The sequence below is a fragment of the Sinohyriopsis cumingii genome, chromosome 1, assembly GCF_028554795.1.
Source record: "Sinohyriopsis cumingii isolate HCF-2022 chromosome 1, ASM2855479v2, whole genome shotgun sequence".
NCBI classification, from domain to species: domain Eukaryota; kingdom Metazoa; phylum Mollusca; class Bivalvia; order Unionida; family Unionidae; genus Sinohyriopsis; species Sinohyriopsis cumingii.
Window position 1 is genome coordinate 2,932,588 of NC_142961.1, and position 144,179 is coordinate 3,076,766.

At 36.3% G+C, this 144,179-nt stretch overlaps 1 protein-coding gene across 1 annotated transcript; it reads right to left on the reverse strand.

Moving 5' to 3' along the window:
- Positions 1 to 5,746: 5,746 nt before the first annotated feature.
- Positions 5,747 to 114,387, reverse strand: LOC149806325 (DNA ligase 4-like). The gene is made up of 18 exons (XM_089951622.1): positions 114,072 to 114,387; positions 98,478 to 98,555; positions 91,631 to 91,732; positions 81,726 to 82,034; positions 74,404 to 74,508; positions 71,888 to 71,994; positions 65,899 to 66,044; positions 64,095 to 64,296; positions 57,181 to 57,463; positions 52,362 to 52,529; positions 45,374 to 45,511; positions 37,470 to 37,619; positions 34,925 to 35,042; positions 29,641 to 29,773; positions 24,278 to 24,413; positions 22,126 to 22,220; positions 13,680 to 13,832; positions 5,747 to 7,687 (listed from the first exon to the last, which is right to left on the reverse strand). Exons 1-18 carry the CDS (start codon positions 114,267 to 114,269, stop codon positions 7,531 to 7,533), a joined length of 2,778 nt encoding a protein of 925 aa, XP_089807748.1. The 5' UTR covers positions 114,270 to 114,387; the 3' UTR covers positions 5,747 to 7,530.
- Between the last annotated feature and the right edge of the window lie 29,792 nt (positions 114,388 to 144,179).

The window sequence follows — 144,179 nt, forward strand, 5'->3', positions numbered from 1 at the left end:
ATAATTACAGTATCTGCCCACCCAGTGTTTAATAGTCTTCTATCTGTGTTGGTAATAGTTGGAATTAGTCTACCCTGACAATGACAGTAACTGCCCACCCAGTGATTAATAGTATTCTTTCTGTGTTGGTAATAGTTGGGAGTAGTTTACCCGGACAATTACAGTATCTGCCCACCCAGTGTTTAATAGTCTTCTGTCTGTGTTGGTAATAGTCTACCCTGACAATGACAGTATCTGTCCACCCAGTGTTTAAAAGTCTTCTGTCTGTGTTGGTAATAGTTGGGAATAGTCTACCCTGACAACGACAGTATCTGCCCACCCAGTGTTTAATAGTATTCTGTCTGTATTGGGAATAGTCTACCCTGACAATGACAGTATCTACCCACCTAGTCTTTAATATTATTCTGTCTGTGTTGGTAATAGTTGGGAATAGTCTACCCTGACAATGACAGTATCTGCCCACCCAGTGCTTAATAGTCTTCTGGCTGTGTTGGCAATAGTTGGGAATAGGCTACCGTGACAATGACAGTATCTGCCCACCCAGTGTTTAATAGTCTTCTGTGTTGGTATTAGTCTACCCTGACAATGACAGTATCTGCCCACCCAGTTTTTAATAGTCTTCTGTCTGTATTGGTAATAGTTGGGAATAGCCTACCTTGACAATGACAGTATCTGCCCACCCAGTGTTTAATAGTCTTCTGTGTTGGTATTAGTCTACCCTGACAATTACATTATCTGCCCACCCAGTATTTAATAGTCTTCTGTCTGTATTGGTAATAGTTGGGAATAGCCTACCTTGACAATGACAGTGTCTGTCCACCCAGTGTATAATAGTCTTCTGTCTGTGTTGGTAATAGCTGGGAATAGTCTACCCTGACAATGACAGTATCTGCCCACCCAGTGTTTAATATTATTCTTTTTTGGTAATAGTTGGGAATAGTCTACCCTGACAATGACAGTATCTGCCCACCCAGTGTTTAACAATCTTCTGTCTGTGTTGCTAATAGTCTACCCTGACAATGGCAGTATCTGCCCACCCAGTGTTTAATAGTCTTCTGTCTGTGTTGGTAATAGCTGGGAATAGTCTACCCTGACAATGACAGTATCTGCCCACCCAGTGTTTAATAGTATTCTGTGTTGGTAATAGTTGGGAATAGTCTACCCTGACAATGACAGTATCTGCCCACCCAGTATTTAATAGTCTTCTGTCTGTGTTGGTAATAGATGGGGATAATCTACCCTGACAATGACAGTATCTACCCACCCAGTTTTTAATAGTCTTCTGTCTGTATTGGTAATAGTTGGGAATAGCCTACCCTGACAATGACAGTATCTGCCCACCCAGTATTTAATAGTACTCTGTCTGTGTTGGTAATAGTTGACTCCTGGGACCAATGAGTCTCAATTATCTAAATATTTGGCAAGGTGTGCAGTCACAAATTAAAGTTACTGTGCAGAAGCCAATATGTTCTTGCTTCATGACTGGAACCTATCACCCTTCAATCCCAAAATCATCAAGTTATACACAAAGACTGGTAAAGGAACTTGCTAATGAACAGAAGTTATTCTGCAAAACCCATCTACACGTTTGCCACCTTGACCTCTGACTTTTTGACTTCATAATCTATAGGCATATTTCTCATCTCAAGTGCAAAACTTATACAAAGCTTTGCCTTGGTTTGTAATGTTATTATGTGGAAACCATCCTCTTTGACATTGGACATCCAAAACCATACCCCAAAAGCATTCCACAAAGTTTGGTAAGTGTACATGGCAGAGAACATGAGTTATTTTGCAGAAAATCTCTTTTGTTTAGTCACAGGGACCTCATTCTTTTATCGTGAAATCAATCTTCTTTACCCTAAGTGCAAGTCTTTTACAAAATTTTGTGACTGTAGATGTGAGATAACTTGCACAGAAACCATTTTTCTTCTTACAGACCTAGTGACCTTTACCTTTTAATCCTTAGGTCAATAGTATTCTTCCTTAATGTTGATCATGGACAACTTGAGTTAATGTGAAGAAAGAAAATTTGTAAAAGACAGTGGGACATGCAGACAAGGTCATAACATACTGTAATTGCATCCATAGTTTACCGACAGACCTAAACAAGGTTTTTATTGGCCCAAGTATAATCATTTTCATTTCCCGCTAAACATGTCATGGATGTGGGAAGTGTGTCATGGATGTAGGAAGTGTGTCATGGATGTGGGAAGTATGTCATGGATTGGATGTGGGAAGTGTGTCATGGATGTGGGAAATGTGCCATGGATGTGGGAAGTGTGTCATGGATGTGTCATGGATGTGGGAAGTGTGTCATGGATGTGGGAAGTGTGTCATGGATGTGTCATGGATGTGGGAAGTGTGTCATGGATTGGATGTGGGAAGTGTGTCATGGATGTGGGAAGTGTGTCATGGATGTGGGAAGTGGTGCATAATGGTGATACATATGGTCATATTTCAAAGGTTCTAGCACATGCCATTGTTGGGTTGAATTCTTGGATTTAAAAATAACATTTTCTGAAATCATGATCAGGTCATTTCTGCTTAAATTAATTTGTTGAATCTGTTTCTGACTCTCTCTTCCCAAAATGAATTTGCTGAATATGTTTCTGACTCTCTCTTCTCAAAATGAATTTGTTGAATATGTTTCTGACTCTCTCTTCTCAAAATGATTTTGTTGAATATGTGTCTGACTCTCTCTCCTCAAAATTAATTTGTTGAATATGTTTCTGACTCTCTCTTCTCAAAATGAATTTGCTGAATATGTGTCTGACTCTCTCTCCTCAAAATTAATTTGTTGAATATGTTTCTGACTCTCTCTTCTCAAAATGATTTTGTTGAATATGTGTCTGACTCTCTCTTCTCAAAATGAATTTGTTGAATATGTGTCTGACTCTCTCTCTTCTCAAAATGAATTTGTTGAATATGTGTCTGACTCTCTCTCCTCAAAATGAATTTGTTGAATATGTGTCTGACTCTCTCTCCTCAAAATGAATTTGTTGAATATGTGTCTGGCTCTCTCTCCTCAAAATGAATTTCTTGAATATGTTTCTGACTCTCTCTTCTCAAAATAAATTTGTTGAATATTTTTCTCACTCTCTCTTCTCATAATTTATGAAAATTTATTGATAATACTGAAAATTATGACAGGAATCCTGAACATTTACGTGATTGGCATGATATTTGGGTATTATTTTTTTCTGAGTAAAATGATCCAACAAGGAATGAGATAGCCAACAGGTAGATGTAAGCGTAGAGTACATGGAGAATTAATTTTTCTCTTTAGCTATAAACTATAAATTGAAGAACAACAAATGTTTCCTACCAAAACATTTTGCTTCATCTAAGCAAAATTTCAACAAAACACTATATCTGCCCATGTACTGGCTAAATATTTTTGGACACAATGGTTTTTCTGTGGCTACATTAAATGTAAAATACAGTGCATTGATGCTCTAACAATAACATAAAAGTCATTGCATTGTGACCTATTTCTCTAATGAATGAAGCATTTACAATTATCAAACTTGACAGGTGCATTCGTTTTGAGTACTTGCATGCAAAATCTTTAAAAATGGTCATAGGAACCTGCTTTTCTCTCCTGTAATAACTATTACAAGTTTCTGGATGCAGTGGTGGAGTAGACAAAAATACAATATTCAAAGAATTCTTGTGGCAACTTTTGACAGTTTGTAAATTTTTCACAATGGAGTTAATTGTTGATGTCTCTTCCATTTGTGAACTGGAAGGTTGGTGTTTTTCATCCTAGTTATCTAAAAGAAGTTTTGTTAATTAATCGTATTCATTTAAATTCATTGTACTCAATTAAATTAATTCACTGTACTCATTTGAATAATTCATTGTACTCAATTAAATTAATTCACTGTACTCATTTGAATTCATTCACTGTACTAATTTGAATTAATTCATTGTACTTAATTATATTAATTCACTGTACTCATTTGAATTAATTCATTGTACTCAATTAAATTAATTCACTGTACTCATTTGAATTAATTCATTGTACTCATTTGAATTAATTCATTGTACTCATTTAAATTCATTCACTGTACTCATTTAAATTCATTCACTGTACTCAGTTAAATTAATTCACTGTATTCAAGTAAATTCATTGTACTCATTTAAATCAATTTACTGTACTCAATTAAATTATGACCATTGTAAAAATATTTTGCTATTAATTACGGTCCTACTATTCAGATCCTGACATTATATTTATCTTAGAAGTGTGAATCATGATAATACTATTGCATATCTGTTGATGATCATGTATTATTATTACTACAACAAATTAACAATCAATTAATCAGAGAGAACAAAAGGAAAGGATGGAATCTTTTTGATTAAGATCATGATGCATTCTACGTGCTTTTGAAACAAATGAACAAAGGGGATTAGCCGTTGCAAAGGCACCAAAAAGTAGACATACCCAAACTTTTCCCCAATGGTATTGAAAAGTGAATTTGATTTTTGAGCTCCAAACGTTCTTCAGACAGAAATCTAAAATACGCTTGTGACTTTATTTCTATGGTTTATATCAGTCGACACTTCTAGTCTGAGGAAAAAATGAACTTCCCAAGATGTCTTTATGTCATATGATGATGTGTGGCAATTACATAATAAGTTTCCAGATGACGACGTATGGCAACCACATAAGTTTCCATATGATGATGTGTGGCAACTCTACATAATAAGTTTCCAGATGATGACGTGTGGTAACTACATAAGTTTCCATATGATGATGTGTGGCAACTACATAATAAGTTTCCAGATGATGATGTGTGGCAACCACATAAGTTTCCATATGATGATGTGTGGCAACTACATAATAAGTTTCCATATGATGATGTGTGGCAACTACATAATAAGTTTCCAGATGATGACATGTGGCAACTACATAAGTTTCCATATGATGATGTGTGGCAACTACATAATAAGTTTCCAGATGATGACACGTGGCAACTGCATAATAAGTTTCCAGATGTTCATGATGAGCTCATGAAAGAAAATCATGCAGATCTTCATGAGTGAGAACAGATAGTTTCTTGCACCACATAGGGTCTGATCACCATTGGAATTGTTTGAATGGTCCAGTGATGCAAATCTTCATGAGAACCAATGGTTTCTTGCATCACATAAGGTCTGATCACCATTGGAATTGTTTGAATGTTTTAAAAACAGAGGCATGCAGATAGAGATGTGTCTACTTGTATTGTGTATGGGGGGAGTGGGATAAAAATGTAAATGAGTATATGATTGGAATCACTTTGTAATCATTCAATACAAAGTAACCATTTGCATAAACCAAATTATGAAAGTCACATGAAAGTCAATTCTTAACAAATTTCTCAAGAAAAAGAACCTAGCAATGACCTGCATGACAAGTCCATACATGGAATTTTGGTAAACTGGTATTGTATGTATGAATTTATATCCACAAAGTAATATGAATTTATATCCACATACAAAGTAATATGAATCTGTATCCACATACAAAGTAATATGAATTTATATCCATATACAAAGTAATATGAATCTATATCCATATAAAAAGAAATATGAATTTATATCCATATACAAAGTAATATGAATTTGTATCCATATACAAAGTAATATGAATTTGTATCCACATACAAAGTAATATGAATTTATATCCATATACAGAGTAATATGAATTTATATCCACATACAAAGTAATATGAATTTATATCCATATACAAAGTAATATGACTCAGCTGTAATTGAGAAACTGACAACATAAAACTTTTAATTCTGATGGACATCCACACAGGATATTTATTGTGTCAAGCTTCTAGAAAACAAAATCTCTCCGTAACATTTTTCTACTGATTTGATTAAAGGCAAGTTGATGAATTATCAAGAATTTAACTTTTTTCCTAACTCAAACATTTTTCCTAACTCAAACTTTTTTCCTTACCCAATAAACTTTTGAATAGCCTCAATGGACATAAGGTCTTATCCATGTTCTGTAACCTTCTACACTGCAAGATGTCAGCAAATCATGTTCTGATAATAAAGATTCAGAAACAAGTCAAAGAACATGTCTGCAGTGGATTATGCTATGCCAGCAGGATGTGGAGACCCTGGTTCCTAATCTATTTGCACATAATGGCACCAAGACCTACATTTCATGGCTGTAATGGAAGCCAAAACAACTTTCTGAATAAAATGGCGCTGGAGATAGTATCATGTCTCTACATATTTTCTCTTGACTTTGCAAGATGGAATTGTGAAACTATTGTTAAAAGAAAGCAACCATGATTATCTGATTTTATTAGGGAACATACAAATGATTCATAGAACCTGGCTTTATGAAACACTGGTAACAAACACATGTCAGCAGTACTAACACGTCCAATGACTTTCAAACACTTAGCATATGTTCACATAAAACCCTAACACTTCTGAAACTGTTACAATCAGCACTAGAAAAGTGGTAACTATTTCTTGTTATGTACTAACAGAGAAGAGACAAAAACAATTTGCAATACATCAATCAATGCTTTGAATGTCATAACCAATTTTGCAATACATGAATCAGTACTTTGAATATCATAACCAATTTTGCAATACATGAATCAATACTTTGAATATCATAACCAATTTTTGTTTCATTTTGCGTGCACCACACTACTCTAAAGGTAAGCTTGGAATAAAACACTCTCCTTGGAAATGGATTTTGGATATAATGTATGCTAAAATGGTGCATAACATTTTGGATACTGAATACATGTTTTTTACAGTACCTAGTAAGATCAGTCTATATATTGTTTGAACAATCAACATTTCTCTACAACTAATTCTGATCAAAGAACAAGCTAAAGTTATGCCATCTTTTTTGCCTTAAATAACCTCTCATCTAAACGGAAAGGATTTGTCTATAAAAACTACAGCAGTACAAGTAACATTTCAATGGTTAAATAAACCATTACCTTCATACATCAAATGATTCAGATGGTGCTATAGTCCTTTTCTGACAAAAAATTACCAATCTTAAAATTTGGTAGACTAAAACTTGAGGGAATGAAGACAATCCAGTCTCACTACATTGACACAAACTACTGGCAAGAAATATGCCTGTCAGGTAGACTTTTTGATTGTGACTGATCTCCACTAATACATCTATACATAATGTAATGCCAATAAATGCACCGATACTTTTTTAACGTTAGCTGACTATCTTAACATGAATAGTAACTTGACTTAGTTGAATTGTCAGCAAACATGAAAATATTATTACATACTATGATCTAATATTATTTAATCCCTGAATGTCTTCTGACTGTTGGTATAATAGTCCATGTTTACTCTGATCAAATATTATTTAATCCCTGATGTCTGCTGACTGTTGGTGACTGTTTAATCCCTGCATGTCTGCTGACTGTTGGTGACTGTTTAATCCCTGCATGTCTGCTGACTGTTGGTGACTGTTTAATCCCTGCATGTCTGCTGACTGTTAGTCCATGTTTACTCCTAATTATGTAATCAAGGGTCAACACTAATAGCCACAGGTTCATGCATACGTTCTTGTGTAATAGTACCCTCCTCAATGCATTCACGGACCCAGGCTTCTGTTACAATGTGGAATTTTCTTTGCCTCTTTCGCCTCTCCTCTTTAAACTGATTCAGTCTGCTTAAATCTCTGAAAAATGGAAGGGAAATTTAAGTTATTAAAGGTATGTTCATTCAGATTCATGAAATGGCAATACTACCCTGTATTATGAAATGGCAATAATACCCTGTAGTATGAAATGGTTGTTGTTGTTGTTGTTGTGGGGTTTAACGCCATTTTTCAGCACGATAGGCTATACATGGCGGCCAGTATTAATGGTGGAGGAAGAACCCGGAAAACCCAGGAAAGAACCACCGACCCACGAGAAGCTGTGGTATGAAATGGCAATACTACCCTGTATTATGAAATGGTAATACTAACCTGTATTAAGAAATGGCAATAATACCCTGTACAATGGCAATATTACCCTGTATAAATGGCAATACGACCCTGTATGAAATGGTAATACTACCCTGTATGAAACACTAATACTACCCTGTATTATAAAATGTCAATACTACCCAGTATAAATGGCAATACTACCCTGTATTAAATGGCAATACTACCCTGTATTAAACCCTAATAATGGCAATACTACCCTGTACTATGAAATGGCAATACTACCCTGTATTAAACCCTAATAATGGCAATACTACCCTGTATTAAACCCTAATAATGGCAATACTACCCTGTATTATGAAATGGCAATACTACCCTGTATTAAACCCTAATAATGGCAATACTACCCTGTATTATGAAATGGCAATACTACCCTGTATTAAACCCTAATAATGGCAATACTACCCTGTACTAAACCATCCTAATTTGGGGTAAAATTTGAGTAAATTGAATATAAAGTCTTTAAACTTAAGTCTTGCTAACAATAAATCCTAATTTTTTGCTGCAGTCCACTCCACATGCTTTACTTTAACTTTAAGCCCATTACTCACATAGATACGGTATGCTAATTTTTTTTGTTGTTGAGAAGATATTTGGCTTCTTGCAAATGACATTAATTTACAGTCTCTAAGTAAACTAGTGTAGGGATAGAAAAGTCCATTGCCCAGGAACCCCAAGACAATATAAAATTAATACTGGACAACTATATATCCAATGTAAAAGCCTGGTTAGTGAATCCAGAGTATTCTTAAAAATAAGATCATGTCAAAAATAATAACGCAAATTATATATTTTTGAGTGACAAGCATTTTTGCATCATTTCATTTTCCCATCTGGGTAAATACAGCGTAACTTGTCTCCATATAGTTATACATTTGAGTTCTGGTCAGTTGCTATCAGACAGAGGCCACAATAAATCTCCTGTGTTGGATACTCACTATCTGAATAAGTTATCTATATTTTTTGTAACTCCTGGTACATGATTTTATCTAATTTATGTAATTTTTATTCATGAGTGTAAATTGTACAGATTATCTTTAGTTGGTGGCATATGTGCATAAGATCTGTTCTAAGATATTAAAGAACACAGAATTATAAAGGATCTACAAATAGATGCTTATGTATGTCTTGACAGTTACTAATAATATAATTATTAGTAAATATGTTTGCAAGATTCAGCCATTTTCCCATTGGATGGATTGGATAGGTGGTAACTCAGAAGAATTAAATTAATTCTTACAGGATGAGTTAGATCACATGAGTAGTTATTTTGAAATATTAGAATAAGTAGTATGATCTGTCATGTGGGGGTACATTGTGAAATATAGTCACAATAGAATGTGTACATAAGGAGATAACTAAGCAATCAGAATTAATTTATTTTGGAGTCATGCTTACTTCTCATATTCTGTTTGTAACATGAAATGTTTGATGTTGTATGTAGATATTATTTGAGAATAAACACTTCTACTTGGACTGTTCAATGGAAACAGAATTATTCATTTGTTTGGGCTATAATATGTTTGGGCAATTAATGTGAATTATTCAAAGGAGTTCTAGACAACACCATTTTGAAATCACGATTCTTGGTGAACTAGTATATTTCTGGATCTGAATTTTATATGGAACATTTCATTCTTTTGGACACCAAATATAACTCTTCCAGGATTATTCTGGACTCGCTTCATAATATTTAAGTTCCTCTCACATTTTCATCAATAACTTTAATATTTCAACTATTTGTTAAGTTTTACAAAACTTGTTGGTTTGCTTCTTTAAGCTACTTAGTTTATGACCACAGAGTTGTAACAAAGTAATCACAGACCATATTGCCAGCCTCCCTTAAGGAAACAAGATCTGTAAAAAAAAAATATCTTTTGTCATCACAATGACACATATGGAAGCAGAATCTTTCATTTTTGGCTTGATTTGCTTTACATCTAGGCTCCATGACACATTCCAGCATCATGGTAGACATGATTGTTATGTATATTTAATTTATTTGTTTGTTTGTTAGTTTTCAAATTTTTAATTTCATTACATGCTATTGTAATGTAACATTGTATGCTGAACATGGTCTTGTCCAAAATTGAGTTCATTTCTGCTTGACCTGAATAACTTTTTTATATTTTATTTAATGTAAACAACTAATACATAGCTAAATTATTCTCATTGAGTATGGGCTTAATATCAAGATATTTATTTATAGAATAAGTAAATATATTTAATCACAATGGAGGTTGGCTTTGGATGTATAGTGAGAACATTAACATTATCTTTCCTTTACTTATTCCATTTTTCCTCACATTTTGATGTCTTCTGGACTATTGCACTGAACTTGCATTTCATAAACATTAAGTTGAAATTTCTACTGAAATGACACACAAAGAGAAAACAAGACACACATCAGCAATTCAGCATGTTACTACTACTGTAGTCCAGATTTCCTCTGTCCGCATATTACACACACGATTTACACTTCGTACATACAATACTAGAGTCGTGATTGATTTCATTTGCTTTGAACTTTTGCATTTCAAGCATTTAGTTGACATTCTACTGAAACGACAAAAGAAAAGAAAACAAAGCAAACATTAACAATTCAGCATGTTACTAACTTGCTAATACCATCTCTAGTACAAACAAAGTATGTGAAAATAGTACCACACTAACTAATCAACGACATCATGAGGTCAATGATAGTGTCACATAACATGGTCTTAAATAGACTAAGTCCAAACAGGTGAAAAAGTTACTCAAATTGGCATAAATTGTAAAAAATAATGTATAAAACCTGTACAAGAATGATTGTCCAACACAATAAATCCAAAATGAGTTGGATGGTCCAATTCTGACACTAAGATGGCATGGACTGTCACAGGTAAAAAGTACAATAAGATGGCATGGATTGTCAGAGGTAAAAAGTTCAATAAGATGGCATGGATTGTCACAGGTAAAGAGTACAATAAGATGGCATGGATTGTCAGAGGTAAAGAGTACAATAAGATGGCATGGATTGTCAGAGGTAAAAGGTACAATAAGATGGCATGGATTGTCACAGGTAAAAAGTACAATAAGATGGCATGGATTGTCAGAGGTAAAAAGTACAATAAGATGGCATGGATTGTCAGAGGTAAAGAGTACAATAAGATGGCATGGATTGTCACAGGTAAAAAGTACAATAAGATGGCATGGATTGTCAGAGGTAAAGAGTACAATAAGATGGCATGGATTGTCAGAGGTAAAAAGTACAATAAGATGGCATGGATTGTCACAGGTAAAAGGTACAATAAGATGGCATGGATTGTCACAGGTAAAAAGTACAATAAGATGGCATGGATTGTCAGAGGTAAAAAGTACAATAAGATGGCATGGATTGTCAGAGGTAAAAAGTACAATAAGATGGCAAGGATTGTCAGAGGTAAAAAGTGCAATAAGATGGCAAAGATTGTCAGAGGTAAAAAGTACAATAAGATGGCATGGATTGTCAGAGGTAAAAAGTACAATAAGATGGCAAGGATTGTCAGAGGTAAAAAGTACAATAAGATGGCATGGATTGTCAGAGGTAAAAGGTACAATAAGATGGCAGGGATTGTCAGAGGTAAAAAGTACAATAAGATGGCATGGATTGTCAGAGGTAAAAAGTACAATAAGATGGCAAGGATTGTCAGAGGTAAAAAGTACAATAAGATGCAAGGATTGTCAGAGGTAAAAAGTACAATAAGATGGCATGGATTGTCAGAGGTAAAAAGTACAATAAGATGGCAAGGATTGTCAGAGGCAAAAAGTACAAAAAGATGGCATGGATTGTCAGAGGTAAAAAGTACAATAAGATGGCAAGGATTGTCAGAGGTAAAAAGTACAATAAGACGGCATGGATTGTCAGAGGTAAAAAGTACAATAAGATGGCAAGGATTGTCAGAGGTCAAAAGTACAATAAGATGGCATGGATTGTCAGAGGTAAAAGGTACAATAAGATGGCATGGATTGTCACAGGTAAAAAGTACAATAAGATGGCATGGATTGTCAGAGGTAAAAAGTACAATAAGATGGCATGGATTGTCACAGGTAAAAAGTACAATAAGATGGCAAGGATTGTCAGAGGTAAAAAGTGCAATAAGATGGCAAAGATTGTCAGAGGTAAAAAGTACAATAAGATGGCATGGATTGTCAGAGGTAAAAAGTACAATAAGATGGCAAGGATTGTCAGAGGTAAAAAGTACAATAAGATGGCATGGATTGTCAGAGGTAAAAGGTACAATAAGATGGCAAGGATTGTCAGAGGTAAAAAGTACAATAAGATGGCATGGATTGTCAGAGGTAAAAAGTACAATAAGATGGCAAGGATTGTCAGAGGTAAAAAGTACAATAAGATGGCAAGGATTGTCAGAGGTAAAAAGTACAATAAGATGGCATGGATTGTCAGAGGTAAAAAGTACAATAAGATGGCAAGGATTGTCAGAGGCAAAAAGTACAATAAGATGGCATGGATTGTCAGAGGTAAAAAGTATAATAAGATGGCAAGGATTGTCAGAGGTAAAAAGTACAATAAGATGGCAAGGATTGTCAGAGGTAAAAAGTACAATAAGACGGCATGGATTGTCAGAGGTAAAAAGTACAATAAGATGGCAAGGATTGTCAGAGGTAAAAAGTACAATAAGATGGCATGGATTGTCAGAGGTAAAAGGTACAATAAGATGGCATGGATTGTCACAGGTAAAAAGTACAATAAGATGGCATGGATTGTCACAGGTAAAAAGTACAATAAGATGGCATGGATTGTCAGAGGTAAAAAGTACAATAAGATGGCAAGGATTGTCAGAGGTAAAAAGTACAATAAGATGGCATGGATTGTCAGAGGTAAAAAGCACAGTGTTATCAGTACAGCAAAGAAGCTGAAACAAACTAGCAACACAATGCAGTGGCAAAGGGAGGTAATGTGTAAAAGTTATTACTCTTTGTCTATATGTCAGAGATAGGAAAAAGAAGATTTTCACCTGTTAGTAGGGCTGGATTTGCAAGGTGTCAGGCTAATATATTCCTAATGATTGGGGAACATATCTGATGGAGAAACATTGATGAGATAAGCTTCTGACCTCGTATGAGATCATGATGAGATAAACCAAGCATGACATAAATTGAATTATTTCAATAATATATATGGATCTCACTCAATAGTGAATTTGTCCAAGATTTTGCTGATACAGGCCCATACTGCAAGTTTGATCAAAGTCAGGTCCAAAATACTGCCTCAAGCCAATTGGACATAAGATCACTTAATTAATATGTATGGATTTTGCTCATTATCAAACTTATCCAAGATCTTAAGAACATAAGCATATACTCTGACTTTGATCAATACTAACTCAGAAATATTGTCCACACAGTGTAAATAGAAATAGTCAATCAGATAAAAAATGAACTCAATAACTGATGTAGCTCACTGTCAAACTCATCCAAGATTTTGAAGATACAGCCAAAAATTCTAAGCTTGATTGAAATTAGATTAAAAATATGGGTTCCAAAGTGATAACATGCAACTGCTGATGGACAGATGCACAAATTACGACAGATGACACATGATGGACATTTGGCCAACCCATAAGCTACCTTGGCCTTATGGGTAAGTGAGCTAAACGTTTATACATTTCATAAAATTAATGCCAGATCTGCATATGCATACTTCTTATCCATGACTATATGGGAGACATCCTGATCTAGATGTGTTGTGATTCTTGCTCCAAAGAATCTTATTTCCAGTGCCAGAAGATCCAGACTGCTGTCTCTCATGTGAGTAGTGGGGTCTCCAATTACCAGATTATTATCCATGTAAATTCTGTGGTATAAGAAAAACAGGACATTAGGTGAATGTAGTTACTGATTATGACACATCTTGCACACAGAATTTTCACCAGCTTTACCAAGAGAAGAGATAAACTCAACAAAAGCAGTAAATTAAAATGATATTATGATTTAAACTAATTTGTTTACACAGCTTCAATGTAAGGCTAGTATGTGTCATTTTTTAGTTTTAAGACTGAGCTCAATCTCTATGCACAGACAGTACTATGATGACAGAACCAGCCCTGCATTTTCTGTACATAGACAGTACACTGATGACACAAACAGCATTGTATTTTCCATACACAGTCAATACTCTGATGATACAGCCAGCCCTGTATTTTTGCACACAGACAGTACACTGATGACACAACCAGCCCTGTATTTTCTGTACACAGACAGTACACTGATGACACAACCAGCCCTGTATTTTCTGTACAGACAGAACACTGATGAAACATACAGCCCTGTATTTTCTGTACAAAGACAATACACTGACACAACCAGCCCAGTATTATATATGTACAGACAGTATAATGACAACAAAACCAGCCATATATTATCTATGTAGAGACAGTATAATCACAACAAAACCAGCCATGTAATATATATGTACAGACCATACAGTGACAACAAAACCAGCCATGTAATATCTATGTACAGACCATACACTGACAACAAAACCATAAATGTATTATATATGTACAGACTGTACACTGACAACAAAACCAGCCATGTAATATTTATGTACAGACCATACACTGACAACAAAACCATAAATGTATTATCTATGTACAGACTGTGCACTGACAACAAAACCAGCCATGTAATGTCTATGTACAGACCATACATTGACAACAAAACCAGCCATGTAATATCTATGTACAGACCATACACTGACAACAAAACCATAAATGTATTATATATGTACAGACTGTGCACTGACAACAAAACCAGCCATGTAATATCTATGTACAGACTGTGCACTGATAATAAAACCACCCATGTAATATCTATGTACAGACCATACATTGACAACAAAACCAGCCATATATTATCTATGTACAGACCATACACTGACAACAAAACCAGCCATGTAATATATATGTACAGACCATAAACTGACAACAAAACCAGCCATATAATATCTATGTACAGACCATAAACTGACAACAAAACCATAAATGTATTATCTATGTACAGACTGTACATTGACAACAAAACCAGCCATATATTATCTATGTATAGACCATACACTGACAACAAAACCAGCCATATATTATCTATGTACAGACCATACACTGACAACAAAACCAGCCATATATTATCTATGTACAGACCGTGCACTGACATCAAAACCAAAAATGTATGTAATATCTACATGTGAGTGTGTGTGTGTGTGTGTGATTTGGATTTTTAACATAGCTTTTAACAATTTTTTAGTCATATCGCTACAATGTCTGCAGTGTGGCAGTTTATAGTGATGTCTAGCACTGGAGCTTCATGCCACAGACATGTAGCATGATGCCATACCCAGTCTAATTATTCTGATACCAGACCAACCAGTCCTATCTCGAACCTCTTAATGCTAAGTGCCAAGCGAGGCAGCTATCAGTACCAATTTTTTAAGTCTTTGGTATGACTTGGCCGTAGATCAAATCCATGACCTACTGCATCCAAGGTGGATGATCTAACCACTAGGTCACCGGAGCGGTCTAATATCTATGTACAGACAGCATAATGACAACAAAACCAGTCATGTAATATCTATGCACAGTCAGTACACTGACCATACAATTAGACATTTTCTGTGCATAAACTATAGGTGGCAGTTACCCCTTGGACAACTATCCCCATGACGTGGTTATTCCACTGTATAATGAAGCAAATACACTGAATAAATAATTGAAACCAGAAGTAAAGATGGTGCATGGGGTGGCCATATGATACTAATAAGATATCTTCATGTGGGAAAGCTGCTTTAATCAAACAAAAAACATGCTCCTATACAATGTATTACCTATATTACCTGTATTATCTATATTACCTGTATCTCCTGTATTACCTGTAAACAACAGATTTTATGACCTTATCATATACACTCTCTTACAGGATGAACTTTTTGTACTAAATAATTTATTAATGCACAATACGATTCGCCTTATCAGAGATATACAAAAAAATATGTTAAATCTGACCTTACCATAACGACTGTATATTTTAGAACACTGTAAGTTTTGGGACACCCTTAATTATTTTCAAAAATAATTTTTTATGACCTATAAATCTATAAAATCAATGTTGTGACATGATATTATAGCAATTATGTCATGTATTATTTGTCTTGGGATACCTTCAACTTTTTTATCTAGTAATACATCAGTGTAATAAAAATACAATAAAGCTGTTTCAGAAATAATGCTTTGAAAATAATTTTAAAATTCTCAAAACTCAGTTTTGGTTTGCTTTGATGTTAGCAAGCCAAACTGTTTATGTGACTCATGCTAAATATTGTGGAGTACAAGGGAATTAAACAAAAAAGCACTTAGCCGCAAGACAAAATTCCCTCTTGCCCAAGCCAGTTTCAGGTTTAAAAGCTTACAGTAACTGGCTTGAATACTTTCAATCGCAAAAATGAGAATTTTACATTGTGTGGCCTAGTGGTTAGAGTGTCTGCCTTGGATGCAGGAGGTCACTGGTTCAAACCCCAGCCGAGTCATACCAAAGACTTATAAAAATGGTACTAACAGCTCCCTTGCTTGGTACTCAGCATTAAGAGGTTAGTGTTAGGACTGGTCGGCCTAGTATCAGGATAATGTGACTGGGTGGGACATCATGCTACATGTCTGTGGCATAATGCCCCAGTGCTAGACATCACTAAAAACTGCCACACTACCATACAATAACAATAACAAATGCTCCTATACAATATATGATGCATGGGGTGGCCATACAATATATGATGCATGGGGTGGCCATACAGTATATGATGCATGGGGTGGCCACACAATACCAATAACAAATGCTCCTATACAATATATGATGCATGGGGTGGCCATACAATATATGATGCATGGGGTGGCCATACAATATCAATAACAAATGCTCCTATACAATATATGATGCATGGGGTGGCTGTACAATATATGATGTATGGGGTGGCCATAGAATATCAATAACAAATTCTCCTATACAATATATGATGCATGGGGTGGCCATACAATATATGATGCATGGGGTGGCTGTACAATATCAATAACAAATGCTCCTATACACTATATGATGCTTGTGGTGGCCATACAATATATGATGCATAGAGTGGCCATAACATATATGATGCATAGAGTGGCCATACAATATCAATAACAAATACTCCTATACAATATATGATGCATGGGATGGCCATACAATATATGATGCATAGAGTGGCCATACCATATATGATGCATAGAGTGGCCATACAATATCAATAACAAATGCTCCTATACAATATATGATGCATGGGGTGGCCATACAAATATATGATGCATGGGGTGGCCATACAGTATATGATGCACAGGGTGGCCATACAATATATGATGCACAGGGTGGCCATACAATAAATGATGTATGGGGTGGCCGTACAATATATGATGCATGGGGTGGCCATACAATATATGATGCATGGAGTGGCCGTACAATATATGATGCATGGGGTGGCCATACAATATATGATGCATGGGGTGGCCGTACAATATATGATGCATGGGGTGGCCGTACAATATATGATGCGTGGGATGGCTGTACAATATCAATAACAAATGCTCCTATACACTGTATGATGCTTGTGGTGGCCATACAATATATGATGCATAGAGTGGCCATACAATATCAATAACAAATGCTCCTATACAATATATGATGCATGGGATGGCCATACAATATATGATGCATGGAGTGGCCGTACAATATATGATGCATGGGGTGGCTGTACAATATATGATGCATAGAGTGGCCATACAATATCAATAACAAATGCTCCTATACAATATATGATGCATGGGATGGCCATACAATATATGATGCATGCAGTGGCCATATAATATATGATGCATGGGGTGGCCATACAATATAAGATGCATTGGGTGGCTGTACAATATCAATAACAAATGCTCCTATACAATATATGTTGCATGGGGTGGCCATACGATATCAATAACAAATGATCCTACACAATATATGACGCATGGGGTAGCCATACAATATCAATAACAAATGTTCCTATACAATATATGATGCATGGGGTGGCCCTAAAATATCAATAACAAAAATGCTCTCATACAATATATGATGCATGGGGTGGCCATACAATATCAATAACAAATGGTCCTACACAATATAAGATGCATGGGTGGCTGTACAATATCAATAACAAATGCTCCTATACACTATATGATGCTTGTGGTGGCCATACAATATATGATGCATAGAGTGGCCATACAATATCAATAACAAATGCTCCTATACAATATATGATGCATGGGATGGCCATACAATATATGATGCATGCAGTGGCCATATAATATATGATGCATGGGGTGGCCATACAATATATGAGGCATGGGGTGGCCATACAATATAAGATGCATTGGGTGGCTGTACAATATCAATAACAAATGCTCCTATACAGTATATGTTGCATGGGGTGGCCATACGATATCAATAACAAATGATCCTACACAATATATGACGCATGGGGTAGCCATACAATATCAATAACAAATGTTCCTATACAATATATGATGCATGGGGTGGCCCTAAAATATCAATAACAAAAATGCTCTCATACAATATATGATGCATGGGGTGGCCATACAATATCAATAACAAATGGTCCTATACAATATAAGATGCATGGGTGGCTGTACAATATCAATAACAAATGGTTCTATACAATATATGATGCATGGGGTGGACCTACAATATCAATAAAAAAATGCTCCTATACAATATATGATGCATGGGGTGGCCAAACAATATCAATAACAAATGGTCCTATACAATATATGATGCATGGGGTGGGCCTACAATATCAATAAAAAATGCTCCAATACAATATATGATGCTTGGGGTGGCCATACAATATCAATAACAAATGCTCCTATACAATATATGATGCATGGGGTGAACCTACAATATCAATAAAAAATGCTCCTATACAATATATGATGCTTGGGGTGGCCATACAATATCAATAACAAATGGTCCTATACAATATATGATGCATGGGTGGCTGTACAATATCAATAGCAAATGCTCCTATACAATATAAGATGCATGGTGTGGCCATACAATTTATGATGCATGGTGTGGCCATACAATTTATGATGCATGGTGTGGCCATACAATTTATGATGCATGGTGTGGCCATACAATTTATGATGCATGGTGTGGCCATACAATATATGATGCATGGGGTGGCCACACATTATATGATCCATGGGGTGGCCATACAATATATGATGTATGGGGTGGCCGTACAATATATGATGCATGGGGTGGCCGTACAATATATGATGCATGGGGTGGCCATACAATATATGATGCATGGAGTGGCCGTACAATATATGATGCATGGGGTGGCCGTACAATATATGATGCATGGGGTGGCCATACAATATATGATGCATGGGATGGCTATACAATATATGATGCATGGGGTGGCCATATAATATATGATGCTTGGGGTGGCCACAGAATATTTAATGCATGGGGTGGCTGTACAATTAATGATGCATGGGGTGGCCCTACAATATCAATAAAAAATGCTCCTATACAATATATGATGCATAGGGTGGCCATACAATATATGATGCATGGGGTGGCCATACAATATCAATAACAAATGCTCCTATACAACATATGATGCATTGGGTGGCCATACAATTTATGATGCATGGTGTGGCCATACAATATGTTATGCACGGGGTGGCCATACAGTATATGATGCATGGGGTGGCCACACAATATATGATGCATGGGGTGGCCATACAATATATGGTGCATGGGGTGGCCATACAATATATGATGCATGGGGTGGCCATACAATATATGATGCATGGGGTGGCCATATAGTATATGATGCATGGGGTGGCCATACAATATATGATGCATGGGGTGGCCATATAGTATATGATGCATGGGGTGGCCATACAATATATGATGCATGGGGTGGCCATATAATATATGATGCATGGGGTGGCCATATAATATCTGATGCATGGGGTGGCCATACAGTATATGATGCATGGGGTGGCCATACAATATATGATGTATGGGGTGACCATACAATATATGATGTATGGGGTGGCCATACAATATGTGATGCATGGGGTGGCCATACAATATATGATGCCTGGGGTGACTGTACAATATATGATGCATGGGGTGGCCATATAATATATGTTGCATGGGGTGGCTGTACAATATATGATGCAAGGGGTGGCCATACAATATCAATAACAAATGCTCCTATACAATATATGATGCATGGGGTGGCTGTACAATATATGATGCATGGGGTGGCTGTACAATATATGATGCATGGGGTGACCATACAATATCAATAACAAATGCTCCTATACAATATATGATGCATGGATGTGGCTGTACAATATATGATGCATGGATGTGGCTGTACAATATCAATAACAAGAAGATGCCTAATAGTTGCCAATTTTTTTATCAATTTTCCATCAGTAGTTGTCAGAAAAAGTTAAGTTGCATTTGAAATTGAATTTGGTACCCATCTTGTGCATATGAAAATGTTTTTAATAACATCGGACATCCACCTCATACACAGTTCTTACTTCTAGTTTTACTGAGAAAGCTTGCCAGTAGCTTCTTGTGGGTCGGTGGTTCTTTCTAGGGTTTTCCCGGGTTCTTCCTCCATCATTTATACTAGCTGCCATGTATAGCCTATCTTGGGCTGAAAATGGCATTAAATCCAACAACAACAGCAACTCAGTGCATGTGCTTCTTTCAAACAGTGGAATAACCATATCATTGGGTTTGTTGTCCAGGAGGTAACTGACACGGCAGGTAATTGACCAGGTAATGAATGACTTGGTGGTAATTGATTTGGGGTAACTGATGGGGCAGAACTGACCTGGAGATAATTGTCCTAGAACCCAGGCTATATACTCATGACACAACTATCCATGTATTATCTATTTAATTGACACAGGGGGTAATTGACCAGGGGATAAGTGTCCAAGAACCCAGACTTATACTCATGGCACAACCAGCCATTTATTATCTATGTAATTGAGACGGGGGTAACTGACCTCTGGATAATTGTCCTTGAACCCAGACTATATACTTGTGACATAACTGGCCATGTACCTAGAACCCGGACTATACATTCATGACACAACCAGCCATGTATTATCTATGTACAGCCAATATACTGACTATACAACCTGATATTTTCTGTGCAATGACTATATGCTCATTACACAACTAGCCCTGTGAATTCTGTGTGCACTATCAGCATGATGACTTCACAACTAGCCCTGTGAATTCTGTGTGCACTATCAGCATCATGACTACACAACTAGCCCTGTGAATTCTGTGTGCACTATCAGCATCATGACTTCACAACCAGCCCTGTGAATTCTGTGTGCACTATCAGCATCATGACTTCACAACCAGCCCTGTGAATTCTGTGTACACTATCAGCATCATGACTTCACAACCAGCCCTGTGAATTCTGTGTGCACTATCAGCATCATGACTACACAACTAGCCCTGTGAATTCTGTGTGCACTATCAGCATGATGACTTCACAACCAGCCCTGTGAATTCTGTGTGCACTATCAGCATCATGACTTCACAACCAGCCCTGTGAATTCTGTGTGCACTATCAGCATCATGACTACACAACCAGCCATGTATTTTTGTTGCAGAGACAATATGTTTTGGTGACTCATGCATTGATTTGTGTACAGTTTCCAGTGAAACAACCAGCCCTGTATTTTCTGTTTACAGGCAACACACTTGTGACACACCCAACCCTGTATTTTCTGCGTACAGACAGCATACTGGTGACACAGCCAACCCTGTATTTTCTGTGTACAGACAGCACACTTGTGACACAATCAGCACTGTATGTAATGTTTTGTGAACAAACAGTTTACTAGAGACACAACCAAACAATATCTTGATTTCCTTTTCCAAGCTATTTTAAGATTACTCCACCTACCTTTGTGCTAATAGGCTAATAATAAATATTTTATTCAACCACTCACTTGCAAGTTCTGAACAAGCCAAATGGGGAATCATCTGGAAAATAATGCTCCTCTATTTCTGCTATTTCCTTTGCATCCAGCTTGTCTATATTTGACTGAAATAAAAGAACAGTATACACCTTTCCTAGCGTTACAAAATAATAGTTTTATTTTCATCAATATTTGCATACTATTGCTTGCATATGTGTGTAGTCATGATGGAAAAATCCAAACCAAGGGATAAAATCATACGCAGAGACAAGGCTTGCCAAGTCAATGGCACAAATCTTAGTTCTAAAGAGTTTCATTCTCCTGTTCACTTTCCACATTCCTGCTGCCACTGGCTTGAAGTCCACTTTCCGCATTCCCACACCACTAATTTGACATTGAAATAATCAGCAATTTTATATCCAGCCATGCTCGATTTCACTCTCTGGAAATGGACCAAAGTTCTGCACATATGAAAGAAAATGGTATAAATTGCAGAACCCCTCTAGGACACATGTGTTTTGGTCATAAGTAGTTACCAGGATTTCCAAGTATCCTTTAGCAGGATTTCCAAGTATCCTTTAGCAAGATTTCCAAGTATCCTTCTGTATTAACATACATCTGCTGACTTTGGAATGGAAGAGAGTATGGTGATAAAAAAAAAAATTACTTTTGAATTAATTTTTTATTCTTATTTGTTTAATTTATTGTCACCGAAATAAAATTTGTATAATAATTGTGACTTTGATTGAATTTTTGAGACTTCTCATGCATCACTTTCTAAATGCATGTATTTGGATAAATTTTGAATAAATCATGTGAAAATCATGTGATCAAATGCCCTGAGAACATCTCTGGAGTTGGATTGTCCTACCCTGCTCACATCCATGTGAAATAATATTTTTCTCATCTACAACACACAATAAGCTTTCTATAGGGGTAAATAAGTTGTGATGTTTCAACTGAGTGTGTAAAAAAGTAACATCTGTGGTACATGTGATGTTTCAACTGAGTGTGTACAAAAAGTAACAACTGTGGTACATGTGATGTTTCAACTGAGTGTTCAAAAAAAGTAACATCTGTGGTACATGTGACGTTTCAACTGAGTGTGCAAAAAAAGTAACATCTGTGGTACATGTGATGTTTCAACTGAGTGTGCAAAAAAAGTAACGTCTCTAAAGACTCTAACTGAAAAAAAATAAGCATTCAACAAATATCACTAATGTAATCTGGATAAACCGGTAATCTACATGAATACAGTTTGGATATATGAAGTTGTAATGTAATCAAGTAATAATCAACATGAATACAGTTTGGATATAAGAAGTTGTAATGTAATCAAGTGATAATCTACATGAATACAGTTTGGATATACGAAGTTGTAATGTAATCAAGTGATAATCTACATGAATACAGTTTGGATATATGAAGATGTAATGTAATCAAGTGATAATCTACATGAATACAGTTTGGATATACAAAGCTGTAATGTAATCAAGTGATAATCTACATGAATACAGTTTGGATATAAAAAGTTGTAATGTAATCAAGTGATAATCTACATGAATACAGTTTGGATATATGAAGTTGTAATGTAATCAAGTGATAATCTACATGAATACAGTTTGGATATACGAAGATGTAATGTAATCAAGTGATAATCTACATGAATACAGTTTGGATATACAAAGCTGTAATGTAATCAAGTGATAATCTACATGAAAACAGTTTAGATATAAGAAGTTGTAATGTAATCAAGTGATAATCTACATGAATACGGTTTAGATATAAGAAGTTGTAATGTAATCAAGTGATAATCTACATGAATACAGTTTGGATATACCAAGTTGTAATGTAATCAAGTGATAATCTACATGAATACAGTTTGGATATACGAAGTTATAATGTAATCAAGTGATAATCTACATGAATACAGTTTAGATATAAGAAGTTGTAATGTAATCAAGTGATAATCTACATGAATACAGTTTGGATATAAGAAGTTGTATAGTAATCAAGTGATAATCTACATGAATACAGTTTGGATATATGAAGTTGTAATGTAATCAAGTGATAATCTACATGAATACAGTTTAGATATAAGAAGTTGTAATGTAATCAAGTGATAATCTACATGAATACAGTTTGGATGTAAGAAGTTGTAATGTAATCAAGTGAGTTATACCGTAGGCATGTTGGTGAATATTTCCTTCAGCTGATCTGGGGAAATGTCCTTGGTGAAGCTGTCTCCATACTGGTCATAATCCTGTTGGAACACCTTAACCGTCTGAGGAGATGTATGCAACATGTCACTTGGGTTCCTGCAATGGACATACACAGCTCTAAGGTTAAAAAAGGCAGAAAGATATTTATTCTTCAATCCATCTTAAAATTAAATACATTCACTTGACAAACAATATGGCGTAAATTATCATAACTGATTCATCATTTTAATCACTTTTACTTACAAATTATTATATTTTCTTTAATTTTTTGTACACTTATATCAATTATTTTTTCAGGTGTACAAATAATTACAGGTAATGAAATTAATTTTTTCTAAGATTCCCAAACTTTTCTTTAAAAAAGTTTCTAAAGTCCTTTATGCCAAGAATCAGAGCAAAAAGAATAATTTTGATTTGTATAGACTGATGTTTTATGAAAAACCAGGATATGGAAAATTAGAGACCATAAAAATTACAGGCAATACAAAGTATCAAAGGTCTACTGTTAATATAAATTTGTAAAAGTTAAACTTTGAGCAGAGATTTAAGTCCTGATATTACATTTGGCTATTTAATTTATTCTCTTGGGTATCAATTTTATTTTTGTTAAAATGGCATCAATGTTGGTCCTTAAATTCACTGACTGGGGAAGAGATCCTATTGTTTCTACTGATTACTGTATAGAGATCCTATTGTTTCTACAGATTACAGTATAAGAGATCCTGTTGTTTCCACTGATTACTGTATAAGAGATCCTGATGTTTCTACTGATTACTGTATAAGAGATTATACTGTTTCTACTGATTATTGTATACAAGATTATATTGTTTCTAGTAATTACTGTATAAGAGATCCTATTGTTTCTACTAATTACTGTATCAGAGACCCTACTGTTTTTACTGATTACCGTATAAGAGATCCTGTTGTTTCTACTGATTACTGTATAGAGATCCTACTTGTTTCTACAGATTACAGTATAAGAGATCCTATTGTTTCCACTGATCACTGTATAAGAGATCCTATTGTTTCCACTGATTACTATATAAGAGATCATATTGTTTCCACTGATTATTGTATACAAGATTATATTGTTTCTAGTAATTACTGTATAAGAGATCCTATTGTTTCTACTAATTACTGTATCAGAGATCCTATTGTTTCTACTGATTACCGTATAAGAGATCCTGTTGTTTCTACTGATTGCTGTATAGAGATCCTATTGTTTCTACAGATTACAGTATAAGAGATCCTATTGTTTCTAATGATTACTGTATATGAGATCCTACTGTTCTACTGATTACCGTATAAGAGATTCTATTGTTTCTACTGATTACTATATAAGAGATCCTATTGTTTCTACTGATTGCTGTATAGAGATCTTGTTTCTACTGATTACCACATAAGTGATCCTATTGTTTCTACTGATTACTGTATAGATATACTATTGTTTCTACTGATTACCATATAAGAGATCCTATTGTTTCTACTGATTACTGTATAGAGATCCTACTGTTTCTACTGATTACTGTATAAAAGATTATATTGTTTCTACTAATTACTGTATAAGAGATCCTATTGTTTATGCTGATTATTGTTTTGTCTTTTTATTCAAGGTTGGTAGCAAGCATGAAATTTGCAAAAATTGGTATCCCATGAAAAGTAGGTAAGCCAAGGTATTATGACAAATACATGTACAGTATAATCAAAGTATTTCTTTTGATCATGTTTTTTATAATGAACTATTCATCTTAAGCTGTAATCAGTGATCAATAATACCCTATGACATTTTCATAGACAAACTTCTCAAACATGCCCAAAATGAGATTACTGAATGGAGAAAGGTACAAAACCCAGAATCTTCCCATGATTTTATTGGTGGTGTGTGTGTATATATATATATATATATATATATATATATATATATATATATATATATATAGAGAGAGAGAGAGAGAGAGAGAGAGAGAGAGAGAGAGAGAGAGAGAGAACACAAATCATATGGCGAATAACAATCCTTTCAAGTGCAAGGGATCACATGTGTCAGGATTGATTAAGATAAATGCAATAAACTGACAATGAACAGTGCAAAACTATTATCTAACTAGCCTGAGCACTTTCAACTCTTTAATGAGTCTTTTTCAAAGACAAATACAAAACATAGACAAGACAAACAAATAAAACAGAAAAGCGGTTGTTTGCAAAAACTTTACATGGGTGTTTCTACAGGAATTCAACCTTTGAACTTTATTATGTTTCAACTAGTTTATTTCAGCTTGTTGCTGATACTGGAAAATATTTGTATTGACCTAGAAATTGATGAGCCATAATGACATCTGTTATTTTATGTAAATTTATATAAGTGCACATTATATCCTGGATATTTCATTGCTATATTAGTCATAGACAATTAAGCAAATTTAGAGAATTATTTTAAAGAAAATGAGTAGGCTGCAAAAGATAATTTTATTTGTGCATGGTTGTCTTTTTCTAGTCTTCTTGGGTTAAATTGCTTGGTTTCAATGTTCTAAGGTAGCATATCCTGTAAGATTCCTTTTCTTTCCTAGTTGGGGTTGTGAGCAATTGCAATAAGTGTTATATCACTGAAAGTGTGGCCACATGAGGAGAAGTGTTCTGCGACCGGGCTTCTGTACAACTTCTTTGTCATCCAATCAGATCTACGAAGGTTGATCCTTTTGTGTAGCTTTTCAGTTTCTCTGACAGACTGAAGGCTACAGATCTTACATGTTATGAGATAAATGACATTCTCTGTTTTGCACATTATGTTTGGACCATGTATGTTTAATTTTTCTCTAGTCGCTGTGCTAGAAAATGTCCTGGTCTCTATCATATGTTGACAGGTTTTGCACCTTTTATCGCCAATGGGGCCAGATTGACTAGGGTGGTCTTGATTAGTGATTGGCGTTAGCTTCACCTGGACTAGGGTGTCCTTGAGGTTTTTTGGTCTCAAGTAAGCGACTACAGGTTTGTTAGGGAGGATTAACTTTAGTGCGTCTGACGATTCCACAATGGGCCAGTGTTTCCCAATGATTTTACCTACTTTGGAGTTGTCTGGATGGTAGGTCAGGATAAATGGTATCCTATCAGCCTTTTCCTCCATTCCATATTTGAGTAGGTCATTGCAGTTTGTTTGTTTAGCTAGGCACTGAGGATACGCAGAATTTGCTCCGATGTTGAAACATTCCTAACAAGGTCTGAAGAGCTATCTAAACATTTAATTTACCAAGGCTATGACAAAGACCTGATTGCAGAGGCAACCCAAAGGGTGAGATGGCAGTGATCTATAACAGAGACCACTCCTTTAACTATCTGTATAAACCATAATGTGAACAACCTTTAGCTGTTAGACTGATAATTGGAAATTACTTAAATTGAATTTGTGTGAGAATCTTTAATCAACGACAGCATTTGTCTGATGCTTGATTGTGTACAAAAGTTGAATGAGCAAACATATGTAAGCTTTTGTTTGAGCAACAATTGTACAGGGAATGTATTGAAGACATACAAAAATGTCTTAATGTCTTTATTGCTCATGTGTCAACAATTGTACAGGGAATGTATTGAAGACATATACAAAAATGTCTTAATGTCTTTATTGAACATGTGTCAATAATAAGATCAACACATACCAGCTTTTTAATCAGCTGTCAACTTTCAAAAATAAACTAAGATCAAAGTACAGTGATTGACTAATGATTGACTAATGATTGACTAATAACTGACTAATGATTGACTAATGATTGACTAATAACTGACTAATGATTGACTAATAACTGACTAATGATTGACTAATGATTGACTAATAACTGACTAATGATTGACTAATGATTGACTAATAACTGACTAATGATTGACTAATAACTGACTAATGATTGACTAATGATTGACTAATAACTGACTAATGATTGACTAATGATTGACACAAATCAGATGGATATTCATAAACAGAAACACATAACATCTTTCTTCATATGTAGAATGATGCAATGATAAGACAATTTTTTTTACAAAGATACAACACATGTTGCCAGATTATTATATCAAATCTTGTTTATTATGCAAAAAATCTTTGCAGTACTTCAAGACCTCAGTGCAATTATTACAAAGTTTTGGGAGCCACACCTAAACCAAGCTCTTTCCAAATTTGTTTTATAACAAAGTGTGCTATAGTGGACAGTTTCACTGTATTCTAAACCCATAATTGGAAATCAAATTACAAATGCTGGCATACATTTTTCAATGGTTATTATTATATTTAAAAACTGAGTGAACTTTGACACTGCTAACTGCCTTCATTTAAATTCCATATGGTTGTATCATCCTTATTGCCACATCACTAAAGTCTCCTCAAGCAAAACAAATTCTACACATCAAAAAAATCTGAGCAAATAAAAATATCTAACTTTCTACTTGCTCCCACAGCACATTGAACATTTAACATGCATGCCAGGTAATGATGGACATATAAGTGAGTACACACTCAACCAGCAAGGAAAATATATATGGATATGTAAGTGAGTATAGACTCAACCAGCACAGGAAAATATATATGGATATGTAAGTGAGTATAGACTCAACCAGCATGGAAAATATATATGGATATGTAAGTGAGTATAGACTCAACCAGCACAGGGAAATACATATGGATATGTGAGTACAGACTCAACCAGCACAGGGAAATATATATGGATATTAAGTGAGTATAGACTCAACCAGCATGGAAAATATATATGGATATGTAAGTGAGTATAGACTCAATCAGCACAGGGAAAATATATATGGATATGTAAGTGAGTATAGACTCAACCAGCATGGAAAATATATATGGATATGTAAGTGAGTATAGACTCAACCAGCACAGCGAAATATATATGGATATGTAAGTGAGTATAGACTCAACCAGCATGGAAAATATATATGGATATGTAAGTGAGTATAGACTCAACCAGCATGGAAAATATATATGGATATGTAAGTGAGTATAGACTCAACCAGCACAGGAAAATATATATGGATATGTAAGTGAGTATAGATTCAACCAGCATGGAAAATATATATGGATATGTAAGTAAGTATAGACTCAACCAGCATGGAAAATATATATGGATATGTAAGTGAGTATAGACTCAACCAGCATGGAAAATATATATGGATATGTAAATGAGTATAGCCTACAATCAGCACAGGGAAATATATATGGATATGTAAGTGAGTATAGACTCAATCAGCATGGAAAATATATATGGATATGTAAGTGAGTATAGACTCAATCAGCACAGGAAAATATATCAAAGATTTTAGTTACCATGATATGAACAGCTTTGCTTCGACACATTTCAGAAGCCAGTCTGCCTTGACAATATCATAGATGTCTCTCTTTATCAGGTTAGTGACCCGTACCGTCACCTTGTCTGCCACTACACAGAATGTTCCATTTCCTGCCAGAAAAATTAAAAATGTAACCCAAGCTATAGTGAAGTAAATCAGCCAATTTGCCATACTTAACTGTTCAATTTTTATTTTTTATTGAACAAAATACCCCACCTTTACCATATTCCAAAATAGTTTTTAAAAAATTTCATTAAGACTTTGTAGCAAGCATTTAAATCACATCATCTGACAGAAAACTAGACGTTACTAGCTCATAAATAACCTATGCACCCCTCTTGCTTGCTTTGACAACATTTGTAAACAATGGCTAAATACACCAGGATCTACCCATCTTTGAAGGAAAAACATCTTTCTGTCAATAAATTATATAGACAAAAGGAAGCCACTCTTATTGGTTGATTTCTCTTTCTACCTGCTGGGAGGTTATCATTATAACTGGTTTAAACCAGCTTTATATCTGAGTGACACCTTAAAGGATGCTTACATTGCAAAGAAGTGTGGGGGGATAATTTCTAATGTGATCAGGTGTCATTGGAGAAAAATAATTTACTAAAAAAAGTTGTTTACTTAATTAAATACATTACCTGATCACATTACATTAGGAGTACAGGTAAGAAGAAATGGTGAGCAACCCAATAGGAGAATGATTGCTATACCAAAAGGATGAAATTCTCCTTATGTTAACTTAGCACAACATGAGAGAATTTGGTTATACAGATGTACAGGTGAACCCTGTGGGATTCCACACTTGATTATTGTCTCACAATGAAAAGTTTCCCAGAAGGATCCAGCGAATGTAGCAAATTCATGTCTTCAGTGGTAGAAACAGCTAATGCAGATATTGTCTGTGTGTTTCACATAACATCTTATGCATCTTTGCTTCTCTTGACAGACTGATCAAGGAGAGAAAATAAATAGTTATTGTGCTTGACAAATGACAACAAGCTGTTCTTAGAAAAAGAACCAGGTTGCTCATTAGAACAACTTAACAATCATAACTGAACTGCATGTAGATCGGATCTACTAATACAGCTTACTCAATCTGCAAGATGAAGCTAAAGTTCTCATAAAGTGCAAATCATGTATGATAGCTGCCTTCAGTGTATGTCTGTGTGTCAGAAGGGGAGACAACGGTGACTTAAACTTTGATGATTTTGGCCATGTCAAGCCTCAGGAGAAATTCCATCGTGAATAATGTTAAATCTGAATTGGACTACAAGTCAGAGATGCCTTGTTGCAGCTCAAATATGTCCTGTCTGAACATGCCTGAGGTCATGGAACAGTATGCCTTGATTGTGATAGGGGATAACTTTGTGTTTTCAAAGAGAAAGAGAAAGAAGTTTGCCAATGGGGAATGGGTGCTGAGAGTGGTGTGACTTCACTGATTGACATCAGTTAGTGACAACACATGATTTCCCCTTGTATGTCCTTAAAGTAAAATCCCAAACAGGAATGAGGAATTAATGAGGACTTTGTTTGGAAATGGCTGGATTGGTGGTGATCTTGAGTGGAGTGAGGGCTGCTATGAATCATCTGGGTCAGTCAGTAAATCACATAGACCATTGATGTCTGTCAGTAAATGAAGTAGACCATTGGTGTCTGTCAGTAAATCAAGTAGACCATTGATGTCTGTCAGTAAATCAAGTAGACCATTGATGTCTGTCAGTAAATCAAGTAGACCATTGATGTCTGTCAGTAAATCAAGTAGACCATTGATGTTTTATCTTAGTGGGCAATCAGAGCTATTGCAGTCTCTGTCCCTCATTTATTAACTCTTTATGCAATCAGAACTGAAGACAGGAATGTGTATGCCCCCATCACCTCCCTGCTGATTAATACATCCCATGCCTCTGGGGGGCAGAGAAAAATGAAAATGAAATGTCGATTATCAGATGGCCACAGATGGCACTGACACAAACCCAATGGAAGGGTCTTAGAGGGACAACTCTGTAAGAAGCACTTGTCCTTCATTATGATTCAGCCAGGTTACTAAGTTGGGCAGGAATGTGTCAGACATGTATCGGATTGTGGCCACAGAGGGCACAGACCTGATGGAAGGTTCCTGGAGAGACAACTTTGTATGAAGCACTTGTCATTGTAATGGGTCAGCCAGATTATCGAGTTTACAGGAATGTGTCAGACTCGAATATTACCTGATACTAGAAGTACCCATGAAGGTATTCCCCTACCATGAGGCAAATTTATACAGAATTGAAAAACTGGGATAATATTTTCTGTGATTCAACAAGAGAATGTTGACACTGCAGCACATTAAAGGTTACAACAAACATCATCGTCTTCCATTTTGGATTTTATCAGGATTCAAACTCAGTTTCATTTAGAACTTTTTAATAATAGGACTTATATTTTTTAATTTTGGATTAATTTTGTATTTGATTTGTAAAACCGCAAGTTCTTTTTCTCAGTTTTACCTTGTTTTTGTAGGGAAAAAAATTGTTAAATTTGATAAAGCTTGTTGTACTCACTTTTTTCTTGTTACTTTTAGGAAGAGCCTAAACATGTAACAACAAAAATTTAAAAATCTAACCTCAGGAAAATTTGATTCAACATGGCTGAGGTACAGATATGCCAAATGCAACACAGATATGCCACATATACACTAAATGCAACACAGATATGCCACAGATACACTAAATGCAATACAGATAAGCCACTGATACACTAAATTCAACACAAGATATGCCAAATGCAACACAGATATGCCACAGCTACACTAAATGCAACACAAAAATGCCAAATGCATAAGAGATACGCCAAATGCATGCAGTTTGGTATGCATAAGTTTCTGGTTCAATATATATTTCTCCATTCATTTCATCATCTGTAGTTTGCTCACAAAATTCCCCTTTGGTAGATAAACTTACTGACCTGTAACAAGTTTACTAGAAAGTTTGAACCAGCCTTCCTGAGCTTTTTGAAATTTTTCTACATGTTGGACTGCCTTTATTATTATTCCAATGCATGCAATATAATCAAATTTGATAATTGTAACCCATTCAGTTTTCTGCAGTTTTAGGGTCACATTCTGATCTGACCTAGTTTTACAGAGCTCTGTCAGAGTGCCCTATTGATGTAGGTGGAATCCCTGCTCTATTATTAGAACTTTGCAAGTACTTTTACATAGACTGAAATGGTTTGTCAGTTAGTATAGTACAAGTCACCTGGGTCATGTATGCACAATTACTCATTTAAAATTAAATATAAATTGGGTTTTTTAAAATTTAACATTAACTTTCTTTAACCAAAGTCTATTCAATCTTGATTTCTGAATGCTCTGCACCTTAACTGTCGCCAAGAAACATCCAGACAAAACTTATCTATCACTATGGACTTTTACAATGGTGGCCATGTACTAAACTTGGGTCAAAAGAAGAGTGTGTCGAGTGGAATTGTCACAATCAAGGGAAGTACAAATTTGTTTATCAATATGCGTAGCTTTCATTGAGACATCCTAGCACACAAAATTCAGTCTGGATTGTATGGATCATACCTTGAAGTTCATTTCGTCCAAAAATGTCTACGTACTTTAACATTGATTTTGGCGTATGCATCTCTCATGGCATCTAAATAATGACCTTCCAAAGGAATATGGATGTATAAGAATCCAAATGAAGTGAACACTTACCACTTAATGGTATGTAGAATCAAATTCTGTAAAATTACACCCATTACTGAAATAGTTAAACTGTGTTAAATGCCTACATGACCCATGTGACTTGTACTATAAATTTGTTCCTTGCTATCTAATCTTTGAAAATCTAGTAAATGTTTCAAATCAAACCAATCTAATGTGAATGAAATACATAGATACATAAGTCATTTAATCTTATTTTACTCTTGCTTTTTATAAGTATCCCTCTGGTCCAATGTTTCGTTAATATTATTGGCTTTTATTTCTTTTGTAGCATCACCTTTTGAAAGCATTCTTGTGCTCTGTGTCTGCTGTTTTCCACAAGAGCATCCTTCAATTTGTGGGTTTTAACTCTTAGTTTGCTACATATATAAGAATACTGACTCTCATCTGCCATCACAAAGTGTGTCGGTAGATTAGGATCTATGTTGTTTGTCCTACACAAATACACTCTATCAGTATCAATGCACATATGCTGATACATCTACACACAAATACACTCTATCAGTATCAATGCATATATGCTGATACATTTACACACAAATACTCTCTATCAGTATCAATGCATGTATGCTGATACATTTATACACAAACACACTCTATCAGTATCAATGCATGTATGCTGATACATTTACACCCAAATATGCTCTATCAGTATCAATGCACGTATGCTGATACATTTACACCCAAATACACTCTATCAGTATCAATGCATGTATGCCGATACATTTACACACAAATACACTCTATCAGTATCAATGCATCAATGCTGATACATTTATACACAAATACACTCTATCAGTATCAATGCATGTATGCTGATACATTTATACACAAATACACTCTATCAGTATCAATGCATGTATGCTGATACATTTACACACAAATACACTCTATCAGTATCAATGCATGTATGCTGATACATTTACACACAAATACACTCTATCAGTATCAATGCATCAATGCTGATACATTTATACACAAATACACTCTATCAGTATCAATGCACGTATGCTGATACATTTATACACAAATACACTCTATCAGTATCAATGCATGTATGCTGATACATTTACACACAAATACACTCTATCAGTATCAATGCATGTATGCTGATACATTTACACACAAATACACTCTATCAGTATCAATGCATGTATGCTGATACATTTATACACAAATACACTCTATCAGTATCAATGCACGCATGCTGATACATTTACACACAAATACACTCTATCAGTATCAATGCACGTATGCTGATAAATTTACACACAAATACACTCTATCAGTATCAATGCATGTATGCTGATACATTTACACACAAATACACTCTATCAGTATCGATGCATGTATGCTGATACATTTACACACAAATACACTCTATCAGTATCAATGCATGTATGCTGATACATTTATACACAAATACACTCTATCAGTATCAATGCATGTATGCTGATACATTTACACACAAATACACTCTATCAGTATCAATGCATATATGCTGATACATTTATACAAGCATCATTTTGTAAACACACTGTACCTGGATTTTGTACAACAGTGCCTCCGAACTCTATCACTTTTTTCTCCAGGTCCTGTTTTGAACAAACTTGAGGTCCATTAATAATACAGAACTCCTTCCCCTCAAAAACTTGGGATACCTAGAAATTATTACAACTATTATTAACAATAATGGAAACCTGGTTATTAATAGATGTTAACATAAGAGTTTGATCTGTGACAGACACTACTACAACTTCTACTGCTACCACTATTATTATTATTATTATTATTATTATTATATTATTTATTATTATTGTTATTATTATTATTATTATTACACTTTACAGTTACCTGTAGCTATATGGTCACAAAGATTATCCTTTATCCTTATTCAAATTGCAAACATACAAAAACAACAGTCTCTCCGAGGGACTTAAACTCTACTGGCTGAAATTAAATACGACAAAATTACTTCCTTTTCAATGTGGAGTGTTGAAACCATCATGGATTTCCTTCAGCAAAAACAAGATTTTCAGGTTAGCTACTGTGGTCAACATACTGTATGTCCAATTTCAATGAGGACCAACATGCATCGTAAGAAGTCTTCTGGTGCTAACCTCACACTGATATGTCTTTCCATTTTCCATTTTGGCTGAGCAATGATAGCAAGGTTTTCAAGATGATTACCATGATAGCTATACTTAGATATCAGACTGTCACAATGTTTTTTTAGTACCAACTAGGAGCCTTTCAGTGAAAACCATGTACTGATACAACCATTCATTCAGAAAATATAGTGATGACAAGATTTTCAAGATGTGGCAGTCATACAGGAATGGCACGATCAGGACCAACTAGACATCATAAGAAGTTGCTTAGTTATAACACAATGTTGATACAACCATCCATTAAAAAGAGAAGTGACAATACTTTCAAGTTAGCCACTGTTTTATCCATATTGGACATGAAATCGGCCAATCAGAAGAAGTTTTCTAGTGAAAACCCTAAGTTTATATAAATGCTGTTTTATCAGAATCTGTAACATTTAGATATGGAGTCCAACAAGGCTCAATTCTAGGTCCATTACTATATATACTATTTATTAATGACCTACCACTTTTACTGGGGGACTCAACTTCATCAAAACAGATCTCTTTGCAGGCGACACAACATTATCAGATATCAAAAACACAAAGCAAAAACTGGAAATTTCTTGCCAGGATGCCCTAACAAACTGGACAACTGGTATACATGCAACAACATGGTAGTAAATACTGGTAGAACTAAAATATTACTTATCTCAACATGAGAGAAAATAACAAATCTTGACAGTTATGAACTATGTCTAACAAGGAAAGATAAATTTTCGAATGGTTTGTCATTATGACTACTTGGTGTTTTTATAGATAATAACCTATCATGGATTGAACATATAAAACATATCACTAAACAAAGTTAATTCAAGTGTATGGCTTCTTAGTAGGATAAGACATTTTCTCCCTGAAAGGCACAGAAAACTATTTTATAACAGTTACATACAACCCTATTTAGACTACTGTAATACAGTATGGGGTAATTCAAATGATAAAAACATAGCAAAGCTAGCACATCTTCAAAAAAGAGCATTTGGGCTAATATGCTAAAAATATCAATCCAAACAGAAAGCAGGGAAAACTTAGCTGGCAAGTTAAACATATTACCTATTAAAGACTGAATCATTAAATATACTACCCATTTATTTGTCACTAATTGCATATTGTGTGTCAATTGACTATGTGAGTTCAATATGTATGGTGAGTATCCATCTGGGGAGAGAAAGGAAAGAATATTCAGGAGAAGTAGCAATAACAATCCCCACCCCAATAATGTTCAATCTTTACAAGAAACATTTTAATGAAGAAAGAAAAAAATCTTTTTAATGGTAATTAATTTGACAAAATACACAATTTAAAGCATTATATGTACAAGCTAAATTTGTTAAAAGCTACTGTCCAAAAATCATTCTGAAATTTTGGAACTTCTTTTCAATGATGTAATAATTTATTGGTAATTACAAGGGCAGAGAATGGAGAAACTGATTGATGCAAGTCAATATATAATTAAAAAAACAACTATTTTTTAGTAAATATAAGGAAATATTTCACTTGTGAAGAGGAACCATCTTGTATTTTATGAGTAAAATGTTTCATTAAATCTACTCAGAAAACATAAATGTCCTCTATTTACTCTAACTGGCTACTAAAGATTTATGTATTTGATAGTATAAGGGGAGTTAAATAAATTGTTACTTAATACAACATCTTGAACAACATCTTTCATAATAATAATAATACTAATAATAATAATAATAATAATAATAATAATAACAGTATGCTATCATTGTTAAGGTGGGCATGTGGTTCAAATTATTAGATCATATAGTCAGACAAGGAACATTACATAACCAAATATCTTCTACACTTCAATATTTACTACACATACTCAAAACTCATGCAAACAATGACTGGATTATGTAAAGTTTACCTTTACTTTTTGTTCCACTGATCAAATAACCATCATCAGTGGATGAATGTTTGTAGGCATACCTGTTGTATAGATGATATATCAGCAGCTCTGAACTGGGCCGCCAGTGTGGGTCTAACTGCCCTGGAAACAACACGTCTCTTCTTCTTAGCTGGGCCCTCATCATCTTCTCCCAACTCCATGTATCCTCCAGCTAACTTTCCACCTGATTTCTGTCCATAAAACAGCATAATGGTGTCAAGGTGTTCAAAGTGAATGTGTAACGAATGCATACATTTATGGTTAATGGAATATTCAAGAGACAATACTCTGTGCCATCATTTCTGAGAAATTTACCATCTTTGGATGACTCTCTTCCATTACAAGTGTATTTCATGGAACAGTTTATCATTTCCATCATCAACAGCATATAGTCAGAAGCTGAACTTTTTGAAAAAAAAGCTCACTACCTTTGTAAGTTCAATTTCAATTGTACTGTACCTTTGCAGTTGTGAATACTTAAAGATCATATCAAGCAAGTATTTATAAATGTCATAACATCAAAAGCATGAAAAAATGGTACTTTATCGTATCTAGTACTTTATCATATTTAAGTACTTTATCATAACAAGCAAGGATCTATAGGTATTATAAAATCATAGCATACACCCACTCTCTGCCACAACACCAAGCATTTTCATCTAACACTTAGAAAAAGACAGCTGGAACTGTTATGTGAAACTCTTTACTGGACAACTGCGCAAACCCAGTAAATTCATCTATGTAGCATCTGCTCTGAATAGATGCTTGCAACAAGGTTTACAGTTATGACATCATAATGTTTACCAATATGCTCAAAACCATCCTATAACTTACGAGTGAACAGCCTAGCAACCATAAACATTTAAAATATACTTTCCAAGCACAGAAGGAACAATTTTGACAGCAATCTTTTTTCAAATACCATATTTACCCACTTATAAGTTGTGATCAACCTGGACCCAATTTTTGGGTGCCTATTGAGTAAGCAGACCAGGGTCTTGTTCTACTGATTGCTCCTAACAAACTACACAGACCCAGATATGCCAACACATTATGCAATGGCAGATCTGGGTCTGAACAATTTGTAGTTAGAGCCAACTTATAAGCATCTAGTTCTGAGAATAGAATAGTTAGATATAAACAATTTTGTTATGTGACAAATCTAAAACTCTTGTGCCGTACAGGTACTATCATGTCACATATTAATAATTGTGTATAAAACCAGCTCATGGCACAAAATTAATGCAGTGTCTTATTTTGTGTTAATACTTGCAAAATTTCCTAAATTCATTTCCCCCAAAAGTCTTCATGAGCCAACCCCAACCCATCAAAAATTTCACTCTACCCAGTTTCCATACAAATAAATGAAGTTACATGACTCTAGGCCCTGAGGATGCATGTATAATACAAACAAAACCAGTCTGTTCTCACTCTAGGTCCCTGAGGATACATGTAGAATACAAAAAAAAAAAAAAACAGTCTATTCTCACTCTAGGTCCCTGACGATACATGTACAATGCAAACAAAACCAGTCTATTCTCACTCTGGGTCCCTAAGGATACATTTACAATACAAAAAAAACCCAGTCTATTCTCACTCTAGGTCCCTGAGGATACATGTACAATACAAACAAAACCAGTCTATTCTCACATTAAACATCAGAAGGAAGAATAAAAGAAACATAAAGGGCATGACTTTTGTGTGATTAACGTTGTTGTTGTTGTTGTTGTTGTGGGGTTTAACGCCATTTTTCAGCACACGATAGGCTATGCATGGCGGCCAGTATTAATGGTGGAGGAAGAACCCGGGAAACCCCCGGGTAGAACCACCGACCCACGAGAAGCTACTGGCATGCTTTCTCACATATCCACATTTGCCGAATCCTGGACTCGAACCCACGCAGGCAGAGGTGAGATGGCAGTGATCCGTAACAGAGAGCGCTTTAGACCACTCGGCCACTCGGGGCCCCTGTGATTAACGAGAAGTTCCCCTCTTTGACCATGAACCAAATAAAGCAGTGGTAACAACATCTTATGACTGATAATCAGAAGGAACTAAAACCTCCTCACCTGAAAGCTGGACTGTACCACCTTCTTTTAATAACATAAATGTTTGTAAAACATATAGCCAAACTTCCATTTTGTCCCACACTACCCCACATCACCCCAACCCCTAAAAGCCTCTGTATCCCTAGGGTCAATTTATATGTGGTTATACAACAGGGATTCTACAGTTTCCAAGTTAAGGCCTAGTGGTCAATTTTCGTTGCTCATATACATTTACATGCTCAGCAAGTGTATATGCAGTCATAGGATGGATATCCAAAACTATTACTCAGGGACAAAGTCTTTTGAGGGTAGGAGCAGATCCTGAGGGCCAATGTCAGCTACATGACAGGCTTTTCATGACCAGATAGTGTTATTATAAAGCTTGGATCTCAAGAACAAAACCAAAGTCAGCTGCATGTCTGAATGTTTCTCTTCATGTCCATTGATATTGATTATATAAGTCCAATCAAAATCAGACCACAATAATGACTTCCATGGGGACTAACAATCTGAAACAGTCAGAAGCAAGTTCACATCAATAATTTGTGTTAATCTAGTTCATTAAAAAACTCAGCCTTAGTCTTAATCCTTTACCTCATGCAAGCACCTTTTGGATGACTCTAACCTATTCTCATGGAAGTGCCTTTGGATGCCTCTACCCCATTCTCATGTTAGTGCCTTTGGACACCTCCACCCCATTCTCATGGAAGTGCCTTTGGACACCTCCACCCCATTCTCATGCAAGCACCTTTTGGATGACTCTAACCTATTCTCATGCAAGCACCTTTTGGATGACTCTAACCTATTCTCATGGAAGTGCCTTTGGACACCTCCACCCCATTCTCATGGAAGTGCCTTTGGATGACTCTAACCTATTCTCATGGAAGTGCCTTTGGACACCTCCACCCCATTCTCATGCAAGCACCTTTTGGATGACTCTAACCTATTCTCATGGAAGTGCCTTTGGACACCTCCACCCCATTCTCATGTTAGTGCCTTTGGACACCTCCACCCTATTCTCATGGAAGTGCCTTTGGATGCCTCTACCCCATTCTCATGGAAGTGCCTTTGGATGCCTCTACCCCCTTCTCATGTTAGTGCCTTTGGACACCTCCACCCCATTCTCATGCAAGCACCTTTTGGATGACTCTAACCTATTCTCATGGAAGTGCCTTTGGACACCTCCACCCCATTCTCATGTTAGTGCCTTTGGACACCTCCACCCCATTCTCATGCAAGCACCTTTTGGATGACTCTAACCTATTCTCATGGAAGTGCCTTTGGACACCTCCACCCCATTCTCATGCAAGCACCTTTTGGATGACTCTAACCTATTCTCATGGAAGTGCCTTTGGACACCTCCACCCCATTCTCATGTTAGTGCCTTTGGACACCTCCACCCCATTCTCATGAAAGTGCCTTTGGATGCCTCTACCCCATTCTCATGGAAGTGCCTTTGGATGCCTCTACCCCATTCTCATGTTAGTGCCTTTGGACACCTCCACCCCATTCTCATGCAAGCACCTTTTGGATGACTCTAACCTATTCTCATGGAAGTGCCTTTGGACACCTCCACCCCATTCTCATGTTAGTGCCTTTGGACACCTCCACCCCATTCTCATGGAAGTGCCTTTGGATGCCTCTATCCCATTCTCATGGAAGTGCCTTTGGACACCTCCACCCCATTCTCATGCAAGCACCTTTTGGATGACTCTAACCTATTCTCATGGAAGTGCCTTTGGACACCTCCACCCCATTCTCATGTTAGTGCCTTTGGACACCTCCACCCCATTCTCATGGAAGTGCCTTTGGATGCCTCTATCCCATTCTCATGTTAGTGCCTTTGGATGCCTCTACCCCATTCTCATGGAAGTGCCTTTGGATGCCTCTACCCCAATCTCATGGAAGTGCCTTGGGACACCTCCACCCCATTCTCATGTTAGTGCCTTTGGACACCTCCACCCCATTCTCATGGAAGTGCCTTTGGATGCCTCTATCCCATTCTCATGGAAGTGCCTTTGGATGCCTCTACCCCATTCTCATGGAAGTGCCTTGGGACACCTCCACCCCATTCTCATGTTAGTGCCTTTGGACACCTCCACCCCATTCTCATGGAAGTGCCTTTGGATGCCTCTACCCCATTCTCATGAAAGTGCCTTTGGATGCCTCTATCCCATTCTCATGGAAGTGCCTTTGGACACCTCCACCCCATTCTCATGTTAGTGCCTTTGGACACCTCCACCCCATTCTCATGGAAGTGCCTTTGGATGCCTCTATCCCATTCTCATGGAAGTGCCTTTGGATGCCTCTACCCCATTCTCATGGAAGTGCCTTTGGATGCCTCTACCCCATTCTCATGGAAGTGCCTTGGGACACCTCCACCCCATTCTCATGTTAGTGCCTTTGGACACATCCACCCCATTCTCATGGAAGTGCCTTTGGATGCCTCTATCCCATTCTCATGGAAGTGCCTTTGGATGCCTCTACCCCATTCTCATGGAAGTGTCTTTGGATGCCTCTACCCCATTCTCATGGAAGTGCCTTGGGACACCTCTATCCCATTCTCATGGAAGTGCCTTTGGATGCCTCTATCCCATTCTCATGGAAGTGCCTTTGGATGCCTCTACCCCATTCTCATGTTAGTGCCTTTGGACACCTCCACCCCATTCTCATGCAAGCACCTTTTGGATGACTCTAACCTATTCTCATGGAAGTGCCTTTGGACACCTCCACCCCATTCTCATGTTAGTGCCTTTGGACACCTCCACCCCATTCTCATGGAAGTGCCTTTGGATGCCTCTATCCCATTCTCATGGAAGTGCCTTTGGATGCCTCTACCCCATTCTCATGGAAGTGCCTTGGGACACCTCCACCCCATTCTCATGGAAATGCCTTTGGACGCCTCTATCCCATTCTCATGGAAGTACCTTTGGACACCTCTACCCCATTCTCATGTAAGCACCTTTGGACGCATCTACCCCATTCTCATGAAAGTGGGTTTTGACATATCTACATCATTCTCATGGAGATATGTTTGGATGCCTGCTGCAAACATCGACCATCCTGAGCTGGTTTTTGCAGCGCCACCTTTGGGGAAAACCCCCTATTAAATACTACATTCATTGATATGAATGACCATTACGACACATCATGTGATCCCTGTTTAAGTTGTAGTTGTAATCTGCTATTTAAAGTAACTGGGTCAGATTTTCCACTCTCCAAAATGGAGGCTGCAGATTTTGTTAAGTACTTTCTGGAGTTTGCAAGATTACAATCATGACTATAAAAACTACAGTAACATAGGTAAAGGCTCTGATGTTGATGTAGGCATTAATGAGCTTTTTTAATTTATCAAATTCAGGTGATTTAGTGATGTAGACAGAGTACTGGTAAATTCTGAGTATGAGAAATGGCAGCTACCGTTGGACACATGGCTTCACTGGCTTCATGGAGAACAAGATCTCTCAAGATTTTAAAGCACACAGAAAAATTCTTCAATGAAAAATAATTATACAACTATAACAATCAGATTTTACTCTTAAATCTTTCTATACATAATAGATGTGTACCAAAAATGTAACATGTTTACAACTGATGCTGAATGTAACATATACTACACTGCTGTAATAGTTAACTGGCAGTCCTATGTGTACTGAGTCAAATAGGAAACAGATGTTCAGTTTATAGTGCACTGCACTGTGTAGCTTTGGTACATGTATATCAGCTGCCTGCAAAGCCATACACTCTATGAGGTAAAGAGTTAATGATATAAACATATATTCCTATTCTGACCACAATTAGATCAGAAATATGGCCTCCATAGTGGTATCAAAAAGATGCAAGATCAGCTCATTAATATGCATGGAACTAACTCATTAATCTTCATGGAACTAACTCATTAATCTTCATGGAACTAACTCATTATTCTTCATGAAACTTAACTCATTAATCTTCATGAAACTTAACTCATTAATATGCATGGAACTAATTCATTAATATGCATGGAACTCATTAATCTTCATGAAACTTAACTCATTAATCTTCATGAAACTTAATTCATTAATATGCATGGAACTAATTCATTAATCTTCATGGAACTAACTCATTAATATGCATGAAACTAATTCATTAATCTTCATGGAACTAACTCATTAATATGCATGGAACTAATTCATTAATCTTCATCGAATTAACTCATCAATATGCATGGAACTAATTCATTAATATGCATGAAACTAACTCATTAATCTTCATGGAACTAACTCATTAATATGCATGGAACTAACTCATTAATCTTCATGGAATTAACTCATTTATATGCATGGAACTCATTAATATGCATGGAACTAATTCATTAATCTTCATGGAACTAACTCAATTATCTGCATGGAACTCATTAATCTTCATGGAATTAACTCATTAATATGCATGGAACTCATTAATATGCATGGACTAACTCATTAATCTTCATGGAATTAACTCATTAATATGCATGGAACTCATTAATATGCATGGAACTAACTCATTATTCTTCATGGAACTAACTCATTAATATGCATGGAACTAACTCATTAATCTTCATGGAACTAACTCATTAATATGCATGGAACTAACTCATTAATCTTCATGGAATTAACTCATTAATATGCATGGAACTAACTCATTATTGAACTTTGCCCAAGACAATGATGATATCAACCCACATTCCAAGTACAATTAAAATTGGGATCCAAAATATGGACTTAGAGCAGTAACAATTGTTGATGGATGCATAATGCATGACAAATGAAACATGAGCTAAATATTGGTACAAAATTTTAAGTTGTTTTAATGCCCTGAAAATCAATCCAGGTCATCTAAATATGATTACAAATACGCCTATGGAGACAACTGTTCATGAGACTCAATGGAGACAATTCTGCATGATACTCCATGGAGACAATTTTGCTTGACAATCCATGGAATTAATTTCTTCAAGATACTCCATGGAGACAATTCTGCATGAGACTCAATGGAGACAACTCTGCATGATACTCCATGGAGACAATTCTGCATCATATTCCATGGAGACATTTTTGCTTCATAATCCATGGAGTTAATTTCTTCAAGATACTCCATGGAGACAATTCTGCATTATACTCCATGGAGACAATTCTGCATAATACTCCATGGAGACAATTCTGCATTATACTCCATGGAGACAATTCTGCATGAGCCTCAATGGAGACAAATCTGCATGATACATCATGGAGATAATTTTGCTTGACAATCCATGGAGTTAATTTCTTCAAGATACTCCATGGAGACAATTCTGCATTATACTCCATGGAGACAATTCTGCATAATACTCCATGGAGACAATTCTGCATTATACTCCATGGAGACAATTCTGCATGAGACTCAATGGAGACAAATCTGCATGATACATCATTGACATAATTTTGCTTGATAATTCATGGAGTTAATTTCTTCAGGATACTCCATGGAGACAATTCTGCATTATACTCAATGGAGACAATTCTGCATGAGACTCCATAAAGACAACTCTACATGAGACTCTATGAATTGAATTCTGCATGATATTCCATGAGACAATTCTGCACAAAACTCCATAGAGACAACTCTGCAGGAGACAACATGCAGTGAACTCTGCATGAGACTACATGGAGACAATTCTGATGTTGCATCACTTCATGTTCATAAGATAGAATCATCTACAACTGGTGCAGTTACTTGGGTGTGAAACCATATATTTATTCCACAATAAATAACCCTAGATTAACTGATCTTTTTGGGTGTTCATGTTCCTGCACACAAAATCTACTCCAGTGTAATTTAAACTGGAGTAATTGAGGAGTTAACTGCAAGTGTGAATGAAGCGTATAATGATGACTTACCTGCCTCAAATCTTCTATGTCTGCTACTGTCATACATTCATGCCATGCCTTATCGTCTCTGAAACTTTCCACACGTGGAAATCGCAGTGTGTACCCTGTTCTAAACTTGTCACTGGTAATGATCTCTGCAGCTTTGATCTAAAATAGAACATATACACAGTAAATATATGTAAACATCTGTCATTCCCTTTGTAAGGCAAGTAAATATATGTAAACATCTGTCATTCCCTTTGTAAGGCAAATAAATATATGTAAACATCTGTCATTCCCTTTGTAAGGCAAATAAATATATGTAAACATCTGTCATTCCCTTTGTAAGGCAAGTAAATATATGTAAACATCTGTCATTCCCTTTGTAAGGCAAATAAATATATGTAAACATCTGTCATTCCCTTTGTAAGGCAAGTAAATATATGTAAACATCTGTCATTCCCTTTGTAAGGCAAGTAAATATATGTAAACATCTGTCATTCCCTTTGTAAGGCAAGTAAATATATGTAAACATCTGTCATTCCCTTTGTAAGGCAAGTAAATATATGTAAACATCTGTCATTCCCTTTGTAAGGCAAATAAATATATGTAAACATCTGTCATTCCCTTTGTAAGGCAAGTAAATATATGTAAACATCTGTCATTCCCTTTGTAAGGCAAGTAAATATATGTAAACATCTGTCATTCCCTTTGTAAGGCAAGTAAATATATGTAAACATCTGTCATTCCCTTTGTAAGGCAAATAAATATATGTAAACATCTGTCATTCCCTCTGTAAGGCAATTAAACATATGTAAACATTTGTCATTCCCTTTGTAAGGCAAGCAAATTCATGGAATTATTATTCACTAAAATAGAACTTACACATAAATTTATGTAAACATTTGACATTCTCTTTGTAAGGCAAGTAAATTCATGAAATTATTATTCACATTAAAAGGCAACTGCTCACATAGCACTGATTTTCAGAAAAAACACTGAATCAACATTGTGTCAATCAAGTCTATTGGTATGCATGAACAGGTCAGGTAAATGATCCTGAAATTAATCAACTAAGTCCAGATTCTCAAAACCTCTGATAATTAGGTCCAATCTTTCAAATTTTGGCACAAGGTACAATTATCAATGCAAGCATGAATTGGCTTGATTGATGAGGCCCTACGATCCACTAATGCATTACCATGATCTTTAAGAGTGACATTTTCCTGACGGTGACCATAACCTATTTAAGATACTAGCTGTAGAAATGTAGCCATGAAACTAAATACCTACAAATATGCAAACTGTGACAGGTAAAGCCATGAAATAAAATACCTACAAATATGCAAACTGTGACAGGTAAAGCCATGAAATAAAATACCTACAAATATGCAAACTGTGACAGGTAAAGCCATGAAACTAAATACCTACAAATATGCAAACTGTGACAGGTAAAGCCATGAAACTAAATACCTACAAATATGCAAACTGTGACAGGTAAAGCCATAAAACTAAATGCCTACAAATATGCAAACTGTGACAGGTAGAGCCATGAAACTAAATACCTACAAATATGCAAACTGTGATTTGTAAAGCCATGAAACTAAATACCTACAAATATGCAAACTGTGACAGGAAAAGCCATGAAACTAAATACCTACAAATATGCAAACTGTGACAGGTAAAGCCAAGAAACTAAATACCTACTAATATGCAAACTGTGACAGGAAAAGCCATGAAACTAAATACCTACAAATATGCAAACTGTGACAGGTAAAGCCATGAAACTAATACCTACAAATATGCAAACTGTGACAGGTAAAGCCATGAAATAAAATACCTACAAATAGGCAAACTGAGACAGGTAAAGCCATGAAATTAAATACCTACAAATATGCAAACTGTGACTGGTAAAGCCATGCAATAAAATACCTACAAATATGCAAACTGTGACTGGTAAAGCCATGCAATAAAATACCTACAAATATGCAAACTGTGACAGGTAAAGCCATGAAACTAAATACCTACAAATATGCAAACTGTGACAGGTAAAGCCATGAAACTAAATACCTACAAATATGCAAACTGTGACAGGTAAAGCCATGAAATCAAATACTATTGAAATTGTCTTGTTTTTGCAAAACACAAAAACTAAGACCCATTAAAATAACTGATACTAGAGAAAATATTTGTAGATGCATCAAAATATTTCCAGTATTTCATGAGTGAACAAAGGTACTACCAATAGCACATGATACCTATCTCCGTAAGGTTAGTCTCCTTTAATGCAAACATGAGTACTACCAACATCACATGATACCTATCTCCATGTTAGTCTACTTTAACAAAAACAAGAGTACTACCAACAGCACATGATACCTATCTCCATTATGTTAGTCTACTTTAACAAAAACAAGAGTACTACCAACAGCACATGATACCTATCTCCATTATGTTAGTCTACTTTAACAAAAAGAAGAGTACTACCAACAGCACATGATACCTATCTCCATTATGTTAGTCTACTTTAACAAAAACAAGAGTACTACCAACAGCACATGATACCTATCTCCATTATGTTAGTCTCCTTTAATGCAAACATGAGTACTACCAACAGCACATGATACCTATCTCCATTATGTTAGTCTCCTTTAATGCAAACATGAGTACTACCAACAGCACATGATACCTATCTCCATTATGTTAGTCTACTTTAACAAAAACAAGAGTACTACCAACAGCACATGATACCTATCTCCATTATGTTAGTCTCCTTTAATGCAAACATGAGTACTACTAACATCACATGATACCTACCACATTAATGTTAGTCTACTTTAACAAAAGCAAGAGTACTACCAACAGCACATGATACCTATCTCCATTATGTTAGTCTACTTTAACAAAAACAAGAGTACTACCAACAGCACATGATACCTATCTCCATTATGTTAGTCTCCTTTAATGCAAACATGAGTACTACCAACAGCACATGATACCTATCTCCATAATGTTAGTCTCCTTTAATACAAACATGAGTACTACCAACATCACATGATACCTATCTCCATTATGTTAGTCTACTTTAACAAAAACAAGAGTACTACCAACAGCACATGATACCTATCTCCATTATGTTAGTCTCCTTTAATGCAAACATGAGTACTACCAACATCACATGATACCTATCTCCATAATGTTAGTCTCCTTTAATACAAACATGAGTACTACCAACATCACATGATACCTATCTCCATTATGTTAGTCTACTTTAACAAAAACAAGAGTACTACCAACAGCACATGATACCTATCTCCATTATGTTAGTCTCCTTTAATGCAAACATGAGTACTACCAACATCACATGATACCTATCTCCATAATGTTAGTCTACTTTAACAAAAACAAGAGTACTACCAACAGCACATGATACCTATCTCCATAATGTTAGCAAGTGAGTGAGTGATTTAGATTTTTAACGCAGCTTTAACAATTTTTCAGTCATATCGCTATAATGTCTGCAGTGTGACAGTTTATAGTGATGTTCAGCACTGGGACAACATGCCGCAGACATGTAGCATGATGTCCCACCCAATCACATTATCCTGACACCAGGCCAACCAGTCCTAACACTAACCTCTTAATGCTGAGCACTAAGCGAGGCAGCTGTTAGTACCATTTTTGTAAGTCTTTGGTATGACTCGGCCGGTGTTAGAACCCGTGACCTCCCGCATCCGAGGTGGCTCCATAAGGTTGGTCTACTTTAACAAAACCAAGAGTACTACCAATAGTACATGATACCCTGTCACTATAGTGTTAGTCTGCTTTAATGTACTTTCTACTGTATAATTTTGAGTAGATATTACAACACAGAATGTAAAGACACGGTTCCAACAGTTCTTTATTGGTTAAAGGGAAACATATGTACTAAGTTTCCTTGAAATCAGTTATAGAGAAGTTCAGTTACTGCCCACAAATGCAATGCAAGGGAAAAAACTATTTTTAGCAACACTGACCTTGCACTTGACCTTGTAGCTGCTGACAACCTATTCAAAAAGGGCTCTTTCTTAGATAAAAAGATTATAAGATATATAAACCAAGTGTCACTGAAATAGGTTTGAGAGAACTCATTTTCTGGCCTGGAATGAAAGGGAAAAATTAAATATATATCTGTTCTAGTAACTGTGACATTGACCTTTAATGTACACATTTCCAACTAGGGGTCTTTTTGGGTCAGGGGAGCACATGTAGAAAGTGTCATGTATCAAGTGAAATGCTATAACTCAGATCTAATTTTAGTGACTCTGATCCTGGAGTTACTGACTCTCAAAGCAATAGGTTCTTTATGAGGCTAAGGGGATGATATGTACTGAATTTTGTTGAATTCTGTTATCTAAATCTTACACTGTATGTTACAATGAACACTATTATAACACAATGGTGAGTGGCCTGGGAGTGCCATTATACTTTGTAATGTATTGTGCAATAGCATGACAAGTCAGTAAACTTAAGGTGCAATAGTGTGACAAGTCAGTAAACCTAAGGTGCAATAGTGTGACATGTCAGTAAACTTAAGGTGCAATAGTGTGACAAGTCAGTAAACTTAAGGTGCAATAGTGTGACAAGTCTGTAAACCTAAGGTGCAATAGTGTGACATATCAGTAAACTTAAGGTGCAATAGTGTGGCAAGTCAGTAAACCTAAGGTGCAATAGTGCGACCAGTCAGTAAACTTAAGGTGCAATAATGTGACAAGTCAGTAAACTTAAGGTGCAATATTGTGACATGTCAGTAAACTTAAGGTGCAATAGTGTGACCAGTCAGTCAACTTAAGGTGCAATAATGTGACAAGTCAGTAAACTTAAGGTGCAATAGTGTGACATGTCAGTAAACTTAAGGTGCAATAGTGTGACATGTCAGTAAACTTAAGAAAATGATGCATGTGCATCTCCTAGGTTCTGCAAATAGTGGGGGGGTACTGGAGTAGTTGCAAAGCTCCATGCTTCAATGGTAAAGTTACCATCTTAAATCAAAGCATATTGTTCTTGTATTTGAAGATGGCCTACCAAATTCAGGTCTTCTAAACTAATAGACCTTGGCAATGTTTTTGTATTTGGAGAAGGCCTACTGAAATTAAGATACAGTTACTATGCTAGCCAAATGTGGGTAATTCCCTTTTGCTACAATCTGATTGCCACCATGGTTGATAAGTTTTGTTTGTAAATCCATTCCAGAGATCAGTAAAAGGGCTGTAGTTACCAATAAGTATGTGTGTACACATGCTGCTAGGCACAGTGTGGACTGGCTGGAATTCACTTAATGATTCTGGATACTGTGATGTTTGAGAGAGCCTAATGCTGGCTGGCATCCTGGAATTTATTGAGTGCCAAATGCAGGCTGAAAACACTATTTGATTGAAATATATTTTCAACAGCCTGACTCAACAAGAACTAGTCAAGATTTAGATTGACTTACTGACATGGTAAGCTTTTCCAAAGATTGTGTAAAAGAAGTGGAAAACACGTGTAATCTGGCCAATAGATACTGCCTGAGATACTGAAATGTCCACCATGTTTACATGATATGATGCACCAGCTGTTTCTAGATCACATGAAGAAGACACCCTACCACAGATAAATCACCTGTTTGCTGCATATTATCTTTGTACAGTTGAAGAAGATGCTTTTTAATAATTCAAACAGACACTCTAATGGACCTTTCAGCCATTTTTTTATGGACTTGAATGCAGTCCAATTGTCTGGAATGGCTGCCTGTGTTAAAGCTGCAGCAGTATTCAAGAGTACTGGAAGTGTTTTCTGCTGGTTTAACAATTGAAAGTCCTTCTTGATCTATCAGAAACGATTGTCACTTGATAAATGTATCATGCCAAAACTGGGAAACAAACAGTAGTTCTGTCAACAACAAAAAAGTTGGAATGTAATCCTAAATGCCCAGTTTCGATGGCACTAAGTCAATGCATGATCAGGGGTGGGGACATATGTCCAAAGGGCTGCAGAACTGTGTTAAAAACAGTCCCAGCTTCCTCCAAATCTCACTCATGGACAATGTTGAAGACCTTGTGAGCGATTGCTTGATTTAGCTTCAGTGGGTTCAGAAGAAAAAACATTGCTGTGGGTACCATAGTAAGCAACTTTGCCAGAGTTGGGGCAGCATCTGAACATCCCCCACACAACTGGCCAACAATTCAGCTAATCTGTGTGGATACTGAACACTTTATGCTGGGACAATTTCAAGCATACCGTTTTCTCTTGGTCATTTGACTGCCTTGTTATCACATTGGACCATAAATTTTCTGCCCACAGCAAGCACATATTGCATGAGTGGGACAATGCACATTTCATGCAGGCAAGGCACATATGGCATGAGTGGGACAATGTACATTTCATGCAGGCAAGGTACATGTCCCCATGAGTGTGACAATGCACATTTCATGCAGGCAAGGCACATTTATTCAGTAATCTTTAATGCACTTGTATTTCTTGTAACTGATTGACATTTCTAAAATGACAGAGAATAAAAAGTGCATACAATACATAAATGAATACTCAAAGTCACTGGACAATGGACAATAATGATGGGCAATATATACGAATACACAAAGTCACTGGATAATAAAGAATAATGATGGGCAACAGATATGAATACACAGTCACTGGACAATAGACAATAAGGATGAGCAATAGATATGAATACACAAAGTCACTGGACAATAGACAATAATGATGGGCAATAGATATGAATACACAAAGTCAATGGAATAGACACAAGGTATATCAACCTTCTGACTTACATCACTTAAAAGAAATGTTGGATGGTCTAAAAGTATTATAAATTTCAATGGATCCTCAGAGGAACTGTTTATGTTTGAGTAAAAGTTTAAAACTAGTAAACATCAATGATATAGATGGCCACCTGTTGGGGGAAGGGGAATTAATCTGAAAGTCACTGTTACTAGAACTCTCTCTCACACTTAGCTAACACTGGTGAGATGATACAAACCTGGACAATGGCAGATTTAGATGGTTCAAGCCATGCATCTGGTTTCTCTTTGAAGCCAGGGGCCAGTTCAATGCAGGATGGAGGTCTTCTTTTGTCAAATGCCTGCCAGTGTTCAGCTAGCTTGCTGTTAAAATCTCTTAGCTCCTTCTTTGAATATCCTGATCCAATCTGCAAACCAAGAAATACTGTGATTTACACATAGACTGCATGAAACCCACCACAATGAACACATAGACTGCATGAAAACCCACCGCACTGAATACTTTACTAGATTACTGGACAAAAGTACATCAACTGTTGATTCCTTTTACTTCATGTTTTGTGGACTAAGGAATCTTAGCTTTTCAAAACCAAATTTATTTGATGCTTAAATCAAAGGTTATGTTTGTGATGTGATAGGAACAATGTGACATATCTATAACATTACAAGAGAGATGGGACATATCTATAATGTTACAAGAGTGATGGGACATATCTATAAAGATACAAGAGTGATGGGACATGCCTGTGCTGTGATAAGAGTGATGGGACATATCTATAAAGTTACAAGAGTGATGGGACATGCCTGTGTTGTGATAAGAGTGATGGGACATATCTATAATGTTACAAGAGTGGTGTGACATATCTATAATGTTACAAGAGTAATGATAAATATCTGTAATGTTTCAAGAGTGATGGGACATATCTATAATGTTACAAGAGTAATGAGAAATATCTATAATGTTACAAGAGTGATGAGAAATATCTATAATGTTACAAGAGTAATGAGAAATATCTATAATGTTACAAGAGTGATGAGAAATATCTATGTTATAAGAGTGATGGGCCATATCTATAATGTTACAAGAGTGATGTGACATATTTACAATATTACAAGAGTGATGGGACATGCCTGTGTTGTGATAGGATTGATGGGACATATCAATAATGTTACAAGAGTGATGGGACATATTATGTTACAAGAGTGATGGGACATATCTATAATGTTACAAGAGTGATAGGACATGCCTATGTTGTGATACAACCGATGAGACATATCAATAATATTACCAGAATGATGAGAAATATTTATAACATTACAAGAGTGATGGGACATATCTAAAATGTTACAAGAGTGATGGGACATGCCTGTGTTGTGATAGGAGATGGGACATATCAATAATCTTACCAGAATGATGAGAAATATTTATAACATTACAAGAGTGATGGGACATATCTAAAATGTTACAAGAGTGATGGGACATGCCTGTGTTGTGATAGGAGTGATGGGACATATCAATAATCTTACAAGAGAGATGAGAAATATCTATAATGTTACAGGAGTGATGGGACATATCTATAATGTTACAAGAGTGATGGAACATATTTATAATGTTACAAGAGTGGTGGGATATATCTATAATGTTACAAGAGTGATGAGAAATATCAATGTTACAAGAGTGGTGGGACATATCTATAATGTTACAAGAGTGGTGCGACATATCTATAATGTTACAAGAGTAATGATAAATATCTGTAATGTTTCAAGAGTGATGGGACATATCTATAATGTTACAAGAGTAATGAGAAATATCTGTAATGTTACAAGAGTGATAAGAAATATCTATAATGTTACAAGAGTAATGAGAAATATCTATAATGTTACAAGAGTGATGAGAAATATCTATGTTATAAGAGTGATGGGCCATATCTATAATGTTACAAGAGTGATTGGACATATCTACAATATTACAAGAGTGATGGAACATGCCTGTGTTGTGATAAGAGTGATGGGACATATCTATAATGTTACAAGAGTAATGAGAAATATCTATAATTTTACAAGAGTGATGGAACATGTCTTTAATATTTCAAGAGTGATGGGACATATCTATAATGTTATAAGAGTGAAGGGACAAATCTATAATGTTACAAGAGTAATAGGACATGCCTGTGATGGGACAGGACTGATTGTATAATGGCCACAGTATAATGCCATTTTCACCCGATCAAATGGTTTTTAGTCACAGATTCAACGCTGGTAATTTCAAACCTCTTTACATAAGTAGATCTTCAGTCAAAAAAAAGACAATTTTCTTGGTTACACTATTTGGAATAAATCTAGTTTATAACGGAAAATACAACTGCAGAGACTTGTTGTTCTTCTTTCATTTATCACGGTATACAAGTTATGCAGCAAATTTTATCACACAATACCGATTTCAACAAGAGACGTCACCTTTGCATGTTTTTGAAATTATAAATGTCCAACAATTTGTATATTTCAATAATTCAGAGTGACTACCACTCAAATTCATTAACAAGATGGCTTAATAATATTTATCACTGAATCAAAATAAATACTTCAACCTTTGAGTGAATTCCAGGGAAATGACCCTGTTCAATCAAGTAAACCTACTTGATCATTTGGACTTAAAAAATGGTACAAGTGTATGAAAAATGAGAATAAACTATGTAAATATCTGTCTCACCAAGAAAAAATTGAATCACATGAATTGCAGTCATGCAATCAATGATATACTCAATGAAAATAAAATAGATAAATTCACCCAAAGGATAAACATGAATCTTTTTATTTGTTTTCCAAGTCTGTCTTCTCAAAAATAAATTGAGTTCAATGGAAATATTGTAGGATTCACCTACTAACCTTTGGACACACCTACTAGAAATCCCCTAATTGTCTAGGATAGCTGCTATCCTCCAACTGTTTATAAACAATGTCACTATAAAGCAAACAAATTAACCATTTCATGTCACTAAACAACAGCTATTATCTAGTCATATAAAGTACTTACTGGCCTGGATTAGACAAGGTATGCTATACTACTTACTGGATTGGATTAGACAAGGTATTATATACTACTTACTGGACTGGATTAGACAAGGTATTATATACTACTTACTGGACTGGATTAGACAAGGTATTATATACTACTTACTGGACTGGATTAGACAAGGTATCCTATACTACTTACTGGACTGGATTAGACAAGGTATTCTATACTACTTACTGAAATGAATCAGAGCTGAAGGTATTCTATACTACTTACTGTACTAGATTAGACATGGTATGCTATACTATTTACTGTACTGGATTAGACAAGGTATTCTATAATACTTACTGGACTGGATTAGACAAGGTATGATATGCTACTTACTGGACTGGATTAGACAAGGTATTCTATACTATTTACTGCACTGGATTATACAAGGTATGCTATACTACTTACTGGACTGGATTAGACAAGGTATGTTATACGACGTAATGGACTGATTAGACAAGGTATGCTATACTCACACTGCTTACTGGGCTGCATAAGACAAGGTAATTTATACTACTAACTTATCTGAATCAGACAAGGTATTCTATACTCATATTACCTACAGAGCTGTATTAGGCAAGGTGTTATTTACTCATATTACCTTCAGAGCTGGATTAGGCAAGGTATTCAACTCACATTGCCTACAGAGTTGGATTAGGCAAGGTGTTATATACTCACATTACCTACAGAGTTGGATTAGGCAAGGTGTTATATATTCACATTACCTACAGAGTTGGATTAGGCAAAGTATTCTATACTCACATTACCTTCAGAGCTGGATTAGGCAAGGTATTATATACTCACATTACCTACAGAGCTGGATTAGGCAAGTGTCATATATTCACATTACCTACAGAGCTGGATTAGGCAAGGTGTCATATACTCACATTGCCTAAAGAGTTGGATTAGGCAGGGTATTCTATACTCACATTACCTACAGAGCTGGATTAGGCAAGGTATTCTATACTCACATTACCTACAGAGTTGGATTAGGCAAGGTATTCTATACTCACAGTACCTACAGAGTTGGGTTAGGAAAGGTATTTTATACTCACATTACCTATAGAGCTGGATTAGGCAAGGTATACTATACTCACATTACCTACAGAGCTGGATTAGGCAAGGTATTCTATACTCACATTACCTACAGAGCTGGATTAGGCAAGGTATTTTATACTCACATTGCCTACAGAGTTGGATTAGGCAGGGTATTCTATACTCACATTACCTACAGAGCTGGATTAGGCCAAGTGTCATAAACTCACATTATCTACAGAGCTGGATTAGGCAAGGTATTCTATACTCACATTACCTACAAAGCTATATTAGGCAAGGTATTCTATACTCACATTACCTACAGAGCTGGATTAGGCAAGGTATTCTATACTCACATTACCTTCAGAGCTGGATTAGGCAAGGTGTCATATACTCACATTACCTACAGAGCTGGATTAGGCAATGTATTCTGTACTCATATTACCTACCGAGTTGGATTAGGCAAGGTGTTATATACTCACATTACCTACAGAGTTGGATTAGGCAATGTGTTATATACTCAGATTACCTACAGAGCTGGATTAGGCAAGGTATTCTATACTCACATTACCTACAGAGTTGGATTAGGCAAGGTATAATATACTCACGTTGCCTACATAGTTGGATTAGGCAATGTGTTATATACTCACATTACCTACAGAGCTGGATTAGGCAAGGTATTCTATACTCACATTACCTACAGAGTTGGATTAGGCAAAGTATTCTATACTCACATTACCAAAAGAGCTGGATTAGGCAAGATATTCTATACTCACATTACCTACAGAGCTGGATTAGGCAAGTGTCATATATTCACATTACCTACAGAGCTGGATTAGGCAAGGTGTCATATACTCACATTACCTACAGAGCTGGATTAGGCAAGGTGTCATATACTCACATTACCTACAGAGTTGGATTAGGCAAGGTGTTCTATACTTGAACTACTATAGGTTTCATACCTTACAGAAAGAGTAGAAAAGTTTTGGTTCTTTCCCATCCTCTGATGGCACAGCTGCACCACACAGAAAGTGTGACATCATACCACCCCGAGAACCGACACCAAAATATCCTCCAATTATCAGGACATCAAGTTCATCCATTAGCCCACCAACATACTCTGGTTTTACTTTGAGCCAGCCACCTTTGCGAGTGCTGGGTCTGTATACAGATTCAGGGTTTTTCAACATAATCCCTTCCTCCCTATTATCAATAGCTTCATTCAGGGCATCAGCACAGTCTTGGCTGAAAAGAGTGTATGATACAAAACTTTAAAAACAAGCTTAAGCAAGGGTGTGGACAGACAGTGATACAATGCATTTACTGATAAACATGAACAAAAATGCCAAAATAAATGTTTTGGTGACAAGTTGTTTTGAACAATAATATCACCTATATTTTCCAAAGATAAAGAATTTATGAAATACATTCATCACAACTTTGACTTTAAAACTTAGGAAATGACTGTAGAATGTGTATAATCCTCACAGAATGAAATATTCCTATTTAAAGTGTAATAATATTCTCAGGTCAGAGAAACTAATTTTTTTTCTTCTAGTAAAATACATTTCTTCAGAAATATTAACCCAATGATAATACCCTATGAGAACTACTACTACCTCACAACTCCAACCTAAGTGGTGGTCAGACAGTGATCCCCCCTTGATACAGGGATTTGCAGCAAAACCCATAAATATCTCTGTTACTACTGGAGCATAAGGTATGTTCTCTATACCAATTTAACTACAAGCAGGCTGGGAGAGTACATGTGTAATATGATTGGGTAAGTATTCATGAAGAAACATATTTTACTACAAAAATGTGTTTCTTCTTTAAATACATTACCCAGCCATAATATTTTATGAATAAAGGTAAGAGGTGGAGGGAGGAACATCCCCTAACCCCGCAGATGTAATCTCCAGTCCCCCAAGGTATATGAGACAGCTTCTAGGTAACCCCACTGGAGAATACACCATCTGTCAAGGAGAGGTTTCAGAAAGGGAAAATCCAGCAAAAGGTTTGAGGCCACATCTTATGAAGCTGTCGAATGACCTGGAAAGGTGGTCTGTTGTGCCACAGGTCCTCAAGATCAAGTTGAGCCCTCTGTGATAAAAGATCTCTAAAGTAAAAACTGGAGAATGTGGACTCCCATCCCACAGCATGGATAATATCAGTTAGAGAACAGTGCTGGTCAAAGGTGATGCTTGTGGTAACTGCTTTAACCTCATGAATCAAACTGTGTAACAAATTCATCGGAGTTGTAGTTATTTCTCAATATGCAGAGCGAATAGCCCACTTAATCCAGGACAAAAGGGTCTGCACTCTGATATTGTCTTGTCCCTGTTTGTGAAGTAAAAATGGGCATGATCTCCCTCGACATAACAGCTCTTTCTTTTGAGACAGATTCATACTGGATTCGTGGCCTTGAGTGGACATGTCCAAAGTAAACAATGATTTCAATAAAAAAAGGACTGGTCACCCACGGATGGAAGCCTCTTCTTGGTGATGAATGAGGAACCATCATAAGTGAAACTGACCCATCTTGTTGGAACTGAACGTAAATATAGATCCCCTGATAGATGTATTTTGCTGATTCTATCTGCCGTCACTAATGTGATAAGGGATCAGGTCTTGTATCAAAGGTGAGCCAAAGATGCCCTTGAAAGCAGTTCAAATGGTGTTTTGTTCAGCCATGTTAGTACCCATGATAGTTCCACTTTGGGCACAGAGCCAATGTTTTTGTACAATCAAAGTTATAGAGGAGGTCGGATAAGTCTTTGTTTTGTCTAACATCCTCTCTTCTATGATGATGAAAGGTGTCAGTGGTCATGGAGCAGTAACCTTTTGATTGTGCTTGGTTCTAAATTTTTCTTGTCAAAGGGCCAGTGGAGGAAATTAGCTATTTCAAGTATAGATGTCTGTAGTGGAAGAATGTGTTCTTGCGTACACCAGTGTAACAATTTTCCGTTTGTCTTTGTACTCTTTCAGAGTGGAAGGCCTTATTGCTTGAGCAATTTTCTCCACAACCGGTTGTAAGAACTGTATGTTCCTGATTAATATGATCCAGACTTGCAGGCTCAGTAGCTCTGGGTTGGGGTGAAACAAGTGCCATCATAAGGTTGTTTGAGTAGATGAGAGAAATTTGCTATTTTCCAAGGAAATTTGCTATTTTCCAGGGAGTATGCTATTAAGTTTAGCCATCCGGGAATGTGACAAACTTGGACATGTATTTATAAACTTGGACCAGTATGCGAGTGTCTGGGGCCATTTGAGAGATGTCACCACCGTAGAGCTGTCAGACAGAATGAGAACTCCATTTCCAGTAAAAACGTCTTGAGAAATTATATTGATATGAAGTTGCCGGTCCTAGGTAGACCACACTCCGCTGGCTTCCCAGAAAGACAGTAGCAAGGTGTGACCCCAATCATCTGTACTTGCATCAGTACAGACTATGATCTCTGGTGATTGTATTTATAGGGGTATGCTCACTGTGAGTCAAGTTAGGTTGCTCCAAGTCTGCAGATGGTACTTCATATTTGTGCAGATGGGGAGAGGTTGGTCCAGTAGGCAAACTTTTGGCCTCCTTTGGGATAAGAGAATCATCTGTAATGGGCTCATGTAATGGTGACCTAGGATGATGAGGTTCACTGCCGCATTGAGCAAGCATAGAGAGTAAAGGAATTCCTGTGTAGAGAAAGTAACAAAGTCACCACGATCCTGATTTTCAATGCCCGTTCGTAAGAGAGATGTACTCTGTTTAACTGTGTGCTGAATTCCATACCTAGATGAACAAGTTGTTGTGATTGCACTCTTATGTTATGTGTTTAGGCTTGAATAAACAGTAAAACAAAAGAGTGAAAACAACAAGCTTTGAAAAATTTAACAAATAATTTATTTTCCTGGAAAAATACTGTAAACATGAAAAACTAAGAACCTACAGTTTCAAGAATCAAATAAAAAATAATCCAAGAATAATCCACAAATAAAATTTTATAAGTCCTATTAATAAAATGTTCTAATGATTTCAAGTTTGAGTACTGATGAAGAATCCAAGATGGAAGGCAATGACATATGCTGTATCCTGTCCAATGTTGTTGTCTACAGTTCTTTGTAGAAACACAAGAAACAATCCTCCGGTTTCGAAAACAAAATCTGTAAGAAATGTCTTTGTTCAACAATTCTGTATGAGCACTCAAAAATATTTCCAGAGAAATGAATTAATCTTTTAGAATCCAAATAATTTGAATAAACATTAAAATGTAATTCCCAAAATGACACAACAAAAGAAACACCTTTACGTCTCAGTGTTTAGAAGCCAAACAGTGAGATCTCATTCTAAGCAATGGTTTAAAAATTGAATATCGTACAAAACAGATGCCGGATAAGGGTCATGTGATTATGTTATATCATGTACTCTCAGCATGGCCCTGACAAGAACCAATCATTTTACTCTTTAAAAAAATGTGCACTTCACTAAAAACTATTTACAAGCCTAAGGACACGTATTCAATACAGCCTCGATCTCACTCTTATCATTCCCACAATAAAAATATTAAAAAAATACTTGTCGACTGGCTGTTACTAAATATGAATTAAGGTCAGGAACCAGGTCAGCCTTATGTGTTTACAAAAATCAACAGTCAAGGTCAAACTATTTTCTGGAAAAAGTATGAGTTCCTAGTAAAAAGAACTACATTATTTTGACATATAATGAAATTAAAAAAATAGAAAGATTTTGAAACTTACAAACAATTAAATGAGATATAAATTAAATCAAATATACATAACAGCACTAGTCAAATTTGTCCTTGTAGATGAGGAAACCCACATTAGATTTGTAAGCAGTGTGACAAGGTTTATCAAAACTCAGCTAATGTTTTTGCATCATGTCATCTCCAAGTAACTTAATGTTACCACCTTGGAGATGGTCCAGACATACGCCATAACATGGATCATTAGACAAGTGAAGACCCAAGGACTGATGTTGAGTTCAAATGAGAGCAATCAGAATAGATAAGCTATGTCATTGTCGGCAAATCACAATAACTTCCTGGAAGTCTTATGATTAGGAACATGAAGATATGCATCTTTTAAGTCCATGTTGATTGTGAAGTCTCCCTCTTGGACAGTACTGAAAATGTATTGTGGTGTTTCCATCAAGAACTAAGGAGTGTGAATGAATTAACTGAGGGCGTTTAGATCAATGATAGGGCACAGAGTGCCGTCTGCCTTGGAGACTAAGAAAAATCTGGAATAAAATCCCAGAGAATTTATATTTCAAATAATTTCTACCACCCTTTTTCTGAAGAAGGTTGTTTATTTCTTGCTGCAAGGTGGTGACTCTGAATGGGTCTATTGGAATGTTTGTAGTGATGGGACTCTGGATGGGTCTATCGGAATGTTTGTAGTGATGGGACTCTGGACAAAGGAAGAGGTATTTTGAAGTGATGCAAAGTCTCTCAGAAACCACTTGTCAAGTCCAATAATCATTGTGACAAATCTTGTCCCATTCGGCAGCAAAGAACTGAAGCCTTCCTCCTAATGGGATCTGTGGGAAGGGCCGAGTGGAGATGATGTAATTTTTTTGAGAGATGGAGAAAATTGTGTAGAGAAACCTTGGCAAAAGCAATCACTATTTCTCTTTCTTTTGTCTGCTTAGGTTTGAAAGAACCATGGTTTTTGATGTGATGAACTACAATAGGACAACTTGTCAGGGGTTTGTGTTTGAGTCATATTCCTTGGTTCCTTTTGTTGGTTCCCTTAAACATCCCTGTATTGGTGCTGTGGTTGAGGGGTGTAAAAATTTGTCTCCTTAGTGTCTTTTTTGCATCCTTTGTTCATCTGGCCATTAAAAAGTGGATTAGAGGATAATGATTGTGATCATAGCTTGGCCTTAAGATGATCTTTAAGGAAGTGGAGCTGGAGAGCAGTGTATCTTTTTCCACCATTTGTAAATTGCAGCTGCTGTAATGGCATTGGCTAAAGAATGTTGAGCAGCTCTGTTCAAAACCCTGCCATTCTGGAGACCAACTCCAATGCATGTACTGTGGAATTTGGAGTAGGAGATGATGCACTCTGTTCCACCTGTTGGAATATAACCATCAAAACCAACATAGATCCATGGCTATCACATTATGGACCAATTGTTGAGTGTCAATGAAAGAAGTTTGATCCATATGAATAAAGTATGCTTTTGTCATCCCCAAAGCTGCAATGTTCTGGTCAAATGTTGGAGTTTTCAAATGAAAAACTGGTGTATGGCAAGAGTAGAACTGCCAATGAAAAATTGATCAAAGGCGTTTTTGTGAGGAAAAAATTGGTTGATACTGGAGTCTTGTGATTGATGATGTAATTAGTTCAAAATGATTCTGCCAGACTCTGGAAGTAATATGAAGTTGGATTCTTTCTTTTTCATGAAAAGACCATCAGATGCTGGAGCTCAGGTCCACGTAGTTTATAAGGAAGGAGGAGGAGGGCAGAACTCTGGAGTTAAGAGGCAGAAAACTTCTTCAATGGAAGCTCTGAAGGCTGAGTCTTCCCATGACATAGTAAGGTCAAGAAATGAAGAAGAAGCCTGAGAGTAAGCATCATCATTTCTGCCTGCATGAGATGAGGTTGACATATGTTGAATTGCCTGAGATGGAGCTGATGAAGAGCACCGAGGTCTGCCATGGAATGCCCTGAAGTATAAACGGTGATTTCCAATCGGTCTCCAATTAAAGGGTCCCTTCTACTGACCAAGGGTTGAGAGAAATAAGAAGCTGCATCTGTCAGAAGCTGAGGTACCAAGCTCAGCATTGTAAATGGAGAGTGCAGTGAGGCCATATGTGGGTTAGACTGGTCTCCATAATTGCCTGTATAAATTGGGTTTGAGAGACTGGATGACAAATTTATTTCCAGGAACTTACTGTGTTGAGACCTTTTTCCCTAAAATCCCCTGTAGTAGGCCTAGGCTGGTCGAAACAGAAATAGGCCATGTTTTTAGGGAGGACATTGTCTGAGTCACCATACTACCAATGAGACGTTCAAGGACCTGTTCAACCTGTACAGGTAAATACAATGAAGTGTGGCATCCAGACACTAAATGTATTAGCAGAGAAAACTCACCTGTATAGAGCTTGTCATTGTGAAATTATACATATATCACAAGTTTTCTACAGGTCCCAGGGACTTGCAAGTTAACATAATAAAGGTACAGCCCAAATTTATTTGTGATGTTGCATAAGCTACCCATGCAAGTACCTAAGCACAATTAAATGTGTACAGATGACAAAGTGTGGCTAAGATTGTTAAGGCAGAACTTTGCTGAGATAGAAAGCGAGACAAGTTGAAAATATAGATGGAGTAAATTTTCCTTGTGAAGTGAGAACTCCTCCAACTTTTATCAACATTCATTCTGGCTTTTGCACAGTCTCTCATGTTGAAAGCGTGCTTCTTGGAACAAGTGGAAGTAGTAACTGATATATTCATGGATTTTGCCACCAATCCCTATATCAAGGGGAGATCACTCTGCCTGACCACCACCTGGGTGGGCAGTTAAATCTTAGTGCTTTTAGCTAAAACATTTTATCTAGGAGGGTTGGATTTGTGAATTAGTACAAGTTCTGAGGTATTATGATTGGGTAAAGTAATTAAAGAAGAATTATGTTTTCCCTTGCTGTGACCCTTGAACTTTACAACAGGCACTTAAATATGAAATCAAACACACCATCTAGTAATGAAATTTCATGTAAATTGAATTTGATGAAGAAGTGTCAATACCTTTAAAATTATATATCAGACATGAAACAAAACCTGACAGACAATGCAATGACATTATAAAGTTTACTTTTCTGTGGGTATACACAAAAAAAGACCATTGAAAATTGAAAATTACTTGGAATAGGCTTCTTTATGCTGACTAATGGTGATTCTGCCTTCCACAGGAGTGATGGCTTTCTCTAAATACTGCAGACGCTCTTTAAGAGGTAGATTTGTCAGCACCTTGCCATTGTAGAACAAGATATCAAAGACATGATAGCAGGGCTGATATCCTTCCTGTTGCTGCCTCTTAATGTCTGTGTTCATGGCTTTGGTAGCTGCAAGTCAATCAATATGAGAATGAGGAAACCAAGTCAATTAAGATTAGTATGAGGAAACCAAGTCAATTAAGATTAGTATGAGGAAACCAAGTCAATTAAGATTAGTATGAGGAAACCAAGTCAATTAAGATTAGTATGAGGAAATCAAGTCAATCAAGACAATAATGAAGAAACCAGATCAATAAAGATGAGAATGAGGAAATCAAGTCAATTAAGATTAGTATGAGGAAACCAAGTCAATTAAGATTAGTATGAGGAAACCAAGTCAATTAAGATTAGTATGAGGAAACCAAGTCAATTAAGATTAGTATGAGGAAATCAAGTCAATCAAGACAATAATGAAGAAACCAAATCAATAAAGATGAGAATGAGGAAATCAAATCAATCAAGATTAGAATAAAGAAACCAAGTCAATTAAGATTAGTATGAGGAAACCAAATCAATAAAGATGAGAATGACAAAACCATGTCAATGAATATAAGAATGAGGAAACCAACTCAATCAAAATGAGTTTGAGGAAACCAAGTCAATCAAGAAGAGAATGGGGAAACAAAATCAATCAAGATGAAATGAGGAAACCAAGTCAATCAAGAAGAGAAAGAGGAAACCAAGTCAGTCAAGATGAGAATGAGGAAACTAAGCCAATAAAGATATAAAGATGAGAATGAGGAAACCAAGTCACATGAAGAAGAGAATGAGGAAACCAAGTCAATTAAGATGAGAATGAGGAAACCAAGTCAATCAAGATGAAAATGAGGAAACCAAGTCTGTCAAGATGAAAATGAGGAAACCAGGTAACAGCAAGATGAGAATGAGAAAGCCATCTGAAGACTGTCACCCATTACTAAATCATGCATTCAAGTGGTAACAGTATTCATTCATAATACCAAGTAATATTTTCAGTAAGCAAAAATATTTTCATGGCCAGTTTAACTAATAGAGAGTTAAGTTAAAATATCAAGACTGAAGAAGTGGTACTGAAAGAAATTCTAATACAGTAGTGTACCATATATATCGTTACACTCCAGATCCTAACATGATGATGGCAGCAAAAGAATCACAATATCTTTTAAGCAAGGAAGCTAAATTTATATGTACCTGATATTGGGAGCTTCGCTATTACTAATTCCTATTAAAATAATCAACCACATTAGATCTACAGAAATTATTTTTTAAATGTGAAAAGTATTTATCATACAAAGAATTTAATTAGGACACAAATAATTTTCAAAAAAATATTTTATTATCTGGACTTTAGTTGATATTATTGTTATGTCCAGAAATAGCAAAGGTGTTTATGAAAACTGAGCTCTTTCCCTACACCTCTCGTATCAGTGAGTTTATCATTTTTTGTCTGATATTACTGGCAAAAACATAAATAATACCATATTTTTTTGGCAAACACATAAATAATACCATATGTTTTTTGGCAAACACATAAATAATACCATGTTTTTTGGCAAACACATAATAATACCATGTTTTTGGCAAACACATAAATAATACCATATGTTTTTGGCAAACACATAAATAATACAATATGTTTTTTGCAAACACATAAATAATACCATATGTTTCTGGCAAACACATAAATAATACCATATGTTTTTGTCTCTTCATGGTATCCAAGCATCTCTCCATCAAGAATACAGGATTTTACATCTGTTTTGAAACAGCTGTGAATAAAGGGAGTCAGGTTTCCATCAAAGGATGTGGCTCCAAAACTGCTAGTGTATTCATTTCCGCTGGAAAAAAACGTCCACAAAATATGATGACATAGCTATAATTACACAGTTTTTGTGATCGTAAAGGTTTTGCTGATTTCATGAATCTATAAAAAGGGGTAGGAGGCTGTGGAGAAGTGGTATATCAAGGATCAATCAATTTTTGTCCCTTCCTTTTTTTTTTTTAAGCAATAATTTACACTTCAGTCTTGGTCAGGCGCATGTTTAACACCTTTGTCTATATTTGTCTGTGTAGGAAGATAAGTATATAAGCATGGTATACAAGTATAATCATGTACCATATGTACAAACTTATCAATTGAGTCAAACTTCAAACAAAAAATATCCTGATCCACCATAGCATAATGCACCTGCAAATCAAGGTCTTTGTTTTTAGTTCTACTGATTACTCCTAACAAACTGCACAGACCTGAATCTACTGGCACAGTATGTGATAGCAGATCTGTGTCTATGCAGTTTGCAGTTGGACTTGTCTTATAAGCAAGTTCATATGGTATATGCTCCAACCCACTAGGTAATCACCTCTTTTCCAAGTATATATGGTATATGCTCCAACCCACTAGGTAATCACCACTTTTCCAAGTATATATGGTAGATGCTCCAACCCACTAAGTAATCACCACTTTTCCAAGTATATATGGTAGATGCTCCAACCCACTAAGTAATCACCACTTTTCCAAGTATATATGGTAGATGCTCTAACCCACTAAGTAATCACCACTTTTCCAAGTATATATGGTAGATGTTCCAACCCACTAGGGAATCACCACTTTTCCAAGTATATATGGTATATGCTCCAACCCACTAGGGAATCACCACTTTTCCAAGTATATATGGTAGATGCTCCAACCCACTAGGGAATCACCACTTTTCCAAGTATATATGGTATATGTTCCAACCCACTAGGGAATCACCACTTTTCCAAGTATATATGGTACATGCTCCAACCCACTAAGTAATCACCACTTTTCCAAGTATATATGGTATATGCTCCAACCCACTAGGGTATCACCACTTTTCCAAGTATATATGGTATATGCTCCAACCCACTAGGGTATCACCACTTTTCCAAGTATATATGGTAGATGCTCCAACCCACTAGGGAATCACCACTTTTCCAAGTATATATGGTAGATGCTCCAACCCACTATGTAATCACCACTTTTCCAAGTATATATGGTATATGCTCCAACCCACTAGGGAATCACCACTTTTCCAAGTATATATGGTAGATGCTCCAACCCACTAAGTAATCACCACTTTTCCAAGTATATATGGTATATGCTCCAACCCACTAGGGAATCACCACTTTTCCAAGTATATATGGTAGATGCTCCAACCCACTAGGGAATCATCACTTTTCCAAGTATATATGGTAGATGCTCCAACCCACTATGTAATCACCACTTTTCCAAGTATATATGGTATATGCTCCAACCCACTAGGGAATCACCACTTTTCCAAGTATATATGGTAGATGCTCCAACCCACTAAGTAATCACCACTTTTCCAAGTATATATGGTATATGCTCCAACCCACTAGGGAATCACCACTTTTCCAAGTATATATGGTATATGCTCCAACCCACTAGGGAATCACCACTTTTCCAAGTATCCTGGATCTGCTCCTAAATTAATTCCTATCAATGTTTTCACAAAGAAGTTGATGACTTCTAAAGAAATTTAATGACCTGATTAATACAGCAGTTGTGGCATATTCATCAATCCACTTCCATATTGCCCCAATATGTGATTGGATGCAGCTTAAAGAAAATGATTCAATCATACTCCTTGTCACATTTAAATTTGGAGATTATATGGAAAAATCAAAGTGACCTCCATACACAATGACATGTGTTCCACATATGTTTTTCCAAATCATATATTTTAAGCTACTTTCAATTCCAAGCCAGTGCCTGTGGACATTGTGAACATAGTCTAACTGAATACCTAACAGGTCATGTAATGAGTTTTCTTAATTATTAATTAATTTCATTTGCTACAAGTCAGGACTATCTGCAAATGGGCTCTTGTTCAATACACAGTTTCATCTAGCTAAATATTGCAAGGATTGGTGTGGAATGAAGTGGATCAGCAACATTTGATGCATGTGTGTAATGTGGAATGAAGTGGATCAGCAACATTTGATGCATGTGTGTAGTGTGGAATGAAGTGGATCAGCAACACTTGATGCATGTGTGTAGTGTGGAATGAAGTGGATCAGCAACACTTGATGCATGTGTGTAATGTGGAATGAAGTGGATCAGCAACACTTGATGCATGTGTGTAGTGTGGATTGAAGTGGATCAGCAACACTTGATGCATGTGTGTAGTGTGGAATGAAGTGGATCAGCAACACTTGATGCATGTGTGTAATGTGGAATGAAGTGGATCAGCAACACTTGATGCATGTGTAATGTGGATTGAAGTGGATCAGCAACACTTGATGCATGTGTGTAATGTGGAATGAAGTGGATCAGCAACATTTGATGCATGTGTGTAATGTGGAATGAAGTGGATCAGCAACACTTGATGCATGTGTGTAATGTGGAATGAAGTGGATCAGCAACACTTGATGCATGTGTGTAATGTGGAATGAAGTGGATCAGCAACACGTGATGCATGTGTGTAGTGTGCAGTGAAGTGGATCAGCAACACTTGATACATGTGTGTAGTGTGCAATGAAGTGGATCAGCAACACTTGATGCATGTGTGTAATGTGGAATGAAGTGGATCAGCAACACTTGATGCATGTGTGTAATGTGCAATGAAATGGATCAGCAACACTTGATGCATGTGTGTAATGTGGGATGAAGTGGATCAGCAACACTTGATGCATGTGTGTAATGTGGGATGAAGTGGATCAGCAACACTTGATGCATGTGTGTAATGTGGAATGAAGTGGATCAGCAACACTTGATGCATGTGTGTAATGTGGAATGAAGTGGATCAGCAACACTTGATGCATGTGTGTAATATGGATTGAAGTGGATCAGCAACACTTGATGCATGTGTGTAATGTGGAATGAAGTGGATCAGCAACATTTGATGCATGTGTGTAATGTGGAATGAAGTGGATCAGCAACACTTGATGCATGTGTGTAATGTGGAATGAAGTGGATCAGCAACACTTGATGCATGTGTGTAATGTGAAATGAAGTGGATCAGCAACACGTGATGCATGTGTGTAGTGTGCAGTGAAGTGGATCAGCAACACTTGATGCATGTGTGTAGTGTGCAATGAAGTGGATCATAAACACTTGATGCATGTGTGTAATGTGGAATGAAGTGGATCAGCAACACTTGATGCATGTGTGTAATGTGCAATGAAATGGATCAGCAACACTTGATGCATGTGTGTAATGTGGAATGAAGTGGATCAGCAACACTTGATGCATGTGTGTAATGTGGAATGAAGTGGATCAGCAACACTTGATGCATATGTGTAGTGTGGAATGAAGTGGATCAGCAACACTTGATGCATGTGTGTAATGTGGAATGAAGTGGATCAGCAACACTTGATGCATGTGTGTAATGTGGAATGAAGTGGATCAGCAACACGTGATGCATGTGTGTAATGTGGAATGAAGTGGATCAGCAACACTTGATGCATGTGTGTAATGTGGAATGAAGTGGATCAGCAACACTTGATGCATGTGTGTAGTGTGCAATGAAGTGGATCAGCAGCACTTGATGCATGTGTGTGATGTGGAATGAAGTGGATCAGCAACACTTGATGCATGTGTGTAATGTGCAATGAAATGGATCAGCAACACTTGATGCATGTGTGTAATGTGGAATGAAGTGGATCAGCAACACTTGATGCATGTGTGTAATGTGGAATGAAGTGGATCAGCAACACTTGATGCATATGTGTAGTGTGGAATGAAGTGGATCAGCAACACTTGATGCATGTGTGTAATGTGGAATGAAGTGGATCAGCAACACTTGATGCATGTGTGTAATGCACTTGCTTTAAACTTCTGCAGTCCCCACTTCAACTCCTTGTCTTGATAAATGCTGGAGTTAGTGATCACCCATCCAATGCATGTAGTTTCCCCAGTGATTTCTGGTTTAGTACACACCAAAGATGACCTAATATCAGCATCTAAACTATTCTGAATACATTTTATATACTGTCAGAACTTACAGTAAAATCAGTATCAAATATATCATGGCTAAACTTAATACTTCTTTCATGAAAAATAAAACAATTTAAGGTAGATTAGAAAACTGGTGGATACAAACAATCCATTATATGAAAAACACCAAAAGAGACTAAATTAGACATGGTATAAACCTTTTAAAGCTAGTATTAATACCTTGGCATGGTATAAACCTATTAAAGTTGGTATTGATACCTAGGCATGGTATAAACCTTTTAAAGTTGGTACTGATACCTAGGCATGGTATAAATCTATTAAAGTTGGTATTGATACCTAGGCATGGTATAAACCTTTTAAAGCTAGTATTGATACCTTGGCATGGTATAAACCTATTAAAGTTGGTATTGATACCTAGGCATGGTATAAACCTTTTAAAGTTGGTATTGATACCTAGGCATGGTATAAACCTATTAAAGTTGGTATTTATACCTAGGCATGGTATAAACCTTTTAAAGCTAGTATTGATACCTTGGCATGGTATAAACCTATTAAAGTTGGTATTGATACCTAGGCATGGTATAAACCTATTAAAGTTGGTATTGATACCTAGGCATGGTATAAACCCTTTAAAGTTGGTATTGATACCTAGGCATGGTATAAACCTATTAAAGTTGGTATTTATACCTAGGCATGGTATAAACCTATTAAAGTTGGTATTTATACCTAGGCATGGTATAAACCTATTAAAGTTGGTATTTATACCTAGGCATGGTATAAACCTTTTAAAGTTGGTATTGATACCTAGGCATGGTATAAACCTTTTAAAGTTGGTATTTATACCTAGGCATGGTATAAACCTATTAAAGTTGGTATTGATACCTAGGCATGGTATAAACCTTTTAAAGTTGGTATTGATACCTAGGCATGGTATAAACCTATTAAAGTTGGTATTTATACCTAGGCATGGTATAAACCTATTAAAGTTGGTATTTATACCTAGGCATGGTATAAACCTATTAAAGTTGGTATTTATACCTAGGCATGGTATAAACCTTTTAAAGTTGATATTGATACCTAGGCATGGTATAAACCTATTAAAGTTGGTATTTATACCTAGGCATGGTATAAACCTATTAAAGTTGGTATTGATACCTAGGCATGGTATAAACCTTTTAAAGCTAGTATTGATACCTTGGCATGGTATAAACCTATTAAAGTTGGTATTGATAATTAGGCATGGTATAAACCTTTTAAAGTTGGTATTGATACCTAGGCATGGTATAAACCTATTAAAGTTGGTATTTATACCTAGGCATGGTATAAACCTTTTAAAGCTAGTATTGATACCTTGGCATGGTATAAACCTATTAAAGTTGGTATTGATACCTAGGCATGGTATAAACCTATTAAAGTTGGTATTGATACCTAGGCATGGTATAAACCTTTTAAAGTTGGTATTGATACCTAGGCATGGTATAAACCTATTAAAGTTGGTATTTATACCTAGGCATGGTATAAACCTATTAAAGTTGGTATTTATACCTAGGCATGGTATAAATCTATTAAAGTTGGCATTTATACCTAGGCATGGTATAAACCTTTTAAAGTTGGTATTGATACCTAGGCATGGTATAAACCTATTAAAGTTGGTATTTATACCTAGGCATGGTATAAACCTATTAAAGTTGGTATTTACACTTAGGCATGGTATAAACCTATTAAAGCTGTTACTGATACCTTCTGGAGAAATATTTATATTCTTGGTCTTTTTTGTGCAGCAGCATTCTCTCCCCATCATACTTTGTTTCTATATAGTACATCTTTCCTTCCATCAGTTTCTCTGCCTGAAAAAATCTTTTTATTAATACACTAACTCGTGGTTCATCATGGGAAATACCCACACATTACATATTTCTCCCCTCTCCAACCTTGACCCAAAGATGACGCAAAAATCCAATACAAATATTATGAACATATCCTCATATCATGACAGAATATTTAAAGTTTAGTAAAAAAAAAATATTTTTTTGTGCAAGTGAATATGACCTTTGACTCCCTCCGAAGGATCCCAGGAAAGAGGGCCAAAACCTATGCCCTTCTTGCAGATAGTTATCACATCATATCATAGGACTGAACTATCCTAAGAGGATAAAATTATTCTGATCAAAACTCAAGATGTCAGAATGAACAGCTAAGTATCATAGGACTTTACTGTCATTACTGGATAAAATTAGTCTCACCAGCATGCATGAATCTGTACCAGTGATGTTTAAAGACACAGAACTTTTCTTGGAAAAACTAATAACATTATTGTGTTTTATCCTGGTGGATGGGTGGCAATGTAAACAAAATTCTTATGCCTGTTTATTTATACATACAAAAACATACAATGAATGACTTTAATATTTCAAGAACTATGAAGATGTTCAACATAATTCTTCTAACTGTGACAATTAGTGTCCAAATGCTACTGACAATTAGTGTCCAAACACTACTGACAATTAGTGTCCAAACACTACTGACAATTAGTGTCCAAACACTACTGACAATTAGTGTCCAAACACTACTGACAATTAGTGTCTAATCACTACTGACAATTAGTGTCCAAACACTACTGACAATTAGTGTCCAAACACTACTGACAATTAGTGTCCAAACACTACTGACAATTAGTGTCCAAACACTACTGACAATTAGTGTCTAAACACTACTGACAATTAGTGTCCAAACACTACTGACAATTAGTGTCCAAACACTACTGACAATTAGTGTCCAAACGCTACTGACAATTAGTGTCCAAACGCTACTGACAATTAGTGTCCAAACGCTACTGACAATTAGTGTCCAAACGCTACTGACAATTAGTGTCCAAACACTACTGACAATTAGTGTCCAAACGCTACTGACAATTAGTGTCTAATCACTACTGACAATTAGTGTCCAAACGCTACTGACAATTAGTGGCTAAACACTACTGACAATTAGTGTCCAAACGCTACTGACAATTAGTGTCCAAACACTACTGACAATTAGTGTCCAAACACTACTGACAATTAGTGTCCAAACACTACTGACAATTAGTGTCTAAACACTACTGACAATTAGTGTCCAAACACTACTGACAATTAGTGTCCAAACACTACTGACAATTAGTGTCCAAACACTACTGACAATTAGTGTCTAAACACTACCGACCGACTTCCACAGACTGTTACTGAGCACATATAATAACCATAATTCTTACAAATAGTGATATTTATTTAGCATCAAATTTCATGATTTAAAAATCAACAAAATTCCAGATAACTGTCAGATAATTTGTTGTGGCTTTAATGTCATTCATTATGGAATTAGACATAATAACTGAAGTCCAGCTTCATCACTGAAATCAGGCATACTATTAGAGGAAGCCAAGTTAAGAAATGTGTAAAATTCCAACTTAATTTTAATTCAAAGGGACTCCTTTTTTGTCAAGCCTGTGTTTAATTTAGCTGGAAAGAAAAAACTGTAATCTGGGAGCTCTGCCAATAAAACTATAATATTTCAGAATGTCATGATTCTAATCTTCAGCTTAAGTTTAGTTTTGTTCTCAAAAAGTGTTGAAATTACATTTGTGTTCTTACTCTAAATGACCATATCAGAGCAACCTCTGTTTTTCCATCACATGCTCGAAAATAAACTTGGATGTAAATACTGGACATTTTGAAGACCATAGTTGATACTAATAATTTTATAATGTTACAAAGAATGAATGTCAGATGTGTCATCACTAACAATGCAACCAATATTTGCTGACACTGAACATGTTGAAACCAAATGATTTCTTCAATTGTTTCCCTATACAGCTGCAACTTAATTGATTGTTGAATCATTGAGTATTAATTTCAAGACTTATCATATTACAACACTTTGTTCTTCAGACATCAAACTGGATGTCTATCCACCAACAACTTACCAATTTGGGAAATATCATTATGACTACCTCCAAGTCTCCTTCAGAGGGTTCAAGTTATTCAATGTGAGATTAATAAAATATAAGGATATTCCAAATCTGGCAGACCGGTCCAGTGCTACCCTCTCATCATGCATTGGGTGAATGGATAGAGAACTCTAACTGACACACCTGGTCAGGTGATACCCTCTCACCAAGCACTGGGGTGAATGGGGAGAAAACTCTAATGGACAGACCTGGCCAGGTGCTGCCCTCTCAACAAGCACAGGGGTGAATGGGGAGAAAACTCTAATTGACAAACCTGGTCAGGTGATGCCCTCTCACCAAGCATTGGGGTGAATGGGGAGAAAATGCTGATTCCTATCTCGTGTATTCTCACACTGGGATCCATCATCTGACGGCATACCTAAACAACAGATACATGTTTATTACAAAGATAACAGAACATCATCTTAGAAATGTTAATTACAAAAGATAATGAGAATGTTGGTAATGTGATTATATTAGCATTTTTAAGTAAGAAAGAACACTCATCTTGAAAGCCTGTTTTACTGGTGAAAGTAATGGTCTCCCAAAACTGTGCATTTAAAAAACAAATGTCAGCCATCCAAGCTATATTCATGAAATCCATCAAATCACCTTTACATAATGTACAATCAGGACAATAAGTGAAACTAAAAGTAAATGGAAAGTTAGAACATGTGACCTTTGTAGAACAAAGTAAGCAATATATGTGTGCAAAATATAAATCAACGTGAAGACCTCAACTTTGCTTCTGACACTACTTTTGTTCTTGCTTAGGCATCAAAAACAACTGTTTATCTATTTATCTAATTCCAATACTGTTTCTTGCTGATAATCTTTTTCCACTGGTGAAAATTATTTTTACAGTTTCCTTTCAAGTTTGATTATTAATAGTAAATATTTAAACTTTTTAGCTCTTGTATGAAAATCACTTTGCTAAAGATAAGAACAAACCAAATATAGCATATATATCAGAATCCAACGGCAAAATGCAGTATTAGATCTGTAATCACATAATGCAGTCCTAGATCTGTAATCGCATAATGGAGTCTTAGATCTGTAATCACATAATGCAGTCTTAGATCTGTAATCACAAAATGCAGTCTTAGATCTGTAATCACATAATGCAGTCTTAGACATGTAATCACATAATGCAGTCTTAGATCTGTAATCACATAATGCAGTCTTAGATCTGTAATCACATAATGCAGTCCTAGACCTGTAATCACATAATGCAGTCTTAGATCTGTAATCACATAATGCAGTCTTAGATCTGTAATCACATAATGCAGTCTTAGACCTGTAATCACATAATGCAGTCTTAGATCTGTAATCACATAATACAGTCTTAGACCTGTAATCACATAATACAGTCTTAGATCTGTAATCACATAATACAGTCTTAGATCTGTAATCACATAATACAGTCCTAGATCTGTAATCACATAATGCAGTCTTAGATCTGTAATCACATAATGCAGTCTTAGACCTGTAATCACATAATGCAGTCCTAGACCTGTAATCACATAATGCAGTCTTAGATCTGTAATCACATAATGCAGTCTTAGATCTGTAATCATATAATACAGTCTTTGATCTGTAATCACATAATGCAGTATTAGATCTGTAATCACATAATGCAGTCTTAGACCTGTAATAACATAATGCAGTCTTAGACCTGTAATCACATAATGCAGTCTTAGATCTGTAATCACATAATGCAGTCTTAGATCTGTAATCATATAATGCAGTCGTAGATCTTTAATCACATAATACAGTCCTAGATCTGTAATAACATAATACAGTCCTAGATCTGTAATCATATAATGCAGTCCTAGACCTTTAATCACATACTGCAGTCTTACATCTGTAATCACATAATGCAGTCCTAGATCTGTAATCACATAATGCAGTCTTAGACCTGTAATCACATAATGCAGTCTTAGACCTGTAATCACATAATGCAGTCTTAGATCTGTAATCACATAATGCAGTCCTAGATCTGTAATCACATAATGCAGTCCTAGATCTTTAATCACATAATACAGTCTTAGACCTGTAATCATATAATACAGTCGTAGATCTTTAATCACATAATACAGTCCTAGATCTGTAATAACATAATATAGTCCTAGATCTGTAATCATATAATGCAGTCCTAGATCTGTAATCACATAATGCAGTCTTAGACCTGTAATCACATAATGCAGTCTTAGACCTGTAATCACATAATGCAGTCTTAGACCTGTAATCACATAATGCAGTCTTAGATCTGTAATCACATAATACAGTCCTAGATCTTTAATCACATAATACGGTCCTAGATCTGTAATAACATAATACAGTCCTAGATCTGTAATCATATAATACAGTCCTAGATCTGTAATCATATAATGCAGTCCTAGATCTGTAATCACATAATGCAGTCCTAGATCTGTAATCACATAATGCAGTCCTAGATCTGTAATCACATAATGCAGTCTTAGACCTGTAATCACAAAATGCAGTCTTAGATCTGTAATCACATAATGCAGTCTTAGACCTGTAATCACATAATGCAGTCCTAGATCTGTAATCACATACTGCAGTCTTAGATCTGTAATCACATAATACAGTCCTAGATCTTTAATCACATAATACGGTCCTAGATCTGTAATAACATAATACAGTCCTAGATCTGTAATCATATAATACAGTCCTAGATCTGTAATCATATGATGCAGTCCTAGATCTGTAATCACCTACAGCAGTCTTACATCTGTAATCACATGATGCAGTCCTAGATCTGTAATCACATAATGCAGTCTTAGACCTGTAATCACAAAATGCAGTATTAGATCTGTAATCACATAATGCAGTCTTAGACCTGTAATCACATAATGCAGTCCTAGATCTGTAATCACATACTGCAGTCTTAGATCTGTAATCACATAATACAGTCCTAGATCTTTAATCACATAATATGGTCCTAGATCTGTAATAACATAATACAGTCCTAGAACTGTAGTCATATAATTCAGTCCTAAATCTGTAATCACATAATGCAGTCTTACATCTGTAATCATATAATGCAGTCCTAGATCTGTAATCACATAATGCAGTCTTAGATCTGGAATCACATAATGCAGTCTTAGATCTGTAATCACATAATACAGTCCTAGATCTGTAATCACATAATACAGTCCTAGATCTGTAAGAACATAATGCAGTCTTAGATCTGTAAGCAAATAATGCAGTCCTAGATCTTTAATCACATAATGCAGTCCTAGATCTATAATCGCATAATGCACTGGCAGATCTGGATCTATGCAGTTTGTTGGGAGTAATCAGCAGAACAAACATAGACCCTGACATAATGCACCAGCAGATCACAGTTTATGGTGCTTCCAGTTAGATCAGACTTATAAGCAAGTGTATGCAATAAGCACATAAAATAGTCAATAATTTATATGTTTATTATCCTGATTTGACAACATTGACTCTATCAGATTTGACAGTACTGACTCTGACAGATTTGACAGTACTGACTCTGACATATTCAACAGTACTGACTGACAGTATTGACTCTGACAGATTATACAGTACTGACTGACAGATTTGACAGTACTGACTCTGACAGATTCAACAGTACTGACTGACAGATTCAACAGTACTGTCTGACAGTACTGACTCCGACAGATTTGACAGTACTGACTCTGACACAGATTCAACAGTACTGACTGACAGGACTGACTCTGACAGATTTGACAGTACCGACTCTGTTTCCTCAATACTCTATACCTGTAATACAATATGCTAAACCCTAACCCATAGCTACCTATGATGGGGGAATAAAATTAAAGTTTTAATGGAAACATTATTTAAAGATAAACAATAACAAAAATAGTGATATCATACCAACAGCATAGATACCCCAAATGTACAGATACCAAATAACAACTCAAAGTTGTCAACAGTATAGATACCCCAAATGTACAAATACCAAATAACAACTCAAAGTTGACAACTAAAATCTAATGTAAAATTCATACAGGTCATGCAGGCGTACAACATTGATTATTTCAGTAGTTGGGTGCCATATCTTCGAAATTTGAGTCTACATACCTATAAATGGTAATTATTCACTTTATTTGGATCCTCATACATTTCTATTTCTTTGGAAGGTCATTATTTACATGCTCCAAGAAGTATGTATGGCAAAGGCAATGCTGAAGTACATTGACATTTTTGGATGAGATCAAACTAAAGGTGTGATCCAGTACAATCCGGATTGAAGGTCATGCACTGTGATGTCACAAAAAAAGCTATGCATGTTGATAAACAAATCTATACTACTCTATACTGTGATGATTAGACACGACATGCTCTTTTCTTTTCCCAGTATAGTACGTGGCCACAACTGTAAAAGTCCATAGTGATAATTTTCATCTGGAAGTTTCTTGATAACAGTTAGGGTGCATGAATAGACACTGGTTGAGAAAAATTAGTATTACACTTTAAAACAAAAGTTTATATTTGAGTAAATGCACATACATGACCTGAATGACTTTTACTATGGCTATGTACACTGCCCCAATATCATCCTAATTGTTATTTACTCAAACTAATTCTTCATACACAGACCATACGTGAGTGAGTGCTGATTTAGTATTATCAATAACCAAAGTATTAATCAAACTTTGAGAGAAAGACTCTAATAGTTTTCTCTTTTAAAAATGAGACATATTCTGCTGATCTTTTATCATGAAGATTTATAACTTTAGACAAATGTCATTTATTTTATCAGTATCAGTGAACTAAGATAAAGTGATATGCGGTTCTTCCAATTTCAATGATTTGAACAATACATGGAACTACAAATGTGTCTTGCCTTAATTAGTCTTACATGTATTTTATGTCTGTTTGTACAGTAGTTGTGTCACATGACTTATTTAGATTTGCTATTTGTATTATTAATTGACCTATATATTAATTCTAATGAAATAAGATTATTGTAATATCATATGTATATTCTAATCAAATCTGTGACAAATTCCATTCTGCACAACCCCCACTATCCTAATGATGTCAATTATGTATAAAACTTTTAAAACAATAATAATGATCATCACACTCTTTCCAGGTTATTGTTGACAGTATAATAATGATCATCATACTCTTTCCAGGTTATTGTTGACAGTATAATAGTGATCATCATACTTTTTCCAGGTAATTGTTGACAGTATAATAATGATCATCAAACTCTTTCCAGGTAATTATTGACAGCATAATAATGATCATCATGCTCTTTCCAGGTTATTATTGACAGCATAATAATGATCATCATGCTCTTTCCAGGTTATTATTGACAGTATAATAATGATCATCATGCTCTTTACAGGTTATTATTGACAGCATAATAATGATCAGCATGCTCTTTCCAGGTTATTATTGACAGTATTATAATGATCATCACACTCTTTCCAGGTTATTATTGACAGTATGATAATGATCATCACACTCTTTCCAGGTTATTATTGACAGTATGATAATGATCATCACACTCTTTCAAGGTTATTATTGACAGCATAATAATGATCAGCATGCTCTTTCCAGGTTATTATTGAAAGTATTATAATGATCATCACACTCTTTCCAGGTTATTATTGACAGTATAATAATGATCATCACACTCTTTCTAGGTTATTATTGACAGTATTATAATGATCATCACACTCTTTCTAGGTTATTATTGACAGTATGATAATGATCATCACACTCTTTCAAGGTTATTATTGACAGTATAATAATGATCATCGCACTCTTTCTAGGTTATTATTGACAGTATAATAATGATCATCACACTCTTTCTAGGTTATTATTGACAGTATAATAATGATCATCACACTCTTTCTAGGTTATTATTGACAGTATTATAATGATCATCACACTATTTCCAGGTTATTATTGACAGTATAATAATGATCATCGCACTCTTTCAAGGTTATTATTGACAGTATGATAATGATCATCACACTCTTTCTAGGTTATTATTGACAGTATAATAATGATCATCACACTCTTTCAAGGTTATTATTGACAGTATGATAATGATCATCATGCTCTTTCCAAGTTATTATTGACAGTATAGACTGCTCTGGTGGCCTAGTGGTTAGAGCTTCAGCCTCTGATGCAAGAGTCTGTGGGTTCAATCCCAGCCAAGTCATAGCAAAGACTCATAAAAATGGTACTAATATCTGCCTTGCTTGGCACTCAGCATTAAGAGGTTAGTGTTAGGACTGGTCAGCCTGGTGTCAGGATAATGTGACTGGTGGGACATCATGCTACATGTCGGTGGCATGATGCCCCAGTGCTAGACATCACTATAAACTGCCACAATGCAGACATTGTAGTGATATGACTGAAAAATTGTTATAGCTACATAAAAATCCAAATCACACACACACACACACAACTGACAGTATAATAATGATCATTAAACTCTTTCCAGGATATTATTGACAGCATAATAATGATCATCATACTCTCTCCAGGTTATTATTGACAGTATAATAATGATCATCATACTATTTCCAGGTTATTATTCACAGTATAATAATGATTATCATACTATTTCCAGGTTATTATTGACAGTATAATAATGATCATCATACTCTTTCCAGGATATTATTCGCAACATAATGATAACCATCATACTCTTTCCAGGTTATTATTGACAGTCTAATAATGAACATCACACTCTCTCCAGGTTATTATTGACAGTATGATAATGATCATCACACTCTCTCCAGGTTATTATTGACAGTATGATAATGATCATCACAGTCTCTCCAGGTTATTATTGACAGTATGATAATGATCATCATACTCTTTCCAGGTTATTATTGACAGTATGATAATGATCATCATGCTCTTTCCAGGTCATTATTGACAGTATAATAATGATCATCATACTCCTTCCAGGATATTATTGACAGTATAATAATGATCATCATACTCTTTCCAGGTTATTATTGACAATATAATAATGATCTTTAAACTCTTTCCAGGTTATTATTGACAGTATGATAATGATCATCACAGTCTCTCCAGGTTATTATTGACAGTATGATAATGATCATCATACTCTTTCCAGGTTATTATTGACAGTATGATAATGATCATCATGCTCTTTCCAGGTCATTATTGACTGTATAATAATGATCATCATACTCTTTCCGGGTTATTATTGACAGTATAATAATGATTATCATACTATTTCCAGGTCATTATTGACAGCATAATATTGATCATCATACTCTTTTAAGGTTATTATTGACAGTATTATAATGATCATCATACTCTTTCCAGTATATTATTCACAACATAATGATAACCATCATACTCTTTCCAAGTTAAAATTGACAGTATAATAATTATCATCATACTCTTTCCAGGATATTATTGACAGTATAATAATGATCATCACACTATTTCCAGGTTATTATTGACAGTATAATAATGATCATCATACTCCTTCCAGGTCATTATTGACAGTATAATAATGATCATCATACTCCTTCCAGGATATTATTGACAGTATAATAATTATCATCATACTCTTTCCAGGTTATTGTTGACATTATAAAATTCTTCTGCATCTGGGTGGTAGACTGAGAAGACAGATGCCTGACTTAATCCAACTTTCAATTCTTTGACAATCATACGGATCAGCCACTTCAACTCAATGGCAGACATGTTGGTGAGCAGACGCAAGATGTTTTTCCTGACAATGTCCTTCTTCTTGGCAGCATTGTTTGTGGCGATGTTATCCAAGCACTCATTAACATCATAAATGGTCAGTGAACCTCGGTCTGGACATCTATTTTTCAAGACGTAGTAAGCAACACCAGCAAAGTCTCCTGCATCCTAAGGGAAGAAACTCTTACATGAGTGGTCGACCTGTGGCATTTACTAAGTATTACTTAATGCTACTATGTTCATAAATACAAATGTTATGTGACCAAAAAAAGTAACAGCATTCCTTACCAGTAACTTTTCATGGTACTGCAGGTCTCCAACAAATAGCATCAAACAAGAGTATTGTAGGAATAATATTAAACTTAATTTAAGTTTGAAATATTTGAACAAATCAAATCAAATGTATGAGAAGTGAAGTAAAACTGCCAATAAAACTTCAAAAGTTCACAGAGTTTGCTCCCCTTTCTAGCAAGCATCCTAGTTTAGATTTTAGATTTTACTTTAGATTTTGAACTAGTCCTATGATGGGATGGAATTCAAGCTACAGATAGCATATTCAGATATCTCTGAGCAGCCCATTTTTGTTATGTTGTGGTATTGATACACATCTCACTGAAATCCTGCTTCATTATGTAGCACAATCTTGGCATATCTGCTGAAATAACTGCACCAATTTATTAAGGTATTACACAGTTTTAATGTAATAAACCAAGAGTTTGACCACAAGATTTGGAAAATATATTGTATTCATGTAGTAAAAAATGTTTTATCCATGCATCTTTCTTTATGTCAATAAAGATGTGAAAAGTCTCTATTTGTGAAAGATCATTTCAACTGTGTGAATACTTAATCACTTCACTTTGATCTTAGCTTATTTTTAATGAAACTGGCTGATAATTGTTAGCATATATTATTACTGAACCTTGAACAACAAGGCCATTAAGTCTTCTTTGTGTTTGACTTCAACACATCCTGTGTACAATCATTGCTTAGTCCAGAATAAACCAGTCAACAGATATTTGCTGTGTACAATCATTGCTTATTCCAGAATAAACCAGTCAACAGATATTTGCTGTGTACAATCATTGCTTATTCCAGAATAAGCCAGTCAACAGATATTTGCTGTGTACAATCATTGCTTAGTCCAGAATAAACCAGTCAACAGATAGTTGCTCAGACAGCTGGCATACACAACTGAGCATCAAACAATGCAGTAATCAAAAAATACGTTTCTCTCCAAATTTATAAATTAATTTATTTACCTATCTAATTAAGTAATTGCTAATTATCCATGTTATGACTGTTGAAATTATCAGGCAATGCTTTACACAAACATTAAAAATAAAGTTATCACCACATGCATGTGACTTAGCTGTATTGTAATCATCATGCAGTCAATCGACCAGTGAACCAGATCGTCCATTTCAAATATTCCATTTGTTTCTTGACAAATATTCATGATGTAGTTGAAAGAATTATGTACAGTATTCAGATTCATACAGAACCTAGCAAATTTCTAGCAGTTCAAAATTTATAGTAGAGTTGCCTAATAACCTTGATACCTACCATACATGTACATATCTACTGAACCATACCTACTGTACATGTAGATAGCTAGTGAACATAAATGTTCTTTATCTGTCCTTACATTAATTTTGAAATACCCTTTTTTTAAATGAATTTAGACACATCACAATCTCTGCAGAAATGATTCAAATGCATGGTTAGGATAGACTCATGGATTCAATACAGTTATAGATGCAATTAAATCCAATAATGAGTATATCATACATCTATCAATACTTTAAAAACCATTCATACTATATATGTGTGTACAAATACTTTGTACTCTGCTTTAAGTCAAATATTCTCATTAAATGAGATGCAATGATTTAAGAGAGTAACACTGCCATTGAAGCATATACTTTTATCTCAGGCTTATACCCCACCCCTGCATTTATAAAGCCATGCATCAGTTTCTAGCTATACCCCACCCCTGCATCAGTTTCTAGCTATACCCCACCCCTGCATCAGTTTCTAGCTATACCTCACCCCTGCATCAGTTTCTAGCTATACCCCACCCCTGCATCAGTTTCTAGCTATACCCCATCCCTGCATCAGTTTCTAGCTATACCCCATCCCTGCATCAGTTTCTAGCTATACCCCATCCCTGCATCAGTTTCTAGCTATACCCCATCCCTGCACTGATAAGGTCATGCATCAGTTTCTAGCTATACCCCACCCCTGCATCAGTTTCTAGCTATACCCCATCCCTGCATCAGTTTCTAGCTATACCTCACCCCTGCATCAGTTTCTAGCTATACCTCACCCCTGCATCAGTTTCTAGCTATACCTCACCCCTGCATCAGTTTCTAGCTATACCCCACCCCTGCATCAGTTTCTAGCTATACCCCATCCCTGCATCAGTTTCTAGCTATACCCCATCCCTGCATCAGTTTCTAGCTATACCCCATCCCTGCATCAGTTTCTAGCTATACCCCATCCCTGCATCAGTTTCTAGCTATACCCCATCCCTGCATCAGTTTCTAGCTATACCCCATCCCTGCATTGATAAGGTCATGCATCAGTTTCTAGCTATACCCCACCCCTGCATCAGTTTCTAGCTATACCCCATCCCTGCATCAGTTTCTAGCTATACCCCACCCCTGCATCAGTTTCTAGCTATACCCCATCCCTGCATCAGTTTCTAGCTATACCCCATCCCTGCATTGATAAGGTCATGCATCAGTTTCTAGCTATACCCCACCCCTGCATTTGTAAAGCCATGCATCAGTTTCTAGCTATACCCCACCCCTGCATTTGTAAAGCCATGCTTCAGTTTCTAGCTATACCCAACTCCTGCATTTGTAAAGCCATGCATCAGTTTTTAGCTATACCCCACCCCTGCATTTGTAAGCCATGCATCAGCCTCTAGCTATACCCCACCCCTGCACTTGTAAGCCATGCATCATTTTTTCAGCTAGCTAACTCATTATGCTATTGCATAGTACATTTCATCACCCCTGCATTTGTAAGCCATGCATCAGTCTCTAGCTATACCCCACCCCTGCATTTGTAAGCCATGCATCATTTTTTCAGCTAGCTAACTCATTATGCTATTGCATAGTACATTTCATAGCACGATTACACTCTATGGATCCCAACCATTACGCTATATAGCATGTTCACACTCTATGGACCGCAACCATTATGCTATCTAACATGATCACACTCTATGGACCCCAACCATTATGCTATCTAACATGATCACACTCTATGGACCCCAACCATTATGCTATATAATATGATCACACTCTATGGACCCCAACCATTATGCTATATAGCATATTCACACTCTATGGACCCCAACCATTATGCTATCTAACATGATCACACTCTATATACCCCAACCATTATGCTATATAACATGATCACACTCTATGGACCACAACTATTATGCTATATAGCATGGTCACACTCTATGGACCCCAACCGTTATGCTATATAACATAATTAAACTCTATGGACCCCAACCGTTATGCTGTATAACATGATCACACTCTATGGACCCCAACTATTGTGCCTTACAACAAGGTTTCACTTTATGATGCAAATGTATTTTTGGAACATATAATTTGAAAGTTATTTGGGTTTTTATATATTCTAACATGTCTTAGCAACTGTACCCCTCTAACTGCTTTTGATGGATGTTGTAATGTAACTTGATGCTATCAAACAAATTAAACATAAAATATTTATAATTCCTGCAGTTCTATAATTGGAAATTTGGAAGTTACTTACTTAAAAATTTGTGTAAAGTTTTTAAAATTTCAGTGTGTGTGTGTGTGCATGTGTGTGCATGTGTGTGCATGCATGTGTGTGCATACAAGTGTGTGAATGTATCCTCACCAGCACACCAAAATAAAATTGTGCATCATCCACAAACTGCACCTTGTCATGTCATTAAGATTCATTTTTAATTGCAATTTATTGATGTACATGTAATAAACATAAAATGAGATAATGTATTTTTTGATTGATTAAATGAATTGTACAGTTGATGAATCTTCTAATTTATGACCATACAAATGGCCTAAAAGGAAAATAGCTTTGTTTCTTGCTTTCCAACAACCCCTTTGCATGTGTCTACTTGCATATATGTATGTCAGGGTGCCATATCAACCCTAAGATTTCTTCTGATCATAAAAAAGGAATACAAACAATAAAAGGTTCTGGATTTACTGAATATTGTAACCATTTTAGATTTCATTTTGTTAGCATGGAACAGTATTAGAGATAATGATCTGACACTAAGATGCTAGTTATTTTTCCCAATATTTATAAGTGCCTACTGGGCATCAATTTAAGATCATATTTCAACAAAGTCTGCCTTTGAAAATTATTGGCTAATCATGATCAGATTTAAATTTGAAGCAAGTTATATCAGACAAATGCCAGTTATATCAGACAATTATATCAGACAAATCCCAGTCATATCAGACAAATGCCAGTTATATCAGGCAAATGCCAATTATAACAGACAAATGCAAATTATATCAGACAAATGCCAGTTATATCAGACAAATGCAAGTTATATTAGACAACTGCCAGTTGTATCAGACAAATGCAAGTTAAATCAGGCAAATGCAAGTTATATCAGACAAATGCAAGTTATATCAGACAAATGTAAGTTGTATCAGACAAATGCAAGTTATATCAGACAAATGCAAGTTATATTAGACAAATGCCAGTTATATCAGACAAATGCCAGTTATATCAGGCAAATGCCAGTTATATCAGACAAATGCAAGTTGTATCAGACAAATGCAAGTTAAATCAGGCAAATGCCAGTTATATCAGACAAATGCAAGTTAAATCAGACAAATGCAAGTTAAATCAGACAAATGCAAGTTAAATCAGACAAATGCAAGTTAAATCAGACAAATGCAAGTTAAATCAGACAAATGCCAGTTAAATCAGACAAATGCCAGTTATATCAGGCAAATGCCAGTTAAATCAGACAAATGCAAGTTAAATCAGACATATGCAAGTTAAATCAGGCAAATGCCAGTTAAATCAGACAAATGCAAGTTAAATCAGGCAAATGCCAGTTATATAATAATAATAATAATAATAATAATAATAATAAAAATAATATTGAGGACTTTGTATAGTGCCTAATCTTTAGAAGCTCTAAGCACTTTACAACATTTGACAACACCTATAACATAAAAACATATATAATGATATGATTACAAAAACAAACACCATGAAATTAGAAAACATGAAAAACATGCTGAAAATATTTAAGGTAGGAAACATTATTAGGTCTTTAAGTTTGTTCTTGCAGTCAAAATAAGTGAGTTTTAAGAGCACTCTTGAATGGGATCACTGTCTTTGTGTCTAAGTTCAGTGGGCAATTCATTCCATCTTGCTGGGCCCTGGTATGCAAAAGAACGCTGTCCATATGACTTTGTTTTCATAGTGGGAATAATGAGTATACGATTGTCAGAAGAGGAGTGTAAGTATCTTGCTGGTGTGTACACATGGGTGAGGTTGGATAGGTATGTTGGACTGGAGTCCATCAGTGAAACGTAGCACAGAGAACAAATTTTGTGCTTGATTCTGGATCGAATGGATAGCCATTGTAGGGTACAGAGCAGCAGGGAGGTGTGCTCTGATAGTGGTACTCAAAGTGTGATCGGAGCAGCTGTGTTTTGAACTTTTTGAAGTTTCTGGAGTAGATACTGAGATGAACCAGACAGAACTGAGTTACATTAGTCCAGTCTTGAAAGTATTAATGAACTCAAAAGTGTTTTAGTGGCATCATCTGAAAGATATTTGCGAATGGAGCTGATGTGTCTCAGCTCAAGATATGCAGCCTTGCATACGTTCATGACATGTTGGTGCAATGTGAGAGTACTGTCCAGAGTAACACCTAGGTTTGTACTGATTGTGTGAATTTAATGTTGGTGTTGCTGTTATTTATTGTTTGAGGTAAAGGAAGTGAATAAGAAAGTTATTGTGTTGTGATCAGAATGGCCTCAGTTTTATCATCACTCATCTGCAGCTTGTTACATGTCATCCATGATTTCACATCAGAAATGCATCTCTCTACACCTTGGATGGTAGCGTCAACTTCAGTTGGGTGGCTAGATTTGTATATTTGGGTGTCATTAGTGTACAATTGGTGAGACACTGGATGATGATCTATGACACTTGAGAGCGGCTGAGTGTATAGAATGAAGAGAACAGGTCCAAGAACAGACCCATGTGGAACACCACAACATAGATTAACTGGGCTGGAGTGTATTCCATTTGCAGACACAATTTGTAGTCCTGTTGACCAAGTAGGACTTGAACCACAGTAAGGCTGTATCATGAATGCCAAATACATGCTGGAGACGGTGAAGTAATATATCATGGTCTATTGTGTCAAATGCTGCAGGCAAATCAAGGAGGGTGAGGGCTGTAATCTTTCTGCTATCCAAAGCAGAGAGAATGTCATTAACTACTTTTAGAAGAGTAGCTTCAGTACTGTGGCAAGGGCGATATGCAGATTTTTCATTGCTAAAAAGACTGTTTGAATTTAGATGAAATACAAGCTGGGATAGAAAAACCTTTTCTAAGATTTTTTATATGAATGGGAGATTAGAAACTGGGCAGTAGTTCTTTAAATCATTATGCTCTAGTGTTGGTTTCTTCAGCAGAGGCTTTACAATGGCAGTTTTGAAAAATGATGGGAATTCCCCGGAAGAGAGAGAGGTATTAATAACATCAGTTAGTGAAGGCAATACTGGATCTAAGCACTCAAGCAGCAGTGATGTTGGAATTGGATCAAGTTCACATGACTTTGGTGCAGTCTTCATCAGGATTGTAAGTACAAAATCCATAGAGACAGGTTCAAATGCTGCTAATATCAGCCAAATGCAAGTTATATCAGACAAATGCAAGTTATATCAGGCAAATGCAAGTTATATCAGACAAATGACAGTTATATCAGACAAATGCCAATTATATCAGACAATGCCAGTTATTAAAGTAATTACATACAAAAAACAGCTAACGTGGGTACGTGAGAAAGCCTGCCAGTAGCTTCTCAAGGGTCGGTGGTTCTTTCCGGGGTTTTCCAGGGTTCTTCCTCCACCAATTATACTGGCCGCCATGTATAGCCTATCTTGTGCTGAAAAATGGCGTTAAACCCTACAACAACCAACCAACCAACATACAAAAAATGTGTATCTAACTACTGTATATCATCATGTTGTTGAGTAATACTGACAAGGTATTGTCTTAATGGAATAAAACTATATCATGAAAGCACTATTGTAAGTGCACACACACATACGTACGTACATACATACATACATACATACATGCAGAAATACATTTATACATACATATACATACATACATACATACATACATACATACATACATACATACATACATACATACATGCACACATACATACATACATACATACATACATACATACATACATACATACATACATACATGTATACATACATACATACATACATACATACATAAATACATACAAAGTGTGTGTGTGACCCAATTATAACACAACTGTTGGGGACAACCAGCCAGGTCAATTAGCTGGAGAGAATGATGCATCATCCCCTCCCCTCCACCAAAAAAAAAAAAATTTGGGTGATATAAGTGGGCACAATACTATGGACTCACTGGAACGGCTATCCAGATTAAACAAAATGTGCTTAAAATATCACATATTTAATATTTATTTGTATTACATGAAATCTGCATCACAAGCATAAATAGTCGAGTATGTGTACTCACCAGTCGAATGTTTTTTTATCCATAATAGTTATTCCATCAAAAATGTGCATAAAAAAGCATCATTCTATAATATAAAAAACATTTGCTAGGTCCATTCAAATTGTGACACTGAATTTCTTACCAATACTTTCACACAAACCTATGAAATGGGTGCTTTTGGCTGCAACCTTCATAACTGCTAGACGTGTCCAAAGATTCTGATTTCTGGCCAATAATAAAATGCATAATTCAGATAAAAAAATTTCAATGAAACCTGTATTTAGGCTTGAAAAGCACATGAAATTGGCTGAAAATTCACATGAAAGAGCAAAGGTATTGACCTGGTAATATTGTTGTGATGAGAATCCAACAAATGTGTATACACTATATATGTAAACTGCCTAAACACAGTTGGGAGTAAATCATTCGACTGTGTGAGTTTGGAGCAAGTTCCTTAAAAATGTTGAGTCATTGTCTAAAGAACAGAAGAAAAAAATATTTAAATAACCCCACTATTCATTGAAACATTCATTCAATAAGCAAAAAGCAGGGAATAGACTGTTTGATTATATTATCCAATCCCATCACCACTATAACTTAAATGTTTTTGTTCCAATCAGTGTTAATATTTGCCAGATAATTTCCTGCATATATGTGAATTGTTTAAAGCTAGAAAATAGAAAAGGTTAAAAAGAAGAAGGGGAATTTACATGTGTGTGACAATCACCAAAATTGCTGACAATCTGAACCATAAACCTGTTTCAGCAGGAATATATGATGGTTGATGGAGCAGACTTCGATAATCTATTGTATTCCCTTAAAATGGAAGGTAAATTTATTGATGTACACATTCAGGTAAGTAGCTTTTTTAAACCCCCACATTACATTGTTTGGTTGACTTGTGAACACTAATCTCAAAGCTAACTGTTGAACTCGGGTCTTAGTCCTGCCCAGGGGTTTCAAACTGTAAAGATTTATGTTCTGTATCCCATTATCCATTGTAATTACCCACAAATTAATACTCAGACCTCACTTTGTTTGAACTAATGCAGCAAAAATAGCTGTTCAGGAACAATGGGGTCATTTTTATAGGAAATGCACAATAGTATTGACTGGTCAAATGACTGCATGATAATTGATTGCATGGCTTTCACGTTTTTTTGTTTTTTAAATTGTTGTTTCATAATTTAAACAACCTTTAGTAGTGAGGTTAACTTTCATAATTAGCAATTACTGAAATTATTTTATTTATGCATTACATATGAATGTTTTCTATTATTTGATCAAAATGTATACAACACATTGAAGATAAATAGAAGACTTGCTGGCAATATTGTTCAAAGTTCAAGATTATTAATATCAACACTAACATGCTTTTTAATCAACTGGCTTTCCTTCAAAACTAAATGAAGCCTAGTTTGGCAGCAACTTTGTAAATCTTCAAGGAAATGGTGAAATTATTGTAAAAACTCATGAGCCATGCTACAATCATATTAAATCTAAATTCATAAACAATCTCTTCCTCAAAATGATAATTAACTTTTTACACAACTATTCAAGGGTTATACCATGTAACCATGACAAAACCATGTACCAGGATTTTTAAAAAAATATAGATATACATAACAATATCATGTTATAACACTAATTAATCTGATGTTATAACACTACTTAATCTGATGTTATAACACTAATTAATATGACGTTATAACACTAAATAATCTAATGTTATAACACTAAATAATCTCATGTTATAATGCTAATTAACATGATCTTATAACACTTATTGATATGAATGTCTTTTGATGAAATCAAAATAATCTGAGCAGGGTCTTTGCCTTATTGCATGATTACTGGATGTCATGACAGAAAATGTAGCATACAGTGTGTAAGGAGAGAAGTTATAACACAGTTAATAAGACTGCCATGTGATAAATTCTGACATATACAGGTGATTTTACCCCTCTAGCAGCCTTTGGTGCCTTGTAGTGCAGCAGCTTCATGGCATCTGGACTCTCCTTACCCAGACATAATACTTCAATCAGCAGCTTGGCCAGCATGTTCTGAAAAAAAAAACAAGAGCCTGCATGCTGAGCTCAAAGCACTACTTTAAATCTTGATCCCAAAGTCAAAGGTTTATCAGGTGTGTCAGAGAATGAATTGCAGGGTTGCCATATGTCCTCTCTTTCCCTGGATATGTCCTTAAATCTCAATACAGACATTGATACAGATACTGACCAGAGTGTCCTCTTTCTGAAAGTTCAATTATGGTAATCATAGAATTGTCATTGCTTCATAATGATTCATCTTGAGTGCTGTGTTAAAGGGTTTAGGAAATATAGCATAAGAAAATTACAAGTTTAACCAAAAACTCTTTACAAAGCAATAGCCATTGACATTGGCATGATGACAAAAGTGACTAGCACTTATTACAGTGGAATCCTGCTATAATGCGATAATTGGGGTTTTAAAAATTGGATCGCATTAATGCAGGGTTTTAGAGTATTTTACTTCCTTCAGAGAACAACGGATTGGCACACATACGTGTATTCATGTCTAATGTATATCATGAATAGGGTATCAACACCGTTTAATATCGTGCCGTCGTGGCATGCAGTTCATCGATAATGCATGTAATTCCATTGAAAAATTGCACAGATTTACAATAGTGAATAATTTTGTCACAGATCATTGTGTTTGAATTCAACATCTAATATATAGCATGAACAAAGTATTAACACCATTTACTCATTGATGTCATACCATTGTGGCATGCAGTTAATCCATAATACATGTAATTCCATTGCAAAAATTGCATACATATTTAAACTATTCAATAATCTTGTCACATATCATTATGTGTCTGAATTCAATGGAAAAAATTAACAGCAAAATTAGGTTAAGAAAGATGAAGCACATGTATGGTTCATTATGTTTCAGAGTCTAACAATGTTGTCTGTACAAATTTTATACTGCTAAAATTTTCTCATATGTGTTTCTGTGTACATATATCCATCGTAAATTCCCAATAATTAACATTTGTACGTCTATTCATTTGAACAACTACAGCAAGAATAATTAGCAATCAACACAAGCTTTCAGCGTGCATATAACTTTTACTTCAGATTTTGTGAATATCAAAAGAAACATGTGAAAACTACTATACTAATCACTGCACAAAGTCAATCTGGTTGCATGACTCTATAATTTTAAATTTCATCATTTCTTAAAAAATCTGGTGGAGTCTGCTTCTTTGCCATATACTGTTGGTTTCTAGCAAAGTCAAGAACGCATATACAATTTCATACCCTTTTAATTTCCAGCTAATAAAGCGGGCATTATTTACTGGTCAACTGACTGTGTCTAATAACACCACCAGATCCTGCAAACATGTTGGCAGCTTTCGGTTTTTGACGTTTATTAAATTGTGAGAATCTTTTATCAACCACCACATTGTCTGCTGCTTGGCTGTGTATGCAGTTATTGTCGGCTATTGTTTGAGCAACAATTGTATACAGAATAATTGAAGACAATCACAAAGACGACTTACTGGTTTTACTCATGGATCAGTAATAAGTAACATTTCCAATAATATTTATTTTGGCATAACACTTCAAGAACCTGGTGAAATTGTTAAATTTCAGAAGCCACGTATTATATTATAATTCATATGCAAACTCTTCCCCAAAACGATAATAAATGTTTTACACACAGTTTCTTGTACTTTAAAAAAAAATATTTTTTTGGGTAAGAGAAAAATACATGTACATGTATTTAAAATTTCAGGAACCACACCACGATCATATTATGTTCAAATTCATATGTGATCTCTTTCCCAAAATGAAAATTTTTGTATACACTATTTCATGTACTTTGAACAAAAAATATTTTTTCATGTGCGAATAAATATATGAAATTTCGGGAGCCATGCCATGACCGTGTTATATCAGGACTCACATTATCGTGGGGCAAGTTATAGCGGGGTTACACTGTACATATGTAATTTATGTCAATTTACAATGATTTCTAAAATCTCCAAGGTTATCACTTGATAGTATTTTTGGTGCAGAAAATACTTACCTGATTAATACTGGCCACCATGTATAGCCTATCGTGTGCTGAAAAATGGCGTTTAACCCTAAAAACAACAACAACAACAACTTACCTGATCACATTACATTAAAAGAACTTCTCTGCTACCTCAGATTCCTGTCCTCCCAGAAGAACAAAAAAATGTATTGCTGTCAATTCAGAAATAGAGACAAAAAGGAGACTACTCTTATGGTTTAACTCCCCTTTCTACCCACTAGGTGCCTTCATTATACCCAGATGTACCCAGTTTTAAATTAAGTAAAACCTAAAAAGGATGCTTGATTTCAGGCAAATGGAAACAAGAGAAGGCAGACTGGGCATGACAGTCAGCCAACTCCACTATGTCCAACACTGAGACATCATGTTCCAGTCAGTTCATAGAAGTCACTCATATTTTGTGAGATGAATTCTTCATTAATGCACTGGATCCTTTGACAGTTCATAATACACTGATTTAAAAACTCCCTTACACTCAGCAGCCATCATTTGGGGCTTCATGTCTTGCATTCCTGTCTTTAGTAGAAGGAATTGTCTTTGAAAGTTGATGTGGATACTGTCTGTCTTGTCTTCAAAGAAAAAATAAAAGAAGTTCACCACTGGGAACTTGTTTCCAACTTGCTGCTTGGGATAATCGACTACAGCGGACTTGACAGACAAAATGAGAACTCACTTCCAATATTGATCCTCCTACCATCAATGAAAAGCTTTCAAAATGGCTTTCATCTCAAGAATGTTGATATGTAAATGACAATGCTGCAGGGGGTCACGTACCACTGGCTTCCCAAAATGATGGAATGAGGTGTGCCTCCCATACCAGCTTTCCATGCTCACATCCAAAAAGCCTGTGATATTCAGAGGTTGCAACTGAAGAGGTACAGCTAAAGTGCTAAAGTGAGGTTGCTCCATTTTCTAAGATGGTACCTCAAATGTTTGCAGATTGCAAGAGGTTGATCCAAGGGGCAAACAATCTCAACCTCCATTTGCACATTTTTTATGGGCACATAAAAAGGTAACCAATGATTATAAGGTCCAAAGCCAGCAGGAACTGTCATGGAAGATAGATAGTCCAGTGTAAGCCAGCAGGAACTGTCATGGAAGATAGATAGTCCAGTGTAAGCCAGCAGGTGAAGGAATTGTCATTGAAGATAGATAGTCCAGTGTCAGCCAGCAGGAACTGTCATGGAAGATAGATAGTCCAGTTTAAGCCAGCAGGAACTGTCATGGAAGATAGTCCAGTGTAAGCCAGCAGGAACTGTCATGGAAGATAGATAGTCCAGTGTCAGCCAGCAAGAATTGTCTTGGAAGATAGATAGTCCAGTGTAAGCCAGCAGGTGAAGGAATTGTCATTGAAGATAGATAGTCCAGTGTCAGCCAGCAGGAATTGTCATGGAAGATAGATAGTCCAGTGTCAGCCAGCAGGAACTGTCATGGAAGATAGATAGTCCAGTTTAAGCCAGCAGGAACTGTCATGGAAGATAGTCCAGGGTAAGCCAGCAGGAACTGTCATGGAAGATAGATAGTCCAGTGTCAGCCAGCAAGAATTGTCTTGGAAGATAGATAGTCCAGTGTAAACAAGATAGCCACTATAATATTGATTGTCAATTCCCATTCCTGAGGGAGACATATGGTACTCTGTTTACCTAAGTTTTGAACTCCATACCTATAACGAAAAAATGTTTAGATGGTATGAGGTCAAATTTGCATTGATGACAAGGAAACCAGGGTTGAGAAGAAGAGTAACAAGGCACATCATACCTTGCTCCAAGGTATAACTCACCTGACATTTTTATATAATGTTGTCCAGGTAGCTTCATGTTGAGTTGTCTGGACATGAACCATTATACAGTCCATCAGTGGAGTGAAAATCCAAGGACTTAGTCCAAATGGGAATGCTCTAAATGTCTAAAAGGTGACTTTCTAGGCAAATTGTAGGAACTTCCAAAATCCTATGTGAATGGTGACATGAAGATATACATCTTGTAAGTCCATAGTGATTGCACACTCTCCATTTAGAACCAGGTGTGACTGTATACCAATGGGTGAAAATGAACTGAGAGAGTGCACTTAGATCAATGACAGCACAAGAGTGACATTCTACTTTGAACCAGAAACAGCCTCAAATAAAAGCCTGGAGAATATACACTGTAAATGATTTCTACCACCCTTTCTCGGAGAAAGTCATTAATTTCTTGTTGCAAGCTGCTAGCTTTGAATGGGTCTGTGGGGACATTTGTAGCTTTTGGGAACCCTGGACAAAGGGTCAGGCCCATGAGTTATCAAGGTCAATCTTGTCCCATTTGGCACTGATGAATTAGAGCCTTCCCCTTACTTGCATCTGTGATAAGGGTGGCATGAAGATGATAGGTAGATAGGCTGTCATAGATAGAAACAATCCACGTCTCTCTGCTTCTTGTCCACTTTTGCTCAGGAGAACTGTGGTTTTCATTAATTGTTGATTCAAGGACTGATTCCCAGTGGTCTATGTCCTAGGGGCATCCCTGCAATCTTTTTCTTCATTGCCTGAGAATCTATTCCCTGTGTGTAGCTGACACTCTGAGGTCTCCTTGGTGGCTTGTTTACATATCTCATCAACTTGACCATTACAAAAGAAATCAGCTCTATTTAAGATGCATGCCATTCTGGACTCCCATGTATGTCTTGTCGGGTTTGGGGTGGATTAAGATAAGCTGAGTTCCAATGAAAGATTGCCATAGATACTAGATCCAACACAGAGCCCATGACACTGCACACCAACAGCTGCATCATTAAAAGACTTCCAATCATGCTTACAGAGTAAGGCTTATCACACACAAAGCCGTGATGTCTCGGTTGACTCATGGGGTATCCATATGCAAAACTAGAGTGTGGGACTTATACAACTGCAGACTATATTGTGAGAGAAGGCATCTATGTAAGAAAAAGTTGGTTGATGCTGATGTCTTGTAGTTGACAACATAAGCAGCTCTTTTATGTCAGTAACTCTGCCAGACTGGAATAAATCTGAAAAATAGATTCTTCCTCTTAAGTTAATAAATCAGCTGATGCTGTAACTTTAGACCAGTTCATTGGCAGTAGTTGGAATACTTCTTCAATCAAAACCAAGAAAGCTGAGTTGTCACATACCATAGTATGATCTAATAAAGATGAAGGACTTGTTGTTGTTTTGGTTGTCTTTTGTGGTGAAGCCATTATCTTGTGTGCTACCTGTGAAGTAGCTGGAAAACATGTTGAGAAGATGGTGGGTGGATCACTATACTCACACAACATCAAGGCTCCCTTTGTGTGGCAAGGATTGAGAACAAAGTGAAGCAACATCTCTTTTAGATACTGAGGCACTCAGCTGGACATCATTTGCAGTGACTACCTGTTGGCAATATACTTGTTAGACTGATCCATGAGAGTGCCTATGTAAAATGGATTGGTCAAGCTGAACGAAAACCATTCTTCTGGTAGATGACACTGTATGATCAATTGTGACCCATTGTGATCAGAGGTATATGGCAGAGTCTGGTAGTGAAAGAACAGGGCCATCTTAGTTGGCATAAAGTTGTCTAGTTCATGAAATCAGGATGGGGTAGAGATATTTGATTCACATAGCAAGTCCATAAATCTGACATGCAAGATGGTAATGAGACTATGTTTTGTTCTCTATCTCACATCCCAACATGTTATATGGTGTCAACATGTGCTGCCAATAAAGATTGATCCTGCCGTAAAGGAGCCAGAGCATGATGGCATATGATGCTTTGTGACTGATCAACCATGTGTAGTGTTATATCCTTAAGAAAGTAAATCCTGCACCAAAGTATCATCTTCATCAATACTTATGGCATCTTCATCCCTAAACAGTGCTGACATGTGTTGTTAAATTGGCAGTGGGAGCAAATTGCACATACAGAATGCTTATCAGCTGCATGATTCCAACATTTACAGATTTTACTTTTAGTTTTGACATGGTCTAATATGTAAGACAATTAGAGCAGAAAATATAAACAGATGTATCACGACAGATGAATCACGACAGATGTATCATGACAGATGTAACCCAACAGATGTATCCTGACACATGTCCTGTTCATTGAACTCGGTGGACATACCCTATAAAAACATGTTTACCTGGAAAGTGGCAGCCAATAAAATCAATGCACTGAAGCATCACTAATTATACGTACAAAGTAGATGCAATATCAATTTAAGACAATATGCCCATTTGGGAAAGGCCAACTAATGACCTATGCAGGTAAATTCAGTGAAACTTCATGTATATAATGCTAAGACTAGATTAGTAGAGAAAACTTATCCATATGTACCCGACCATTTAATTACAGCTAAAACATTGTGTGGTGGATGCATATGCAGCCTGTGCAGATACATAAGTGTGTGATGATGGCAAAGTGATAATACTGAAAAGAGAGAACTTTGTTGTCAAAGAAAGAAACGTTTCACATATTAGATGGAGTATAGTCCTTTCGAAGCAAAGAATCCTCCAACTTTGATTTGTCATGTTCTATTTTCACTCATTTGTTTAATTTAAGTTTGTGAATAGTTTGTTCTTTTATACAAGAATATGCTTTCCATTCATGTACTGAATCCCTTAAATCGCCAAAAAAGCAGTCAGCTTCACTGTCATGACATACTCTCTCTCACACAAACACACACATACACACACACACACACACACACACATATACCAGTAGCTATAGTTTATAGTATTACCTCCTTAATGCCATAAGCTACTCTTTCTTTCTCCAAGTGTGGCAACAGCAGTCTCATTGCTGGATAGAATGAATCGGTCTGAAAAGGAAAAAAAATATTCTTACATTCCAAAATCTACAGGATTATGTTTTCTACAGCATAAAACACAAACTGATTTCATGACATGACTATAGTTTTAAAAGACAGGACATCAAAGCTGATTTAGACTGACACTATTACACAGACTTAATTGTACAAAATCATCAAATCCATGACATCTCAACTGTTGTTTCCTTTCTATTGTAATTAATTTAGCTAAATAGTATGTACATTTAAACAAAATTCCAATTTAGTAACGAATTTTTCATGTGCCATATGGTTCACTACCAGTATATCTCCTTATCAAGAAATTTTTCTATTAGACTGCTGTATATTTTTTACCATACTGTACCAAATGCAATTGACCAGAAAGTAGGACCAAGCCCATGTATCTCACACACGCACACATGCATGCATGCACACACACACACACACACACACACACACACACACACACACACACACACACACACACACACACACACACACGTGGATTAGAACATTGGTACATGGCGTCTAGGAGATTTGTGCAATTATTCCCAGCAGGTGTTCAATTCCTGCTTAGAAGGAACTATGCTCTCTATCCTGTTTGATTATAACTGTTTCATTCTCTATAAATTTCTTTCATAAAATCATGCATTCATATATACAACATGGATCTAGACATACAACATGGATCTAGGCATACAACATGGATCTAGGCATACAACATGGATCTAGGAATACAACATAGATACAACATAGATCTAGGCATACAACATGGCTCTAGGCATACAACATAGATCTAGGCATACAACATGGATCTAGGCTTACAAAATGGATCTAGGCATACAACAAGGATACAACATGAATTTAGCATACACCATGGATCTAGGCATACAACATGGATTTAGGCATAAGCACTCTGCCTTTCTGGCAGATTTGTGCATATCTGTATAGTTCAAACTAGCATACAAAATGCAACTAGAATCATGGACTGAGAAGTTGCCTTTTAAATACATATGAGTTATTTCCACTTTAAATGTATATGTGGTATTTCCACTTCACCTACTGATTTGGGGAGAAGACTCCTGGTGAATGATTGATTTGAGGCATCCCTATCACAGTTTCTCAATGATCCAAGATTCCTGATTTCTGAAGCACCTCATCTAGCCTTTAACATACAAACAAACATATCCTATATTCCTAGCATGCACCACATTCTACTGTGGACTGTAAGACACAGGGACCCTCATACACTGGGCTTGAAATCAGCAGTCGTCCATGAGCCTGATGCTAGTAAATTTCCATCTTGAACTATTAATTTATAAGCCATTAAGATAGTTAAATTATGGCCAATTAACTAATGAAGGACTCATAAAGACTGAGCAGGACTAGTAAATTTCAACTAATGAAGGACTCATAAAGACTGAGCAGGACTAGTAAATTTCAACTAATGAAGGACTCATAAAGACTGAGCAGGACTAGAAAATTTCTACTACTAGACCCTCTGGCTACAAAGTTAAGTTCTAGACCTCTATTGATCATTTGTAAGTGGTGACTTTCTCAGCTATGTCGATGAATATAATTAACAGCTTCGCTGATTAAATACTTTCCAAAAGATATTTTCATGAGACAAGGATTAGCTAGAGTAGATTACAAGTGAATCCAAAGATCAGGTGTTGAAACACCTGTAGGAATTGGTTTTAAAAAGTATTTATACAAGTCATCAACAAATGTACATCAAACTGAACAAGAGATTTGGATCACTGAGCAACAAGCATCGGCTTATTTCAAGAGATCTCTTTTTAAACAACAATATTAACTTCTATTTTAGGGATATAAGCCTGCTACCTCATGAATCCAGCCATGCTAAAATACAAAAAGCATTTTTTCCTATCTCATATAAAGGTCATTACCTCCCCTTGCCACAATCAAGTGTCACTAGTTTTTAAGTTGAGCAATATTCTAATAAAGATGTTTGCATGATGGGGTGGTTGGGAGGGTTTTAAAGTACAGTAATGTGATTATGTAAGTATTCCTGGAGAAACACAGTTTAATTAAAACTTTGCTTTCTTCTTCAAATACGTTCCCCAATCATATTAACATTAGGAGAAGGCTATGCTGAGCATCCAACCTCTATTTGGGGTATCCTTCTAGGGATGGAATGATGGCTGGATTCCTCAGGCTAATGATAACCCACTCTCCTAATTACATAAGCAACACAGCCAAGGGTCACTTGATCTGTGACCCCTACATATGGTTAAGAAGATAATTTTTGAAATCTTCTTACATACAAATTTTCGCTGGCAAATCCAGCAAAGCTGATAGGCTGCATTGATTGTTTTAACATCTGGGCTGCAGCCACATGACCCACCAGATTCGAGGTTGGCCTCTACAAAGTGAAATCTCCATCTTTAAATCTTGATGGCAGCCTTCATTTCTAAAAGGTTGATGTGGAGAGGCCACTCCCCTGGCTCCCACAGGCCAGTGATGGTAGTAAAGTCTGGCAACAGGTGGGCACTATAACAGTACATACTGGCATTGGTACATACTGTTATTTCCACTTGGTGTTTCTCCAGCAGGATTGCCATGGTCAACCAACCCACTGATGCAGTAATGGACATGATCATGACTGTTTGATCAGTGAGACTTGAAAAGGGTTGCCTAGTAATGTCATTTGTAAGAGGTGCATAAAAAGACATCCAAGCAGGATCAAGTCTGCTGCCACACGCAGTAATCTGAGGAGTTGCAAGAACTCTCTTGCTGAAATCAAAGTCCTGTTGGAAACAGACCTGACAAGTTCAGCGACCATGATTATGTGAACACTAGGAAGCTGTACAAGATTCAGGCTGGTGTTAACTCCATAAGCAGTTGGACAAAACAGCTGGGATGGATGGAGGTCAGACTTTTCCCAGTTCACTAGAAAGCCTAGATGATCTAAAAGTGTGAGCAGATCATATCTGCCTTATAGAAGAATAGAACTTACTATATGATTCTGGAAAATGTTATCCAGGTACAATGCCATTTTGTAGATGAAGCTGATCAGAACAGGCTGATGATGAAATACATAACCTTTTTAAAAACCCCAAGGGCTGAGGGCAAAAGGTAGGACTTTGAACTGAAAAATTGTGTTGCGTTAAGCAAAATGGAGACACTTCTGTGACATGTGGTTGATAGGAACCGTGTTGCTGCAAGCATAATGGAAACATTTCTGTGATATGTGGTTGATAGGAACCGTGTTGCTGCTAGCAAAATGGAGACATTTATGTGACATGTGGTTGATAGGAACCGTGTTGCTGCAAGCAAAATGGAGACATTTCTGTGACATGTGGTTGATAGGAACTGTGTTGCTGCAAGCAAAATGGAGACATTTCTGTGACATGTGGTTGATAGGAACTGTGTTGCTGCAAGCAAAATGGAGACATTTCTGTGACACATGGTTGATAGGAACCGTGATGCTGCATGCAAACTGAAGACATTTCTGTGACATGCGGTTGATAGGAACTGTGTTGCTGCAAGCAAAATGGAGACATTTCTGTGACACGCGGTTGACAGGAACTGTGATGCTGCATGCAAACTGAAGACATTTCTGTGACATGCGGTTGATAGGAACTGTGTTGCTGCAAGCAAAATGGAGACATTTCTGTGACATGTGGTTGATAGGAACCATATTGCTGCAAGCAAAATGGAGACATTTCTGTGACATGTGGTTGATAGGAACCGTGTTGCTGCAAGCAAAATGGAAACATTTATGTGACATGCGGTTGATAGGAACTGTGTTGCTGCAAGCAAAATGGAGACATTTCCCTGACACACAGTTGATAGGAACCGTGTTGCTGTAAACAAAATGGAGACATTTCTGTGACAAGCGATTGATAGGAACATGAAAATGTGCATCAGTCAGATCAAGACTGACGTATTCCACTGGATGCAGAGACTGATTGATCTCAATGTCTCCATCTTGAATTTCGGTGGCAAAATGTATTGGTTGAGGCAACTCCAATTGATGATTGGCCTCAACTTGCCGTTTGCCTTCCAAATATGAAACAGCCTGGAATAAAAACCCAGGAATTGTGGTTTTCACACAAGCTCCACTTCCTGTTTTCGATGAGTGACCATATCTCCTGTTGTAGAGAGGCATCCTTCTCCAGATCTGATGGTACATCCATGAAGGTGGGAGAGAATGAAGGGGAAGGGGTTGCAAAATGAAATCCAAAGCCCCTCCAAAATGACATTGATCACCCAATTGTTCTGAGAAAATAAGGTGATCCAGTGACAATGAAACTGCAGAAGGCAGCTGCCCACACAGGTAGGCTGTCTGCAGGCGGTGTGGAGGGTAGTTTAACGTCTAGAGTAAGGAAGCTTAAAGGCAGAGAGACTAGGTTTTTTATCATCTCTGTATGGTTGCCTCCTAGTTTAGTTACACTGGCAATGGGCTGGGATCTATTTTACACATTTGACAGAGAGAAAAAAATCCCTTGTTCCTAGTATGCTTATCGTTCCTCCACAGTGGCAGGGTCTGATTATTTCAAAATGCCTGTGTGTGTTCAGCAGTGAGTTTCAGGGGCAATTCCTGTGCTGACTGCCTCCAAAATTCTTCAATGTTTCCTCCAAACATTAAAAGGTGACTTAAACAACCAGGGTATGATGAGGCTTGAGTGACATGGACCAAAGACATGCAACATCATATCAGGCATAAGTTGACTGAAACAGTCCTTGGATATGCCATAATAATAATAAAAATAATAATTATAATAATAATAATAATAATAATAATAATAATAATAATAAAAATGACCTTATTTAAAGAGAGTAACACAATTAGCTAAGAACTAATCTACCTTGAGGCCCTCATACAAAGAAATTTATTTATTTTAGCTGCATCTCTGAAGCCACTGGTTATATTGGGTTTGGAAGAAGGAAACTGAGTGGGCATTTCTAATCTCAACTGGAATACTATTCTAGAGCAGAGTTCCAGAGTATTGGAAACATTTTTTAAATAACTCATTTGGTTTGGGAATTTTATACTGTTTGCTAGACATTGATCGCAGGTGGGGAGTATTACCAGGTAGCCTATACTGGAATAGTGATTGTAAATATTCAGGAGCACTATTATGAGATATCCTGTACATTAATTTGGCTTTTCTCAAACAGATTCGGTCTTTAATAGGTAATATTTTTAACCATCCAGCTAAATTTTCCTTGCTTTCTTTCTGGATTGATATTAGCCCAAATGCTCTTTTTTTGAAGATGTGCCAGCTTTGCTATGTTTTTATCATTTGAATTACCCCATACTGTATTACAGTAGTCTAAATAGGGTTGTATGTAACTGTTATAAAATAGTTTTCTGTGCCTTTCTGGAGAAAATGTCTTATCATACTGAGAAGCCATAAACTTGAATCGACTCTTTTACTGATATGTTTAACATGTTCATTCCATGATATGTTATTATCTACCAGAACACCAAGTGGTCTATCATGACAGACCATTTGCAAATTTTTATCCTTCCATGTCAGACATAGTTCATCACTATCAAGATTTGTCCTTCTTTGCCGTGTTGAGATAACTAATATTCTAGTTTTACCAGTATTTACCACCATACCATTGCATGCACACCAGTTTTCCAGTTTGTTTAGGGCATCCTGTAAAGAAATTTCCAGTTCATGCTTTGTGTTTTGGATATCTGACAATACTGTGTCATTTGCATAGAAATCTGTAGATGATAGTGAGCCCCTTAGTAAAAGTGGTAGGTCATTAAAAAATAAAATGAATAGTAATGGACCTAGAATTGAGCTGTGTGGTACTCCATATCTAATTGTTCCAGGTTCAGACAGAACATTATTTATGTAAACATGTTATGTTCTCTCATTTAAGTAAGAAGTAAACCATCTAATTGTTCTTTCATCACACTGGTAGATTTTCAGTTTCTTCAAAAGGATTTCATGATCCACCATGTCAAAAGCTTTCCTGAAATCTACAAATACAGATCCTATTATTCTACCTTGGTCAAGTGCTTGAAGCCATTTATCAGTTAGGGAGATCAAGGCAGTCACACAGGAATATGCCATGGAATGAAGAGCTGTCTGGCTAATGATTCATGCAATCCTGGTAACTGGCTCCCAAGCGCAGTCATTGTCAGATTTCTTGGTGAGTCAGAAAATTGCCAATGAAGCCAAATCTAACATTGATGACATGGCAAGGAACAAATCTGTGCCCACATTATAAAACATAGCGGCAGACATGTGAACTCTGCTAGAATTTTGTCAAGGGTCAGATGATTAGTACTGAAGACATCTGAGTGAGTTATCTACTAGCCAGAAGAGAAAGTCACTGGCACATGTACTTGGCTTTCCAAGAAGAAAGCCTTAGAATTCCCCAGGTCACCAATTCAACCAACAGCCAGTCACTGACCTCCTTAATTTTAGTCAACTGGGGAAGGAGCTGAAAGGATGGCACCTCATCCTCCAGGCTGAAATATACTGATGTGGGAACTTTATATTCTTGAATAGTGGTAAGAGGTGTAGGGCGTACTGAAGTTTCTAACACCCTATACACTTCCTTGCAGCGAAATTCAGTCAGTAAACATATGGAAGTCTGGCACTGCTGGGATGTCTGGCTGGTTTACCTGGCATATGGTTGGCCTGGATGCTGCCGGAACAGAAGACAGTACAGCTATCACTTGTACTGACCACTCCCAACTCTAGGCTGGATGGTCATATTTCTCACTGAAATCTTTGTCATAGAAAGGTTATGTTACTGACAGCATGGTTAAATGTATGAATCTGTCACTAACATCCCTGTAAATCCTAGTTGGCCAGACAATTTGATCAAAAAGAATCCCACTGCTGGGATGGCTGAATGGCCACTGATGGTCAGATGGCCTGTGACAGCACAGCTGTCATATGAAATGGATCAAATGGATCTGGTACAAACCCCTTGCATGCAGATTTACATGCCTGAGAGCCATGTGCAGCCTAAAATTGAGGGGACACTCCATCAATGAGTCAGAAAAAGGTATGAAAGTGAGTGCAGGAAATAAATGTAATATCTGGCCTGATGTCAATAAATGAGTTATCTTTTCCTGGACCAGATGACATATCTGTTCAAAGATGGATGGTTGTATCATCTCAACATTATTCTCCTTCACTAGTATCACTGTAACTGACATCACTGGTATAACTGTAACTGACACCACTGGTATAACTGTAGCTGACTCCACTAGTATAACTGTAACTGACTTCACTGGTATAACTGTAACTGACACCACCGGTATAACTGTAACTGACACCACTGGTTTAACTATAACTGACACCACTGGTATAACTGTAACTGACACCACTGGTATAACTGTAACTGACACCACTGGTATAACTGTAACTGACACCATTGGTATAACTGTAACTGACACCACTGGTTTAACTGTAACTGACACCACTGGTATAACTAACTGACTCCACTGGTATAACTGTAACTGACTCCACTGGTATAACTGTAACTGACTCCACTGGTATAACTGTAACTGACACCACTGGTATAACTGTAACTGACACCACTGGTATAACTGTAACTGACACCACTGGTATAACTGTAACTGACTCCACTGGTATAACTGTAACTGACTCCACTGGTATAACTGTAACTGACACCACTGGTATAACTAACTGACTCCACTGGTATAACTGTAACTGACTCCACTGGCATAACTGTAACTGACTCCACTGGTATAACTGTAACTGACTCCACTGGTATAACTGTAACTGACTCCACTGGCAAGCAACAAACTTTAGGTTAGGGGAGAATAACCCAGCATTCCCAACAAGATCTGCAACTGAGGCTGGCTTTGGATGTATAATGAGGATGTCAATATTACCTTTCCTCAACTTATAACGTCTTTCCTTCCCTTTGATGCCTTGGACTACTGTAGCCCAGTCCACTTCTGTCCACGTTACACACACTGCATGGCAACATACACTTAGTACATACTAGAGCCATGGTTTTGCATTCCTTTGCTTTAAATATTTAGCATTTCATGCATTTAGTTGATATTTCTACTGAAAGGACAAAAGAAAAGAAAACAAAGCATAAATTAGCAATTCAGCATGTTACTAACTCTCTAATACCACCCCTTTCTAATGGAGTAAGTGAAAATAGCCAGTCTCATGCTAACTCATAAATGACAACATGAGTTCAATGATAGCATGCTGTAATGTCATCTTAAATAGACATGCTGTAATGTGGTCTTAAATAGACAAAGTCCGTAAAGGTGACAAAGTTGCTCAAATTTAGAAGAAATTTTAAAAATAATGTAAACAATATGTAGAAGAATGATTGTTCAACACAATAAATTCAAATTTATAGTTGGATGGTCCAATTTTAACACTAAGATGGCTTGGATTGTTTGAGGTATAATGTATGTGTCATCAAAACAGCAGCGAAACTTAAAAACTCGAGACACCTGGTGGTGGCAAGGGGATGTAATGAGCAAGAGTTATTGCCCTTTGTATACATGAGTTAGAAAAAAGATGATTTTTGTCTTTTAGTAGGACTGGATTCACAAGGTAGCAGACTTATGTCCCCAACATTAATGTAATTGGGGAACGTATCTGAAGGTGAAATAGGGATCTAATTCAGAGAATAAATGTAAGCCTTGCCTTCTTCTATTAAGGTAGCAAAAATCATTTCATACTGTTATTTTTCAGAAATTCATTAAGTTACATTAGTTTATGACTTCTGAGATGCTCCCTTGATGCAGCCAAGCAGTTACAATGTTGTTTACTCAAGTAAAATGTATTGCAGCCTTTGTAGGTGATGGTATTAAAAAGCTCTTGCACATTAAAAGGGGCATTTAATAGCTGACTGACCATTAAAACTGTTCATTAACAGAATGTAATAGCATCAACAGTTAATACATGGACTCGCTTCCAAAATATAGTCATGTCATTTAAGGTTTATGTATTCCTATTGGCCATTACAAAATGTATTCTGGCCATCTAACTTCGCATGAACACAATGACTATACATTATAATTAATTATAACTGACATACATTGTAATTAATTATAACTGACATACATTGTAATTAATTATAACTGATGGCAGCACATATATGACATAAAAAGTAATTAATTACAGATAAGTTTTTAAAAAATTGTTAATCAACTGCCACTAGAACATGCAATTTAATTTACTTTCCTTTTCAAATCTTTCACAACAATGAAGTCCAAAAAGATTCATATTTCATTTAAAATTAACCTCCTACATATGTAGCTGTAAAGATGAAGTTGTTCATCTGTAACCTTAGTAACCGCCGTGCTTTGAATAGATGAACACTCCAGAGGGAATACACCTTAGCATGTGCTCTCATGTACATTTATGGGGTTTGTTTCCAACTAGTTTGATCACTTTTATCAACTTTGTTATTTTCTGGTGAAGTTTCAAAAGCTAAAGAAACAAACTGCTGTTTGCAATTATAGTCCTGTTATCAAGATATCATAACAGTTGAAACTAAGCTGTGTGATACTTCCAATGTCAACTATAAACCTCATGGACTGTGTGATACTTCCCATGTCAACTATAAACCTCATGGACTGTGTGATACTTCCCTGTCAACCATAAACCTCATGGACAGTGTGATACTTAAAATGTCAACTATAAACCTCATGGGTTGTGTGATACTTCCCATGTCAACTATAAACCTCATGGACTGTGTGATACTTCCAATGTCAACTATAAACCTCATGGACTGTTACACTTCCAACATCAACTATAAACCTCATGGACTGTGCAATGATTCCAATATCAACTATAAACCTCATGGGTCATGTGATGCTTCCAATGTCAACTATAAACCTCATCGACTGTATGATACTTCCAATGTCAACTATAAACCTCATGGACTGTGCAATGATTCCAATATCAACTATAAACCTCATAGGTCATGTGATGCTTCCAATGTCAACTATAAACCTCATTGACTGTGTGGTGGTTCCAATGTCAACTATAAATTTCACTGGCTGTGTGATACTTCCCATATCAACCATAAACTTTATGGGTTGTGTGATACTTCTAATGTCAACTATAAATCTCATGGACTGTGATAATTCCCATATCAACTATAAACCTAATGGGTTGTGTGATACATCCCTATCAACTAAAAACCTCATTGGTTGTGTGATACTTCTATTGTCAACTATAAACCCCATAGACTGTATGATGCTTCCAATGTCAACTATACAATTATGGGATGTGTGACAATTCCCATATCAAATATAAACCTCATGGATTGTGTGATACTTCCCATGTCAACTATAAACCTCATGAAATGTGTGATGCTTCCAATGTTTACTATAAACCTCATGGACTGTGTGATACTTCCCATGTCAACTATAAACCTCATGGACTATGTGATACTTCCAATGTCAACTATAAACCTCATGGGTTGTGTGATACTTCCAATGTCAACTATGAACCTCATTGGTTGTGATAATTCCAATGTCAACTATAAACCTCATGGACTGTGTGATACTTCCAATGAAAACCATAAACCTCATGGGCTGTTTGATACTTCACATGCCAACTATAAACCTCATGGGCTGTTTGATACTTTCAATGACAACTATAAACATCATGGGCTGTTTGATATTTCCAATGCCAACTATAAACCTCATGGGCTGTGTGATACTTCCAATGTCAACTATAAATCTGTAAAAATATTTGGTAATGCTGCTTACAAATATGTATGTAACCTGGTCATTCTTTATGGATGGGGATTACCACCAAAATTAAATGCATGTATTTTCTATTTTCAATTCCTCCTCAATGCATTATTGTAAATGGCTGCTTGGAAGTGCTACTTTCATAATTCTATCCATGTATAGTGTATTCTTCATTGATGCAAATTGTACGTGGCAGTTTGCACATGTTACTTTCCTTCTGCATTATTGTCAATGGCTGCTTGCAAGTGCTACATTCATAATTCTAGTCATGAATTTTCTATTCTTCATTGATGCAAACTGTAAATGACTGCTTACATGTGCTTAGATATACTTTCCTTCTGCATCATTGTAACTTGCAATTTGCCAATTACTGAACTGATTCTGTAGTTGTGTCGTATGGCAAATTGTATGTCAGTTATTACAAGTTTTAATATTCTATTTATAAATGCTATAACACAAGTTACATCATTCCAACTGCTGATTTTATTCTGCATTGCATAAGTTCTGCCTTTGCAACACCATAACTTCAAAATGTTCTCATAGTCCATTCTTTATGACAGATTGCACCTTCTAAAACAATGACAATAATGTAGCACCAATCATGTTGCAAGTTAGCATCAGGGAAGTTAGCATAAAATGAATGCCTCATTATGACAACAGATGGCGTTGTGACATGTCACTTTCTTACAATATGACTACTCCCCTGACCCTAGCAACAAGAGGTTATACCACTTTACGGCATTTTTGGCCATCTTATTTTAAAATATGATTCGAATTATATTGCTGCATTACAGTCAGCTGGTTTCCCAGAGTATTAACATTTGGAAGGGAGGTGGCCTGCATGAGGCATAAATAAATGTATCAAATTATATACAATTTGAAGTATAAACAATGTTACATTTCTGCTCACTCTTCCCACCACATTTTTATTTGGACATCAATTTAGAGCATGTTTATTATTGTATAGTAATGCAGTGCAAATTCTGCATTTTGTATCAGTAAAGACCTCATAAGGTTTGAGCAAACTGAAGATAACTACACCTCAAGGCCATATTTTCTCTTTCTGGTCTATTCACAAGAGAAAGAGAGATTCATAAGGTTCTTTACATAATAATAGAAACCACTAGCCAATTTCTGACTGCAGTACTATTCATCAGCTACATTATAAGCATGCAATACATTTTAATGTGAGTTACAGGCCTCCAAGTACTATTCATCAGCTACATTATAAGCATGCAATACATTTTAATGTGAGTTATAGGCCTCCAAGTACTATTCATCAGCTACATTATAAGCATGCAATACATTTTAATGTGAGTTATAGGTCTCCAAGTACTATTCATCAGCCACATTATAAGCATGCAATACATTTTAATGTGAGTTATAGGCCTCCAAGTACTATTCATCAGCTACATTATAAGCATGCAATACATTTTAATGAGTTACAGGCCTCCAAGTACTATTCCTCAGCTACATTATAAGCATGCAATACATTTTAATGAGTTACAGGCCTCCAAGTACTATTCCTCAGCTACATTATAAGCATGCAATACATTTTAATGTGAGTTATAGGCCTCCAAGTACTATTCATAATGTGAGTTATAGGCCTCCAAGTACTATTCCTCAGATAAGACACAAGACTAGGTTTATGAAAAATGGGGTCATTATTAGAAAATAGAGACCAAATGATGTACCTGTTGGTGATGAGTGGTTAGTGAGCAATCAAATTGCTTTTCCTGAGTCGTATAGACAGTTAATTCATAGCTTAGCCCAAAGAACTCCTTAAGCTAGTCTTTTAGGTGTCAAGAAGACTTATCATAAGAGTGATGTTCATAAGTACTGTAGATCTTGTCAAACTTGTCAAATGGTAGGAAATCCCAATCAGAAGATACCTAAGGCACATCAGTCATCTGCAACCTATTCCTTCATCTGACCAGCTGACAAACCATTTAGCTGAAAAATGGTAATCTCTCAGTTCCTTACCTAATACCAAATCAAGCTACCAATACTTGTTAACCATAATGTGTGCAAACACAAAATTCCCATAAGCTATTCCTTTAAAGAATATTAAAGCAAAAACTGTTCTAACTGTTTTGACAGTGTTGTTTAACACTTGTTTGCCTCCCCAAATCTGTCCAGTCTGATCAAGGGTCAAAGTTTAGGTTTGAATATTTGCCAACAACTTATGCATTATGACATCTAACAGTTTCATTTTTCTGCCTATTGCCCTGAACGTCATTGGGCTACCACAAGACTTTCCAAAAACACTCACATACCCAGGATAAATGTATACAATTATACTGCATCGAACCGAAAAAAAGACATTGATCAGTAAAATTATGCAGTGTATAATTATCAAGTAAGATCAGTAGAGTCTTTTCCCTTGTTGATATTTACTGAAGGAAAGACCCTAAGACTGTCCCAAAACACACTTATCGACCCAGGATACATGCATACAATTATAAAAACTTAATGAAATATGCAAGTTTTGGTGCATTCTCTCTCTCTCTCTGATCATGGATAATTCGAACAAAACTACTTTTATATGACAAAGTGCATCACACTTAGTAAGTCGGAATCATGTGTAACTACATTAATATTTCAAAAATTATTTTAAAGTGTTTTTTAAAATCTTTAATGTGGCAAAGTGCCACAGAATGATTAGAACCTATGGGTGCTACATGTATATTTTTTAACATTCTTGAACCAATATATTATTTTTAATTGGTTTGATAATGGTAAGAACTGCAAATAAATAAAATAAATAAAAGTAAAATCTCCTATAACATTATGCCTTTTGTCTCTGATAATTTACACTTTTGAGACACAAGTTTTAAAGGATGCAAACCAGTCTTAAAGTTTTTTAAAAATCTACATTCAAAGGTTGATGTTGTTGTTGTTGTTGTTGTTGTAGGGTTTAACGCCATTTTTCAGCACACGATAGGCCATATATGGCGGCCAGTATTAATGGTGGAGGAAGAACCCGGGAAAACCCCGGAAAGAACCACCGACCCACGAGAAGCTACTGGCAAGCTTTCTCACATACCCACATTGGCTGAATCCGAGACTCGAACCCACGCAGACAGAGGTGAGATGGCAGTGGTCCGTAACGGACAGCGCTTTAGACCACTCGGCCACTCGGGGCCCCCTTCAAAGGTTGAGGTTCTGTATATGTAAAATAAGTTTTGGAAAACAATCATACACTAAATCTAATACTTCTAATCATACACTAAATCTAATACTTCTAATCATACACTAAATCTAATACTTCTAATCATACACTAAATCTAATACTTCTAATCATACACTAAATCTAATACTTCTAATCATACACTAAATCTAATACTTCTAATCATACACTAAATCTAACACTTCTAATCATACAATAAATCTAATACTTCTAATCATACAATAAATCTAATACTTCTAATCATACACTAAATCTAATACTTCTAATCATACAATAAATCTAATACTTCTAATCATACACTAAATCTAAAACTTCTAATCATACAATAAATCTAATACTTCTAATCATACAATAAATCTAATACTTCTAATCATAAGTAAACATTTATTATCATGATATGAATATGATCATCCACAAATATGTTCCACAATGACGATGATGATAAGAATAAGAAAACCTTCATCTGACAAAAGCTCGTTAAGAAGAGCACAGGGGAATATATCACCATCATTTCTCATCCGTACTTTGCTAAAATAACTAAGGTTTCCAAAGTAAAGAGAGATATCATTAAGAAGTAAATTTCTTAAAAGATAAAAATAAATGCTTAAAGTGTGTAAAAACTGGAGCTCAAGAACATGGACCAACCTGCTGTGGTGTATGTGTTTTATTTTCATAAGGTGCTATAAATTATAGAAAGCATATGGTTTTGGAGAATGAATAAAACTTTGTCACTAACTTACACCTTAAAAAATGAAATAAAAGAGTTCAACTTCAATATTTATCAGACACACACAGAGATCTAGTAAATTCATTATCTGCAACTTGCCACACAAAATTATTGTCAAAAGGCAATCTAAATCCCTGTGGGAACATTCATTATTATTGGTTCAGTAAAAAATTCCCAAATTTAGAGTGCCATCTGTTGTCATAATGCCATGCTAATACTCTAGTAGCCCAATATGACAGCAGATGGCAGCACAAGCTGGACACCAAAGACAATACTGATAAAACTTAGTATTTACACTGTTGCAGGGCCAAATCTGTATGAATACTGCAGCTTGAATGATGTAATTGTAATATTGGAAGTTTATAAATAGAATATAAAAACTTCTAATAATACAGCATTTGCCATACAAAAAACTACAGAATCAATTCAGTAGATGGCAAAATGCAAGATACAGTGATGCAGATGGAAAGTAGATCTAAGTACTAGCAAGCATGACTAAAATTATGGATGTATGACTTGCAAGCAGCCATTTACAATAATGCAAATGGAAAGTAGCACTTGCAACTGCCATGTACAGTTTGCATCAATTAAGAATACAATATACACGGACAGAATTATGAAAGGAGCACTTGCAAGAAACTATTTACAATAATGCATCAAGGAAGAATAGAAAATACATACATAGAATTATGGCGGTATTACCCCTCCATAATTCTTCGAAGACCCTATGGCTAATTACAGGGTTATATTAGTCCTACAATGCAAGACGTCTACCATGATACTGATGTTGTTTGGTCTACCCAGGGTAGAGTTCTTACATCATACGACTACGGGTGATATTTATCTATGTACTACTGCAATGTGTCAAGATTGGTGAATATGTAAAGATTTGTGAACTATCACCGTGTCTTTGTTTCCATTGTGAAGCGTTTTGTGTGACTGCCTCCAATGATCAATGAAATCTTTTAAAATTCTCTTCTTCTTGTCAGTTCCTTGGGTTTTCCATATCTTCTCAAGAAGTCCGCACAGCTCAGCAAATTTCACTTTGGATGCTAAAACTTCGCCGATATCTGCCGAGTCCCCTTTGTCATTGTCTCCCATTTTGTCAGCTTTGAAAATATTTTAATACAATTATGTGTGTATGCGTGCATGTATGTTCAACGATAGCGATCTACCATCCCCCTTGTTACACATACAAGTTGGTGCTCTGATTGGGATATATTGTTATTACGGAAGTGACTATTACCACGGAAATATTAGAGGCAGTGGCAGGAAAGGACTAAATAGAGGAACAAAGTACACTGCACCGGAATTAATGCACTAATACGATCAATACGGATATCACTGCATTTTTAACCCAAAACACAGAAATACTTCAGTTTTCCTATAAAATAATTTAGTGCTAGTAAATTACACATAAAACAATAACAACTATGTTAAAACTATGGATAAGTGCGTCATGACGCCATGATACATTGTTGCACAGGCCTTTTTAATTTTGTCACGCAGAATAAAGTGATATAATGCGAGCATTAGAACAAGGTTTAAATATGTCTCTCTTTAATTGTAATAGCAGTGTATTGATTGTAAATCATCAGATTCGCTGTTTATTTAAAAAAACAATTATATGAATATTCACATCCTTTACCTCAAACAATAAATATCAGCAACGCCAACATTAAATTCACATAATCAGTACGAAACCTAGGTGCTAATCTGGACAGTACTCTCACACTGCACCAACATGTCATGAACGTATGCAAGGCTGCATATCTTGAGCTGAGACGCATCAGCTCAATTCGCAAATATCGTTCAGTTGATGCCACTAAAACACTTGTGTGTTCATTAGTACGTTCAAGACTGGACTATTGTAATTCAATTATGTCTGGTTCATCTCAATATCTACTCCAGAAACTTCAGAAAGTTCAAAACACAGCTGCTCGGATCATACTTAGAGTACCACGATCAGAGCACACCTCCCCGCTGCTCTGTACCCTACAATGGCTATCCATTCGATCTAGAATCAAGCACAAAATTTGTTCTCTATGCTACGTTTCACTCTCAGACTCTAGTCCAACATACCTATCCGATATCACCCATGTGTACACACCAGCAAAATACTTACGCTCCTCTTCTGACAATCGTATACTCGTTATTCCCACTATGAAAACAAAGTCATATGCACAGCGTTCTTTTGCATACCAAGGCCCAGCAACGTGGAATGAATTGCCCACTGAACTTAGACACAAAGACACAGTGATCACATTCAAGAGGGCTCTCAAAACTCACTTATTTCGGCTGCAAGAACAAACTTAAAGACCTAATAATGTTTTCTACCTGAAATATTCTCAGCATGTTTTTTATTTTTTAATGTTTTTCTAATTTCATGGTGTTTGTTTTTGTAATAATATTATTATATGTTTTTTATCTTATAGGAGTTGTAAAGCGCTTAGAGCTTCTAAAGATTAGGCTATACAAAGTCCTCATTATTATTAGTTATTATTATTAGTGTTACAATGGGCGTTTCAGGAACGGACTTGCTGATCTCAGTCAACGCCTTCCATGAATGAATATTTTCTTCTGCTCGTCACACGCGAGTGCATGATTTAAGGAAGTGCACGCTCACCGTGTTTGCCTTCAATCGAAGTTACAACAGAAGTCATCTAAGTGCATTGATATGCTGTCTACCACTGGGATTATTCATCTCAATTGAACGGCATAATATACAATATGCGGATATTGTTTTCTCTGTGTAAGAAAATGTATAGCAGAATATACTTCACAGAGAATTTATTTTTGTATGAAAATATCTAGCATTGACTGTGGCTATATTTTATCAAATATTTTATACAATACATAGTACATAGATTACGTCAGATATTTTTTTCTATAATATATTTCGTAGAGATTGTGTGAAAATATTTTATATTAGAGAATTATGGCTGCGCATATTAAATACAGTACAGTATTTTGAAATAATTTATGAGTATATACAATGCTGTAATGAAATAACATAGATTCGTCAAAGAAACTTAAAAGATAAACGATCTCAAAATATAATTATCCGGAGGATCTTGATAAATGAATGGACTTAGGAATTATTTTTGGAACAACGATTACGCTTGGCCAAGCTTATGAGGAAAAGTAGGTTAAGTCCTTGCATGGTATTTGGCCCCAAAAATGAAGTCGCTCAACTCCCGGCACAGACGGCGAATGCGTCAATGACAGCATTGAAACAATTAGTGAATACTGTGTCAGCATTGAAGATCACCAAAGACAAATTAATTAATGAGATGTTTTCGGCATATCAGCATATCAGTAAATGGAAATATCAAAGGCACGTTTACCTATGATAAATGTATGCGAGAACAAGAGTTAAGGTGGCAGATGCAATGTCTGGAGTTAAAGCGGTAGATGCAATGTCTATAAGCGGTAGATGCAATATCAATAAGCGGTAGATGTAATCTCTGGAGTGAAAGCGGTAGATGAAATGTCTATAAGTGGTAGGTGCAATGTCTATAAGTGGTAGATGTAATGTCTGGAGTTAAAGCGGTAGATGAAATGTCTATAAGTGGTAGGTGCAATGTCTATAAGTGGTAGATGTAATGTCTGGAGTTAAAGCGGTAGATGCAATGTCTATAAGCGGTAGATGCAATATCAATAAGCGGTAGATGTAATCTCTGGAGTGAAAGCGGTAGATACAATGTATATAAGCGGTAGATGCAATATCTATAAGCGGTAGATGCAATGTCTATAAGTGGTAGATGAAATGTCTATAAGTGGTAGGTGCAATGTCTATAAGTGGTAGATGTAATGTCTGGAGTTAAAGCGGTAGATACAATGTATATAAGCGGTAGATGCAACGTTTATAAGCGGTAGATGCAATGTCTAGAGTTAAAGCGGTAGATACAATGTATATAAGCGGTAGATGCAATATCTATAAGCGGTAGATGCAATGCCTATAAGTGAAAGATGCAATGTCTAGAGTTAAAGCGGTAGATGCAATGTCTATAAGCGGTAGATGCAATGTCTATCAGCGGTAGATGCAATGTCTATAAGTGGTAGATGCAATGTCTAGAGCTAAAGCGGTAGATACAATGTCTATGAGTGGTAGATTCAATGTCTGGAGTTAAAGCGGTAGATGCAATGTCTATAAGCGGTAGATCCAATGTATATAAGCGGTAGATGAAATGTCTATAAGCGGTAGATACAATGTATATAAGCGGTAGATGCAATGTCTATAAGTGTTAGATGCAATGTCTGGAGTTAAAGCGGTAGATGCAATGTCTATAAGCGGTAGATTCAATGTCTATAAGTGGTAGATGCAATGTCTGGAGTTAAAGCGGTAGATGCAATGCCTATAAGCCGTAGATGCAATGTCTATAAGCGGTAGATGCAATGTCTATAAACGGTAGATGCAATGTCTGGAGTTAAAGCGGTAGATGCAATGTCTAGATTTAAGGCGATAGGTGCAATGTCTATAAGCGGCAGATGCAATGTCTATAAGCGGTAGATCCAATGTATATAAGCGGTAGATGAAATGTCTATAAGCGGTAGATCCAATGTATATAAGCGGTAGATGAAATGTCTATAAGCGGTAGATACAATGTATATAAGCGGTAGATGCAATGTCTATAAGTGTTAGATGCAATGTCTGGAGTTAAAGCGGTAGATGCTATGTCTATGAGTGGTAGATTCAATGTCTGTAAGTGGTAGATGCAATGTCTGGAGTTATAGCGGTAGATGCAATGTATATAAGCGGTAGATGCAATGTCTAGAGTTACAGCGTTAGATGCAATGTCTATAAGCGGTAGATCCAATGTATATAAGCGGTAGATGCAATGTCTATAAGTGGTAGATTCAATGTCTGGAGTTAAGCGGTAGATGCAATGTCTAGAGTTAAAGCGGTAGATGCAATGTATATAAGCGGTAGATGCAATGTCTAGAGTTAAAGCGGTAGATGCAATCTCTATAAGTGGAAGATGCAATGTCTATAAGCGGTAGATCCAATGTCTATAAGCGGTAGATGCAATGTCTATAAACTGTAGATGCAATGTCTATAAGCGGTAGATGCAATTTCTATGAGTGGTAGATTCAATGTCTGGAGTCAAAGCGGTAGATGCAATGTCTATAAGTGGTAGATTCAATGTCTATAAGCGGTAGATGCAATGTCTAGAGTTAAAGCGGTAGATGCAATGTCTAGAGTCAAAGCGATAGATACAATGTCTATAAGCGGTAGATGCAATGTCTATACGCGGTACATGCAATGTCTAGAGTTAAAGCGGTAGATACAATGTCTATAAGCGGTAGATGCAATGTCTATAAACGATAGGACCGCTCCGGTGGCCAAGTGGTTAGAGCGTCCGCCTCGGATGTGGGAGGTCGTGGGTTCGATCCTCGGCTGAGTCATACTAAAGACTTACAAAAATGATATTAACAGTTGCCTCGCTTGGCGCTCAGCATTAAGAGGTGAGTGTTAGTACTGACCGGCCTGGTGTCAGGATAATGTGAATGAGTGGGACATCATGCTACATGTCATTGGCATGATGCCCCAGTGCTAGACATCACTATAAGCTGCCACACTGCAGACATCGTTGCGATATGACTGAAAAATTCTTAAAGCTACGTTAAAAATCCAAATCACACACACACACACAGTGAATGGTAGATGCAATGCCTAGAGTTTTAACGGTATATGAAAGTCTAGAGTTAAAGCGGTAGATGCAATGTCTAAGAGTTAAAGCGGTAGATGCAATGTCTATAAGTGGTAGATGCAATGTCTGGAGTTAAAGTGGTAGATGCAATGTCTATAAGCGGTAGATGCAATGTCCATAAACGGTAGATGCAATGTCTGGAGTTAAAGCGGTAGATGCAATGTCTAGATTTAAGGCGATAGGTGCAATGTCTATAAGCGGTAGATGCAATGTCTATAAGCGGTAGATGCAATGTCTATAAGCGGTAGATCCAATGTCTATAAACGGTAGATGCCATGTCTTCTGTTAAAGCGGTAGATGCAGTGTCTATAATCGGTAGATGCAATGCCTATAAGCGGTAGATGCAATGTCTATAAGCGGTAGATCCAATGTCTATAAGCGGTAGATCCAATGTCTACAAACGGTAGATGCCATGTCTTCTGTTAAAGCGGTAGATGCAGTGTCAATAATCGGTAGATGCAGTGTCTATAATCGGTAGATGCAATCTCTATAAACGGTAGATGCAATGTCTATAAGTGGTAGATTCAATGTCTGGAGTTAAAGCGGTAGATGCAATGTCTATAAGCGGTAGATCCAATGTATATAAGCGGTAGATGAAATGTCTTTAAGATGTAGATACAATGTATATAAGCGGTAGATGCAATGTCTATAAGTGTTAGATGCAATGTCTGGAGTTAAAGCGGTAGATGCAATGTCTATAAGTGGTAGATGCAATGTCTATAAGCGGTAGATTCAATGTCTATAAGTGGTAGATGCAATGTCTGGAGTTAAAGCGGTAGATGCAATGTCTATAAGCGGTAGATTCAATGTCTATAAGTGGTAGATGCAATGTCTGGAGTTAAAGAGGTGGATGCAATGTCTATAAGTGGTAGATGCAATGTCTGGAGTTAAAGCGGTAGATGCAATGTCTATAAGCGGTAGATTCAATGTCTATAAGTGGTAGATGCAATGTCTGGAGTTAAAGCGGTAGATGCAATGTCTATAAGCGGTAGATTCAATGTCTGGAGTTACAGCGGTAGATGCAATGTCTATAAGTGTTAGATGCAATGTCTGGAGTTAAAGCGGTACATGCAATGTCTATAAGCGGTAGATACAATGTCTATAAGTGGTAGATGCAATGTCTATAAACGATAGGACCGCTCCGGTGGCCAAGTGGTTAGAGCGTCCGCCTCGGATTTGGGAGGTCGTGGGTTCGATCCTCGGCTGAGTCATACTAAAGACTTACAAAAATGATATTAACAGTTGCCTCGCTTGGCGCTCAGCATTAAGAGGTGAGTGTTAGTACTGACCGGCCTGGTGTCAGGATAATGTGAATGAGTGGGACATCATGCTACATGTCATTGGCATGATGCCCCAGTGCTAGACATCACTATAAGCTGCCACACTGCAGACATCGTACCGATATGACTGAAAAATTCTTAAAGCTACGTTAAAAATCCAAATCACACACACACACACACACTCAATAAACGGTAGATGCAATGCCTAGAGTTTTAACGGTATATGAAAGTCTAGAGTTAAAGCGGTAGATGCAATGTCTAAGAGTTAAAGCGGTAGATGCAATGTCTATAAGTGGTAGATGCAATGTCTGGAGTTAAAGCGGTAGATGCAATGTCTATAAGCGGTAGATGCAATGTCTATAAGCGGTAGATGCAATGTCTATAAACGGTAGATGCAATGTCTGGAGTTAAAGCGGTAGATGCAATGTCTAGATTTAAGGCGATAGGTGCAATGTCTATAAGCGGTAGATGCAATGTCTATAAGCGGTAGATGCAATGTCTATAAGCGGTAGATCCAATGTCTACAAACGGTAGATGCCATGTCTTCTGTTAAAGCGGTAGATGCAGTGTCAATAATCGGTAGATGCAGTGTCTATAATCGGTAGATGCAATGTCTATAAGCGGTAGATGCAATGTCTATAAGTGGTAGATTCAATGTCTGGAGTTAAAGCGGTAGATGCAATGTCTATAAGCGGTAGATCCAATGTATATAAGCGGTAGATGCAATGTCTATAAGTGTTAGATGCAATGTCTGGAGTTAAAGCGGTAGATGCAATGTCTATAAGCGGTAGATTCAATGTCTATTAGTGGTAGATGCAATGTCTGGAGTTAAAGCGGTAGATGCAGTGTCTATAAGCGGTAGATGCAATGTCTATAAGCGGTAGATTCAATGTCTATAAGTGGTAGATGCAATGTCTGGAGTTAAAGCGGTAGATGCAATGTCTATGAGTGGTAGATGCAATGTCTGCAGTTAAAGCGGTAGATGCAATGTCTATAAGCGGTAGATGCAATGTCTGGAGTTAAAGCGGTAGATGCAATGTCTAGATTTAAGGCGATAGGTGCAATGTCTATAAGCGGTAGATGCAATGTCTATAAGCGGTAGATGCGATGTCTATAAGCGGTAGATCCAACGTCTATAAACGGTAGATGCAATGTCTTCAGTTAAAGCGGTAGATGCAATGTCTATTAGCGGTAGTTGCAATATCTATAAGCGGTAGATGAATCGTCTATAAGCGGTAGATGCAATATCTATAAGCGGTAGATGCAATGTCCAGAATTTTGAGAAAATAGATTCAAATGCAAAAAGATACGTAAACTACGCAATCAATATGCAAGCATTGCAAGGCATTTTACGTCAGAGGATGTCTTTGTACAAGCGGTGGTCATTTGTATGTTTGTATAGTACATTTAATGATCAGCATGCAATGATATGGCCAAATACTGAATAGAAAAAAAAAAAAAATATATATATATATATATATATATATATATATATATATATATATATATATATATATATATATATATATATTCAAACACAAATATCTATTTGATGCTTAACCTCAGTTGACGCAGCGTGGTGAAAATTGCTTACAACGCACTGCACAGAGTTTGGAAGTTACGGCCATGGTCTTACAGTCAAATATTATCCACTGAGTATTTTCACAAACCTATATCCTCTTTTAAGAGTACATACGCCTCAGGTTACTTACACCGTTTAGCGAGAACATAGATAATTATCTCTCTTATTTTTATTACAATTAGCATATAATATATGTGTGTGTGAGAGAGAGAGAGAGAGAGAGAGAGAGAGAGAGAGAGAGAGTTTGGTAGCATTAGAAGGAAATAAATGCAAATGTATGTGCCTGAACCAATGTGAATTCTGCGGGTGAATATGCCGTTAAGAATACTTAAAATCGCATTTGCAATCGTTACGTGTCGTTACGTGTTGTTACGTGTCGTTACGTGTCGTTACGTGTTGGTCTGGGTGTTCGACCATGCCTCATATGTTGTATCGGAGTAATGTCTGAAAATCAGCTTTGTCGGCCATTGGTATCTATTCGCCAGTAGAATTGTGCGTGCCGGCAAAGGTTCGCGAACTCCAGAAATATACATACTAGTCGTAGAAATACCCGACAATGTTAACACCAATGAGGAACATCTGGAAATGTCCACGCTATTAAGGAAAGGGATATAGAAGTCGATGAAATAATGGTGGATTGAAGAGGCTGCATTTACTGATCCAAGTCAAGTTAAAATGTTGATGGTTTAAAAAATTATGGAATATATAAGTAGACAAAGATTTCTCTTTGTATACCAACATGCCAACTGTGATTTAACTAAGGTGACTGCACAGAAAAACACCAAAACGGGTTTCGAAAAATCGTTTAGACTGATGATAAAACAAACAAACGATATTGTAGCCAAGACCGAGGAAACTTTGGAAAAATGGACAAAGTCGCTGAAAGTACCGAGGTGATGCTTGGAACAGAATATGAACCTGGACTGATTATGCGTGCGCCACTTTAATTAGCAGCAATTCAAAAGAAGATAAAACATTCAGAATACGATGTTGGAGAGACATTTGTAATTCCTACACAACATGAACCAACTAAGTACTTATCAAAGTTGGAAACACCACTTTAAATATTTAATTAAGCAGCACGTAATGCAATCTTGTAATATCCCTCCTTGTTTGTACTTGATCCAAAACAATTAAAAGACTATGCTGGAGTTTCAACAAGCCACGGAAATGGCCTCGTGTTTCCTCAAAAAGGAACGAGACGGATGGGTATTTAGGGAGTGGACTGGATTGAAAATACCATACAGTAATAATCCTAATTTCATAAAATTGTAGACAAGAGGCGAAGGAAAACCTATACTTAGATCATTTTATCGGTATATAAAACAAATTTGTCAAAAATCAAAAGAGTTCGTTTTAAAAGCGCTAACCGAGAAAGAAGACGACTAAACCTCCCATCAGAGAAGGAAAGACCGAAACATAGAAAAAGGTCGTGGTGGTCCTGAACGTAAACGTCAGACAAGCATAAGTTATACAGTGCTAGCACCTAACAAGAGATTGCAACATAATTCTCATTCGAGTTTAAATGTATGTATTTAGACCAGCAACAAATTAATGACCTCGTCGATCGTTGGAAATACTAGAGAGATCATTTAGCGAGGGTGACAACACACCAGAAGTCGTAAATTAGACCGCGTCGATTTGTCAGCGACTGCTCATTAAAGATAGAATGGACCAGGGAACGTTTTGCGTCTTGATATACGAACGCGTTGAATACATCAACACTTATGGTGATTTCAGAAGCTATTTCCTTTTAAACGTTTTGTGTTAACGCATCTGACATGAAATCTATGACGCGATGCAGCTTATTGTTGTCAACACTATCCAGAGTGCCACCTCCATAATAACAATTTCATCAACAATATCAGAATTTTGAAGGTACTTTTCACACCAATGTAATGTGGTGTCATGGAGGAGCAGCTTGCAAAGTTGTGATGTCGAAAGTAACGTTGTGGATGCCTGCAATAATTCATTTGATAGCTGCAGAAACACTTTAGTTGTCATTAGTGAGTTCTGGAGAAACATCACCGCTGCCATATCACAAGCTTACCATAATTTTATGAGGGTAACGTACAGCAGTTTTCAAGGCAAATGGCTTCCCAAGAGGGTATCAGACATGTGTTTGTAGCGTTTCAAACAATAGCACGGGTGCATGGTGGACAGTCCATTAATCAAACGATATTCGACAAGTTTGAAGTGTCTGAAGTTTCGGTTATCAGGAACTATCAGAAGAAAGTTTACTTAACTTGACAATAGTTGCGTTGTATGTGCATATCGCAAACTGTGGCCATTCATGGAGAAAGACCAAAACCTTGTGTATATACAATGCTGTAATGAAATAAACCTGTCTGTAGTCGACCTGCACTTTAATGTACGTGTAACTGAGATCCCTGATCTGTGTTTGTCACATAAGCTTTGCTGTAATTCCGTCTGACAATATGTTGTTGTTGCAAGGCACAGGTGGACGATTGAGGGTTATTGACCCTATACTTGTTGTAGTTCTTATAACTGAACAGCATGCTTAAAAATAATGTCTTAAAATGAAGCTGAACGTGGCCTTAGGTCAAAATAGCTTGCGCAAATAAAAAGCGCAAAATGAAACGATTGCGCCATCCCATTGAAAATTTTCTCGGAAACGTTAACTGAATTGTATCTGTGTGGATGACTCAAACAAAACTCGATTGTTTTACGGTGACCAGACAAAAGAACACCTCGATTACATTTAAATAATCTAAATCAGGTGTGATCAAGATATGATGAGACATTACAGATTTTTGTGTAATCGAACAAACATGCTTCTACGTAAATTTAAGCATTGTATTGTGCTCCTCTGTGGACAAATGTTAGTGAATGTATGAAAAGAAAACTGGTTAGTGGTTGTAATAATAATCTTTGTTTTACATTAGGACTTCAAAGATAGAACAGTGCCTCCAACACTATTCTAAATTACAGTTCAGTTTTGATGAAGTAATGAGAAAGCTTGTATTCTCAATGATGCTAAGAATACCTAATAGTAAGAACCGTATATTGAAATCTCTGTGGAACTTTGACATTCATTCAAATTTTCGTATTATTAGTAGATAGAATAAATTACTCTTTAAGAGTGCCATTTAATTTCATTCTTAACAATACAGGGTGCAGTTAACTGTGTAGATGTATCTGTATACTTGTACGTGTGATATATATGTTCTTTAATGTTTACAACGTTTTTACTTTATATCTATATTTTAATTTAGATGTATGGACTATGTAGTCTGAAATAAAGAATTCTTATCGTATTTATTTTGAGGGAATCAGCATTTATTATGAGGGGTAATTTTCTATTTTTAAAATTTATGTTTAAGATTAGATTTATAATTTTATATAAATAATAGATTCTGACCGCGTTGAGGGATTGCGGAATTTGCCAGTACGGTACTAGATCAGCTTACCACTGATATTAAAATTTATAGTTATTTTGTGCCGCTTGTTGGAGAGTATCTGCATCAAAGTGGAGATAACCAACTCTCGCATACCGAAATATGAAAACCTTTAAAGGTTAAATAGTAGTCAATAGTTGGGACCACCCTGGTGTACCATTACCAACTCGAAGCCATCATGGATGCATTGCATTAGCACGCGAAAACGTTCAGTCACATAATGCACAGTAAGGCATGAAATCCCTCAGTCACAGAAAGAAACGTCAGGCATGAAATCACTCAGTTACAGAATGCACCGTCAGGCATAAAATCACTCAGTTAAAGAATGTACAGTTAGGCCTGAAATCACTCAGTTACAGAATGCACGGTCAGGCATGAAATCATTCAGTTACAGAATTAAGTCAGGCATGAAATCATTCCGTTACAGAATACACAGTCAGGCATGAAATCATTCAGTCACAGAATGCAGTTAGGCATGAAATCATTCAGTTACAGAATACGCAGTCAGGCATGAAATCATTCAGTTACAGAATGCAGTTAGGCATGAAATCAATCAGTTACAGAATGCATGGTCAGGCATGAAATCATTCAGTTACAGAATGCACGATCAGGCATGAAATCATTCAGTTACAGAATGCACGATCAGGCGTGAAATCATTCAGTTACAGAATGCACGATCAGGCATGAAATCATTCAGTTACAGAATGCACGATCAGGCATGAAATCACTCAGTTACAGAACGCACGATCAGGCATGAAATCATTCAGTTACAGAATGCACGATCAGGCATGAAATCATTCAGTTACAGAATGCAGTTAGGCATGAAATCAATCAGTTACAGAATGCACAGTCAGACATGAAATCACTCAGCTACAGAATGCACGGTCAGGCATGAAATCACTCAGTTACAGAATACACAGTCAGACATGAAATAACTCAGCAGCAGGGAGGGTGAACATACCACTTGCTAGAAAGTTCATTTATGAAAAATAAAACTTCCTACGGAAAAAAAGTAAATACAAGGTCAATAAAGTCAGACCGAAGCCTCTAACCAAAACCGAGAGTTTCTCTAATTCGGTTAGGTCATTTTGTTACTTTATCTTTGTCATTCGTATTTTTCAAAATTTGCATATGATTTGTTTATCTTTCGGACACTCATTTTTGGTCGCACCCTCACTGCTGTATTGTGTGAGTAATTAAATCATTATTATATCAATACTGGAATCTCGCATAGCTAGATTAGCTCAAGAGCGACTAGAAGCAATTAAAAATATATCCCTGTTCGTGATGCTGTCAAAGAGCAACTACAAGCGCGTCAGGAGTCTCAGGTCCAAATTGCAGAAGGTACAGAACAGTTATTTAAACCAATTATCGAATCAACCAAAAAATTGTTACAACAACTGAGGCGGCTCAAAAAGCTCTTGAGACATTACATGCTGATATTGTTGGCCGTCTTCAAGCTGCTTAACCGAAACCCTAGCAACAGTAGTGAATAGGGACGGTTTAGGGACTAGGGCAAGTACTATGGAAAAAGGGTCATATCGACTATAAGGACTATGTAAATTAACATTAGGCAAATAACATTAGTTTTCCCTAGTCCCTGAGACTTTTTCCTATACAGCATATCCATTATAGGGACAAGGAGAATTTAACATGGGAAAAGAACATTAGTTTTTCCCATTGTCCCTATAACTGGACAAACATCATATCCATTATAGGGACAAGGGGGAATAGAACAGGATCAGGACCGTATTTTAATATGGTCCCGACCTTATGGGTCTATGGAAATTGAACATGGGAATAAATCGTGGGCCTGTTTAGCGACAAGGGAAATTGAACATGGGGAATGGGCCTGTTGTGGGACAATGGGAATTTAACATAAGAATTTTAACATGGTGGGACTATATAGCGTCAAGGGAAATTGAACATGGTGGGACTGTCTAGGGACAATGGGAAAATTTTATAGGGCCTGTCTAGGGACAATGATGGTAGAAGGCCAAACACAACAGAGACAGAGACAGACATACACTAGTAAAAGCCTGAGATTTCTATATAAAGCATTACTAAGACCTGAAATTTTGCTGGGGTGTTCAAAAATTTGCATAATTGTAATGATGCTATAAATAGCTATAATCAAGAAAATGCTCAACGACAAAATGGATGTGACTAAAAGTAACGCTAAAATGACGAAATTGTCCCATAATTTAAAACATATCCCCGAAAATTAAGTTACAGTGGTTTAGACTAAAATGGATAAAATTAGTAACTACTTACAATATCAACTTGTGTGACAATCGTGGATAAACACCCATGTATCTATTTATAGCTATAATCAGCTGAAATTCCTATGAAATCTCACTATCTATTTATAGCTACAACTTGTGGGTTATTCCTTTGAAAACCCCACTATCTTTTTATAGTCTCAGCTTGAGTGACGTTCCTGTTTATGAACTCTAGTACATATGTATAGCTACAACCTGTGGAAAACCCCAAATCCATATTTATGGTCTCAAAATTTCCAGCGTCAGTGACGTCACTGTACTGGAAACTAGGGGATAAATGGCAACAGTGTTGCAAGTGGCTGACCTGAATACGCGCTACTGTAGGTAGGTAGGTAGAATGTATTTGATAGGGATAAAGGGAGTTTTATAGGGACAAACAGAGACCAATACACACACACACACACACACACACACACACACGCGCGCGCGCGCGCACTCCACAGAGGGAATAAGAAAAAACAAACCCAAAATATACTATTCACACAGGGAAGAGGAAAAAAGTCAACAAATATACTATCCACACACAGGAAGAAAAAGAAAAAAAACAAATATACTATCCACACGATCTTACACTAACACACACACACACACACAGAGGGAAGAATAAAACCAAAATTAAATGTGTGTGTGTGTGTGTGTGTGTGTGTGTGTGTGTTCGCGTACGTTGTGTGGATAGTATATTTGGTTGTTGTTTTTTTTTTCTTCTTCCTCCCGTGTGTGGATAGTATATTTGGTTGTTTGTTTTTTCTTCTTCTTCCTCCTGTGTGTGGAGAATATATTTGGGGTTTGTACGCGTTAGCGACGTTGTGTGGATAGTATATTTGGGGGTAGTATGCGTTCGCGTACGTTTGTATGGATAGTATATTTGTGTTTGTTTTCCCTCCCTTCCGTGTGGATAGTATATTTTGGGTTTTGTTTCTTCCGCTTCCCTCTTTGTGAATAGTATATTTTAATTTTGGTTTTATTCTTCCCTCTCTGTGTGTGTGTGTGTGTGTGTGTGTGTTAGTGTAAGATCGTGTGGATAGTATATTTGTTTCTTTTTTGTCTTTTTCTTCCCGTGTGTGGATAGTATATTTGTTGGTTTTTTCCTCTTTCCTGTGTGAATAGTATATTTGGGGTTTGTTTTTCTTCTTCCCTCTGTGGTGTGCGTACGTGTGTGTGTGTGTGTGTGTGTGCGTGTGTGTGTGTATTGGTCTCTGTTTGTCCCTATAAAACTTCCTTTATCCCTATCAAATACATTCTACCTACCTACCTACAGTAGTACGCATTCAGGTCAGCCACTTCCAACACTGTTGCCATTTATCCCCTAGTTTCCAGTACAGTGACGTCACACAAGTTGATATTGTAAGTAGTTACTAATTTTATCCATTATAGTCTAAACCATTGTAACTTAATTTTCGGGGATATGTTTTAAATTATGGGACAATTTCGTCATTTTAGCGTTACTTTTAGTCACATCCATTTTGTCGTTGAGCATTTCCTTGATTATAGCTATTTATAGCATCATTACAATTATGCAAATATTTGAACACCCCAGCAAAAGTTCAGGTCTTAGTAATGCTTTATATCTAATCTCAGGCTTTTACTAGTGTATGTCTGTCTCTGTCTTTGTTGTGTTTGGCCCTCTACCATCATTGTCCCTAGACAGGCCCTATACAATTTCCCCATTGTCCCTAGACAGTCCCACCATGTTCAATTTCCCTTGACGCTATATAGTCCCACCATGTTCAAATTCCCTATGTTAAATTCCCATTGTCCCTCAACAGGCCCATTCCCCATGTTAAATTTCCCTTGTCGCTAAACAGGCCCACGATTTATTCCCATGTTTAATTTCCCTTGTCGCTAAACAGGCCCACAATTTATTCCCATGTTCAATTTCCATAGACCCATAAGGTCGGGACCGTATTAAAATAGGGTCCCGACCCTGTTCTATTCCCCCTTGTCCCTATAATGGATATGATGTTTGTCCTGTTTGTCTAATTATAGGGACAATGGGAAAAACTAATGTTCTTTTCCCATGTTAAATTCCCCTTATCCCTATAATGGATATGCTGTATTGGAAAAAGTCTCAGGGACTATGGAAAACTAATGTTATTTGCCTAATGTTAATTTACATAGTCCCTATAGTCGATATGACCCTTTTTCCATAGTACTTGCCCTAGTCCCTAAACCGTCCCTATTCACTACTAGCAACCTTCTCCTCAACCACAACCTGAAGTTCGACCACAACCTCTACCAAGAGTCAGAATTAAAATTACAGATAAATTCACGCCTGAAGGTATTGCCGCTATCAAGAACAAATACCAAATATTTGATATTGCCGCGTTTGGATATCGTGATAGAGATAATTATGTAAAACCCGAATATGTGAAACTTGTTAAAAAAATGCCGATTGGATTAGGGATGTATATCGCATCACTACTAATATTCAGCTAATCAGATCTGAGGAAGATGTTAATAATTTCAACATTTTAACCAGACAGTAAAAGAGTATACTGAACAAACAAAACAGGAAAGGAGACAAAGAGAAAAAGAAATGAATCAGCGACTGAAAAAGAAAAAGCACAAAAGAAACTATGGAAGAAATTACATTCTTCACCTAATAATAAAAAGCGGATATAAGAACACGTGAGGAAGAAGAAGGACATACAACAAAAGAAATGAAGCTTATCATACATAGTTTGGTCCAAAACTGGAAGTGGTCTTATTACTCCATGTCCCAATAATGTCCATGCCAATGTTGTATGATCAGAAATTGTGATTTGCGGAAAACGAACCGGTAATAATTTCCCAGAAATTATTAATGAAGCAGCTGATATTTGTCAACAATTATTTACAGGCGGTATCATGGACATTAATGTTTATCGGTCTCTCATCGATGAAATCGCTAATGATTATCACAGCGATTGAGGTATACATTTAGTTATACAATTCGATCGGTGACAAAAAAATAAGATGCTTATACATAATGCGCAACGTGGACCTATAATGATCAGGGTGATAAATTCACGACTACCTAAGTATCAAGTTACCTACGGAGATGAACTCGGTGATGTTGTTCAGGGTTTATTTAGAAGGATAGCCCCACAAGCAATATCGATTGCAAAACAACTGGAAATGAAAGCTATTGACGTTGTTCGTGACAAGGGTATTATTGCTGTTGGTGATGTTGCTTCTTGGCAATAAAGGATAGACTAGCGTAATTAATACAAAGAAAACCAAGGCCAGTAAAATTACCCAGCACTGAAGTTATGCCTGCAATTGTTAGTAAAATAATCAATCAAGCTGCAAATCAAAAAGTGTCAGAGTTGTTTGGTGTACCCATATCAGAAAAAAATATAAATACAAGTCTGATAGCAGGAAGACAGTAGCAATTATAATAAAATGTTTAAACTTGTTTAAACGGTTTATTCAAATGGCATATAGCAGCACAGCAAGGTGTTTCTGCACAAAGACATGGATTGCCAGTTCTCAAAGATGAATCTATGCGTGATGATCGGCATAATAAACGTGGTCGAATTCAGCTGCAAGTTCAGGATACAAGCAGATATTTCTTACCCGCTGAAGCGCTTATTGAAGTAGAAGGAGAACCCGGTATCAATAATCTCGATGGAAGTTCTGATCCATGTACTCAGAGGGCAGCATACGCAACTGATCCACGTGGAATTACTTATTTCGATTCGTATGGGTTGGCACCACCCAAAAAAAAAATAACATATGTCGGCAGAGTGCAAAGCAATCATCATCAAAATACTCCCGTCTGGTATTCAACATTACCAACGCAAACAATAGCCGATCCGCCATTATGTGGCCGTGAAGTAATTGCTGTACTCGACGCTGTGTAAAAATCTTCCGATTCACCTCATGAAGTTGTACATGCGTACACGAGGTTTTTTTTTAAAAAATTATTAACTATATACTGGTTAATATTTATGGAAGATGTTCTTTAATCAAAAATAAAAAAGATGATTTTGATTAGTAGAATTACGCTACTATAGATGATACTGCTGATATTATGAACCTCTCTGGAGTTGACAGGGATGAAGTTGTTATTTGTCAGGATAAATACGGTATTTTTAAAGACGAGTAACATTAAGTGGGTCGACATAGTTCGCAGAGTTCTCGGTGCTTCCACGGAAAACATTCCAGTATTTATTGATGGCGGGAGAATCAGAGACTCGAGTGTATCAATCGCAACAATCAGAAATGAAAATTATAAAAAGGGTTGCTAGTCGTTTACGATCCATCTGTGATACAATGAATGGTTCTCTCAATATGGCTAATAATAAAATTCCTGATCCTGGAGAACCAGAATCAGACAATGACGCTGTAACAAGGAAATATATCGACAGTAGAAACCACCTAATGATGAACTCGGTAGTTTCAATTAATAACGAAATTATCACAGTTAAATCTGATTATGATGCTCATGTGAACACATTTTTGAATTATCGCAAAAGAATAAATGGAAATGTTGATAATTTCATTGGAAAACCATTAGTTATCGGTATTAAACTCTGAAATTAACACAATACTCGGTGATATTAAAACCGTTATGTCAGATATTGAAACAATTAATAAACGATTAGGTATTAGCAGCTATCCTAAATCATTTTCAGAGCTAATCGATGATATTAGAAAAAAAACTAAAAGATGTTGTCAGTGGAAGTCCTGATATCGTTAAAATATTTGATCTGATTAAAATTCCCCACAAGCAGATTATCAACGTGGTATACACAGTGTCATCAGGATCATCAACATGGTCACAGCAAAATAAAAATATCAAATATACCCCGGAAGTCACTGATGTGTATGGGCTGTCCGTGTTCAGTGGTGCAAAATTTAATATATTTACCACGTATCCATGGCGTTGTTCAGCCGATAGTTTTTCTGGAACCGTGTCTATTGTATTAAATAAAGTGAACGAAGAAACATTTATGCTGGACCCAGCTGATAAAAAATAATTAACCGCAGCGTCTTACTGATGATATCAGAAATGTGTCGCTGAAACACATCAATTGATTACTATATAATGAACATATAATGAGCATTCAATCTCTTATGTTAGGCTCGAATAAACAGTAACACAAGAAAGAGTGAAAACAACAAGCTTTGAAAATTATAACAAATAATTTATTTCCCTAGAAAAAGTCTATAAAAATGAAAATATATGAACTTACGGTTTCCAGAATCAAATCCAAAAATGATCCAAGAATAATCAACGAAGAAAATGTTAGAAGTTCTAATATTTAAATTTTCTAATGATTCCGAGTTCGAATTTCGACGAAGAATCCAAGATAGAAAGCGATGACGTATGATGTAAATTGTACTGTGTTGAAGTCTACAGTTCCTTGTAGAAACATACTAATCAATCATCCGGTGCGGATGCTCTAACCACTTGGCCACCAGAGCGATCAAATATGCAATAAAACTTTTTTAAAAATGAGCGTCATACAATATTACAGAGGTGACAATATTTCCTCGATATAGAACAGTCAAATTTTATCAAGGAAATATTTTCGACTTTATTAATTAGTGAAGTAAAAGTGGTCCTATATATGTATTGTTGTTCCAAAGCTCTGAAGATGATGGTGATCTGATAAGGCCTGGTGGAAGTCTTTGTATCGAACACAAAATAAGATTTGATCAGTTTGTAAGACCTAATTTTCATATTTATCAAACAGAGTCTCTTCACATGAAAATGAAAGATATTGAGTTAAATTATACCAGCGGTTATGAACATTTACTCAGTAATTGTTTTACTGTTCCATCAGTCGCAGATCATTTCGCCAAAGAGATAAATTCGTGGAAGCCGACTCGATTTGAATTTCTCGATGATGTAATATCAAGTTGTGTCGAATATGGACATGTTAGAGTATGGAATACCAAATACGATTACATAAATATGGTATCATTTGATATAGGAGCGTTTTATCTTGGAAGTTTTCTTGGAGTGGGGGAATGTTCAGAATAATTTAAATGATTTGGACATCTAACCCATGAAATGACTTGAGCTTCTGTAAACGGACCTCTACCAGATTTTGACGTAACGGGTTTAGCACGAATTACATCATTTAAGTCTGCTGAAAATCTTCATGCGATTTGTTATGTCTGGTTTGGTTAACACTTTTAAGAGCAAATGTGGGCACCAACAGTATTGTTATGATATATGATTGAATGATATATGCTTGATTCAGGAATTTTATTATTATTAACAGTGCGTGAAATATTAATGTCGTATCGCCCACAAAAACAAGTTTGGTTACCAGAAGAAAGAATTTGTTTAGATCCACTTGAGGATCCAGATATGTTTGACCATGAAAATAATCAAACAAAATATCTCGGTAGAGAGATAATTGGAAAGTTTACGCAAGGTGATTTACATGATCTTAAACGAAGCTGTTGTAGGTTAGTTATTGACGGAGCTAAATTAGATTTTATCATCGCCGATACAATAATAAAAATATATGTATTAGCCGAGAAACAGCTTTCCTGTCAAATGTAATTGAATTAGGTACAATTGTGACATACACTGATGACGACTCATCACAGTATAATCATTTAAGATCTTCAATGGTCGCGTATGTTTCAATAAATCTATTGTCCATGGTGAACAGATTCCTACATTAGCCGTTAGAGTAGTGATACGAAATATACAGATTTATTAAAACAACTTAAAATTGGCATTGAATCATCATGGGGTGGATGGAGAATGAAAAAAGAACAACTACACGGTTATGATGAAACAGATGATATAGAGTGTAAAAATCATTATTGTGAAAATATTCAAGAAACAATATCATCATCACCAGCGGTATATGATCCTGTTGCCAGACATAAAACACTTTATCTAAACGGACCAGGTGGATCAAGAAAGACAATACGTGTGATCGATTTATTTCGTCAGCTTCTTTCGGTGGAAGGGGATTAATTGACTCCTGAACGAATGAGTGAAAATTATATTCCAAGGATTAATATTTGAGTCGAAATATGTACCGTTTCATTAGAAACGTTACAAATACTTCTTAATAGGTTGGTGACGAAAGGTACTGCTGTAATAATGTGTAATATCATGGTCAACCGCCTCCTTTTGTTGGATTGTCTCGACATAAATGGCTGAGTAATTTTGTAGATTATTATGAAGAAATAACTGATGATCATAGAGAACTTGATCCAGAATTAAGAAAGCTTAAGATAGTATTCAGACTACAACCAAATAAAATTCAGTGTGAAACAATGCGTGAAATAATTTCAGAAACTCTTATTAACAATTTTTGGAATTTATGGAGACCAGATGACTTGATAGTGGCAAGTAGAAAGATAGTTCGTGATACACTTCAACAACAATTATTTATGTTACATAAAGAAAAGAAATTGTGTTATCGACCAGCAGATACGCGACGACAAAATATTGAAGTTGATATACCATGATCATCAGAGAAAAATGATATTGTTTTAGTTCGTATCAGTGTTGTTGAGAGCGCGTTAACGATGGACGAAACTCCGTGGACTCTAGGTTATGCTATAACGATTCATTTGTCACAAGGATTAACTATTTCGAATACTAATATCTGGATTGTTAATGATCGTATCGAATGGTCAAATTTAGTTTATCTCGCAGTGTCTCGAGTCAGAAGAATATCTCAGCAGCGGAGGGTTATCGGACTTTACATAAACTGCTGGTAATAGCGATAATGTTATTGATATTATTGCAGCAAGAAAAAAATTAGTTATAAACAGTGTGACAAAAAAATTAACGTGACTTTTATCTCGATGTTGAATTTATCGTGACTCTGAAACAACAGCAAAATAATCATAGTGCAAGCTGTAACACAGTAATTTTGAGGCAGTATTCAAATAATAATCTAAGACAATTTACCGTAAACAGAATTAATAGTAATTTTGGTCACACACGCAAAAATTTGATGCTAACCATTCTTGAATGTAATTGACGTCGAGGTGCTAGTTTACAAAAGTGAGTGCGGTGGTAAGTGTGTGTCTTCGGGAATTACTTGTAATTGTACGTGTACAAATCCAAGTTGAGGAGCAGTTGAATCTAATCTGTAGATTGCAGGTCTACCCGTGGATCTTATCACGCTGGAAATTATGTGTCATAATACTCCAAATAGGATCAGTCGCTCTTGTTTTACCATCTTCAAGTACACCAGGTTCATATAAATATGTTACAGTTACATTACCTAGTACTGGTTGTTTTGAAAAGGAATCATGTCGTCGTATTTTTTGTGACAGCATTGGTAGGTTTCACAGAAATTGCACGAGTAATTTCGTTATTTAATGCAGCTATTACACTTGGTAGTCTTGAAACCCATTCACGAGATCTCATGTCTTTCTTAATTATGTCCTTCGCATAATGATAGCCAAACGATCTCTCAGCAAGTGGTCGATCAAATCGTTCAACAATTGCCTGGTCACAATGAATTGAGGTATGACCTCGTCTGACTTTGACGTTATGTTATTTCATCAGAGATGATATTGCACCAAGAAATTCCTTGCCAGAATCAACCTGTAGTAAATGTGGCCCTAGCAAGGGTCCTTGTTCATAAATTCGTTAAAAAGCAGATACAACTTCAGCTGCTGTTTTAGTTGATAGTGGTTCTGCTTCTTTATCCCTACTTCCAAAGTCAACGACAGTCAACGCGCATTTGTATGTACGTGATTGACGTCTACCAGTTTTAATGGTATCAAGTCGTAAAAACAAAATATCTGCTTGATGAACTTCATTTGGAGTGCTGACATCAAAATGTGAGTCCCAAGAACGCACAACACCTCGAGATTTAAATATTCAGCTGAAAGATATGTTTCTTTGATTGAATGATAGTTGTACCAGTCAGAAAGAATAATTGGTTAGAAGCGCGCGTTGCGCCTGAATAGTTACGCCAATATCAAACAAAAAATTCTAACGATGGTGGGTGAACTAAGGTTTTGATTGTATCAGCATGGTCTGAAACATTTATCTAAATTGGTACATTTTATCTGAATAGAAGTTCAATATTCAAAGCAAAGGATGTGTTGTTTTGTTTGACAAATATTTGATGCTTTCATGAGTTCGTTGTGACTTGGCCGAATTGTTATTGTCCAGACATGCGAGTAACCAATGTTCGCGTCATTAAATCTATTTTCGTGTTAATTAACAGTTTATTAAGACAACCGGTAAATGGTTATAGAGCTGGGGGTCCAATAGTCAAACAATGCAAGACATCGTAGCTGGGGGAGGGGTGGCGGCTCTCCCACTCACCCCACAACGTAACTATCAACATATGCTTCTTACATTGTGAGACTGTGAATCCAATTGTTATAATGTTAGTCTTTGAACCCCCTCCTCCCAATCTCTATATACATTTACCTATAGTTTTAAATTCATTTGTAACGAGCTGCAAAAAAAGTGCTGTAGCCCCAATGTTCTTGCGATTTTGAGTTTCCAGCTTTTTTCTTCTTCTTTAATTTTAGTCAAAGAAAGAGTTATTTATTTTCAGACAAACAAGCAAAGATGATTTTTATTGTCACATCAATTTGTTCAATTTTCTAAATAAAATATAAACACACCGTTTATTATTTCGTAATAAAGGCATGCAGTGTGTTTGCCTTCCAGTTCAGAGTATAAGTTACTTTGCGCGTGATTCTATTTATAGAAGTTAGTATTAAGTAGTTTAAGTTAGTATTAAGTAGTTTATAACAAAATAGACGCAATTGAGTATGATCACATGATATGTTTTATCAACTGATGCAACTGCATTTATATTTACAATGACGTCAATAACGCACGATATCAGGCTGTATTCACAAACGAATGATTATAGTGCAAACATTTTTTTGTGCTAACCAGATTTTTGATGTTAAGGTTTGGCATGCAATGTGAATATGCGACTGTCCATTTTCTCCCCAATCTGATTTGTATGTGTCCTCCCCCAAAATTTGTCATAGTGATTGTTATATATATAAACTGACAACGAACATTGCGAAACTAGTATCTAGATAGCCTGGGCGCTTTCGACCCTTTAATGAGTCTTTTTAAAGGTAAATACAAAACATAGACAAGACAAACAAATAAAACAGAAAAATGGTGTTATGTTTGCGAAACTCTACATGGCTGTTTTACAGGAATGCAACCTTTTAACTCATTATATGTCAACTAGTTTATTTCATCTTGTTGCTGATACTGGATCATATTTGTATTGACCTAGAAATTGATGAGCCATGATGACATCTATCATTTTATGTAAGTTTATGTAAGCTCAGATTATAGTAATCATAGCCTATTAAGCAGACTTAGAGAATTATTTATATGACAATATGGCGGCTGCAAAAGATAATATATGTGCATGGTTGTCTTTTTCTAGTCTTCTTGGTTTAAACCGCTTGGTTTCAATGTTCTAAGGCGGCGTATCCAGTAAGATTCCTTTTCTTTCCTAGTTTGGGAAATCCAGTTGGGGTTGTGAGCAATAGCAATAAGTGTTATATCACTGAACGTGTGGCCAGGGGAGGAGAAGTGTTCCGCGACCTGGCTTCTGTACAGCTTCTTTGTCATCCAATCAGATCTATGAAGGTTGATCCTTTTTGTAGCTTCTCAGTTTCCCCGGCATACTGAAGGCTACAGATCTTATATGTGATGAGATAAATTACATAATTCTATGCTTTGCACGTTTTGTTTGGACCATGTATGGTTTTGTTTTCTCTAGTCGCTGTGCTAGAAAATGTCCTGGTCTCTATCATATGTTGACAGGTTTTGTACCTTTTATCGCCAAAGGGGCCAGATTGACTACGGTGGTCTTGATTAGCGATTGGCGTTAGCTTCACCCTGACTAGGGTGTCCTTGAGGCTTTTTGGTCTCCAATAGGCGACTACAGATTTGTTAGGGAGGATTAACTTTAGTGCGTCCGACGATTCCACGATGGGCCAGTGTTTCCCCATGAATTTACCTACTTTGGGGTTGTCTGGATGGTAGGTCAGGATAAATGGTATCCGATCAGTCTTTTCCTTCATTCCATATTTTAGTAGGCCATCGCAGTTTCTTTGTTTAGCCCTTTGCGCTGTCTCCATAATCAGGTCTTTGTCGTAGCCTCGGTACATTAAATGTTTAGATAGCTCTTCAGACCTTTTTAGGAATGTTTCATTGTCGGAGCAAATTCTGCCTATCCCAAGCGCCTGGCTATATGGATGTTCCTAATGCAGTGTTTTGGACGACATCTGCTTTGAAGGAGATACTGGTGTTTGTCGGTTGGTTTGGAGTATGTCTGTATGACGTTTGTTTTCTACCAGTCTCGTTGTTGTGTCCAGGAAGACGCGGTTTGAGTTGAAGATTTCTGCCGTGAATGTTATTGAAGGATGGAAATTATTTGCCTTTGATATGAAATCGTCCAGACTTTCTCTTCCATGTTGCCACTTCATTTCTATATCCTCGATAAAGCGTACTTACTAATATGGTGTAAGTTTAACCGATGCTAAAAGTGTACCCTCCAGTTTTGCCATAAACATATTAGCGTACGAAGGGGCCATTGTCGTACCCATTACTGTTCCATTAATTTGGAAGTAGTTTTCTTCGTTAAATTCAAAGTTATTAAGTGTTAGGACAAGCTGCAGGAGTTGGACTAGGAAGTGTGTCAGTGCATTGTCTACAGTTCTAGTTTCCCGTGCTTCTCTACACGCCTGTATCCCTTCTTTGTGTGGGATGCTAGTATACAAAGATGTGACGTCTAAGGAAACAAGCAATGTATCTGGCAGAAATGGCTCGCTTGCTTTGCTTTTTGTGAGGTAATCTGTCGTGTCCTGAAGATATGATGGTAATTTGTGGACACGTCATCTCATAAAATGGTTCAAATATTATGATATCCTTTCTGTGGGATGCCCGTTACCGGAGATTATAGGTCTGCCCTGGGTTTCCTTGCTTGTGGATTTTATGTAGAAGATAAAATCTACCTGCCCTTGGGTTTTCTGGGTTTAAGTAGTTTCTCGTTTGCTGATTTATGTGTCAGATTTGGAACGCATCGTCAATAATATTAGTGATGGTTTTTGTACATTCCAGTGTTGGATCATGGTCTAGTTGTTGGTAGAACGTACCGTCACTTAGTTGTCTACTTGCTCCACTGATGTAGTTTTCCCTACTCATAAAGACCACAGCAGAACCCTTGTATGCAGACTTAATTATGATGTCTATTCTGTTTTTCATTCAGTGTAGGGCATCTGTTTCTTTCTTTATCAAATTAGAGTATATGCTAGTTTGGTTGATGTGTCTGGAAGTGTCGTTTTCAAATGAGTTGATAAAGGCTTCTAGATTTGGAATTGAACTTTTTGGTGGGGTCCAATTACTTTTCTTTCTGAATATGGGTTGGTTGAAACTTATATTTTCCTCTGATTTATTTATTGGACGCAAGGCAAAATGGACCTTGAGTTTTAATCGGCGGCTAAACTCTTCGGTGTCCTTTTCCAGCTTCCTTCTGTCATATGTCTTAGGACAAGGACAGAAACTCAAACCCTTTGATAAAAGTTTTATATCGGCCTCCGTAAGTTCTAACTTAGAGATATTGATCACTGAGTTAGTAACAGTTGAATTAGTTTTTGCTATAGAGTGCTTACTAGTCTTCCTTTTAGGGCGATTTTTCTTCTTACGTTTGTTTTTAGAAGACATTTCGTCAACTGAAATTTCTTCACAAAAGTGATTTGGTTGTAGATCATGACTTCTAAGTTTTCTTTCTCTGACTTTGTATAGTTTTGCAGCGAGTCGTTTTTTATCCTTATTTAATTTAGAGTTAAACGTTTGCAATTGTTCCTCTGCGGAAACTGAATTCAGCTGATTGTTTAATGCTTCAGTGGTTGTTGATTTTACTAGATATTGATGATTCATGTTTTCCCCAAGTAGGGCTAAAAGCTTCATGGACGCATCGTGGGTTATTTCATTCCATTTCTTGGTGAATCTTTTTGAGCTTTTGCCAATAACTTGCAGTTTGACATGAATCTGAAGACCGTAAGTGACTGTGTTTGTTTCGAAGAAATGGCGCAAAAGAGTGTGATGATGCTTTAGACGAAGTAAGGCATTGATCTCATTGCGAAAAGTTTTGAGTGTTTTCTGTATTGGCTGAGACATCGTCCCCATTCTACTAAATGAGGCAATTATCTAAATACAAGAAGGAAAAAGTTGGACCGTATACACTTTCACGACATAAAATACAAAACTGAAAGGAAGTTTAATCACACCAAAGGTAGATTGTGCCATACGAGGCTGATAAGAATACAAATCATATGGCGAATAGCAATCATTTCAAGTGCACTGGATCCAGCAAGGGATCACGTGTGTCAGGAATTTATTAAGATATATGTAGTAAACTGACAACGAACAGTGTGAAACTAGCATCCAGCTAGCCTGAGCGCTTTCGATCCTTTAATGAGTCTCTTTCAAAGGCAAATACAAAACACAGACAAGACAAACAAATAAAACAGAAAAATGGTGATGTTTGCGAACCTTTACATGTCTTTTTCTACTCCTGGTATATAGTTTCATCTAGTATTTGTAATATCTTTTCAGGCTGTAAATTGTACAGAATATCTTTACTGGGACTTTACCTACGTGACCTGAGTCTGTTACATAGGATCATAAATAGATGTTTACTTATGTGTCGACAATGAGTAATAATAACCTTAATAATAAGACGTAATGGCACCTTTGGATACATTTCTCATTGGCTGGTGTTGTTTCGACGTTCTAGAAGAATTCAGTAATTTGTTATCGGTTGGACTGGGTCACACGAATCGACATATTCGAGGCAAATTGAGTGGTAAGATCCGTCACGTGGAGTATGTTGTGAAATTTAGTGGCAGTAGAAGTGGAACTTGAAAGTAATCTTTATTTGGACTACTATATCAGTCTGGATCTGCGGACGACGCCATCTTGGCGGACCAGTACGTTTCTGGTTTTGAAGCTTTTACGGAACTTTTCATTCAGGCTCCCATAGAAGTTTTTCAGGATTCTTCTGGTATCACTTCATAATACTGTAAGCTCTTTTCTCATTTTTTAATAACTTTAATAACTAAATTCTTTGTTAAGATTTACACAACTTAGTTAATTTTCTTCTTCCTGTTACTTAATTTATGAACATATAGTTGTAACAAGTGATTTTGTGGGAAATCATCTACTAATGGTCCACTTTTCTCTTCATTAAATATACGTGACACAACTGTCACGGCCTTATATATGCAACTTCTCTATTTAGTTTTGAAATAGTTATGTTATTTAAAAAACCAAGTTTAAATGATTCTCGCGTTGATGTTGTAAAAACAAATGGGTGATGACAATAGAATCAGTTTTACTATTCCATTAATCCTGTTGCTGAGAGGATTACTTCATTCTCCGAAGAGTTTTAAGATGTATGAGTAATAATGTTGGTGGAGCTTCACTTTGATAACGAGTGGGTAAAATGTGAGAGAGTACTACTTTAAGAGATGAATCTCCGTCAATGTTCATTATAATTCTGCCTATACACATTTTTGACAAGTTTGAGGGACAGTTGAGCAATGTTCGATAGCCTTGTTTATACTTTGCCAATATAACAGTTTTATGTCAGGAACCAGCCTTCTTCATCTCCGTCTCCTCCCCTACCCCAATCCTATACATAAGTTGGTAAAGATTTTTTTCCCATCACACTAAGATTAAGTTTAAACTGCACGAAAAAAAACTAATAAAGTCACGGATTGCACCTAATCCCCAACTTTCCCCTGGCTCCCGGGAACATTTGCCCCTCTCTCTACCCCCATCGCTCCGCCACTGCAGAATGCATATCCAGTGCAGTGGTTGATCCGGACAAGACTGACGGAGGGGTGTGTGATATCTTAAGACATTGTCCTGTTCATATTTCACTCTGTTTTTAGAATTTAAACTTGCTAATTCGAGATACCCGTTGCTCTAAGGCTTGGATTTTTTTAACAATTATCTTTTTGGATATTTATCCCAGGTTGCTCTAAAAGCTTCTAGATGTCCTATTTTTAAATTTACCTCTGAGGAAAAGACAGTTTTCACAAATGCTGAACAAATTGTGTGCTTTCAATAATTAGACTTTCATCAGATACGTGTATATAGTAAACTAGAGAGCAATTAATCGGTAAAGTATAGGCATATGTTACACGTTGGAAGTGAGTCCATAAGGCTGACAATTATTATTGATCGTATCGATATTCATGTTTACATTGAGGTTATAAATAGAAATCTGGTGTAAAGTTTATACAAGGGAACAAAGAACAATTTTCACACGTTTGGATATATGCCTTACTGGTCGGATTGGTGCCATGGTGGCCAGAACCCGTAGCCACCCGCGCCAGTACTCCGACACTGAATGGACGGCTTTATATTTTTTCATTCCAGTTGCTACACGTTCATTTTATTTACGTAAGTAAAAGATATGAGAAACGATTAAGTTTATGGCATCTGTCACTATTTGAGGGAGGAAGCCAAGCAATAAAATTTCTAATTATTATTGACAACATGGTCGTTTACCTTTACATTAGGGCAATATAGAGGTATCAGACGTAAGTAGTTAAGGGGGATCTTATAGCGTCAATGGGAATTAGCATTACAGACCCCCTTGGGAACATATAGCGTCAAGGGAAATTTAACATGGAGAAAAATCGTGGGAACATATAGCGTCAAGGGAAATTAACATGGAGAAAAATCGTGGGACTGTTGAGCGTCAAGGGGATTTGAACATGGGAATAGGGGACTGTATAGCGTCAAAGGAATTTAAACAGGGTGGGACTGTATAGCGTCAAGGGAAATGGAACATGGGATTTTTTTTTTTAAAAAATAAAAAAGGGGTAGGCAATTCAAAGACTATCTCTTTTCGAGAAATATGGCTGGCCCTGAAAAGGGCCTTTGGTTTATGTTAATATGCCCTTAACATAAAGGGCATTTGCGACATCTTCTTGTCCTCAAACTTCGTCTTACAGCAGGGCCATACATCAGAGTCCTCTTGAGGCAACCTTGTCTCTCTATATAGACTCTTCTTATCCACAGGCTGCTGCTGGTCCTGTGGACAACGGTCCACTTGGATCGGACATACATGAGCATGTCCGTCCTGAACATCATTGTTGACACAAGGGTTGAAGATTCAACGTCTGTCCACATGTTGAGGCTCCGACAATAGGTGAATCAATGCAGTGAACTGCGCTTATTTATAGGGACAGAAAGGATTGAAACGGATTGAGTTCATTCACCAATCCTAACACGCGTTACAGAATTCAGTCAGCCCGCATCCAATCCGAAGAGAGCAGTCTGTGACGTCACGTAGTCTATATAGATTCGCTAGCGCTTGTGTGCAGTCAATCTATGCGACAGTGATTCAACATGACGGAAACTCAGAAAACGATCCAATGGGGTGCACCAGCAGGGGAGACCGCCCAAGGGAACCCGGACTTACTTTCAGAAGAGGTGAATTGGGATTTTGTCGATTTTCTCTCCTCGCAAGAATTTGTTCCGGAACCTTCGTTACCTTCTTCATTACCGCAAGTGGAGAATTTTAGACAGAGACAGAAAGAAGAATTGGAGAAATTTATACAACGACAAAAGGAAGCGGAACAGGCTTTTCTCCTACAGCAACAGCAACAAGAAGAAGAGGTAAGAAAAAAACAACAGCAAGAAGAAGTAGCAGCAAAGAAACAAGAGGGTGAAAATCAAACGGTCACGGTACTGTTGGACATTTTAGCGGAGTTAAGAAGTCTGAAACAAATGTATCA

Bases quoted from the DNA above. Each gene is read 5' to 3' on its own strand.
- LOC149806325 (XM_089951622.1), bottom strand. From the start codon at position 114,269: ATGGGAGACAATGACAAAGGGGACTCGGCAGATATCGGCGAAGTTTTA. The intron at 71,995-74,403 runs GTTTGTCAATTA...AGATTTTTTCAG, and splicing joins AGAGGGCATCACCTGACCAG to GCAGAGAAACTGATGGAAGG. The intron at 57,464-64,094 runs GTAATTTTCAAT...CACTCTTTTCAG, and splicing joins CATAAAGAAGCCTATTCCAA to CCAAGACTGTGCTGATGCCC.